Raw genomic sequence first — 144179 nt, 5'->3', positions numbered from 1 at the left:
GTATGCATGCTTGTCTGATGGTGTGCTTGGGATAGGCTGGGGTACAGGGGACTGGGCTTGGGTGGAGGGAGTTGGAGGGTGGAGGCTAGACACAGGGACAATGGCTGCCATTAGTGCTGAGGCCAGAGATTGCAGGGTTCGATGAAGGGCAGCCTGACCAGAATGAATGCCCTCAAGGAATGCAATACAGTGTTGCAACTCCCTTTCTACACCCTGGATGGCATTTACAATGGTAGACTGCCCAACAGTGAGTGACCTGAGGAGGTCAATGGCCTCCTCACTGAGGGCAGCAGGGGTGACAGGGGCTGAGGTGCCTGGGGCGAAGGTGATGCCCACCCTCCTGGGTGAGCGGGCACGGAGCGAAGGCTGAGGGGCTGCTGGGAGGGCGGTCCTGGTAGGGGGGGGTGGCGGCTGTACCTGTAGAAGTGGGTGGCACAGATGGTGCCACCACCACAAGGGAGCTCCCATCGGCGGACGAGTCCGTGTCGCTGTTTGGTGATCCAGTGACCGATGTGAAGCTCCCTTCGCCCTCCGTCCCACTGGTGTATTCAGAGTCTGTGGTGTGGCCCTCCATGGCCATGTGGGATGCAGCTCCCTCGTGCTCCCGTGCCACTGTACCTCCGCCTGATGATGCTGATGCACACAAGAACAGGGAGAGCACAAAAAGGGGGGGGGAGACAGAAGAAAAACAGGTTTAGTGCATGGCTTACCCCTACCGTTGGCAGACAATACAGACACAGCAACCCCCCTGCACTACGCAGTGCTCTTGGCCTCTACAGATGCAATTCCTGGGATCTGCCCTACATGGCTATGGTGGTCATCTGCACACATAGATGACACAGGGGCATGTATACCTGTACTTGGCACTCTACAGAGGTGGGGTGGAGTGCCACATGGCCTGCATTACGGAGGGGCCTAGCCTACGGAACTCGCCCTGGCCTAGGGAAACCCACAGCCCTCCTCCCCCACCCAGACCCCTCCACTGCGCGCAAAGTCATAAGAATGTGAGTGTACTCACCCCCTTGTGTCTGCTGTGATGCCCTCAAGCGCCCATCCAACTCAGGGTAAGCCACCGCCAGGATCCGGAACATCAGGGGGGTCATGGTTTGACGGGCACCCCTCCCACGATGGGAGGCCATCCCCAGCTGAGCCTCCGCCGTCTTCTTGCTCCAGCGGCGAATGTCCTCCCATCTTTTCCAGCAGTGGGTGCCCCATCTCTGGTGGACCCCCAGGGTCCGGACGTCCTTGGCGATGGCACGCCAAATGTCCTTCTTCTGGTGGGCGCTGACCTACATGACATGTACAGGGGAAGAAGAGAAGTCATTAACAAAAGCACCGTTGAAGTGGGTGGCCCCCATCCCTACCCTTGCCATGTGGCACATACATTCACAGTCCTTCATGTTCCCTGACCTCTGCCCCCTTCCTACTGACATCCTGCCCTCTCCACCCAGGCATAGCCCATACAACGTGCTCCCTGTGTTCTTACCTGTTGGTCTGGAGGACTGTAGAGTAGCGTGTACTGGGGGAGGACCCCGTCCACGAGCTTCTCCAACTCCTGAGCAGTGAAGGCAGGGGCCCTTTCCCCAGACGCAGCAGCCATTGTCCCTTCCAGATCGAGGTCACAGCAGCACTTGCAGTGTAGGTCCTCTCCTGTCGTAGATCAGGTATCGAGTGACTTAACAGATAGAAAATGACAGTCACGTCCGCGGTGGTGACGTCCGCGGCGGTGTGTCTCATCACCACCGGCGCACTTCATCATTGGCTCCTGGGACCCATAGGGTCCAATGTTAACCAATGCAGCATTGCGCCGCGGTGTACAACCGCCTACCACGACGGTGTACAACGCCAGCGCAGATACCTCACATCCCATTGTCCCAGTTAAGAGGTCAGGCAGCCGCCATTTCAGGGGCCCACATGGCTTCATTTACTACTGCCTCGCACATACCTAGGCCTACACTCAAAACACATACAGGAAGAGTTTTGTATTTGGTGTCGTGTTCTGTGTCGCTGTGGGTACATACCTGGGATTTTGTTGACTCTGTGGTCGCTGTTGTCCTTCCTAGGCACCGTAAGCTGGGACATGTGAGGAGATGCGGAATCCTCTGGTGTACCGACCGCTGGTGGACCTGTTGACAATGGATGAGCGACATTTAATCATCACCTACAGGTTTGACCGTGCCACTATCCAGGAACTGTGTACCCAGTTGGAGCCAGACCTGATCTCACCAATCGGCCATCCCACCGGAATCCCCCCTCAAGTGCAGGTGCTATCAGTGCTCCATTTCCTTGCAAGTGGGTCTTTTCAGACAACAGTGGCCATGGCATCAGGGATGTCCCAGCCTATGTTTTCCAACGTATTGTCCAGAGTCTGCCCTGCTGAAACATGTAAGGAGCTACATCGTTTTCCCTCAGGTGGAGGATTTGGCTACAGTTAAAGGTGACTTCTATGCCCTGGGACATATCCCCAACATCATAGGTGCTATTGATGGGACCCATGTAGCTCTGGTCCCCCCCCCCCACAGGAGTGAACAGGTGTACAGGAACCGGAAGAGTTATCATTCCATGAATGTACAGATGGTATGTTTGGCAGACCAGTACATCTCCCAGGTAAATGCTATGTTCCCTGGCTCAGTGCATGACGCCTACATCCTGCGGAATAGCAACATCCCGTATGTGATGGGTCAACTCCAGAGGCACCGGTGTGGCTATTAGGGGACTCTGGTTACCCCAACCTGTCATGGCTATTGACCCCAGTGAGGAATCCCAGGACCAGGGCAGAGGAACGCTACAATGAGGCCCATGGGCGGACTAGGAGGGTGATCGAACGCACCTTCGGCCTCCTGAAGGCCAGGTTCAGGTGCCTCCATATGACAGGTGGTTCCCTATTCTACTTACCAAAGAAGGTGTGCCAGATCATCATCACCTGCTCGATGCTTCACAATCTTGCTTTGCGACGCCAGGTGCCTTTTCTGCAGGAGGATGGTCCAGATGGTGGTATTGTGGCAGCTGTGGAGCCTGTGGAGCCTGTGGACAGTGATGAGGAGGAGGCTGAGGAAGAAGACATAGACAACAGGGAGTCAGTCATACAGCAATATTTCCAGTGACACACAGGTGAGAACATTTTTTTTCACTATTATAATGCATTCCTGGAGGGCATTCATTCTGGTCAGGCGGCCCTTCACCGAGCCTTTCAAACTCTGGCCTCAGCACTGATGGCAGCCATTGTCCCTGTGTTGAGCCTCCCCCCCTCCAACTTCCTCCACCCAGACCCAATCCCTTGTACCTCTGCCTATCCCAAGCACACCATCAGACCAGCCTGCACACACCTCACCACACAAGGGAAGCTCAGGCAAACATAAGCACCACACATCCCACAGGCACTCACGCAAGCATCACACACATGCAGACACACCAATATCCACTGCCTCCAATGTGTTCCCCTCCTCGTCGTCTCCCTCCTCCCTCCCAGTCTCGTCTACACTCACACCTGCATGCACTACCTCTACGTCCCTCACCAGCACACCCACCAGCACACCCCGCTCACGTGCAGTCACCACCCCCACTACCATACCCACGTCCCCTGTGTCCTCTACCAGTGTGTCTGTGACGCCTCCTCCCAAGATACACAAATGCAGGCACACACCCACCCAACAGCCATCCACCTCACGACAGCCTCCAGCGCATGCACCTGCATCCAAAGCCACAAAACGTACACCTCCTACAACCACCACCTCTTCCTCCACTCCCAAACCCCCTCCAGCTTCCCGTCCCAGTGTGTCCCAAAAACTTTTCCTGTCCAGCCTTGACCTATTTCCCACCCCCTACCCCGTCCAACTCATAGGTCCCAAACTAGCACCTCAACCACAACATCTCCGGGACCAGTGGTGCCTGTTGTCACAGGTATGTGGAATGCACCGGCCACCAGGACAGCCAGTGTGGCACGGAGCCACAGCACAGCCAGTCTCCCCCTGTGAAGCACCAGAAGTTGGCCAGTGCCTGGTGGGAGAGGGGGAAGACTCCAGCTACCCAAGCCGCTCCCAGGGGTCCCGGTGGGAGTGTGGACTCAGCTGTGACTCCTCCCAAGGCGGGGAAGGACCACAAGAAACCCAGCAAGTCTGGGAGGAGCAGCACGGCGGAGAAGACCGCCATCATCCCTGCTGCCCAGGAGGCCACCGCCAGCCCCATCCTCGCTGCCCAGGAGGCCACCGCCAACCCCATCCTCGCTGCCCAGGAAGGCCACCGCCAGCCCCATCCTCGCTGCACAGGAGGCCACCACCAGCCCCATCCTCGCTGCACAGGAGGGCCCCGCCAGCCACAGCCCAGCTGCCCAGGAGGGCCCAGCCAGCCACAGCCCAGCTGCCCAGGAGGGCCCCGCCAGCCACAGCCCAGCTGCCCAGAAGGGCCCGCCAGCCACAGCCCAGCTGACCAATGAAGGACCGCCAGCCCAGCCCAGCTGACCAATGAAGGACCGCCAGCCCCAGCCCAGCAGGGCAATGAAGGACCGCCAACTCAAGCACCACTGAACAGGGCAAGTACCGCTGAACAGGGCAAGCACCGCCAACTCAAGCACCGCTGAACAGGGCAAGCACCGCCAACTCAAGCACCGCTGAACAGGGAAAGCGCCGCTGAACAGGGCAAGCACTGCCAACTCATGCACCGCTTAACAGGGCAAGCACCGCTGAACAGGGCAAGCACCGCCAACTCAAGCACCGCTGAAAAGGGCAAGCACCGCTGAACAGGGTGAGCACCGCTGAACAGGGCATGCACCGCCAACTCATGCACCGCTGAATAGGGCAAGCACCACTGAACAGGGCAAGCACCGCCAACTCAAGCACCGCTGAACAGGGCAAGCACCGCTGAACAGGGCAAGCACCGCCAACTCAAGCACCGCTAAACAGGGCAAGCACCGCTGAACAGGGTAAGCACCGCCAACTCAAGCACCGCTGAACAGGGCAATCACCGCCAACTCAAGCACCACTAGCCCATGAGCGACAGGGGCACTGACGCAACAGGGACCGTCACGGGGTGAGTGATGCACTCTGGGCACCAGTCCCTCTCCAGAACCAGTGGAGACATGCAGCCACTCCGTCTGTCCTTCCCAGGATGAAGCACTCTGGGCACCAGTCCCCCTGCAGAACCTTTGGAGACTGTTATCCACTTGAGAGACTGTGGCTTTGCACTCCCCAGGATAAAGCAGTGGGCAAACCACCCACTGTAGAGACTTGAGAGACTGTGGCTTTGCACTCCCCAGGATAAGCAGTGGGCAAACCACCCACTTGAAAGACTTGAGAGACTGTGGATTTGCACTCCCCAGGATGCAGCAGTGGGCAAACCACACACTGCAGAGACTGTGGCTTTGCACTCCCCAGGATGCAGCAGTGGGCAAACCACCCACTGTAGAGACTTGAGAGACTGTGGCTTTGCACTCCCCAGGATAAGCAGTGGGAAAACCACCCACTTGAAAGACTTGAGAGACGGTGGCTTTGCACTCCCCAGGATGCAGCAGTGGGCAAACCACCCACTGTAGAGACCTGAGAGACTGTGGCTTTGCACTCCCCAGGATAAGCAGTGGGCAAACCACCCACTTGAAAGACTTGAGAGACTGTGGCTTTGCACTCCCCAGGATGGTACAGTGGGCAACCCACCCACTGTAGTGACTTGAGAGACTGTGGCTTTGCACTCCCCAGGATTGATCAGTGGGCAACCCACCCACTGTAGAGACTTGTGAGACTGTGGCTTTACACTCCCCAGGATGGTACAGTGGGCAACCCACCCACTGTAGAGACTTGAGAGACTGTGGCTTTGCACTCCCCAGGATGCAGCAGTGGGAAAACCACCCACTGTAGAGACTTGAGAGACTGTGGCTTTGCACTCCCCAGGATAAGCAGTGGGCAAACCACCCACTTGAAAGACTTGAGAGACTGTGGCTTTGCACTCCCCAGGATGCAGCAGTGGGCAAACCACCCACTGTAGAGACCTGAGAGACTGTGGCTTTGCACTCCCCAGGATAAGCAGTGGGCAAACCACCCACTTGAAAGACTTGAGAGACTGTGGCTTTGCACTCCCCAGGATGCAGCAGTGGGCAAACCACCCACTGTAGAGACTTGAGAGACTGTGGCTTTGCACTCCCCAGGATACATCAATGGGCATGGAGCCCCCTCGTTGATCTAGCGTCATGCACTCATCCGGCTGAGGTGCCCCCCCTTCCCTTCCCCCTGAGGTGCCTGTTGTATTTCTATCTGATGCCCGTTCAGTGTTCTCTCTGTTTTGATCTGGTATCGTGTGTGGGCCTCGCCCATGCATTTTGGGCCCAGTGGTCCACGGACTATGAATGGTGCAATACCTGGACTACTATTCTTGGTGTATATTTTGTTAATAGTGTATATATGTATATTTTTGATTGCTGCATTTTGATATATTACAATGGTTATACTCATTTCCTTTTGTCTTTGCATTCTTCCGGGGGGGGTTGGGGGTGTAACTAAAATGTTTAGATGTGTATTAGTGTGTGTGTTGTAGTGGGTGAGGGTGGGGGTGGGGGTGTTGCGTGTTGCGTGTGTGTCTTCCTGTTTTTTCCCTCCCCCCTCCCCTGTGTCGTAGGTACAGTACTCACCGTGGTCTTCGCCGCCGGCGTTGGCGCTCCTGGTACAGGAGCAGGAAGACTATCGCAGGTAGGATTTGGAGTTCCGGGTCCATGGTGTCCCCCCTTCCTTGTGGAGTGTGTAGATGTGAGCATTTTCCCTTCGAAATTCCTGTTTCTGCCGTGTTTTTATCTGCGGTGTATCCGCCCCGGAAAAGGTGGCGGATTGGCCTGTCATAATACTGTGGTCGGTACATTGTCCTCTGCCTGTCTGTTGGCGGTGACCGCCGAGCGGTTTGTTTGTACCACCATGGCGGTCGGAGTGTTAAAGTGGCTGTCTTTGTTGGCGGTTTCCGTCACGGTCGTAATTCCCCAAAAAATTCCGCCGACCTGTTGGCGGTCTTACCGCCGCTTTAACACCGTCCGCCAGGGTTGTAATGACCACCACAGTCTGGTACATTGCCGATAGACGTGGTGAAGTTTAGTCTTTATGGTTCGGAGAAAGTACACATCCTTACGTAGGGAAGTTTCATAGAACACCGGAGTGTTAGTAATAAAAACACTTTCTAGTCCTGATACACGTAAGAGGGAGATTTCGACCAGGAACCCACAACTAGATGCTGACTGCCCTGTTGCAGATGCTGATCCAGATCACAGGCCTTTGCTCAGGTATGAGGGTTGATGTCCTCAGGGGGAACCAGAAAGGCAGGCTTAGAGCTTCACATGCTGTGCTCAAAATATAACTTAGAGAGAACATAATTTAGTTGCAATATGATAGCCTTATTCTTATGTTTCACTCTCCTCGATACTATTTCAATCCTACTGTGTTGTATGGTTCTGGTTATTGCAGCTCACGCCTTGTTATCTAAAATGCAGTCGGTTTTTAAACCAATATTTAAAACTCAAATTGCCTTTGTCATTTATATATGAGACCGCACTTTGTACGAGAGAATTGGTTATGACCTGAGTGACCACGACTTCCCTGGGAAGCACTAAGATGTCATGCGCTCGGCTGCCCAATTGTCTCTTCCCTTTGGGAGAGATGAGGCACTGCTAGTTAGCCAGAGCATAACCCGTATTTGGGGTGACAAGGGTCCTTCACCGTGGGTCAGACTTAGTCCCCCACACTGCGAACGATCCTGCCGCCCAAAAATCCAGTAGTCTCATTAGGATAATGAGAGCCTACGCGACATGGCGCCGCCAACGTTTGGTCTGGCTCTAATTTTTAGGTCCACCAGTTTATCTCGGTCTCATATAATATAATGATCCCTCAGTTCCTTTAGCGGAGACGTCCGTGGCACTGAGGATTTCCACCACTGCGGTATAGGTAATCCTATTTACAGCGGATGGTTGTTCAAGCTTGAACCTTAAAAGGAAAGACCCCGTCTTGGTGTGCCTTCTCTGAACTCTCGCTGTTTTTCTAATGGAGAATCCCCAAGCAATACAAATAGCTCTTAAAATGAGACAACCGCTCACAGCACATTTGCTAGCAAATGGTCCTACGATCCAAGGTGGTCCAGTCACGTTTGTGGTGGCCGCCCACGCAGCCTATAGAACAGAACATTTTTATTCTTGGGTCACATTTCCAGCAGTTGATGGGAATACAAATACATTTCACACATATACAATTGCGAAAGCGCCTGGACAGTACAGGGCGTACTCATACTTAGAGATACCTCTATCTTATCAAGAACATAATAATTGGCTTGATGGTGCCCTACCCCATACAATATTACCAGTAAGGTTAGGTCCACTAAGTGATGATGGTCCTACCTGGCCTTTATTGGCCACATATACACCACATCCTGCGGTCGCAAATATGGCGGTGGCTGAAGTTCAACGTCTATATACAGACTTGACGGCTACATATAGACGCTTAGTACAATTTGTGATGCAGACACTAAATACAAACCCAGCACGTGCTGCTCCAGCGCAACCACATGCAGTTACACCAGGTATAAACCCGGTGACTGTACACTCTATCATGGGTAAAGTCCCAGCAAAACGGGAGGAGACTCCATTTTGGCTGGCACAGAAGATTAATACGCTGGAGGCGGTATTTCCCCATACGGGACCTCAGGATAAACATAGAATACTAGCTATGTGTTTACCCTTTGGGATGGTTCCCACAGTGGAACATTGTAATACATGGGGCACGGTATTTGCCGCGCTCTATACAACGGCACACGGTACACCGACATTGGCCAACCTACCGGAAGTGCTTAAACAAATTCAGGATGAATACGGGGCGGCCCCGGCCTTAGATTTAGGAATGCAACTGATGGGGAACTTTGCCATGGTTTCTTCAATAATCCTAAGCAATCTTCAAGGGGAAGCAGTTGCACATGCTGTGCTCATGCGTCTTCGTGACGTCCCGCAACAAGATCAGGAGCGGGAACTGCCTAAAATAACAGCAGAAACATATTCCAGTATCGGTTGAGATCGCCTAGGGGCTACACCACAAAAACCTCAATTTCAGGGAAAAATTTGTAAAGAAAATGCTAAACAGCAACCTGAGGGTAATAAGAAGCGCTGGGAGAAAAAACAACAAACACCTAAAAAAGAAAGGGGAGAATCTCCATGTACGGAGACCCCGCAGAATAGGTATAATCTCAGAAATAGAGATAAGATAAAAACGCCTGATAGATATCAATATACTGATACACGCCAATCTTGTTCCTTTCAGGACTCATTGGAAAAGAGAAATGAGAGAGGTGGGCGGTCAGAGCGGAGGACAGAGTACGTGAAACCGAGACAGGAATCACAATGCTCTTCGGAGGTTTCTGTCAAGAAGGAAGAGAAACCGATACAACAAAAACAACAGTTTAAAAAGAAAAAGGTGGCGGCAGTCTCAGTTAGACATGCCACTCAGAAAGAGAGTTCTCTTGAAGAACAAGACATGGGCACTAGCACTGCTAGACAGCGCGGCAGAAGCCACAATAGTTCGCCGGAATCTTCTAGAGCTTCTTGAGGAGAAAGCAACTGATGACTTCATACAAGTTGAAACAGCAGAGATGCGTGTCTCCGAACCCGATAGGGTGTATACAGTGACTTTGCAATTGGAAGGAAACATTGAACGCACTATACACGCAATCTTTTCGGATCGTGTAGTTAAGATATATGACATCTTGCTGGCTGAGCAAGATTGGCCGCTTGATTTTGTCGGCACCTGCACAGTTGGGGAGGAGGTTATTAAACCTTCCTTCTCGCCCCTTGTTCCAGGGGAACTCGCAGAGTCCTATTGCATCAAATGGGCTCTAGCACAAGCACCTTCCTTATATAGAACTCACGTAGGGTGGGACAGGGATTCTCCATATAAGGTAATTCCGATTAAAGGTGAAACTCAGCCACAACCGCAGTATCCCATAAAGCACGAAGCAAGGGCACCGGTGAGAGAAATACTTACACAATTAGAATACCAGGGAGTAATTGAACCCTGTGTGTCACCGATGAATAATCCCTTATTCCCTGTAGCTAAACCGGACCATTCATATAGAATAGTCTTAGACTACAGACATTTGAACGGACATACACGTACATATGCTATACAGAATTCGCATATCACTGCACTAATGAGCAACATAGTGCGGAAAAATTATAAAATTACTTTGGATATCTCGAATGGATTCTTCTGCCAGAATATCGCACTGGAAAGCAGAGATTTAACAAGCTTTAGCGCGCTAAGCTCCCAGAAAAAATTCTGTTGTTTGCCTCAAGGGTATAAGAACAGCCCAGGACTGTTTGCAGCTCGTGTGACTGCAATTTTACACGAGTTGGACCCTGAAGCATTGTCATATGTGGATGATATATATCTCACGGATGACAATTTGCTACAACATTTAAGAAAGGTAGCCCGCATTGTTGTAGGGTTTGCCAATATTGGCTATAAATGTAACTTCAAAAAATCAAAAATTTCCTTCCTCAGCGTCATATTCCTGGGATATGAGCTGTCGAATGAGGGTAAGAGCCTAGCGCCACAATTTTTTAGAAAAGTGCGCACAATTGCAACCACCAAATACGATTAAGAAACTCCAGCCATTGTTGGGCTTTCTGAATTTTGGCAGAACATACATTCCTGAGTATGCTACACGCATAAAACCATTATATGAATTGATACGTCCTGATTTTTCAAGCAAATTCTGGACAATTGAACATACACATACTCTTCGGGACTTTCAAGCAGATCTACTAGCCGCAAAACATTTGCACACATGGGAAAATAAGACACATTTGGTCATCAGGGTGATAGCTGGGGCCATTGGGTTTACTTATGTCACATTTAATGAAGGTGAGACAGTCCTGATTGGATACAAGTCGCACTTGTATTCGGCTGCTGAACAACGATTTGCACCAACAGAGAAAATTCTTACTGCTGTGCAGATGGCTCTTATTAAAGAAAGACCTCTCGCCCAGGAAAACGCATTATTGTCGTTTCTCCTATTCCGGCCCTCGAGGCTATTACAAAAGCTAGCGTTCCGAACGCAAAAGCACTTCACCCGCGACATCTTTAACAGCCACTGATGTAGATTACATTTTTGACCCAAAGTTACAAACTCAGGAATTTCTGCAATATGAAGTTGAATATCCAGTTCCCGCTGACACGTTGCCTATTGATCAATATCAGGTAGTCATGTACACCAATGGCTCTGCGCAACCGGCGATTGGGACAAAACACCAATATTCAGCTGCATGTGCGGTAGTGAGCGGCTCTATGGAGGGGGAGAAATTCTGCCCCCAACATACTTATACACAGACCTTAGGGGATTGTACAGCACAATTAGCTGAGCTAAAAGCTCTACTAATGGCGCTAGAACATACAGATCTAACGCAGTTCACACTGATTGTTTGTGATTCGTATTATTGCATCCAGTCTTTTAATGAATATCTACATTACTGGCGCTTGAATGGGTTCAGAGATTCAAAAGGCAACACCATAAAACACAGACTACTGTGGGGGAAGGTAGCAGATTTGAAAGAGACGCTACCTAAAGTCCATGTTGTACATACACTTGGACACCAGCACGTTGGAATACACGTTGCTGGATATACTTTGGCTGATGAAGCCACGAAGTCGGCAGTGGCAGTTGCCACTGTAGCTGCAGTGACTCGTTCGAGTTCCAAACCAGACACATTGATTATGGCTGCCATAAGGGCTACGGTTGATGGCAAGCCTTATCCTAAAGGATTTCCTAATAAATACCAATGCTTCATGGGAAGTATACTGAACGCTGAAGTTAAAATTCCTAGCGTAGGCGTACGCGACATCCCCAATAAAGCTGTAAGACTACAATTGATTAAAGCAGCGCATGAGGGAGTGGCATCTGCACATGCTGGCGTGACCGCTACAATTTCGCTATTACAGGCCCGTTACTGGTGGGCTGGTCTCTGTAAAGAGACTAAGCAGTATGTCCTTTTTTGTGAAATCTGTCAACAAATTAAAGTTTCAACAGCTAAGCGTCCGCCGCAGACACCCCTCTTTATATCCAACAGACCATTACAATGTGTGTACTTGGACCATTGCGGTCCACTAATACCTGATAGTGCATACAAATATATACTAGTCGCTGTTGATTCTTGCTCCAGATTTGTGTGGGTGTGGCCACAGCGCTCGGCTGACACTCGGACTGTTATTAAAGATTTGCGAGTTTTTGTCGGTACATATGCAGTTGCGGCATTCCATTCGGACAAGTGCCCTGCTTTTGCCTCAAGGGCATTCAGGGACACCATGGCTTTGTTGGGGTCCAGCTCCAGTACTCGTCTCCATTTCATCCAGAGGGAAATTCTGTAGTGGAGCGATTAAACCGCGATTTAAAGCAATCCTTAACAGCCAGGGTCTTAGGTACAGGTCGTAGTTGGCTAACCCACCTGTATGGAGTTCAGAGAGCACTCATTAACCTGCCAGGAAGGTCCCTAGGGGGTCGTACTTCATATGAGTGCCTGTTCGGAACACAAATGTTTGTTCTGGATCTTGATGGTCCTGGTGTGGAGGTGGAGGAAACACCTTTTGACATAAATTATCATGTCACTGTTTTACAGGAATTACAGCAGTTCCGTGAACATAACTCTTCTAAAAGTGCCGCCTCCACAGGAATTAAGGATGTGCCAGTAACACCTACCAGCTGGATTCCCAGAGTTGGGGATCTTGTGCGTGAAAAGGTCACAGTGAAAAAATAATTTGGCCCTTCTTATCGAGCACCAGTCACTTTGTTGGGGATACACGGAACGAGAACTGTTATTTTACGACCGTTGCCAGGTGCCAAAGAAAACTGCTTTGTTTCTATTGACAATGTCAAGTTACAACATGTGGCCGATTCTACACAGCAGACCAAGAGGAACGTCCAGTAGTTCCCCAATCCCTCTCACTACTGGGGAAGATGTTCCGCTTCAAGTTATCTATACCAACACTGTTGCCTCTCCAAGCTTGGGGAGGGTGGATGATGATCTTGCATTAGTTCCACTAACAACGAATAACTTAGAAACATTTGATCAAGTCACCATGACTACAGACGTGACGGATGGTGCTATCTACAGTGTACCACTGCGAGAAACACCAACTCCTCCATTGAATACGGCAATGCCTTTTGCGCAAACTGCCTCTGGTTACTTTGCCAATAATAACGATGGTCTATCGGACTCGTTTGCCTCTTCAACTACTGACCTGTCAGGTCCACGTAAGCTGATGAGTTGGCTTAAAGATACGTATTTTGTTTTTCCATGGAACTATCTGTGGCTTTTATTGACTATGCTGGCATTTTTTCTTTGGATTGGGTTTGTCATTACCTTTTTTCTGTTGATACATGGTCATTTTCTTCCTGAGAGATCAGCGGTTGAACAGGTGGAGGAGGTGTTGAAACCACATTTTTCATCACATAGGGTCCAAAGAGACTTGTCCTTTGTGAACATTTCTGCAGTACCAATTCCGGATGGGATTGTATGGGATAAAGTAATGTTTGATATATACGGTCCCACTGATATAATTCAAATACTGTATGTTCTAAAGTTATCTATGAATGATATAGTAATACCAGGCATTGTATCTGATGATTGGGATGTGAAGACAGTTTATTCAATGATGAAAGAATTACAATATTATACTGTCTATGAAAATGAAGATGTTTACCAGTTTAAAGACAATTATGGTGACATGTTTTGCTATAATTATTATGGGTATCATTTCATACACAAAGCAAGTAGTCCAAAAACAATATTTGACTATACCCAATGGGAACATTGCCCAACTCCACCCACAAGGGAGTTCCAAAACTTACTTTGATAAATTTACGTATTTTTCTGGGCATCATCAAACAAATGCTAAGTCATATTATTTTAGGTTAACTCCGTCTAAAGATAAACAAATGTTGTTGACTAACACGAAATTCATATATTCAGATTCCTTCGTTTCCCGACTGTCAATTGAAGGGTATGAATATTGGTAAAAAAATATTGATTTGAAAAGTGTTTGGGGTACAAAACATTGGCAAACAAAGGGTAGAGAAACATTGTTTAGAGCATGTCTCATTCCCGTCCAAATTATTTTTATGAACGAAACAGTAAAACAGACTAGCTGTTTAGGCTTAGCAACAATCAGAGAATTGAACATGCCTAGTATACCTGTCCCTGCCAAAATTAATAACTGGCAGAAATACATAAATGCCACTTTTAGTGAACTTACAGAATGGGTCCAGAATGGTACATTAAACACTTCATTGACACATCCAGGCGGGTGGTTATTGTGGCCCATAGACACCAACGGGTGTCATCAACGTTTTGTCACCTCCTCGGGGGGTTTCCGGACGAGTAGGTCAGACCCTCGCTAGATATCACCAGAACATGCTGAAATAATTACTACATATAGGGGGTCATTCTGACTTTGGCGGGCGGCGGAGGCCGCCCGCCAAAGTCCCGCCGTCAGAATACCGCTGCGCATTCAAAAGACCGCCACGGTAATTCTGAGTTTCCCGCTGGGCTGGCGGGCGACCGCCAGAAGGCCGCCCGCCAGCCCAGCGGGAAACCCCCTTCCATGAGGATGCCGGCTCCGAATGGAGCCGGCGGAGTGGAAGGGGTGCGACGGGTGCAGTTGCACCCGTCGCGATTTTCAGTGTCTGCTTGGCAGACACTGAAAATCTTGGTGGGGCCCTGTTAGGGGGCCACTGCAGTGCCCATGCCATTGGCATGGGCACTGCAGGGGCCCCCAGGGGCCCCACGACACCTGTTACCGCCAGCCAGGTTCTGGCGGTCAAAACCGCCAGAGCCAGGCTGGCGGTAAGGGGGTCGGAATCCCCATGGCGGCGCTGCCTGTAGCGCTGCCATGGAGGATTCCCTAGGGCGGCGGGAAACCGGCGGGAAACCGGCGGGACACCGCCGGTTTCCCGTTTCTCTGACCGCAGCTGTACCGCCGCGGTCAGAATGCCCAAGGATGCACCGCCAGCCTGTTGGCGGTGCATCCGCGGTCCCCGGCCCTGGCGGTTTTTACCGCCAGGGTCGGAATGACCCCCATAGTGTGGGAAAATTGTGCCAGCAATGGTTAAAATCATCCTCGCTAGATGTAGTTAAGACACATCTCACTCTCCTGTCTAATAACACTGACTTACAAGATTTTTTCAGGCCCGAAGACACCACGTAGGAAGCGTTTCTTGTATGAAGTATACAATGAAATATGGAAACTTTCCCAGGAGGAGGCTGCAGCCCGGTTAAGGCAGATAGATCAGGAAAATTTGAAGAAGGCATTAGCTGTTGTGGATAATGTAATTCACACCTTGTCCGACCGATTATATACAAATAACAACATTGTTTCTTCTGCTATAGACATTATACAATCTGATATGTCATCTTTATATCATGGATAGAGTCAGACAAGGTCCATTATGCAGTTGGGTTGGACACTTCAGACATTGAAGGCGGGTCACGTTCCGTGGCAGCACATCAGTGCCAGGGACATATTTTTTTCTTTAATTTAACGTGACAACAACAACTAATGGCTAAGAAAGAGGCGACTTATGTCATGCTTAACATTGAAAAGTTAGAAAGATTGGCTTTCACCGTGGCGGAGATTCCCTCTGCAGAGTGGTTAATACACGGGGTTATTAATCTGCCTATTTCTACATTACAATTCACTTCTTGTCTGAAACATGTTCAGGTAGGCAGATATGAAAAGTTGGGAGATAGTTACATCCATGAGGTGTGGGAGCTTCCCTTCTTATACAAATGTCTCAATGGTATGAAAGAGGTCTTTCTTAGCGGTAGTGAATGCGAGACTTCGGTCAGCCATTCGATGATTTGTAAGCAGCTGTCCTTGCATGGGGCGTGTAATGCCTCAGTGGCGAACTTGGCTTGCTATCTGAAGGGAGTTGCGGTCCCCTTAATTAAACGCACATTCCAGGTGCTTTTAAACAGCAGCTACTTCCTCCTCAATAGTGAAGACTGTTGTAGCATGCGGGCCGGAATAGTTTACATTGTTTCGGTCACTAAGGTCGTTACTTGCTGCGGGAGTGTGTTGTTTCCCCCCACTAAAATTAGGGAGGTAGCGGATATTTGGCCTCACATTGCTACTTCCAAGGTGAATTTCAACAAGTTAAGTAGACTGAAGGCTTTATTGTTTCAGAAGCATGTGGCCCTTACATCTGCACGCAAGACCTACGCTCTTCAGGTGGCAAGGTCATCGGCGGAAATACAGCCCCTGTTAAATACCAACTTTCCGAGCCACTTTGGTGAACTCGTGGCACGTATATTTAATGTGTCCAGCACGGCTGGATTAGCAAATTTTTTCAAAGCTGTTGGTGTTGGTTTCGTTCACACCTTCTCTTCCATATTTGGCTTAATACCTTCGGCTATTCATTCAATTTTCGGAAGCATTTTTAGGGGATTTCCGATAACTTTGGCTTTATTAGCCGCCATTTTGCTGTTGCTGTTGTTTTTCCGCAATGGCTGTCCCGCCGCAACAAGGATGAATGTGGGCGCTCCCATCAGGGCAGCTGTGTCGTGAATGCATGATGCAGCACTTTGGAGCAACACTCCTGGAACATTTTGGGTGTGACTGGTCTCTGTCATTCAGACCGGTTTTGGATTGTGTGCAGCCTGTGTTTCGGTGCCATTGGTGCTCTTTTGAAAATACACTAGACGTCTGTTTCTCACAGCAGCGCCCCCCAGTGGTTGATGGTGACCTGTTGATGTTCCCGATGAGGGCTCATTACCAGACATGCGCGCTGCGGCTGCGTTTGCTTCGAGAGGCTGATTACGAGATACCCTTCCTGGAGGAAGTTGATATTAACTCGTTAACAGGCTCTGCACGGGATGCCGCCTTGGTTGACACTGGGGCTTTGGAAAACACCTGCTCCCTAATAGTCTTTGGCGTGGATCTTCTGGTTTTGTCATCTGCTGAAGTGGAGAATCTACTGATTTCCATAACCAGTGTTTGAATTGAATTTGTTCTAAATTGACATTGTCATATGAATTCGGCATTTTGCTGCATGCGCATTGTTTACATTGAGGATTGATATGCTTTGATGTCCTCTTAACTTGTTGAAATTTGGTAGGGTTTTAATCATCTTTTAGCTTTGACTTAAACCACCTTCTACCGACAAGGGGAGGGTGTAGTGTAGCCATTTTTAATGTAGCTTTCTGTGCGTTTGCTTAACGTATTAGGCCTCTGTGCACTTTGCCCTAGATGCATTTTATTTAGCCTCGCACTGTTATTTTACAATAACTAGTTTCAAGTCTTGTTTTATTTCCTTCTATCACACTGTTTAGCTTACTTCAGCACTGTGTTCTCAAACAATACACTCTTGCTCGCTATGTGCTTCAGTCAAGGATACAGTATGGTACATTGCCGATAGACGTGGTAGAAGTTTAGCCTTTATGGTTCGTAGAAAGTACACATCCTTAAGTAGGGACATTTCTTAGAACGTGTTAGTTATAAAAACATTTTCTAGTCCTGATACACGTAAGAGGGAGATTCTGACCAGGAATCCACAACTAGATGCTGACTGCCCTGTTGCAGATGCTGATCCAGATCACAGGCCTTTGCTCAGGTATGAGGGTTGATGTCCTCCCAGGGGAACCAGAAAGGCAGGCTTAGAGCTTCACATGCTGTGCTCAAAATATAACTTAGAGAGAACATAATTTAGTTGCAATATGATAGCCTTATTCTTATGTTTCACTCTCCTCGTTACTATTTCAACCCTACTGTGTGGTATGGTTCTGGTTATTGCAGCTCACGCCTTGTTATCTAAAATGCAGTTGTTTTATTAAACCAATCTTTAAAACTCACACTGCCTTTGTCATTTATATATGAGACCACACTTTGTATGAGAGAACTGGTTGTGACCTGAGTGACCACGACTTCCCTGGGAAGCACTAAGATGTCATGCGCTCGGCTGCCCAATTGTCTCTTCCCTTTGGGAGAGATGAGGCAATGCTAGTTAGCCGGAGCATAACCCGGATTTGGGGTGACAAGGGTCCTTCACCGTGGGTCAGACTTAGTCCCCCACACTGCGATAATGAGAGCCTACGCGACAATTTAATTGTACACCACTCCACTATAGATATTATACTGTATCCCAATCCAGTGTACTGTGCTCCAGTCTACAGCAGTCCATTACACTGTATGCTTCTCCACTGTATCTTATTTCACTCTACCCCACTCAACTGTACACCACTCCACTCTAAGGTACTCAGCTCAACCCCACTCCAATGTATGCCAATCTACTCTATGCAATTCCAATCTAAGCTACTTCATTGGATGCCACTTCACTCTACAGCATTCAACTGTATGCTATTGCACCCTACCCCACTCCAATGTATGTCACTCCAGTCTATGCCACTCCACTGAATGCCATGTCCGATCCATGCTATTTCATTCTTTGGCACTCCACTGTACTCCACTACTTTCCACGCTATTCTATTGGATGTCACTACAATGCATATCGTTCCACTGTATGGTATTCCACTCTACCCCACTTCGCTGTATCTCACTCCACCCTATACCACTCTACTGTATGCTACTTAATTGTACACTACTACACTGCACTCCACTCCACTGTATACCACTTCTCTCTAAGCCATTCCACTGTATGCCACTCCAGTCTATGCTATTCCACTGAATGCCACTCCACTGTGCTCCACTACAGTATACGCTATTTCACTCTATACCACTCTACTCTATGATATTCCACTGTATGCCACTTCACTCTATGGCATACCAGTATGCACTATTGCACTGTATGCCACTCCACTGTACACTACTCCATACTACGCTACTTCAGTGTACTCTCCTCTACTCTGTTTAACTCCACTCTGCAAAACTCTACCATACTCTATGCCACACTACTAGACTCTACTCCACTCTAGCCCTGTACACTCCACTGTCCAAATTTGTACTCAACTCTATGCCTGTACACTCTATTGTAGAACACTCTCATCCACTGTATGACAGCTTCCTATACTGTACAACACAGCACTCCACTCGACTGTATGAGACACCACTACAATTTAACAGTTTACCTGACTTTACGCTATATTACTTCAGTGTCTTGCATCCCAACCTATGCTAATCTACTATATCCTTCTCCACTCTACCCTACTACACTATACACCATTCCACTCTATGCTATTCTGTTCTATGCCACTCTACTCTTCTACATTCAACTGTACGGTATTCCACTTTATGCTATTTTATTGTCTGCTACTCTACTGTACATGAATTCCCTCTACACCACTACAGTGTACACCACTCCTCTCTACACTGCTTCACTGTACAGCACTCTCCTCCACTGTATATAACTCCACTCCAGAAAAGTCTACTACACTTTATGGCACTTTATGTTACTCTTCTCCACTCTATCCCTATACATTCCACTGTCCAATTCTGTAATCCACTAATTGTCTATACACGCCATTGTACAACACTCTACTCCACTATACAATACTTTTCTATCCTCTATAACACAACACTCCACTCTCCTGAACAAGACCCCACTCCAAATTAAAACCATTTCCCACCTAAGCCACTCCACTCCATTCCATGCCACTCTACTTTATCAGACACCAATACACTCTATTATTCTTTACTACATTTTGCCCTGTACAAGACTGTACCTCATTCTACACTACTGTACAACAATCCACTCGATACAGCTAAATTGTTTGATGTACTACTGTGCTCTATGTAACTCCATTCTACAACATTACATCTACATTATATGCCACTCCCTGCCACTTTATTCCAGTCTATACACTTATCCTCCACTGTACAACATTGTATTGCACTATAGGCTACTACCACTCTACTCCAGTCTATGTCACTCTACAATACTCTAGTCCACTAAACAACACTATAAGCAGCTCTTTGTATGCCACTGCATCCCACTTTACTCAGTTATACTGTACTCCACTCTACACCACTATTCCACTGTATATCACTCCACTCTACGCTACTCTATGCCATTGTAGTCTCTAACACCTTATGACAATCCATTCTAACACACTCTACAACACTGTATTGTACTGTACACCACTCCACTCTACAAAACTCTACTAGACTGCATGCCACTCTCCACTCTCCTCTACGGTAGCCTACAACACTTTCCAGTTCTGTACAACACAACCCTACACTGTACTGTGCAATATGTTACTCTAATTTGTGTCACTTTACTCAACAGTATGCTACACAACTCCACTCTACTGCACTCCACACTACTATAGTCTATGACACAGTGCTCTACGCTATGACATTTTACTCCACTCTACTCTACCCCACTGTAGTGTACTTCACTCCACTATACTTAACTCTACTATACTTTATGCCACTCTCTGCCAGTGTACCATACTCTGCTCTATGCCTCTCCACTGCCCGACACTCTACTCCACTGTGTACAATTCTGCTCTACAACACTGTCCTACACTCTATGCCACTCCATGGCACTCTACTCCACGTCCATCTACTCTACTCTGCTGTACTACACTGTAGAGCACTCAGCAACAAGCCACTCCACTCCTTTCTAGGATATGCCACTCCACTATATGACACATCGATCCACTCAACAGCACTGTCTTCAACTGTATTCTTTGACACTCCAATTGGTACTCCACTCTATGACTCTCTACCTCACTCTACTCCACTCTAAAACACTATATTTGACTATATGAAAGCCTGCAACACCCTACATTACTGTGCAACATGCTAGTCCACCATACAGCTTGACACTCCACTCTACAATACCTGACTCCACTATGAAACAAAATACCACTACACTATATAAAACTTTACTATACTGTATGCTATGCCACTACACTATATTCTACTCCACTCTATTCCACTCTGCAATACTCCAGTCTATGACAATAGACCTTTACAACACTCTCCTCCACTGCACTGTACGACACTCCATATAACAATACTACACTCAATGACACTGGACTCTACGAGTTAAAACACATTTTTGCTAAAAATGAGAAAAAAATGAAGTGAAATGAAAAAAAAAACAAAGGTTAAACTTAATTAAAAGTAGGAAAACATTTCTTCCCAATACAAACCAAACTTAAACTACATTAACTTTAGGAATTGTAAATGTAATCTTTCATGTACAATTTACCCAATAACTTCAAATTATTATAAGTAGTGGACCTCCATACACACTTTTTTATCTCGCTAACCAGACAACATTAACTATAACTTGGCACTTTACCATTCACTGCATTTTCACAAACAATGGCACTCTACTGCACAATACTTCACTGTGCGAGACTCTCTGCACTATACTATATGATTCTGAACTCTCCAACACTGAACTGTATGAAACTCTACTCCCCTGAACTCCACTCTATGACACTACATTATACAAAACACTTCTATATGCCACTCTAGGACACTCTACTCAATGACTCTCCATTCCCCCACACTCTAGTCGATGGCCCTCAATTCCAATGTTCGACATGTCACTACACTATACAGCATGCTGCTCCACATTACGGTTCTCTATTCCACTTTACGACACACCATGGCACGCCACTGTATAACACTTTAATCCACTGTGCGCTACCTCACTTCACTCTACTCATGTCCACTCTATTCCATTCTACAATACACCACTATACAACTCTAGACTCTCCAACACTCTCTTTGGCTGTTCTGTATGACAATCCACCATTACCACACAATGAAAAAAACTAAGGTTACGCATAATTTATATTTAGAAATAGTTTACTCTTTCTACACAAACTCAACTTTAAAATACATGAACATTAAAAAATGTACAGTTATAACTATAACTTCAGTTTATAATTTACACACCACCTTCAAATTTCTATAAGTAGCGTACCTCCGAACACATTCTTGTCATCTCACTCCCCATATTACATTAACTATTACTCACAAATTTTTCATGCATGCATTATACCCTTCCGTACTACATGACTTATAGCATGTTAAATACCATTCATATTGGTACAGGAGGGGGGCAGATGGGACACATAAGGGACACACATACACACTGTCTCACACATATCCATTCACAACACTCACTACCAATTATTTATAAATAAATACACACACACATGCACCAAACATTAGTGAAAAAAATCACATTTACCTGCAGCTCTGCCTCGGAGTTCCCATGAGGGTTGGGATTGCTACATTCTCTCTTTAGCTGACCTAAACTCAGCCAATGAGTAGAGGCAGCAGGTCCTACTGATCAGAGAGTGGAATGGGGTCAGTCAAAGTTGCTGACCCCACCCCACTCTGTGACCAAGTGTCCTTGATTGACAAACAGTCCTAGGTACTTCAGGGCTTAAATCTAAAGCACCCAGGTCACAGTCAATCAGTGACACTCACCTCATCATGGGGTGGGGCCTAAAGGCCATTTGCTGAACTGAGGAGGTCACACCTACAGGAGCTATGACATCCTCAGTTCAAAAAATGTCAGCTTAGGAAGCCAGGAGTCTGTGCATTTAGTACATGTCTAGCTCCTGGCTGCCTGATCAAAAAATAAAGTGTCGAATGTGACAGGATATCCCATTCACTGTATTACAAGTGCCATTCATATAATGCACTTGTTATATGGTGGAGGGGATATCCATCAAGTTTGTGAAGGAGCATTCCATCCTCTAAACTGTAAAACAGGCCCTTTATATGTACAATAAGATTGATTTGATTTCTTGGCTCATCATTACCTTTTGGTTCATATTTTAGCCCTACATTGCACGTTTTGAGTTCCTAAAAACGGGAAGCGGGTCTCACTCATTGAGTAGCGTGTAAACCTAAAAAACACAAATATAATTTAGATATTACATTAGGGGCACTAAGGGAAGTGTAAGGGAGGAACAACCCCCTTTTCTTTCTGTTACATGATCTTGAGATGGGCGGACTGCTTTGGTGCTCATACCCCAGTGCCAATGGTAAATGCAGAGGAAATGCACATTTGCAAAATGCCATAGGCTTTACTAAATCATGGTAGATACTTTACAGAAGCAGTGGCTGAAGGGGCTTGACACAGGCACACCTATTTTTAATGGGGATTGACCCAATGTGCACTCTGATTATGCATACGCAGCAAGAAGATTGTGGCTACCCGACACATCCTTTGTCCAGAAACGTATTCCACCTTAGAATCTAGATTTAATACTAACAATTTCACCATAGTAGGTGATTTTATTTTCCATCTTGAAAGCCAGTCTGATAAAGACTCAGAAATGTTACTGGAACCTACGTCCATTTTAGGACTAAATCAAATACTGTCAGTCCCCAATCATGAGGGTGGTCATACCCTTGATGGTATCTTTACCGACAACCCTGCACTTAAGTTCCTCAGGACTTTACTGCTCTCATGGTCTGACCACTCTGTCATAATGTTTAATGTTATTTTTGTGGATAATTTATCCCTCCTATTTCAAACTAACCAACCCAAGCATATATTTACACTTATGACATAAACTAGATGCAGATAATTTCAAATCTGCTCTTAAACTCAAGACCGATCCCGACAAACAACATATGACAAAAGGTTGCTGATTATTGCTCCTGGATGATTAATATGGTCAAAAAACTAGTTCCCGAAAAAAGTTGCTACAAACCAATGGGCTCCCCGCAAACCATGGTATTCAGAAAGGCTCAAACTGCAAAAACAACTGTATCATAAACTAGAACTATGCTGGAGGCAATATTATAATCCTTCAGATTAAGATCTATACAATAAACCCCTTAAAGATTACAAACAAATGACTTTTGAAAAAAAATCATCTTAGTTCACCGAAAAAATTAAATTGCCATAGGACTCTGTCAAATAACTTTTTAAAACTGTGAAACTACTTTCAAATCTACTTGAAAACATAAACCCCAATGCCAGTCAATCCTTCTGTAATACATTGGCCACCTTCTTTCAGTTTAAGTTTGAGGATGTTTACTCAAATTTCGTGGTGAATCAAGCAGATACCCTTAATTACCTAGATGAAAATCTACTGCCAACCAGCTAGGAGTCATTAACCAGATTTTCACTTCTAATTCCAGAGCAGGTTCTTCAATGTATTAAATCCATAAAATCTGGGTCTCCAGAAGAACCTGCCCTCCAAAAAATCCTCAAACAACACCTGAAATTGTCTCAGAGCACCTGTCTGACATTTTCAACAAAATGCTTGACTCTGGATATTTTCCAAAAATCTGGAAAAAAGCCTCAATCCTACCCCTTATAAAAACAAAAACAATCTTCGACTGACCCTAGCAATTTTCAACCAATATCTTGATTACCTCTGTCAGCAAAAATTATAGACAAGACAGTAAATCAGCAATTGACACCCAACAAAAATGCAAACCATCTTCTTGATGATACACAATTTGGCTTTAGAAGCCAACACAGCACAGAGACTGCTCTTATTACTGTCTCTAAGAATATAAGCGCATGCCTAGATAGGGGTGAAAATGCTGTCCTGATATCACTAGACCTCTCAAGGGACTTCACTTAGTCCAACTCTCTTAATTTGTACATCACTCCTTTGACCAAGCTGAAAAAATCATTTGGTTTCTCAATAGCATCATTTGCTGACTACACCCAAAATGTGGTCTTAGTTTCTGGCAACCAAGGCCACACATCTATCAATTTTCATATTTGTATATTATGCATCAGATATTGGCCGGATAAAAATTGCCTGATACTCAATGCAGGAAAGACAGAAATCCTTCTATTTGGTAAAGATACATCCTTCTGGTCCTCCAGTTGGTGGCCTTATGATATGGATGTCTTGTCCAAACCAGTAGAGAAGGTAAAGAATTGACAATAGGCTGACTTTCAAGAATCACGTCAATCAGCCTCCTCTGTTTTTCACACTTCAAAAAGAATTTGAAAAATTCTTCCTTACCTTCCATCCAACCTTTGGAAAACAGTTGTCACAGCACTTGCTCTAGCTAAATTAGATTATTGGAACACTCTGCATATTATTATGCATATAAAACTCTTATCCAAACTGCAGACTTTACAAAATGCTGCAGCTAGGCTTCTGTTTGGTCTTCCCAAACACCAATCTGCATCTTTTGCTATTAGGCAGCTTCATTGGCTACCGGTCAAGAAAAGGATAGCCTACCAGGCCCTGAACATTGCTTTTAAGGCATTTCATTACATCAACCCAAAGTACCTAATCCAAAGATTCTCTTGGTACATCCCTAAATGACCACAACACTCCAACAAAGAATGTCACCATCCAGAAGTTAAAAAAAAACCTTTAGGTTAGTAAAAAGCTTTGTAGTTGGAACAGCCAAACTATGGAACGCCCTTCCACATCATCTGAAGAGCTCGCCCAATCTCTTGCACTTTAGGAAGCTCCTCAAGACTTGCCTTTTTGATTCAGATCTTTAGTCCCTATCTCCCTTATCCATCTCTGTCTCTTAAGCCCTGATTTTAGCGACCCCTCTTTTCAAGCTTAGTGCAAAGACACCTTTGGGTATTCAAGCACTTTATAAAATATCATAACATACATAACTTAATAATTGAAGAGTGTATAGCTTCTTAAACATGTACTACAGTACTCTATGATCTAGAATACATTTTAAGTTCTCATATCGCAAATACCAAATTATTGAACAATAGCCAAATTCCTTGTGGTTCTTACATTTGGGGACTTACCAACTTTCACGGCTCACTTCCCAGAATATATTATTATTCACAATAAGGGAATTGGAATTCACCCTTGTATGCTCTCATCACACAAACGGCCTTAGGCCTTGCATTATATCACTTACTGTGATCATCTCCCATGTTAGGCAGAGAGGTGGATAGATTGCAGGTGACCGAAACGTCCATTACTGCCTTGTATCGTTACACATACATTCACCTACTACATATTCAACCTGGCAGAATGGACAATAAGTGTGCAGGTCTCCTCAGTTTAGTAGTCAGAATTCTTCATGGAAGTCCAGATTCCTTGAGATTTGATGCATGCAAATACTAATTTTTCTATGCAGGAAGTCAGTGTCTGCAAGGCAACTGGTGTGATGCAGGGGTGAGGGAGAATTGATTTATGGGGGAAGGAAAGAATGTGCTTAACAGGGCGAGCAATGCATGTGATCCCCAGGCCTTGGTAGAGATTCAAGTAGGGTCTAGAGTTTGGGGCTGAGCTGCATTGCAGCACATACACAGTGTGATTTCACAAGATGGATTTTCTGGCTGGTAAAATCAGGCTCACTTTTCTCCCACCCAGCCCTACTTATTATAGACAAAGCTGCTTTGGTGATTTCTTGCTTTGGTCAGCTGTTGCTGATTATTGCTCCCGGATGATTAATATGGTCAACAAACTAGTTCCCAAAAAAAGTTGCAACAAACCAATGGGCTCCCCGCAAACCATGGTATTCAGAAAGGCTCAAACTGCAAAAACAACTGTATCATAAACTAGAACTATGCTGGAGGCAATATTATAATCCTTCAGATTAAGATCTCTACAATAAACCCCTTAAAGATTACAAACAAATGACTTTTGAAAAAAAATCATCTTAGTTCACCGAAAAATTTAAATTGCCATAGGACTCTGTCAAAGAACTTTTTAAAACTGTGAATCTACTTTAAAATCTACTTGAAAACATAAACCCCAATGCCAGTCAATCCTTCTGTAATACATTGGCCACCTTCTTTCAGTTTAAGTTTGAGGATGTTTACTCAAACGTCTTGGTGAATCAAGCAGATACCCTTAATTACCTAGATGAAAATCTACTACCAACCAGCTAGGAGTCATTAACCAGATTTTCACTTCTAATTCCAGAGCAGGTTCTTCAATGTATTAAATCCATAAAATCTGGGTCTCCAGAAGAACCTGCCCTCCAAAAAATCCTCAAACAACACCTGAAATTGTCTCAGAGCACCTGTCTGACATTTTCAACAAAATGCTTGACTCTGGATATTTTCAAAAAATCTGGAAAAAAGCCTCTATCCTACCCCTTATAAAAACAAAAACAATCTTCGACTGACCCTAGCAATTTTCAACCAATATCTCGATTACCTCTGTCAGCAAAAATTATAGACAAGACAGTAAATCAGCAATTGACACCCAACAAAAATGCAAACCATCTTCTTGATGATACACAATTTGGCTTTAGAAGCCAACACAGCACAGAGACTGCTCTTATTACTGTCTCTAAGAATATAAGTGCATGCCTAGATAGGGGTGAAAATGCTGTCCTGATATTACTAGACCTCTCAAGGGACATCACTTAGTCCCACTCTCTTAATTTGTACATCACTCCTTTGACCAAACTGAAAAAATCATTTGGTTTCTCAATAGCATCATTTGCTGACTACACCCAAAATGTGGTCTTAATTTCTGGCAACCGAGGCCACACATCTATCAATTTTCATATTTGTATGTTATGCATCAGATATTGGTCGAATAAAAATTGCCTGATACTCAATGCAGGAAAGACAGAAATCCTTCTATTTGGTAAAGATACATCCTTCTGGTCCTCCAGTTGGTGGCCTTATGATATGGGTGTCTTGTCCAAACCAGTAGAGAAGGTAAAGAATTGACAATAGGCTGACTTTCAAGAATCACGTCAATCAGCCTCCTCTGTTTTTTACACTTCAAAGACAATTTGAAAAATTCTTCCTTACCTTCCATCCAACCTTTGGAAAACAGTTGTCACAGCACTTGCTCTAGCTAAATTAGATTATTGGAACACTCTGCATATTATGCATATAAACCTCTTATCCAAACTGCAGACTTTACAAAATGCTGCAGCTAGGCTTCTGTTTGTTCTTCCCAAACACCAATCTGCATCTTTTGCTATTAGGCAGCTTCATTGGCTACCGGTCAAGAAAAGGATAGCCTACCAGGCCCTGAACATTGCTTTTAAGGCATTTCATTACATCAGCCCAAAGTACCTAATCCAAAGATTCTCTTGGTACATCCCTAAATGACCACAACACTCCAACAAAGAATGTCACCATCCAGAAGTTTAAAAAAAAACCTTTAGTTTAGTAAAAAGCTTTGTAGTTGGAACAGCCAAACTATGGAACGCCCTTCCACATCATCTGAAGAGCTCGCCCAATCTCTTGCACTTTAGGAAGCTCCTCAAGACTTGCCTTTTTTAATCAGATCTTTAGTCCCTATCTCCCTTATCCATCTCTGTCTCTTAAGCCCTGATTTTAGCGACCCCTCTTTTCAAGCTTAGTGCAAAGACACCTTTGGGTATTCAAGCACTTTATAAAATATCATAACATAACATAACTTAATAATTGAAGAGTGTATAGCTTCTTAAACATGTACTACAGTACTGTATGATCTAGAATACATTTTAAGTTCTCATATCGCAAATACCAAATTATTGAACAATAGCCAAATTCCTTGTGGTTCTTACATTTGGGGACTTACCAACTTTCACGGCTCACTTCCCAGAATATATTATTATTCACAATAAGGGAATTGGAATTCACCCTCGTATGCTCTCATCACACAAACGGCATTGGGCCTTGCATGATATCACTTACTGTGATCATCTCCCATGTTAGGCAGAGATGTGGATAGATTGCATGTGACCGAAACTTCCATTACTGCCTTGTATCATTACACATACATTCACCTATTACATATTCAACCTGTCAGAATGGACAATAAGTGTGCAGGTCTCGGTTTAGTAGTCAGAATTCTTCATGGAAGTCCAGATTCCTTGAGATTTGATGCATGCAAATACTAATTTTTCTATGCAGGAAGTCAGTGTCTGCAAGGCAACTGGTATGATGCAGGGGTGAGGGAGAATTGATTTATGGTGGAAGGAAAGGATGTGCTTAACAGGGCGAGCAATGCATGTGATCCCCAGGCCTTGGTAGAGGTTCAAGTAGGGTCTAGAGTTTGGGGCTGAGCTGCATTGCAGCACATACACAGTGTGATTTCACAAGATGGATTTTCTGGCTGGTAAAATCAGGCTCCCTTTTCTCCCACCCAGCCCTACTTATTATAGACAAAGCTGCTTTGGTGATTTCTTGCTTTGGTCAGCTGTTATCGGTCTGTAACTATTGGTGGGGGTTTGCATGATCTTAATTTAGGGGATGACAGGGTCCCAACTGCAACCCCTGGTTTGCTACTTGTGAACCCTGTCACTGCCTTAGCAGACCGTGACCTCAGGGCTGGCAAAGGCAATGCCAAGAACAGAAGGTAAGCAGTGCTGTGATGTGCACTGTTTACTTTCTGCACCTTAGACTGCAAAGTGAAGCATTTAATTAAGCTCTGCAAAACAAAGTCAGCTCATCCTCTCATTATCCAAAGATCCCTCACCACAAAAGCTAACTTCCACAGACACCTCATGAACATAGACAATTGGAAGAAGGACAACAGTCTCAAACTCATCAACAAAAAAAAGGAAGCCCTTGTCTTTGGGAACAAATTCTAGTCATGGACCGACTGACACTTGGTAGTCCGAGAGCTCAGCACACTCCCACTCCAACAGACCACGTTTGCAACTTCAGAATCATCCTGGATAACAAGCTATTCACGAAGAAACAAGTCATCAGAGTCTCATCTGCCTGCTTCCACACCCTTTGCATGCTCCACAAGACCTTTAGGTGGCTCCGATGAGACACAAGAAGGACTGTCATGCAGGCCTTCATCACCAGTAGACTGAACTACAGAAACACGCTCTACATAGGAATCACAACACACCTCCAGACAATACAGAACTCAGTGGCAAGACTCATACTTGACCTCCCAGAAGGACCGACATCACACCCAATCTCAAAAACTACACTGGCTCCTGATGGGATGTCAGTTCAAGATAACAGCGGAGAATGTTCGTTCTCACACTGGGCAGCCTTGGCCTGGAACAACCTCCCCTTGCACCTCAGAACCGCACCATCAATCCAGCAATTTAGAAGAGAACTAAAGTCCTGGATGTTCGAATGATCATTCCTCCATGCAGCAGCATACAATTTCAGCACCTTGAGACCCTCACAGGTGATTTGCTGCCCTCTATAAATGTTTGGTTGATTGATTGTAAATAAATAAATTATAAATACATAAATTGATTGAAATAAATACAGCAGTGCAAAACGTATGACAAGTGATATGTTTAAATAAAAACCTGACCTCCGTGCTTTAGTAAGTGATACTAACTTAAATGTAGTAAAAGTGATAAGGAATCATGTATGCCACTATCATAGTTCACTCTCAGTAAATGGTCTATATCAGTGGTTCCCAACCTGTGGTCCATGGACTCCTGGGGTCCATCGACTGCTTAGAAAATGTAATAATATTAACAGATTAATAAAGTGTATATAAATAAAGTGGCTAAACGTACAACTGATAATTTAAAAACATACTGTAAATGTCAAGAAATTTGCAATTGGAGGCTAAAAATTAAATTAGTCTCCTCAGACTGATTTGTGGGAGCAGTGCAGGTGCATCAAACAGAATACAGTATGGATGACGTGTGGCTACAATTGAATTTAGAAAAGCTCCAACCATCCTATTAAAATTAAATTTTGTATTTTTGTACTTACTTTTGTTTGCAAATAAAATAAAATGTGTTATTTTTTGTGTGTGTGTTTGATGAATGCTTGTTTCTGATTTTGTATGTATTATTTTGCATTTCAAATCATCAACAACGTCTAGGCAGGGGTGCCGGCTTCCAGTAATAACTCAGTGGGGGGTCACCGGATTCTAATAATTATTCAATGGGGGTCCCTGGGTTTCCGGAAATGATAAAGTTCAAAAGGTTGTGAACCACTGGTCTACATGAAGAAATATAGGTGGTCAGAACTACTATTGTTTTTTGAAAATCTTTTTGTGGGTTTTTACATGTTATGTTTGGGGTATTCACTAGAAGAAATAATAAACATGACAGTTTGTGTCTGGAATAATATGGCTTCCAGTGCTATTGTCTGTATTTTCTACACTATATTCTTCTCTTCCATCAAACCACTTTTTTCATGCATTAAAAAAGAGATAGCTACAATGTTCCTCCCATGTGAGCACTCTATTCAAAATGGAAGTGGTTATAAAATGTGCATTTTACTATTTTAGTAACTGTTGTGTTATTTTACAACTGTGTCCACAAGAGGCTAAAGACTTCAACAAGGTCAGCTATGGCAATGTCATCAGGATTATCGTCATATGATATCACTTTCCCGAAAGTGTCTTTGTCAATGATTATATGATCTCACTTTCTGTAATATCATTTGGGTCAAAGGGTGGTCATGTGATGTCACTTCCGCTATCCCTAGCATTCTAGTTAATTGACCCCTGTATATATATATATATATATAAATATATATATATATATATATCATTATCTTTCAGTATACTTATAAAAATGTAATTTGGCCCCTTACAGAAATTAGCCTCATAATATTGTTCACAATATTTTAAGCAAACGTTATCTTCTGAAATACTGCATTTTTACAATGCAGAAGCCATGGCTTTATTTACAATACTCAAACAGGTTTTTTTTCAAAAGCACTGGCGTTACAATCTATCTTGTGCTCTCAATGTGTCCAAAAAGTCTTCAGTTAATAACTGTTTGCAGGAACATTGCCAAATGCCTCTTCTCTTATAAAAGCTGTCAAGGTGTCCAATCATTTGCTTTCCCTGGCTGACACAAGTGCTGAAAACGGTTTAAGGTCTTACAGCTGCCCACATTGTTAATGTAACAAATAGGAGACACCTCTGGTCAGTGGTTAGAAGGACCACTAACTGGATGCGACCCGGCATTCATTCGTAACAATGATCTAATGACAGCAATTAATCACGTTTAACTGACAACATACTGCTGTTAACCCTTATTGTGTGAAAGGTGGGAGCCAATTATTGATGTGTATTCAGAGTTGAAGGATTATTTTGTAATGATAGCCAGGTTTGACAAGTACTTGAAGGTCGACTACACTTTTAAACCAAGACCTTACTGAGCTTGGTGGTGAGAAAGGTGCATAATTGAAAACAACGGGTATTTTTGCGGTTGTAAACTGCCCGATTCACAGAGTTATGGTGTTTCCGATAGTCAAAATGCTTTTTCTTATGTACAAAGCACAAATTGCGATTTGGTAGCATGTTACCAAATCGAAATTTGTGTTTTGCGAGTCAGTATTTGGAAGAGGAGTCTTTCGGGCGTCCCTTTTAAATACCAAATGCAGTCCTATGTTTGAATGTTTTGCTACCAAATTACGGTTGCAAAACATTCGGGCCAGATTTAATAGAAAATTTGGCAGTGTTGAGCGCCACCATTTGCAAAATGCAGCACACATAGAGCAAAAAATGAGAAGTGAAAGTATTTCTCCTCATTGTGCCACTCTAACGCCCCCCCACAGGGGCAGCGTTAGATTTTGGCGCTGCCCATTGCACGCCCCTTCCATGCAAAGTGCAGCGTGTGATGGGGCCGTATTTACAAGGTGGTGTTAAGCCACAAAAAGTGGCATAATGCAACCTTGTAAGTACGGTGCTGGGCATAAGCACCGCCGGAGCATCACAAAAAGTGATGACCGGTAGCGCCAGGGGGTCTTAAATATGATCCTCAGTTTTTTACTGACACCTCAGCGGGTGTGGAGACCATTAACAAATAGGAAAGGGTCCCCACAGGAACCCTTTCCCTGTGTAAATGTTGAAACACACATCTTTTAAGAGCAGGCAGTAGTCCAAGGGATCACTGCCTGCTCCTAAAAAATGTAACTTGATTTGTTATTTTTATTTTTTTTAAACACATGCCGTTTTCCTTCAAGGAAGATAGGCTGCATTTAAAAAAAAGATTGCTTTACTAAAAAAAACAATCACAGACATGGTGTGAGAAAGTCATCCTTTTAGCATGTTCACCCCAATGTTTTCTGACTTTACTGGTGGTAACTGATTCTGACTGTGCCCTGGGCTCAGCTAAACAGGCACAGGTCCAGTGCTCTGAATAAAAGGTGTATGGTAAAGTAACACAATTACAATTGGCAATGACTGACCTATATAAGTCCTAAGTAGATAATTGGACAAGCGGGATATAATCTACTTTTAACTCTCTAGTATATATTAGGGCAGGGAAGTTCAGAGGCCCAATAGATTTCTTGCACTGGACTGTGCATTGCTTTGTTGCCTGCTGTCCTTTTTAAAGGGAAATGTGTGCAAATTTGATTTTGGAATTTAAGGTAATTCCAAAAGGACTTAAAAGAATGGTAATGATGAATCCAACAACTTGCCATTGGTGAATTTGTCATAACTAATACAGAAAATAAGTTGTACAAAGTTCTTTTCTGTAAGCCAAATTCCAGCCTGCGTGTGGCCTCTCCTGAGGTTATCTGATGGGGGAGGATGGCAGATGCTGAGGCCAGGAAGGGGGCTGGGTAAATCAAAATGGAAACGAGCCACACCAGAAGATTGGTTTAGCCAGGTCTTGCTCCTCTGGAGGAAATTCGTCCATCTTGGAATGTTAAACTGCAGTGCTTTATGTGACAAGAAAATGCCACACTTTGGAGGAAGCTGTCTTGTTTCTGGGCTGCACCCTGTAGCTAATTGAACCAGACTGCCCCCTTTCCTGTCCCCAAGATGATTGAATAATAGTGGCTGATCTGCATTGCAACTCAAATCTGCTACCTGAAACCACAAGAAAAAGAAGGACTGCCCTGCTGGAACCCTGGTCTGCAACTTAGAGGACTGCACACTGAAGTATGGCTCCTGTTGCGCACTGGAACAACAGCCCAAATGACTTTACCTTGCTTCAAAAAGGAATTGGGAGTGGACTTTCTGAAAACAACAGGTTAACAGAGCTTGTATGCACCAATTTAAAAAAAAGTCCCCAACCTGGAGTACATTCAGTGGACTTTTAAGGATTTGGCCAGGTGCATTGTGGAAATTATGGTCCTAAACTTCCAAGGACCATCTCAGAGCTTCTAGACCCTTGGATGTGTGTTTTGGACTCTTTGAACCCTCAAGAGGAACTTCAAGAAGAAGGTCCAGAAGTTTGGAGCGACTTTTGGAAAAAGCTCCATAAGTGGACCAACTCGCCATTGTGCGTCAAGCCGCCTTCAACCGCTACCCAGCCAGGATTTCAGGTTTCTCCTGCTGAAAGCTCTAGAGCTCAGGACTTCCAGGATTTGACTGGGACACCACAGAAATGCAGTCCAACATCCAACAACATTGCATTGAAATCGGCTTTTTGAGGAGGAATGCATGATGTCAAGAGAGAAAAGTCCAGAAATGTTTCTAAGTGCGAAGGTGAAATTTTGACTGAGACCTCCAGCTCAGTGTATCCAATCCGGACTTAATCGCGGTTGGCCTCCAACTCTAACTTTGTCCCGGTCAGTCGTGACCAGATGTTCTTGGTTGGTGCTATTGATTTCAAAGCACTTGAAGGCATTTGTTTTCATTTAATCTTTAAAAAATTATAACTCTGGTTCCCTATGTTGGATTTTTGTCGTTTTGGTGTCATTTTAGAGACACAAATATTTACTGTTTTTATAAACTGGTGTGGGATGTTTATTGTGTGTTGTGTCTTACTTAATCACTGTATTGGTGAATTTAAATGCTTTCCATGCCTGTCTCCTAAATTAAACTGCCTGCTCATTGCCAAGCTACCAATGGTTGAGCCAGGGACTGATGTTTTGAGACTTGGCCAAACTTAACATTGTCAGAGGGCATTTTTGCTAGTGGCAGGTGCATACTTGCCTCTACTAATAACCAGCCTCCAAAATAATTGGTGTTCAGTGGTGTGGACGTGTACTTGTGTCTGAATTACACCATACAGTAAAGTGAGTTAATATCAGGAAAAATCCACTAAATTGGCTAGAACAAAATTTTAGATTTTGGATTTTTGAAAGTGGATTAAAACTGATTTTAATCCAATCTTTTGATTTTTCCAAATGTGTTCTATTTCTGATTGTGAAGTTTGTGTGCCCCAAAACTACAGATATGATGGGGCTTGATCTATATAAACTATATCAACTCAAAATGGCTGAGCTTAGGGTTCAGTGTAGGTCCAGGGAGTTACCTAATAGAAAGAAGATCTGGAAGACAGAGTTTATTAGGTCCATTAAAGCTGTGGCAAAGACAGCTCCAGAAAATGTAAAGGAATGGAGTTGGGGTAGACCCTCCAATGACCACCCTCAGGAGGAGGAAGAAAACACCATGTCGTCAACACCTGATAATTTGTGCTCGAGGCACGGGAGAGAGGGAAGGCTTACCCAGAGGGGAACCAAAACTGCCTTTTGAAAGAGAAAGCTTCAGGCTCAGTTGGAGGCCTTAGCTATAGAGAAGGAGAAGCTACAGCTGGAGAGTACGAGGTGGGAAAGGGAAGAAGAGCGAATAAATGGTGGCAGTGATAATGAAGAAAGTGCTGAGATACCCAAAGGGCATAGAGGTAAACTCAGGCATCCCAATGGAATATTTCTCATGTAGGCTGAGTGGGATGATATTGATAAATGGTTGACTGCATATGAGAGGGCCTTTGAGATGCAAGATATCCACTCTTAGTATTAGGATTCACTCCTGTAAGAAGTGATTCCAATAGTTGGGAAGGATAGGCTTCTTACCCTACAAGGGGATGAAACAAATTCTTACTCCCACATAAAGCAATGTCTAGTCAAGAAGTTTGGTCTGACTTCAGAACAGTACCGGGTGAAGTTCAGGGATGTCCAGAAAGTGAATACACAGTCCCGGGTGGACTTTGTAGACATCTCAGCAAAGGTATTAGAGGGCTGGATTAAGGGTAACCAAGTGAGTACCTATGAGGAGCTGCATAATTTGATTCTTAAAGAGCACATCCTGACTCATTGTGTTCAAGAGAAGTCACCCCAGTATCTAGTGGACTCAAGTTTGCCCCAGGTAACTGGGGTAGACAGTTGATGAGTGGGTGAGAACTCGGGGTTCAAATCAAGACAAGGGAGGTGCCCAAAAAATGAAAGAGGACATGTCCCCTCTCAGCGGAAAGCCCAGGGAAAGGAATGTCAAAAACAGAGGGAGTCCTCAAAAGGCCCACACAAAATTGCACAAGAGGGTGAGACCCCAAGCCATATCACTTTGAAGAAGAAGGGGTATTAGGGAAGAACTGTGATCCTACAAAGGCAGGGAAGTTTTCAGACCTAATGAAGGCGGGTCAGTGTTCTGACTGTTGCCAGCCAGGACACCAAAGAAGAGATGCTGTCTGCACAAAGAAGTCCACCACTGGTGGGCAGTCCACAGGAATTGCTAGTATAGGTGTGGGGATGGAGATTGTCCCAGAGATGGGGAAGGGGTTAAAAGAGGCCACGTTAGTGTCCATGGGTGGGTTGGAAATTGCAGCCTTGGCACCCTTGCCTCCCAGCATGGAGAGGTCCAGGCAGAGGTCTAAAATCAATGGAACTGAGACTGAGTATCTGAGAGATACAGGAGCCAGTGTGACTATGGTCACAGAGAAGCTGGTTCTCCGGAGCAGATCATATCTTGTATGCACCACCTGATAACCTATGCAGATAGCAGAACTAAACTCCATCCCATGGGAATGGTGAGTTTGGAATGGGGGGGGGGTGACAGGCCCTAAACAGGTAGCTGTGTTCCCTGCACTCCCAGTGGAGTGTCTACTGGGAAAAGATCCTGAAGCTTTTGACTGGTGAGAGGTGGAGAGTATGGTTCTTGCAAGGATGATGGATCTCCTGGAGTGGTATGTACTGTGACCAGGCTGTTCAGCAGAGAAAGGCAGGACACTTTGACTCTGGGTCTGCTTAGCCAACCCAGAGAACTCCAGAGGTTCAGGAGGGTTTGAGCTCTGAGGGTGGTATTCCACTCCTGAAATATCTGCCTGACTTGGCAGAATTGACAGGCGCTGGTGGACCCACCAGAAAAGAGTTTTGCCAGGCACAAAGAGAGTGCCCAACTCTTGAGAGCTTGAGGCAGACTTCTTCTAGGCAAGAAGACTGTGATGTTAGTAGATCTCGTAAAGTTCACTGGGATGATGGAGTCCTATATACTGAGGCCAGATACCTCAAGGAGGGAGACACCAGAATGTTGATGGTGCCTCAAATGTATAGGGAATTCCTCCTCACTTTGAGTGATGTCATCCCCTTGGCTTGTCATTTGGGTTAGAACAAGACTTGGAACTGGTTGGTTAGCCATTTATATAGGTCCAACATGTCTGCCAAAGTGAGAGAGTTTTGTAGCGCCTGTGCTACCTGCCAGGACAATGACAAGACAGGGGGCAAACCAAAGGCTCCCTTGATACCACTGCCAGTGGTTGGGACTCCCTTTGAGAGGGTGGGGGTAGACATTGTTGGCCCCCGAAACCCTACCAACTGCATTAGGGAACAGCTATGTCTTGGTGGTAGTGGACCATAGTACAAGATACCCTGAAGCAATTCTTTTCAAAACAGTCACTGCACCTTACATGGCTAGGACCCTTTGCGGTGGGTTTCTCAAAGGAGGATGTTTCAGATAGGGGCACACATTTCATGCCCAGCTATCTGAAGGCGATGTGGAATGAATGTGGTGTTATCTACAGGTCCACTGCCCCATGTCTCCCCCATACTGGTGGAAAGGTTAATTTAGAGCCTAAAGGTCATGATCAATGGTTTGTCTAACAAACTCAGGAGGAGATGGGATCTTCTCCTACCATGCCTGCAGTTTACCTATAGGGAGGTCCCACAAATAGGTTTTGGCTGTAGTCCCTTTGAATTGTTGTTTGGACACCTTGCAAGAGGCCTATTGTGCCGGGTGAGAGAGTCTTGGGATAAGCCTCTCAAAAAAGACAAGGACAATGTGCTGGACTAAGTACTAGGCCTGAAATCTCACATGGCGGAGTACATGTACAAAGCAAGCAGGAATCTGGAGGACAGCGAAGAGCTCATCAAGCTCTGGTAATAACAGAAGACTAATATGCATGAGTACACACCAGGACAATTGATGTGGATGTTGGAGCATCTGGCTCCTAGTGCCCTCCAGGACAAGTGGACTGCCCCCTATCCAATCCTAGAGAAGAAGGGTGAAGTTACGTATCTGCTAGTGTCGTAGTTGGACTCTCACTCCTTAGAGAGACTGCTGGTTTAGGGAGGACAGCACTGTTGTTAGTAGACAACTAAGCCATTCCTACAACAGGTTGCAACTGTCAACCCAACCCTCATGGCTCACAAGGAGTATCACAACACAACTGAGAAAGCAAGGGTGGTTTCTGGCAGCCTTACACATGGATTCTAGATAAAACCTCTCAGGGAAGTTGTGGTGAAAGAGAAGTTATCCTTTTTCTCATGTTAGCAGCAAGTCTTAGTCACACACAGGCAAGGAAGAAGATTCAGGAGAGGCTTCAATATATTTATTGAAAATACTGCAATCTACAATAAAATGCATGAGCTGCAATGACTAGGATAATCAACAGTAAAGAATCATAATTGTGAAGATGAGAGTTGTGAATGCAAGCCCCCCACAATCTTGCAATAAACATAAGATGTAAAATTCCTAGCAAAGAGAACCTTATCTCTAACCTAATGAGAGCTAGGCATAATAAACCTAACCTGCCAGTACCATGTCCACAAGTAGATTAAAAGCCGCTGGGTGATGGGGCACCAGCCTGCAAGTCAAAGGGCTAAGCTAAACTCCTGAGTCCCAATAAAAGCTAAGTTCCTGATTTAAGAAAACTGACGCTGTACCCAGTGCAGTGCCACTTTTCTTGCACTCCCTAACACCCCCTTAACCCCACCATGTGTGCGCCGTATGTAAGATATGGCACACCATAGCGGTAATTAAGGAACTAGCTCAAAATCTTTTATGCTAGTTAGGAGTTTTGCAGGATTACCATAAAAAATGTTGATGCTAATCCTGCAAAGCCATTAAGGCCCATTGTAAACAATGGTGTGCCTCCTTTTTATGCCTTTTCTGATCAGGTGGTAAAAGTGCTGAAACAAATGATGCAAAGACATTTCTTAGATGTCTTTGCGACATGTTTTTGCCCCTTTGCATGCATTATACCTGGTGCAGGCACAATGTAGCACAAAGGGTTACAAAGTGGTGCAATGCATGCATTGTTCCACTTTGTAAATTTGGTGTGGCGATTTTGTCCTTCTTGGGCCACATTAGCATTAAAAAATGGCACTAATGTGGTACAAGGAAGCGCTAGGGGCTCTCAAATCTGCCCCTAAGTTAGATTCACCATGGTAGATATTAACATCCCCAGGAACCCTCAGAGGGTCCTGCATGTCAATAGGTTGGACTTTGTTATTCTTACTGTGCCTCACTGTGTGGCTGCCTCTCCTGGAGTGGGACTTTGTCCCCCAGGAGTCACTTGGGCTTGGGAGGCAGGGCTGACTAATACAACGCACTATATAGTGCTGTAAGGTCCCAATGGTGCGGTACATTTGTTTTTCTTACCACGCTAATCCAATGCTCTATATAGCGCTGTAAGGCCCTGCGTTGCACGGGACTTTGTTTGTTTTACTACGTCTCACTGTGTGAATGCCTTTCCTGGGGTGGGACTTCGTCCCCCAGGAGTTATCTGGACTTTGGAGGTGAAGCTAGCTAATCCAACATGCTATATAGCTCTGTAAGGCCCCTGTGGTGCAGGACATCCACAAGGCGCACCCAGGCACGTGCCGTGGCAAAGAATGGCCCAAGACTGGGCCCATCTATGCCCGTCTGTAGCCGGTCCAGGCTGGGCTGAGCCCAGTCTCTTGGTCCTTGAGTTTTACTACTTGGAAATAGTGAATCATGGGGAAAAAGAAGACTTGTCCTTCCAAACCCAATGGCACAACCCTGTTAATTGTAGTCTTCAAAGAGATCGAGTTCATGAGAAACGATTATCCCGAGATTCTGGTAATGTTCATTGTCTCTTATTCACCCCCCCAGACTGTCCTCCCAAAGCACACATGGATCACCCTGTGATGCGTATGTGGAACAGTCTGAGGTACTGCTGGTCAGTACCTCACTGTGTGATTCTGTTTTTAGTCTCCATAGCAACTCTGGCTCATGTGCCAAACATAATTGAAAAGGAAAGAAAGAGGGAGTGACATTTCACAGGCAAGGGGCAAGAAGCGTTGAAGATCTAAAGACCCGGCTGAGTCCTGTGTTCCTCCCTTTCTATGCTGTCTGCCCTACTGATTGGGAAATCATCATGGCTCGGTTTGAGTCTTTAGTTCAGCCGTGCCTGTCACCTTTGATGGACAAACTATGCTCAGTTGAGGCTCCCATTAGGCATTTAGTTCTGCCAACTGAGTTTTCCATTTGTCATCAAGTCCCCTTGCCTGTCCACATTGAACCGGTCATTCTTGAGGCTGCACATGCCCTTGTGGCAGCACAACCTAGGCCCTTGACTACTGTTACATCAGACTTGTATTCTTGCATGCGTGGCTGTGTGGCACGCCTGTAGGTGGCTGTGGAAGGTGGGGGGCAGAGAGGGGGTCATGTTACTAATAGCAATATTGTAAGTTTGTCACCCACTGAGCAGCAGGCAGCAGTTACTGACAGATGGTCCAGCTCCTGCCCAAATCTTCCTCTGGACTGCTGCCCTTACTGGAGTACCCTCTCTTAAAAAATCCAGTAGCGAGGCCCATGTGGATCTTAAAAAAAAAAGGTCTGTCATTGGGTAGCTTGGAATACAGACTTCGCTTTAGCTGAATATGCTGAAATTTTGTTTGTAAAGAGGGTGGATTGGGTTGGCCCCTCAAGTAAAGAGCATCAGTGGGGACTGTGTTGTCATTAATTGTAGGACCGAGAGTTAACTAGACGTTCCATGAAGAGTAGAATGGGGCTATGTATGAAGACCGTTGGTATAAATTTGGTCCCTTTGAGGTATTTTATAAACATCTCTATAGCAAAAGTAGTGCTGCCTGTGTAACACAGTTGCCTAGGGGTGATAGAGCTTTTACACCCCTAGTGATGACCTCAAATAGATTCTAGGCTTTAGCTGACCTGGATGGCTTAGACAGACACACATATGACAAATGTGTGTCTTGTCCTGCAGAGGTAGCTGGGATTTTAAATCCCTTTTCCGTTCCAACTAAACCAGTGTCCTGGAAAATTGCTGGGTTAGCACCCAAGCTGGCCTGTTATGCCTGTTATGGGGCTTGTTTACAGACTCTTTTGATATTTGCTAGGTCCAGGAAACCTGGGCTTTAGTCCCGTATTATCCTGCAGGGTTTGTAGCTTTTGTAGTAGCTGTGTCCTCAGGGAAGGGGAGGCCATCAGGGGCTACTTGTCTGGGTGAAGAGCACATTATGTTGCTCGTCTAAGGCCCTTAATTTGGGCAGCCCTGATAGTAGGTGTATTGCTTTGACCTTTCCAAGTGGTCAAGCCTATTATTTGTTTGATGTATATTGCAGACCTAGGGCATTTGGTGACAAAAAGTGAGTGATAAACTTGATAGATGGTGATCTGTCAAAGCGAAACATGGAGACTTCAAGATTGTGGCAGGGGATTTTAACTGCAAGTTTGAACTGTTGTCAGTTGACTGGGGAGGATATTTGCAGTGAGGAGGAAAGTATGTAGGGAGTTCCAGGAGTTACTATTATAGCCTTGGAACCCACCGTAGCGGGCTCTAACGGCCATTAGAGGCCCGCTCCCGCTTTAACTAGGGATAGGGTCTTTAGTGGCTGGTAGAGTCCCCTACGGTGGGTTCTAAGGCTATTAGAACATTCTGCCACTAGAGAGCAGAATGTTTTATCAAATAAAACAAATTCCTCACATCGCCCGAGGGGATTAAAATCCCCTGAGGCTCCGTGAGGCTTAGTTCATAGCTGTTGCTTCTTTTTAACACCATGTTGGCTGGTGCACCTATGCCTTCCTTGTGGGCCAGGGTGGAGACCATTTACCATTTTTAAGAAAGGATATTGATCACTACCTTTTAATTATGATTGTATGATGGAAGCATAAATTCCTAAAGCACACATGCCAGAACAATGCAGTGTTAAGAACAATTGCGTCTTTACCATGCATGCCTTTACCATGCATGCCTGTACAATGAATTCTGTCGTAAGCATGTATGGCAAAGGGAGATGCGAGGTAAATCCCCCCCACCCTTGGCCCTAACACCATACCCCAGACCTTAAATCTGCCCACCTAAAACCCTACCCCAACCTTTACAACTACCCCAAAACCCTAGCCCAGAGCCCTAAAACCCTGCCCAAGCCCTCACAACTACCCGATCTACCTAGCCCTGAGCCCTAAAACCCTTCATCTATCCCTAATAACTAAACTACCTCACCCACTGTAAGCCCTAAAAAAAACTATCCTGACCCTCCTACCCCTAAAAACCAAAATACCTCAACACTCCCCCACCCTGAGCCCTAAAAAAAAAACTACCTGACCCCCTCACTCCTGCCCCTATAAACTAAACTATCCCAACACCCCCACCCACCCTGAAACCTAAAACCTTCCCCCAATAAGTAAACTACCCTACCCCCACCCACCCTGAAACCTAAATCCTCCCCACCACTAAAAACTACCCTCCAATCCTGCCCCAACCCCACTTACCTCTCCATGTCCTCTCCCGATCCTTCCTCCTCTTCTCTCCTTCCTCCTCTGGCCTTTCCTTAAACCTTCTCCACCACTAAAAAATAAATGTTCGCCCCCCGCCCTAAGCCCAAAAGAAAAATACCCAACCCTGTCTCTAAAAATGAAAAAAGCCAGACCCCCCACCCTAAGCCCTAGTCTTAAAAAAATACCCAAACACCCCACCCCTAGAAAAAAAAGCCCAAAAGCCCTTCCAGCCACCCCAAGCCCTTAATTCACCCCACCCCTAAAAACAACCTCACAACACTGCCCCAGCCCCACTTACATCACCGCATCCTCTCCCGATCCACTCTGCCTTTTTCTGGGACTTAAGCACACATATGCATAGTTCAGCACATGCATGGCTAAGGCACAGAAAAATGCAGTTGTTGTTCCGGCAAGCGTGCTTATGCTTGCGTGGGAAACATCTGCGCTGTTTACAATGCAGTGTTTAGGGCATTTCCCGTTAATTACAGGCCAATCAGCCTACTTGATAGCGTGCAAAAAATTTTTGTTACATAAATTTGAATAGATTGAATGAGAGGATGGCTGAGTTGGATGTTTTAACCTCACTGCAAGTTGGCTTCAGAGAGGGTGTAGGCATAATTGATCAGGTTTTTAACTTACAGTTGCTATTCTGGAAGTATGTTTCTCTGAGGGGCAGTAGGCTGTATGTAATATTTGTGGCTCTCCGTTCCACTTTTGACTTTGTCACAAGAAAGTCTTTATGGATGGTGTTGAGAGGAGGTGGATGATTCTGATTATCTGTTAAAAGTCATTGTCTCAATGCACACTGTGGCCCATATTTAAGAAAAATGACGCACAACTGCGCTAGCGCAGTTGTGCGTCATTTTTCTTTACACAACATAACACCCTTTCCTAACGCCATCCTTGCACTATATTTTAAAAATGAATCACTATGGCACTAAAGAATGGCTAGCGTCACAAAAAAAGACTCCAGCTGGTGATGGATGGTATTAAGGGCTATGGCGCTAGTGGGTCAGAAATGACAGTAGGCTGATTAACAGCACAATATCTGCCGCTAGTCAACCTTGCATCATTTTGTGATGCACAAGCAGCCAAAAAATGACTCCTGTCTAAGTAAAGACAGGAGTCATTACCACAACTCCAATGCCCACCAAAGGGGACCAGTGTCCCTAGGACAACCCCAACATACCCAGTGCCAGTGCCAGCCAGGGACCCACATGTAAGGGGCCTCCAGTGGCACACAACACTTATGCACTTACACTTACCTGCAACTTATGTATGGGTGGTGGTGATACTGGGGGTTTGGGTGGGCATCTTGGTGCCTATTCCATGGTGTTTCCCCATAGAAATGGACCTAACAGCACATTAACGCCTGGTCTGACCAGGCGTTAAATAATTATGCTATTCGGGCTTAGCACCATTATTTAGGTCAACCTCCTAGTTGCGCGTCATTTCAGTATCAGCAGTTAAATATGGCGCTGGTGGGCCAGCGTCATTTTTAGGAAGGGAACACCTACCTTGCATCTCATTGATGCAAGGTGGGTTGGTGCTTCCTATAAATGGCACTAACTCCAATATTTTGATTCTAGATGGGTCTAGCATCAAAATATAAATATGGACTTAAGTAACGCTGCTTTAACATCAAAATAAATGACGCTAAGTCGATGCTAACTTTCCATAAACATGGGCCTAGGAACTTTGCCCAGGTCACATGCAGACCTCAGGCAAAGCTTACGGATTGCATTCCTATTAACTGCGGTATAAGGCAGGGGTGTGTGCTGGCCCCCACCCTCTTCCTTCTTTATATTAATGACCTGGTGACCTATTTGGAGAAGTGTGAGGGTAATGATCTGTGCTTGACTGGTATTAAAGTTGACTACTGTTTACAGGTGATACCTTGTTGCTTTCCAAGTCCCCTATGGGTATACAAAAGATCTTTGATTGTTTCTAGGTCTTCTGCAAACAGCGGGATTTGGAGATTAATGTTAGTAAAATGGAATATATGGTATTCAACCCTTGCCCATCCTCTCGATCTAACTCACCTCTTAATGGTGAAGTGTTACAATGAATACAGGTATTTGATTATCTGGGGGTTACAGTTTCAGAAACATTTGACTGTCAGTCGACATTCAGAAGCGTAGGCTCAAGCTGGAACAATATAGTGAGGGCATTATGAGGGCACAGCTCAATTCTCCCTTTCGCCCATTTTCCACAGCATTAGCAATTTTTAAGTGCCAGACTCTGGGGGTATCCTTGTATGGTGGGGAGTTGTGGGATAACTTAGAATCAAAGTCCCTTGAACAAGTGAAGAGCCATTTTATGAGGAACTTCTGTAGTTTGCCTGCAAGTGCTACTTTGCACACGCTGCTGCATGACCTCGGCTTGAAACAGACTAGTGATTTAGCCAGGCTAAGACCCCTGTTGTATTGGAAAGGCTATGGTCAGCCCAGGAGTTTGCATCTTTCCAGAGAGCACTAGAAGAAGTAATGGGGCTGCCATGTGCTTAAGAACCTTTGACTCTCCCCTGCAAAAGCTGCACTAGCTTCAAAACAGGCACTAAAATGGGCTTTTAGACAGGTTATTGACTCCCAACTTATGAGCTGCTGAAGGTCTGGCCACCTTACTGCCTCCTTTTTGGAGATCACAGGTGGGTATTAGCTTGAACCATTCTTGGATAATATCCAACTACCAAGTGTGAGAACTTTATATTTTAAATTTAGACTGGGTATTCTTCCTTACGTTCATTTACAGCAACATAGAATCATGGAGGCGCAGATTCCATTAGAAAGTGGTATCTGCAGTTTGAGTAATTTTTTTCTGCCCTGCCTACCCGGGATATAGGAAAAATTGATTTTCCCCGTGTGTTGCATCTCTGGTCTTAGAAATGTTGGACTGGCTTTCAGAATTCTAAGAAGTGATACTAGCCAACCTGTTGCCTTTGCTCTGTTGAGGTTCCTAATATGAATGTGGTAGCTCAGATATAAGAAAGCTTTCTTCTAATGTAGTGGGGTGGTGGCTCTATTTCTTGATTTTTATCTTATCTATTTTGGTCTTAACATTGAGTATGGAGTTTAATATGTGTTTTTTGGTGATTCAAACATAAGCACTCCTTAGATTATATGTGACTCATGCCTGCTATTGTTAAATTATTATGGACTTTTTATCATTTTTATTTTTTATGGTTCATTTAACTGAAATAAAGATTTGAACAAACAAACAAATACGTTGACATCCCACCAAGACAGTGCAGACATGATCATGCTGATGGTCACAAATGAAGGAGCTGAAGAGGAAACTGAACCATGCCCAGACCTCCTCTCCCACAATGTGCAAGATGGGTCAGTGGATGGAATTGTACTCCCTCCCAAATTGACAGAACAACAGCATAGGGTGTGCAAGCAGGTGCTGGAGCGGTTTGCTGGTCTGTTCTCCCTGCCCCCTGGACTCACCACTTGGTGTGTCCATGACATTGGCACTGGCGACAGCCTACTTTTGAAAAGCAAGCTGAACATGTTATCTGATGAGGTCAGAGCTGATATCAAAGCTATGGTATCTAAGATGCTGGAATCGGGGGCAATTGAGTCTTCAGACAGTCCATGGGCCAGTCCACTGGTGCTGGTACCAAAACCTAATGCTCAGGGGAAACATAATAAGTTGAGGTTCTTAATGGACTATAGAGGTCTGAATGCAGTCACAAAAACTATTGCTCACCCTATACCTACAGCTGATGAGCTCATTGATAGGTTAGGGGCTGCTAAGTACCTGACTACCTTTGATTTGACTTCTGGCTACTGGCAGATTGCCCTACATAAAGGAGCAAAGGAGAGGTCAGCATTCTCCACACTACAGGGACATTATTAATTTGAAGTATTGTGCTTTGGCTTAACGTTTGCCCCTGCCACCTTTCAAAGGTTGGTGAACAGAGTTTTATCTGGGCTGGAGAGTTCAATGCAGCTTATCTGAATGAAATATCTGTGTACAGTTCCACCGGGGAGGATCACTTAAACCATCTGAAGAAAGTGCTTCAGACCCTGCAGCAGGCAGGCCTGACTATTAGGGCCAGCAATTGTTTAATATGGCAGAGTTCAGTTGTGTACCTGGGTCACCTTGTAGGTGGAGACCATGTACAACCCCTCCAGACTAAAATCCAAAACATATTGGATTGGACTGCTCTTATGACCTAGACACAGGTAAGGACGTTTCTTGGTCTGATTGGGTATTACAGCAGATTTGTTCACAAGTATGGGACCACTGTGGTTCCCTTGACAGAACGCACTTCTGAAAACGAGGCCAAAGAGAGTCATGTGGACCCCAGAGTGTCAGAAGGCCTTTGGCACTCTGAATGCAATGTGTTCAGCACCATTACTGCTGGTCCCTGATTACACAAAGGAATTTATGGTTCAGACAGATTCTTCAGCACATGGGATTGGGGCAGTGGTGGCACAGATAAATAAAGAGGGCCTTGTTCAGCCAGTTGCTTTCATCAGCAGGTGCCTGCTGCCCACAGAGCAAAGATGGAATGCAATTGAGAGGGAGTCCTTTGCTGTGGTTTGGTGCCTCAAAAAGCTGAGACCATACTTCTTTGGTTTTCACTTTTGTGTTCAAACTGACCACAGACCTCCGTGGAGAATCCTAAACTGTTGAGGTGGTCCATTTCCATACACGGGATAGACTCCACAGTGGATCACAGGCCAGGGGTGGCCAATGCTAATGCAGATACAGAGGACTTCATATGGTATAGGTTCAGCATGTTAATTCCAGTGGTGGTAACTGACTCTGATTGTGCCCTGGGCTCTGCCAAAGATGCCCAGGGCTAGTGCTCTGAATAGAAGGTATATGATAAAGAGGCACAATTACAATTGACAATGACAGACCTCTGTAAGTCCCTAGTAGAAAATAGGTTTAGGGGGATTCAGACTACTTTAAGCCCTTGTATAGAATAGGGCAGGAAAGTTTAGAGGCTGAGTAGATATCCTGCACTGGAGTTTGCACTGCTGCATTTCCTGCTGTCATTTTTAAAGGTAGCCCTGCCTTGCAGACTGTTTTTAAAAAGTAAAATGTGCACACATTCCACTTAGGAATTTAAGGTACTTTGAAAGTGATAATCTGCTCTCTCATTATATATAAGACACCCAAGGTCCCCCCCTCGATTCCCTAGGGGTAGGGTTCCATGTAACTATGAGCAGGGACATTATAAAATATGTCTTACATGCCTTGGTAAGGGACAAACTGAACTTTTCATTTTCCATCATTATAGCTACTTAGCTCCATAGGTTACAATGGGAATATTTTCCATAAGTATTGCTAGGCGGGAGCTAATTGTGTCATGAAAGGACTCAAAAGAATATTAATGATGAATTCAACAAGTTACCATTGTTGAATTTGTTGTAACTAATACAGAAACAAAGTTATTAGACTTTCTTTCCTGTAAGCTAAATTCCAGTCTGCCAGTGACCTCTCCTGAGTGTTCTGCCCTAACAGAATTAGCCAGACTGCTTTGATGAGGTGATAAGTGGCCTGCCCTAAACATTTGTTATCTGATGGGGGAGGTTGGCAGATGATGAGCCCAGGCCAGGAAGGTTACTGAGTAAATCAAGCTGGGCTTCAAAGGAAGCAGGACAGAAAGGAATGTTAGCCAGGCTGCCTTCTCTCCCTGTATCCCACAGATAGGTAGCAGGCCCAGGAAAGGAATTTTAAGAAGTCCAGAGGGGGAGTGATAATGGAAATGAGGCACATCAGAAGGTTGGTCTAGCCAGGTCTGCTCCTCTGGAGGAAAAGCATCCATCTTGGAATGTTAAAGTGCAGTGCTATATGGTACAAGAAAGTGTCACACTTTGGAGGAAACGTCATGCTTTTGGGTGGAACCCTACAGCTCATAGAACCAGGCTTCCCCCCTGCCTGTACCCCAAGCTGATTGAATAAAAGTGGCTGATCTGCATTGCAACTCAGATCTGCTGCTGGAAACCTTAAGAAGAAGAAGGATTGCCCTGCTGGAACAATGTCTGCAACCTAGAGGGTTGCACGTTGTAGTACTGCCACTGTTGCACACTGGAACAGCAGCCCAAAGAACTTTGCCTTGCTTCAAAAAGGGCTCATGTGTGGACTCCCTGAAAGCAACAGCTTAACAGAGCTTGTCTGCACCACTTTTCACAAAAGTCCCCAACCTGGAGTATGTTCAGTGGATATTTAAGGATTTGGCCGGGTGCATAGTGGGAATTGTGGTCCTAAACCTCCAAGGACCATCTCAGACCCTGAAATGTGTGTTTTCCACACTTTGAACCCTCAAGAGGAACTTCAGGAAGAAGTTCCAGAAGTTTGGAGAAGTTTGGAGCAAAAAGCTTTGTAAGTGGACTGACTCACTGTTGTGTGGCAAGCCATCTACTTTCAACAGTGACTCGGCCAGGATTGCAGATTCATCCCCGTGAAAGCTCCGGAGCTCTAGACTTCCAGAATTTGACTGGGGCCCGTCAAAAACCAGTCCCATGATGTTGTGTGGAAATCGGCCTACTGAGGAGGACCGCACAACATCAAGAGGGAAAAGCTCCAGAAAAGTTTCTAAGTTCAAAGGTAACATTATGAATGAGGCCTCCCACTCAGTGTATCTGAGCAGGGCTCCATTGTGGTTGGCCTCAAACTTTGACTTTGTCCCGGTCAAGCACGCCCAGTTGTCCCTGGTTGGCGCTTTTGGTTTCTAAGCACTAGAAAGCACATTTGTTTATTTAATCTTTGAAAATCCATAACTCTGGTTCCCTATATTGAATGTTTGTCATTTTGGTGTCATTGTAAAGATAGAATTCTACTATTGTTATACATTTTCTGTTGGATTTTTATTGTATGTTGTGTCTTACTTATTTACTGTATTGGTGTAGTTACATGCTTTACATACCTGCCCTAAGCTAAGCCTGCCTGCTTGTTGCCAAGCTACAAAGGGTTAAGTCAGGGGCCCACGTTTTGAGACCTTGATTGGACCTAACATTTTCTGGGGGCATTATTGCTAGTGGTAGGTTCATACCTGCCTCTACTAATAATCAACCTCCAACATTTGGTGGTCTGCTGATCCCAGCAGGCCACTATCCCTGTAATGACTGCAATTCCTAATGAGTCAAAAATTTCAACCTACCTCATTAATGAGGTAGATCTACTTGCGACCTCATTATGAATCACTATATGAAGTTTTTAAGATTTCTTATTTTAGGATTTGTGATTTCCTAGTTGCAATTTGGTAAAAATCACAATTAGGATATCACAATTTCTATTTTTTGTACATATGACCCAATATGATCTACAGGTAAGGATATTACGAGTGGCATTCGTTACAAGGACAGTTGAAGTTTTCTGTTCAGAAAGGTAAACTGTTTAGATAATACTCGTAAGTGCCTTTCTGAACACCAGGAAGCAGTAAACTTAGACTAAAGTCTATTAAAAAAAATACATAAAAATGTAAAAGTATAGGCACAGATTTACATTTTTATCTGAAACTACCTCCCTTTCTCTCTTGCCCTCTATTCGGTGACTGCTACCCACCATAAAAGCAACAACTAGCAGCTACTTAGGTGCTGAGAGCTGGCAGCAGCGTAGAGACTGAAAGGAAAAGAGGAAACATTCGACCTCTCTCATTGCCCTTCTCCCCTCTCTCTGTCAGACATCAACACCAGTGCTAGCCTATGTCCTGGGCTGGCAAGGGGAAGCAATGTACTTGGATTTTACCATGTTGTGGCTCTGCTGCAGTCACCAGGTGTTTGACTTACACCTTGTTGAAAGTGGAGAATACTTGAGAGATGTCTGCAGCTGGAGAAGATGTCACTACTGAGAAACCAACTCTCACAAGATGGGTCCTGGGGGGGCATAGTTACAAGAAGTGATGCATCACTGTGTTGCAGCGGAAATGAGTCAAAGCAAAGCAAATCATCCTTGCATCACTTTGGAGCGTGTAATGCATCAGAAATCCTTCAAAGAGTGACACATTTCAAAAAACTGTTTCCCCATTCATAGAAAGGAAATTATGGAGTAGGAAGCAGCAGCCAGGGTAACAACCCCAACAACCCCAGCACCAGTCAGGATGTCCAGGCAGAGTCCCAGGGGAAGAGGAAGAGTAATTTTAGTGAGGAGGAGAATCAAATACTCATAACAGAGGCGACAAAGCATGAACATCAACCTTTCTCACCTCAAAATTGCCATTAAGGAAGAAAGAGGCCATATGGAGGTACATAGTGGCTAAAATCAACAGTGTCAAAAGGACAGTGGCAGACTGCAAGAAGTGCTGGCATGACTATAAGTGCAGAACCGAGGAGAAACTGCCCACCAACCTGAAGGCAGCCATTCGGCGGGAGGGCGAGGACCTGAGGTCCAGGAGGAGCTGACGTCCTTGGTGGAGCAGGTGGCATCAGTCATCCCCGCAGAGCTTTTGGCAGGAGTGGAAGGACATAAGAGACACCAAGGGATAATATTACCAAATATGTCAGGTTCAGCAGCACAGCTTGCTATGTTTCTGCTCTGCACTGCCCTGAGTGTATGGGAAAGGGAAGGAAATAGCCACATGATCAGTCACACATCATAGAACTGTAACTTAAGAAAAACGCTCAAATGTTGCACAGCCCAGTTCACATCCATCATGTGTGTTCAGTCCATGCGTGATGTGCTGCAGCAATCCAGTATCACCGTTCTTGGGATTTTTAGGCAATGAATAACATAAGGGTCCAGTACTACAAGTCCGACAATACCAAGCAAAAGTCCTGGATTGGAACACCACAACACGGCAGTACACTAGAACCCTGGCCATACTGACTTGAATAATGCATGCCCCCTCGCACCATGAGACTAGTGGGTTTCTATAGGTGCCATGTATTCAAATCTGGCCTGCAAACTAATAGAATAAAATGTGGGCGTCAGAGAATCAGTTCCTCACTTGAGAGGGGGATCGGATGTTAGGCATGTGAAGTGCCACCACATAGGGCCATGTGCAGAGCCACATCCAGAGGGGCATAAGTACAACAATAGTGGCCTAACGCAGCACAGCAAGTGACCATGCTATGCTGCCCTGTGCCACAGGGAAAGGGCAGAAATGCAATGTAGTTTGAAAAAAACAGTGCATTCCTGTTCCTTATCCCAGTACCGGTGTCCTTTTGGCTGCCTAACATCAACACAGGCACACTTGCAACATGTTGCAAGGGTGCTTGTGTTGAATGCAAGATTGTTTTTGTGCAGTAAGGCACACCTTCCTCCACAATACCAATCCATGTGGGCATTTACTTGTTCCCATCTATGCAGCAGAAATCAGCACACATGGAAAGAAGCAAAAAGGAGGAGAAATAAAGTTTTTTCTCCTTATTATGTCTGCCTTGGGGAGGAATTTGTTTTTTACGCATTTCCAGGTTAACAGTCCTTGTAAGTCTGGGAATCTGTCAAAAGCCATAGGGATTGCATTGGAAAACCCACCACAATGCCCATGAAATGCCCCCCTGATGCAGACTAGGGCAACACAGCCGTTTTCATTGCCTTGCCTTACTCCATATCTATGAGGCCAATTAAAGGTACACAAATAGCCTTTGTGTGGCCTCATACACATGGGTCTGCCATTGGCACTGCTGGTGTGTCAACACATGTGTTGCACTGGTGGCACATGGGGCTCTTAAATATGCCTCTTAGTTCCTAACATTAAACTAAATTGCACACAGCTGCACTAAGGTGTGGGGTGTAAGCACACAGGTGTAGCCTGCCATGGAAGCCAACACCCTAAATTCTGCTATTTAAAAATTCTCAGAGGGGTTAAAGCAAGTGATGCATAAAATAGTGAGTTTTGTGTTTTGTCAAACAATAAATGGTGTGTGAGACAGGTTGTCCCCTGGTAGTGCTGTTTAAAGTAGGTGTGGTTGAGCACATTGAACTCTCACTATGTTTGAATGGGGACGCATTGCATAGCAAGGAGGTGAGAAGTGGCGTGTGTACTGCAAGGTAACCTGAGATATACATATACATTGCAGTGTTTGCTAGTGTCACACATCTGTTGCAGCTGGGAAAAGATGACATAAAAGAGGGCATAGGTGTACTACATCCTACGTTAGTGCACCAGGAAGAAGATGTAGCATGAGTCAGGAGGGAGATGGAAGAAAAAATCTCATACCACGACACATATCACAAAGTAGGAGGATTACAAACAGGGAATTCAGAAGTGACAGGATGAGCTAGGTTGCCATAACTATGGGCAGAAATCTGTGATGGTTTGAGGCTGTGAAGTATGGGCAAGATTGTGTGGCAAACCAGGGTAGGTACATGTCATGCATTATCAAAACTACTAGCATCTCTGGGTCCAGCCTGATACATACGTCACAAATACACGCAACAATGTTAGGCAGTTAGAAGTGGTGAATGTAAATGTAGGCTTTGGCGTCACAAGTGAGTCAATGTATGACCAAGCTTCTGTTTTGTTTGAAAGTAAGTGGAGCCACTGAGCCCAAATGAAGCTTAATGCGCACGTTCAATTGTGTTGGTCTGAGTCTAACAATGTATAATACTCAGCAGATAATCAACTCTGGCAATGTTGAAATGGGGAGAGCGTCATGGCTAACTAACTAGTTTGACTGTCTATATCCCCTCAAAGGTAGCACACACTGGTCACTCTTTAGATAAATAGCACATTCATGGTAAGTAGATACAATTACACATTTCTACAATGTAGCAGGTTGCTAGCTGTGTAGAGTAGTGTGGATGCATGATCAATATGAACCTTGGCCACATGACTGAACAATGTACATGCACCACAGCACAACAAGGCAGACTGCTATGGTGTAAAGTGTGTAAGGGTGAAAGCAGGGTCGAATTGACTATGTCAACAAACCCTATTCACTTTCATAGGAATTGTGAGCTGAGAAGTGGCCACAGGGAATGCTTGGCACACTGGCAACATAGGGCAATGCTGGTGCAATGTGCACAGTAGAGCTGTAAATACATGAAAAACCATTTGGCATAGCCATCATGAAAAGAAGTTGCAATCACCAAGTTCGATGTGTACCTTACCTCAGCATAATATACACACTGGCAGGGCAAGCCAGCAAGCTGTGTAACTGTGTTGCAATATGTGGTAAGACACAAACAAACACCCTTGTCACACAGTGGCATGTGAACAATGTGCAAATACTGCCATCTGAAAGCCAGCTAGTGGCATTTCCCCTCAATACACACAAGTGGCATAGGTAACACACATCGATGCTGAGATGAAAGTGAATGAGGATAAATATTGTATGTCAGCCAGATAACTACTGTCAAAATCTAGCATTGATCAACATTGACAAAGATCCATTTGATTGCAGAGGGATAAACAACTTCACCTCGCCAGCTGCCTGTGCAGGATGACCAACCTGCTGCCAACTACATCCTGCCCCCCATGAATGAAGACACATTTCAGCAAATCCTGGACTACATTGCCTCACCTTCTCTGGGAGTTGGAGGGGTTGACAGTGTCATTGGGTCTCTAGGGGAATGGCCTAAAATTCAACCTTCTCTATCAGCAAATCCCAGGCTAGCTCTGGACTTCGAGGACCCACAGATTGTATTTTAACACCGAGAAGTAGGAGTCCAGTGGCTGATGTTGGATCAGGTGCGGGCAGGGATGGAGATCATTGAGGGTACCATAGAGGGAGTCCGTAGGTGCCTCAGTCCCACTACGGACACCTCTGATGCAACTAGAGGCACCTCCACTCCACTCCAAAGATTAGAGCAGTCCCTGGATGACATCACTGGTGTCATGACGCAGCGGCAACTACAACAGCCCTGCCAATGTGACACCTGTGAGGTTGCTACCCAGCTGGGGCTACACACACCATCCTTCAATCTGCAGAGTGGAAGCAGGTCCTAAATGACAGCAATGGGCACCTTCCATGGACAATGTATTTACACACTCACAACAACACACAGGGATATGTCATTTGGCTAAAGGATTTACTATAATGAATGATACTGTCACAGTTTCGGGTGGGTCTGATCAGGACTCTGGTTGGGACACCCCTTGAGGTCACCGAATATCCTAAAGAGGTAGTGTACTGGGGCAGAAGAGTAGCTAAAGGCATATACGGAAAGGACAGCTATGGACAGGCACAGAAAACAAGAAAGTAAAACCAGAGCAACCCTTGTGTGAACAAACAGGAAACGGATTACTAATGGACAAACACGCTGGGGTTGTACACAGAGTTGGGCGCAGAACCTCCCACAGTGACAGGGAATGTCAATGCCTCTGTGCAGATTGCTCTTACAGATAGTCACCCTGCCAGCCCCATAGAAAGTAGGCAGCAGAAGTGATTCTGTCTCTGGATCCTAGAGCACAAACAAAGATAGTACTTACATACACAAGACAAGCTCTTGTGGGTCCAGCTGGAAACGCAGTGGCGATTCCTGTAAAAACAGCAATAGCACACTGTCACTGTTAGGCACGAAAGACAACGTATAACACTAGACAAGGATGGGGGATGGAACTGCATCCTGGAAACCAGGAGCCTACCCCAGTACAAAGGAAGACACTTATACACTGGTGAAGACTGACAGAACACTTATCAGACACAAATACTGAGAGGAAACAGAAACAGAAGGGACAAACTAAGAGACAGAGTCAGGAACTGGGAACAGGCTCAGGCTGAAGCAAAGGCAGGACTAGGACTGGAAGACAGGGTGCAAACTTCTGGCTGGGACAAACTGAGACAGGACTGGGAAACAGAGAGCAGGCTCTGGCTGGAACAAGCAAGGACAGGGCTGGAATACATGGAGTTGGAATAAGCAGAAAACAGGACTGGGAAACAGAGAGCAGGTTCAGGCTGAAACAAGGCAGGAGCAGAACAGAGAAACAGGGAGCAGGCTCTGGAAGAATCAAACAGATACAAGGCTAAGAGATAGGTAGCAGACTGGAACAACCAGGAGCAGGGCAGAGAAACAGGAAACAGGATCAAGCTGGAACAGAACAGGAACAAAACTGGAACACCATCCGATAAGGGGTCTGTAACACAAAGGAATCGAACTCCAATGCATGATGAGGATCTTGAGGAAATGGCTGCTTATAAACCGTTCCAAGCTGGGCTGCACAGGAGAGGTCTCAGGTGTGTGTAGTTTCAGACACTTGCAAGTCCTGGAGGAGAGGATCCGGTGAAAAGGAGAAACTGGACTTCTTCCATAGAAAACAATAGGAAACAGAATCCAGGCTTTCCTGACTACCAGGCTGTGCATTATGGGATTTGCAGTCCTAGGAAGAAAATGTGATATGACAAAAGTATTGTATACCATGACGAAAAGAGAAACAAACGGGAGTCAGCAAGGGACTCTAGATAAGCGTTCAAGGTGATTCCCAGGCTTCCGACAGTCCCCTTACAGCGCCCCCTAGAAATGAGGCGACCGAGTCGTAACAGATACATTTTAACTTTGTTACATCACAAATACATATGCAGCATCTATATTAGGAACAAATCTTGTTTTGTTATACCTAGCCTGCTCACATGGTCAGACAAGTTTATTAGATTCCAAACTTTGGCTAGACGCCTAGCTACTCGTACATGTATGGATCCCAAAAAAAATTTCTATTTGAATGGCATTAATTTCTGAACATGCCTTCAATCCTTTCCACTGTACCAATTGTGGTAGCGATGACAAACGTATTCTGCATGTAAGGGTGTAGTATGATGCAAAAACACAATAGAAGGACTAATAAATTTTAAACGATGTTCACTGTGTATTGTTTCCCATAAACATGCAGTGTTGGCTATTGGTAGTGTTGTCTGGATATGTGTTATACCCCAACCACACCTGTGTCCTGCTCAAATTTGGGCTTGGACAAACATACTGTGTTTTGAAAATCTCCGCCTATCTCATGCCATTTTTTTGTCACATGATTTGTGCAAATCCTTTCCTGTACATCGTATGGGTGAGAGACATTTGAAATTATGACCATCTGTTGGTCTTGGGGATGGTAATGGTACATGTGCCATAAGCATCCACATGATGTAAAATCTAAATTGTTTTCAGGTAAATGATGAAACCCCTACACATCTCAATGCAATCAATATCAGAGATCACACAGAATCCTTACAGAGCACACTAAACATTAAGGTGACACTCGCTGGTAGATTGGGATCTCTGAACGTGTTTACCTCAGCATTTGTGTATGATGCAGGTCCACCTACAAGAAAAAAACATGGTTCATTGCTCCATGAATTTTGGACATGTACACTCTGTACATATGAGGCAGAGCACGTTGAGAAATGTCTATTATTGTCTGCACGTTGGACATATAGCATATGGCCAAGTTGGCATAGCTTAATGATGAACATATGTATGCCATGTTTCAGTTTTTACAGAGTGCAAAAAAAGTACCAAACCATCCTCCCCTTGCCAACCTAGAATCGGACGTGATCCACTTCACTCGTAATAATTGAGAGTAGGGAAGATGTTTTTTAGAGAGTGCTGATGAAAATTACTGAAGTGTAACAAATTGTTACAATCTGTCAACTTGACATACATTTTTGTGTCCAGAGACCTGTAGTTTTTGATCAGCTTAACATTCAAGAAGTTAATTTCACTCTCACCGATGGTTTCAGTGAACTTTATCCAGTCATTGATGGTGTTAATTCTCACCAGCTTTCTCTAAAACAAATCTTCCCTACTTTCAGTTATTATGAGTAAAGCACATCACGTACAGTTCTAGGTTTTACAATGTTGGCAAAGGAGATGATGGTGACCAAATTTAGGCAACGTGGTTACCCAGATGAAGTCATTCATGAGGCGATTGAATGGGTTGACATCAAGGACAGAATTCAGCTTCTTACCTCCAAAAGCAATCAGAAGAATCCAGACAGAATGGTATTTGTGTCCAAATTTTCTACCAGGAATGCAAGACTCAAAAGCATCATATTAAAATACTGGCCTATGCTTCAGTCTGAAAATAATTTTGGAAGAACTTTCAATCCATCTCCTTCATTTGTCTATCAAAGATTTAAGTACCCTAAAGAAAAACTAGACAGCAAAGACATTCCTAACGACAATACTAGTTACAAAGGGACTGTAGTCTTCTTGAATTGTGTTAGTTGTAATAACATCATAAAAAGCACCGTAATAACTCAATAATCTCAAGGAACAAAAGTTAAATTACATATCACGGCTACTTGCGGCTCTAAGAGTGTCATATATCTGCTCAAATGTCCATGCGTGTTGGCTTATGTGGGAAAAACTGAACAGAAGATCAAGACCAAGTTGATTGAATATAAAAGCAATATTTTCAATAACAATGAAAAGTCATTACTAGCCATTCACTTTAACACCTACGGTCATAATGTTAGTCAACTTAGATTTCTGGTTCTTGAAAATGTACCAATAAGAGATGATTGTGATAATACAAGGAACCTACTGAGAAGAGAACTTTACTGGATCAAAAAACTGGACACTGTCATCACTAAAGGCTTAAATGACAGTATAGAATTTAGTTGTTATCTTTGAGGATACAATTTTGGCACTTCATCTTTGTTGTCTCTTATCGATATGCTGACCTTTGTTGATTACCTTTAAGAATTATGACATGTTTTCAATATATCCATTTATTCTTTGTGTTGGTTGATTATTTTTTGTCATATGTTGATCATGATACATTTTAGTTATGCATTTTTGTTGAGTTTTTTCACATGAGAGATCCTAGACACGTCATTCTAACATCAGTCCTTAATTTCTGATGCAGTATTGCATCACAATCTCATTCTGTAATATAAAATTCTTCATTTGATTACACCTGCTGTGATATTGTTTAGGGTTATTTATTTTTAGTTATGCCTATTGTACTCTAAGTTGTGCATCTCTTCTATATTTTTATTGTGGGTTTACTGCATCATAATGTATAATGCCTTTGCTGTAATGTACATGCCAGGATTCTGTTTATTCACCACTATTATTTTTTTTTTTAGGGGCGCACCGTTATCGAATTACATTGCACCATACTTTGTTTGAGTATACATCACTCTAAGATGGCGCTCATTATCTCCCTATTCGTCAGTTTTTCACATTCACCATTCGTTCACAACATCTCTTTTTGTCCATCTTTTTTTATCCACTATTTGTGCTATAAGTCAGACATTATGCTGACTGCACCAAATAGGATGACACGGGCAGATGCTCATTTCCTCAAGATAAGGGAATCCTCAGCAAATATGTTATTCATGAGGTAGTAGGGATACGTTATCTATTTGGTGGTAGTCACATTATTACTGAGTGATTGTTTTCAGCTTCTGCATGTGTCATAGCCTTATTGTTTCACCCAGTGTTCACAGGTGTGACTATCTGACTGTGTGTTTTTTTGCAACAGCATGCACGCATATACTAACTCCAATTTTAACTCTTTCTATTGATAGTCACAATGAATATATAATTGCCTGTATCATCTTTATCCATGGAGCACGGCTGTGGCACTTTAGGTGATCGGTTTCATTATTCATGTTATGTTGTATGTGATTGTATGATGCGTTTTACAGGTATACTCATAACTTTGGACTATAATCGGCAGGTACCGCAACTAGCACTGTTCGCAATACCAGTCGCTCACTGAGCTGATTAACTCTACATTAATTTCCTTTAGGGCATTGATTAAAACCTATTGTTTATTATTTAGGGGATGTCCCTCTAGACTAGGAGGAACACATCTACACAGTTTTGGTCTACGCCCCAGATCAGAGGGCAATACCCTGATGCACTCTGTTACGCGTTTGAGTAACAAGTAAAAAGGACTGTTTACACATATTGGGGAGTGCTGATGCCCATGTCTTGATATTTATGATTCTTTTTTTCACAGAGTTAGCCTCATCATGGCATACTAAGCCAAAATCATTTCTGACCCTTCCAGTTAAAAAGCAATAACTGATTTTTGCTAAAGACACACAGCTACAAGCTCATGGAATATAGCTACTTACCAACAGGCCCACTAACTTCTATTCTGAGATGCTCAATAAAGTCAACCTCCCAGCTAACCACATCTGCCCATCTGCACTTCAGCTGGTGGACAGTGCATTGTACGCTGAAGACATGGCATATTTGGAAGCGTAACGTCGCTTCCTCTCTCAAGTAGGGTAATCCTGATTCACCCAGCCCCCATGGCACGCATGTTCGGCAGATATTGAACCAGGAGCCACAGGAAGCTCCCACAAACTCTTCCTCTGACAGATTCTTTGATTTGCCCCTCTCGACATATCCCTAGCAAAATGAAAAACCCTGTCCTACAACTAAATCTAACCCTTCCCCCACCCCTAACACTACAAACCCCTAAATAAGTGAAGACCTAGCAGTACAAAGGACAAAGCAATGCAAAATACAATAACAATATACAAAGAACACAAAAGGGATAGCACAGACACAAACGAGACCAAAACACGCAAGCAATCAACCGAGCATACACCAAACGACCTCCACCAGCCAGCACAGACAAAAAGACTGTAAGCGAAAGTAAAAGTAACCTCACACTTACTGGTTTTCAGCATGGCAGAGCCATTGCATCATTTTCTGGGTGGATGCGACACATTTTGTATAAATGTGTTATTGGAGAATTAGACATTGCATGATTTACGCACAACACATATGCACACAAATATGTATGATGCTTTATTTTTGAAGCATTTGCATGGATGCATGGCTTCCAAGTGACACACCTGGTGCAATGTGTCATGCAAAAGGCTAACGCGTGTGTTTTTATTGACAACTAGCCTATTGTGTGTGTTACAGTGTGGTGAATTGTGCAATTCAGGTAAACACTCCCAGGGATCAGTTGTCTTGGTCAAATTTTCTTAGCTGACATGCTTGACTAGTTGGAATGTGTTGCATGTGTATGTTAACAGTGCTCATATGTGTGATTCATTGTATTAATAGTGCAGATACTGGGACAAGCAATGTATTACTGTGAAATACATATTGTGAATTGTTGAGATCTTGACAGTATTTACAGTTTGTATCATGCTTGGCTAGACATAGCTGCATAGTTGATTTTTTAATTACAAAGATATTGCAGTCCTATGCAAATGTAATACACAATGCAATACATGATTAGGCCAAAACTTGAGGAACATACTAGTTGTCTGCATTCCTAACATAGGATGTGTTATGCATGCAATACATACTCAGGAAATGACATACACTGGCTGCTTTAGCCAGTCTACAGTGTATGTGGCTTCCAGGTCACAGACTGACTGTCTATATATATATAAGGTATGTGGTTAGGCATATATGACACCTGTTAATATATGCAAGACAAAATTTACACAACGTAAATGACCAATGACCACCATATAATGCTGTGGGACATACACATCTGCTGCCTGGGCTTCGTGTCTTGAATAATATGTGTGGCACATTCACATTACGCCTGCTAGATAAGTGTTTACCTACATTTGTGCCTACATTGTGATCATCACAAGGCCAGCTTGAGTAGCCAAGGCAAGTGTGTTGACTTCCAAGTAGGAATATGTTTATAATCACCCTCCATCATGTTATTCGGCAACAGAGAAGGCTTATGTGAACTTGAACTGTCGGGAGACATTTACACCAGATGGTCATATGTGCGTTTACTGACACATTATGCCACTCTAACCTGGATTGTGTCAGTGCATGCTATGTTGACAGGAGTGGTATTGCTTGTAGGTATATCTTCACAACTATTTTTGTTTCTTTTTTTTTCCTTAATGTCCTGTTTTGTATTGGCACACATAGATGGAGCAGAAGGAGTGACAGCATTGTTTGTATCAGAGTAAGACACACCAACACAGTTGAATCCATTCCTGCAGGTAACAGTTGCATCCTTGCCTAGTGGGGCAAGTGTGCCAGCATTGGGCCTAGGTAGGCAATCTAACACTGACACAGTTATGGACTCAACATGTATATGTGCTATGAGACTATCTGTGTTGCACTGTGTGTCCATGAACATGATATGGGCCCCTGTTCACAGTCATAGCACTATACAGGCCTCTACAATTATAAGGCAGTAAAAATGGCTAGATGTACTACACACACACACACACACACAATCATTGCACATTGTTTACAGTTATACTCCCTTCGGATTGTGGTAGGGTGTCTGACGGGCAGTACACTGTAGTACCAAACATACATATTATATCCACACTGTTCCACATTGCTACATTTGTTTGGTGTATGCCTTCTTCAACGACATGTCCTTGGCACATGCAATTGAAATGCACATATATTTTGGCCCACATGATGTTGCCCTGGGGTGAGTGTAACACCTAGCTACATACCTTTGTGATACATCAAAAGCCATTTGGTGAGATGTGGAAGTCTTGATCTTTACAGTGACTGCGAAATGAGATTGTGTACACAAAGGTAGTGTTCTTTCATTTATTTATATGTGTGAACACTCTTTCCAAAAAAAGAAATATATTTGTGACCATCATGATAGTTCAGGCTTCACTGACAAAGTTCTGGACAATGTTGTTTCTTTGCCAGGTACCGTCAATATTGGCTGTAATTTGGTCTTTGTCCTCATCTTCTTCCTCATTTTCATCTGGTACTTCCTGACCCTCATGGACCATGTCCCATGGGACATTTGTCTGCACACATATGTTGCACAATATACAGCACACAAGGATAATTTTGCAGACCATCGAGGGGAATATAGCAATCTCCCCTGGACATGTCCAAGCAGCGGAAGCAAGACTTAAGTACCCCGAAAGTCCACTCCACTATTCCCATGGTCTTGCCAAGTATGTTGCTGTATGTACGCTCTGCCCCAGTCTTGGGATGTGCAAATGGGGTCATTACCCATGGCTGCAGCCCATATCCATGTTCAGCAAAAAAAGACAAAGAAGGAAAAGTCACTATGGGCCTGATTCTGATTCTGGCGGGCGGCGGAGGCCGCCCGCCAGAATTCCGCCCTCCAAAATACCGCGCCGCGGTCAAAAGACCGCGGCGGGTATTTCAAGTTTTCCCCTGGGCTGGTGGGTGGCCGCCAAAAGGCCGCCCGCCAGCCCATGGGAAAACGACCTTCCCACGAGGATGCCGGCTCGTAATCGAGCCGGCGGAGTGGGAAGGTGCGACGGGTGCATTTGCACCCGTCGCGTATTTCACTGTCTGCCAAGCAGACAGTGAAATACTTGTAGGGGCCCTCTTACGGGGGCCCCTGCAGTGCCCATGCCAGTGGCATGGGCACTGCAGGGGCCCCCAGGGCCCCGCAACCCCCCCTACCGCCATCCGGTTCCCGGCGGGCGGACCGCCGGGAACTGGATGGCGGTAGGGGGGGTTGGAATCCCCTCAGCGGCGCAGCTAGCTGCGCCGCCTTGGAGGATTCAATAGGGCAGCGGTACACTGGCGGGAGACCGCCAGTGTTGCCGGTCTGACCGCGGCTTTACCGCCGCGGTCAGAATGCCCTGCGGGGCACCGCCGGCCTGTCGGCCCCTATATGATTATGGTGAATGATCAACCAACATTCAACTACATGTCAGTTATGTGTACTAAATGATTCGTACATATTCCTACCAGTTTTGGACACTATATGTTATCGTTCTTAATGCAGGGATGCACTGTATTTACTAGAATACAGCGCACCCATGTGTTTCCCCCTGCACCAGCACTAAATTTGCTGCTGTGCCCCATTGCAGCCACCCTTGCATCATAGTGCAAGTATGGCTGTTTGAGGGGGAGATGGTTTTGTGCAGGAAGGAGCACCTTCCTGCACAAAAACAATCTTAAATGGTGATTTGCAGCACACATAAAAGGAGCAAAAAACAAGAAGAAATGAAAGCATTTGTCCACGTGGTGCCACCCTAACGCAGCCCCTGGGATGGAGTTAGATTTTGGTGCTGCCTCAGGTTGCCAAAAACTCGTAAATCTGGGGCAGCATCAAAATGCACTGGGTGTTGCTGTGGCACACCTATGGCAACACCCATTGGACATCCCTTCCACGCAAAAGGCTGCGTGTGAAGGGGCCGTATGTACAAGGTGGCATTAAGCCACAGAAAGTAGCTTAACACAACCTTGTTAATATGGCACAGGGAATAGTGCCACTGGAGCGTCACAAAACGTGATTCTCCGGTGGCACTAGGGGCTCTTAAAGATGCCCCCTAATCCTCACAGTTTTGAAGAAAATGCCTTGAAAGATGACAGAAAAACTGATTTATTTGAGTAAACATGTATTTAACTTGCATGCAAGGGGTGCAGATCTGCCTGCTATGTGTGTATGGTGTGAGAAGAAACAGGGCTCTGCTTTTCAAACTGAGTGAACAGCAGAGCTGATTGCTAAAGCTAAACTGCATTAAGAGTAGAGGTGGTGGTAACACAGAGGACATACAGCTTCAGGTGGTATCTGTGACTCATTTTGCTACTACAGAGGTTGGCTAGCAGTTATTGGTGCCCAGGATGAAGTATGCACATGGACTAGTGGAGCCATTGTTGTGTCCCAACACAAGAGCAAGACTGAGAATACTACCTGAGGCAAAAAGATGAAAGTGAGAGATCAGCCCTAAATGCTGGTTTCAAACCACCTAGTGGGTGGTCCAAGATTCTAGGCCACACTGTCGATTAGAGCAAGAACACCCAAAGCTAAGTCTAAAAAACAGTATTTAGGATAAAATGACTCGCTTGATCTTTACAGCCCAGGTCTGGTGAGTCAGTTGAAACCAATGCCTCTTGCTGTACAATGTAGCCCAAGTTACACCAATCTTAGAGCATAAATTTGGACATTTGGACAGCAAACCACCATGTGTGAGAGAGATGAGTTAAAAGGTCAGGTAACAGGTCATCTTGATGATAGCCGCTACCGAGAAAAATAAAACTGCTCCCTCTCTTCAGCCCCACAGCAAATTTAAATTCTGCAAGGGAATTTACTTTTCTGGGACTTGCATTGTTACAAAGTAGAGACATCTTTGACAAAACAGGTAATATCCTGTTAACTCAGGCAAAACCCAGGAATGGCTGTTCTCAGAGTTGTCTTTGACATGGCATGGCAATAAAACTTTAAGCGGACAATCTGCTTCATATCTAGCAAGTAACTTGTGAATAAACAGAATATGGTGATTGCTGAAAAGAGTAGAATAGGAACTGCAATGCCATAGCGCTAGTGCAGCAACTGGAAGGGGAATAATCAATGTTAAAAAAGACAGGGCTGCATTGTGAACATGGTGGACTAAACCTGTATGAGAATTTGGCTGCTTGAGTGTAAATAATTTGAGGGTCTGAGAAGTAGAATGCTTTGAAGTAGTTGTGTATTTATCAATCATTTGTATGGAAATTTGAGCTTCTATGACTGTGTTCTTTTTAACTGCCTTGATGTTTAATAATGGCAAAGTTTTAAAACTGGTTAGACTTACAAAGGATCATGAGATATGAATTACGTGACTGTTGTTAAGTAGAAACCAATTGCTCAGGAAACGGGGGTTGTGTGAAAAAGTCCCTTTTTGTGCAGTAACTCCCATTTTATGTGGGCTGTGTTTTTTAATCTGCACACCAGAACAATGCTGTCCAAACCCCAGTGTATCTGTTCTTCCCCCTAAAACATAACAGGATTAGCAGCTAACTACTCCCTGACATAGTTGCCATTCCATTTAGGCCATAGTATTTGGTGCAGTGAAATATACCAGCAGCATAGGAGGTTAAATGTCACCTGTAGATATCAGCACATGTTGTGCCACCCATTAGACTGACAGAGAAAACATGGCTTCAGGTCTACCCGTGTAGCCTGCCTGCTACAGAGTTTAAACCTGCAAGTAAACAAATCAAAATAGTCACTTTTGACAGAAAGAAAGCCTACTTTTGAATACTAAATTAGCTAACCCTAAATAGGTATCGTAGCCCACAAGGTAGGGTTCATGCTATTAAAAAGTGATAAATGCAATATTTTAGTGTTGGCATGTGCCAACAATGACTAGCCCCCTAAGCAATTGCCACTATAAAAGGCTATAGCAGCAACTACAAGAAAAAATAAAGTTCTTATAAAATACTATTTCTGCTAACTATAGTTTTGGACAAGCCACAGAAATAATCCCAAAACTGTTTTAATATTGACTAAAAATCCTATTAAAAGGTGAAGGGAATTTTTTGATATATATTTAGGAAACTTTTTACCTGCCTTCAACTTCCTTTAGGGTAATTAGAATTAGCCAGCCAGCTCCTACTCCTAAGGTGTGAAAACTGTTCCCAGCGCAGAAACAATGGCTTTTACCTTTTGGCAGAAAGACCTGGGTGTGAGGTATGTGACCACTCTCAGTTTAGAAAGGGCAGCTGTGAAGGGTCATGAACTTGAAAAAGACCAGAGTGATTTCTGCTTATTAATAGCTAAGTGTAGAGGGAGACCTGGGAAAGAGAAGTCTTTGTTCCTGGAGCCAGTTTGGCACCAGCCCTGTGGTAGGGACAGCTGGTCATAGAACCCACTTTATATGGTTGAGGAGGAGAGTAATGGTCAATTCAGTAGACAGCCCCCTGGGTGGGACAGCTGAAACCTCCAAGGGCAGAAGGGTGCCCACATTTAACACAGAATAATGACCTGTGGAATGGTTGCAGAAAAGCAGACAGGAAGTGATTCAGAAGTGGAAAGGGTTGCTCCTAGGAACTTTTTTCTCATTGTTTGGAGGTGCCACCCACACTCACAAGTCATTGAATCCAACAAAATTGTCACCTATACTACATCTTAACAGAACGGTGTTCAGGCTAAATATCAATTAAAAAATATTGAGCTGCAAAATTAGTTTTTATTATTGTGACACAGAAATATTGAGTGCAAAAATATATTTGACAAAAATATTGATTTGTAAGAAATATTGTTTTTTCAGTTTCTTTATGCGTTTAAATAATATTTTAATTGTATATGTTTTATATTGTTTGTGTAAATGTCACTAATGTTTTTAAAATTAGTTTGTAATTTTAAGTTATTTAGAGGTTTAATTGAATTGTTAAATAGTAATTTATATTGTTGTAATGGGTTGTGAGGGCTGAAGGGGTACAAGGTAGGAAGGTAATAAAGTATAATTCATTGATATTTTTTTTTAAATGAGTATTAAATATTTATTTGATTTTGAAGTATGTAAATTGTGTAAATAATTTTAGTTAAGTTATATTTTAGGTGCAGCTTTTTGGGTTTGTAGGGATATAGCGTGGAAAGTTAATTAAATAATAATTGATTAATTAATAATTATGGATAGATTAGTAATTAATGAATAGTTAATTAATTATGTGAATTATGTAATTATTATATATTTTTATTTTATACTTTAGGTGTGGGTTGTTTGGTGTATAGGGGTATGGGTTGGGAAGTTAAATAATTGATGTTTTCTAAATTATTGAATTTATTATTAATTAGTTAATTTTTAATTAATTATGTAAATTGTGAAATTAGTATTTTTTTTTTAATTTAGATATATGTCAAACGTGTGACTATAGTGTGGGAATTTAATGAAATTTTTATTAAATAGCTTATTTCCTTATATTAATTATTTAAAAAATGTACACCTATTGTAATAGTTTAATTTTTTCAATGTATATATGTAATTTTATGTTAATAGTTTTATCATTTTTTGAAATTAATATTTGTATCAAAATAAGGTATGTGTTTGAAGTGAGGTACTTTCCCTACTGTTGCACAGACTAGAGTGGGAATAGTAGATTTTCCCTCTCCTGAGTTTAAAGCTTTCCCTACTTTTGCACCGACTGAAGTGGGAATAGTAAATGTTCCCCCTCCTGAGTCCAACGCTTACCTTACTGTTGCACAGACTGGAATGGGAATAGTAAATTTTACCTCTCCTGAGTTCAATGCTTTCCCTATTGTTGCACCAACTGGAGTGGGAATTGAAAATGTTACCTCTATTGAGTCCAATGCTTTACCTACTGTTTTAATGACTGGAGTGGGAATAGTAAATTTTACCCTTCTTGAGTCCAACACTTTCCCTCATCAGCCTGTGGAGCTTTGTCTATGACACCATTACACATGTGTCCCTTTGGAGAGTTTTTTTACCTCACGCAATCCACCAGGTTATATTTACTATATACTCCTCCAGACATTGAATACACAGATGTGAATCAGTGCAGTTATTTACATGTACAATATTTTTAGATCACAGGCACAGTTCTCACAGCAACTCCACACATTTATTTTGCCATTGAATGTCCATACAGAGTCCATGGGTGAACCACCTCATGTGAAATAGAGGAGTGTTTCAGTGAGAAGGAGAATGAAAACATTGCCAAAAGGGAAGGCCCCTTTGATAGTCTACACATGGCTGAAGTCAACAGGTGGGACAGCAAATTGAGGACATTACCAGTTGTGAAGTTCACTGGCATAGTCATAAGCACTGGGCAAAGGAGGAAGAGGAATCTTGACACGGAAAACTGCTACCACCCAGTTTTACATTTGAAACAGATGAAGTCCACATCTTCCTCCTCTGATGTGTATGTTGCATCCCATGAGGGGGATGTTGTAGGTGCTGGAGGTAAAGGCAAATGAGTACATACACATCAGGGGTAGAAGACGTGGCTCCCCAGTTCACAGCGGCATTTCTCTGTACCAAGAAATAAAGCAGCACTCCACTGAGAAGGGCCTGCTTGTTTATCAGTACAGCACCAAAGTTGTGGTGGTGGGCACCCATAGTGGCGATGTATGTGTCCTGCTTCCCCTTCATGGACTCCATGATCTTGTGTATAGCCCCCAGCTGTGTGACAACCTCGCCGGTGCCACTTTGGCAGGGCAGTTGTTCATGCCTCTGTCTCATGACACCAACGATGCCAGACAGGGACTGTTGCAGTCCACAGAGGGAGTGTAGGTGCCTCGTGTAGCAGATGAGGTATCCTTATTTGGACTGAGGCACCTATAGACTGCCTCTAATGTGCCCAGCATGGTTTCCATCCCCTCCAGCTCCACATCTAGCGTCTCCTGTTAGACTCCTATCACCTAACATTGAAATTGTACTTCGGGTCCCCAGAGTCCAAGGCTGGCAGTGGCGTGGCAGATGGTGATATACCGAGTGAATCCTCTGGAGACCCTGTAACTGACAGCCCTTCCCACAATCGAAGATGGTGTGTCAAAGGAGCCCAGGATTTCGCAGAGAGTGTCTTGATCAAAGGTGGGCAGGCTGTCATCCTCAGCCAGATCGTCCCGCACAGGCAGCTGCTCAGGAAGTGTAGGGACATCCTCTGAAATGAGAGAGTGCAATGTTAAGGGTGTCCTTTGAGAGATGTTGACATGGGTAAACTGCTTGCCAATCTGACATGGTAATGTTGGCTTACGAAAGAACATCTTTGTCTAGGATGTTTGTTACACTGAGTTTGTGGGTCCAAGTTGCACTGTAATTGCCTTAAAAATGCCAGAATCTCTGCATTATCACTACAAGCACTGTGTGACCAGGCAGACTTTTGGACTCATGGTACATATTACAAGACTGTTGCACAGGTCACTGTGTCTACCACTCCTGGACGTGTGTAAAGAAATCTTGTCCACATCTGTTAAGTTGATTTGCATTGTTGACATGATGCTTATAGTAATTGCGTTTTGACATGTTCACCTCCTAATAATTTGATTGCACCTATTCCCCAGGATAGCTGCTTTCCATGTGCCAGTATACATCCCACTGCTCCTGTACATGGGATGTTGCTCTGCTCATGATGTTGTTATGATCCTGCCATCTGGGTTTCACACTGTACACTATGAGACTCTTCCTTATTGTGCTGTCTACCATGCACATCATGTATTCATGTGTACAAGGGTTGATTTTATTACCCTTATCCAGCACAACCTTACATACATATAAAAGTGACAGACTTCAGGAATGTGTGTGGGCATGTACTTTCCGTGTAGTACCTACTTCTGTCTCCTCATTTGTAATGATTGAATATGCTTTTGGACAGTGGGCGCTATTTACTAAATCAGGGGCTAGGGTCATTGTCACTCTAGGTAGTTTGCTAGCCCTGACATGCACCTGAGTTGATATTTGCCAGATTGGGGAATCTGTATATGGTGACACACCTTTCGACTGAGGTCTATTCACTTGTACATGTACATGCCTCCTCTGCCACTCCTCATTTTGGCCTGGGGAAACAACTTACTGCCACACAGTTATGTCACCCAGGTCGTACATTGACTCTTTATAGCCAACAAGACTAACAATATGTGTGACCATGACCAATGTACTGATAAGTCTGGTTTTATTATGGGCTATGGTTCAAGTTGTCTCCCACATGGTAATGGTGACGTGTATCTAACTGGTTTTGCGACATGCTCGATAGCATCCACCTCAGTCTCCACCTTCACTGACTACTGCCGACTACGTTGGCAGACTTTTTTTACATACCCCTTGATAGATCTATATTTCACATGCTTCAGCCTGGAAATATGTGGCCAGCTGACACATTTGACCTTCAGACTCCCTCCTGCCGGTTGAACCCCTATTGCTTATTCTCAGTCATCCATTCCCATCTGCAACACAAGTGTGATACTGTCAGGCGCAGCAGCGTATTGTTTATGTTACCTTTCAGAATACATATACTAGCTATGCAATGTCTCCCCATTCAGACAAGTGGCAGTTCCACCTTCACAGCCATCACTTACAAGATATTGGCCCTCATTACAACATTGGCGGTAAAAGCCGCTTACTGCCGCACAGAAGACCGCCAACACACTGCTGCGGACGTGGAATTCCGCCACAGCAATTATGACCTACTGCTCGGAATCTGCTAAAATTGAGACACCCACAGAAGTCCGCCACACCAAAGGTCAGTGATAAACTGGCGAAAACAAAACCTCCACCGTCACGCCAACAGAAATATGCCCACAGTATCACGACCCACGAATCCACGCGGCGGTCTTTTAACCGCGGTATTCCATTGGCGGTACACACCGCCATGCTCAAAATACACACACATTTACAAAACACTGCCACATTGGACAAATCGAAATACACACACCTGATACACATACAAACACAACTCCCACACACCCTATACAATATAAAACACCCACCCACATTACCCACAAACCCCTACGACCAAAATACCGAAAGAAGGTCAGAGAGAGACACTACAAACTACTACCAAGCATCCACAGGCACACAATACCATCACCCACATAACTTCCACGCACTTCACACAACACACCACTAAATATCACCCCACTTATCACAACACACACAACCCCACACATCACCCACACCACCCATGACACGGCAAAGACACCCCAGGTTCTCTGAGGAGGAGCTGAGGGTCATGGTGGAGGAAATCGTCCGGGTAGAGCCACAGCTATTCGGAGCACAGGTGCAGCACACCTCCATAGCTAGGAAGATGGAGCTATGGCAAAGAATAGTGGACAGGGTCAATGCAGTGGGACAGCACCCAAGTAATAGGGATGATATCAGGAAGAGGTGGAGCAACCTACGGGGGAAGGTGCGTTCCGTGGTCTCAAGACACCACATTGCGGTTCAGAGGACTGGCGGCAGACCCCCACCTCCTCCCCCACAACTAACAACATGGGAGGAGCAGTGACCATACACTGGGTGAAAACGAAAGACAGTAGAGAGGTAGTAGTGTTAAAGTACATGTAGTAGGCAGGTTTGTATTCTTACCTGTGTCTCACTGGAAGTATTGCAGGATCACCGAGTTCCTGTTGTCGATGTCCTCTTCTTCTGCTTCCTCGTCTTCACTGTCCACAGGCTCCACAGCTGCCACAACACCTCCATCTGGACCATCCTCCTGCAGAAAAGGCACCTTTTGTCGCAAAGCTAAGTTGTAAAGCATACAGCAGGCCACGATGATCTGGCACACCTTCTTTGGTGAGTAGAATAGGGATCCACCTGTCACATGGAGGCACCTGAACCTGGCCTTCAGGAGGCCGAAGGTCTGCTCTATAATCCTCCGAGGTCACCCATGTGCCTCATTGTAGCGTTCCTCTACACTTGTCCTGGGAATCCTCACTGGGGTCAGTAGCCATGACAGATTGGGGTAACCAGAGTCACCTGCAAATGGCGAGGGACAACTGTTAAACACACTAACCTGTAGGGATATCCCCAGACCCAGACAACCATTCCCACTGACTTGCTTCCAGGTGCTCACCTAATAGCCACACACGGAGCCTCTGGAGTTGCCCCATCACATAAGGGATGCTACTATTCCGTAGGACGTAAGCGTCATGCACTGAGCCAGGGAATTTGGCATTCACATGGGAAATGTAGTGGTCGGCCAAAGACACCATCTGCACATTCATCGAATGATAACTCTTCCGGTTTCTGTACACCTGTTCACTCCTGCGGGGATACCAAAGCCACATGTGTCCCATCAATGGCACCTATGATGTTGGGGGCTGGATGTCCCAGGGCATAGAAATCACCTTTCACTGTAGGCAAATCCTCCACCTGAGGGAAAACGATGTAGCTCCCCATGTGTTTCAGCAGGGCAGACAACACTCTGAACAACACGTTGGAAAACATAGGCTGGGACATCCCTGATGCTATGGCCACTGTTGTTTGAAATGACCCACTTGCAAGGAAATGGAGTACTGACAGCACCTGCACTAGAGGGGGTATTCCTGTGGGATGGCATATAGCTGACATCATGTCTGGCTCCAACTGGATACACAGTTCCAGGATTGTGGCACGATGAAGCCTGTAGGTGATGATCACATGTCTTTCCTCCACTGTCGACAAGTCCACCAGCGGTCTGTACACCGGAGGATGCCGCCATCTCCTCACATGTCCCAGCGGACAGTGCCTATGAAGGACAACAGCGAGCACAGAATCAACCAACTCAGAGGTACGTACACACAGCTTACACAGAACACGATTTCTAATCCGAAATTTGCATGTATGAGTGTTGAGGCAAGGCCTAGGTATGTGTGACGCAGTTAAAAATTAAGCCATGTTGGCCCCTGAAATGGCGGGTGCCTGACCTGTAAAGTGGGACAATGGGATGTGAGGTAACTGCGACATCCTAGTCAGGCTCCTGTGACATCCATGTGTGCAGATGTCGGCCATAGCCTTGTAGGCCATGTCCCAGGGATTGAACAGTGGACCCTCAGTGCGCGGCGTAGTGCAGGGGTCTTCTGTGTCTGTCGTGTCCGCCAACGGTAGCGGTAATGCATGCATTCAACATGTCTTTCTTCTGTCGTCCCCCCCTCTTTTTGTGGTCTCCCTGTTCTTGTGTGCATTAGCATCATCAGGCGGAGGAGCAGTGGCACCGGAGCAGGAGGGAACTGCATCCCACATGGCACTGGAGGGTGACACTACGGACTCGGAATTCACCAGTGGGACGGAGGGCGAGGGGAGCTCCACGGCGGGGACAGGAGCTGAGACCAGTGATACAGACTCGTCCTCTGATGGGAGCTCCCTTGTGGTGGCGGCCATATCTGTGCCCCCGCTACTACAGGTACAGCCGCCACCCCCCCTACCAGCACTGCCATTCCAGCAGCCCCTCAGCCTTTGCCCTGTGCCCGCTCACCCAGGAGGGTGGGCATCACCTTCACCCCAGGCACCTCAGGCCCTGCCCCAGTCACCCCTGCTGTCCTCAGTGATGAGGCCATTGACCTCCTCAGGTCCCTCACTGTTGGGCAGTCTATGATTTTGAATGCCATCCAGGATGTAGAGAGGCAGTTGCAACAAACAGATGCATTCCTGAAGGACATTCATTCTGGTCAGGCAGCCCTTCAGCGAGCTTTTCAGACTCTGGCCTCAGCACTGATGGCAGCTATTGTCCCTGTCTCTAGCCTCCCCCCTCCAACTACCTCCACCCAGACCCACACCCCTATACCTCAGCCTACCCCAAGCACAAGCATGCAAACACGTCAACACACAAGGGAAGCTCTGGCAAACATAAGCACCACACATCCCACAGGCACTCACGCAGGCATCACACACATGCAGACACACCAACATCCACTGCCTCCACTGTGTCCCCCTCCTCCTCTTCTCCCTCTTCCCTCCCAGTCTCGTCCCCACTCACACCTGCATGCACTAGATCTACAGTCACTACTTCCATCACCAGCACAGACACCACCACACCCCGCTCACATGCAGTCACTACCCCACTACCATTCACACGTTCCCTGTGTCCTCTCCCAGTGTGTCTGTGACGCCCCCTCCCAAGATACACAAACGCAGGCACACACCCACCCAACAGCCATCCACCTCACGACAGCCTCCAGCGCATGCACCTTCACCCAAAGTCACCAAATGAAAACCTCCCACAACCACAACCTCTTCCTCCACTCCCAAACCCCCTCCAGCTACCCGTCCAAGTGTTCCCAAGAAACATTTCCTGTCCACCCTTGTCCTCTTTCCCTCACCTCCCCCACCCCGTCAGTCTCCTAGGGCCCAACTCTCCAGGTCCCAACCTAGCACCTCAGCCACAACATCTCCGGGACCAGTGGTGCCAGTAGTCACCGGATTCTGGAGTGCACAAGGCAGCAGGGCAGCCAGTGTAGCAAGGAACCACAACTCGGACAGTCTCCCACCTGTCAAGCATCAAAAGTTGGCCAGTGCCCGGCAGGAGAGGGGGAAGACTCCAGCCACCAAAGCCGCTCCCAGGGGTAGAGGTGGGAGTGTGGAGTCAGCTGCGACACCTTCCAAGGTGGGGAGGGGGCACAAGAAACTCAGTAAGTCTGAGAAGAGCAGCACGGCGGAGAAGACCGCCATCAGCCCCGCTGCCCAGGAGGCAACCGCCATCATCCCCGCTGCCCAGCAGGCCACCGCCATCATCCCCGCTGGGCCAGATAGGAACGCCATCAGCCCCGCTGGGCCAGAAAGGACTGCCAGCACCAGCCCCGCTGGGCCAGAAAGGACCGCCATCAGCCCCGCTGGGCCAGAAAGGACCGCCAGCACCAGCCCCACTGGGCCAGAAAGGACCACCAGCCCCGCTGGGCCAGAAAAGACCGCCATCAGTCCTGCTGGGCCAGAAAGGACTGCCAGCACCAGCCCCGTTGGGCCAGAAATGACAGCCAGCACCTGCCCCGCTGGGCCAGAAAGGACCACCAGCAGCTGAGTCGCTGCCAAGGACCCCGCCGCCACAAGCACCACTGCCAAGGACACCACCACCAAAAGCACCGCTGGCCCATGAGCGCCAAGGGCACTGACGCTACTGTGTCCGCCACGAGCAGGATGAAGCACTCTGGGCACAAAGCCCCCTCCAGAACCAGTGGAGATTTACATCCACTGCCTCAGTCCTTGGCAGGATGAAGCACTATGGGCACAAACGCCCTCCAGAACCAGTGGAGATTTACATTCACTACCTCTGTCCTTGGCAGGATGAAGCACTCTGGGCACAAAGCCCCCTCCAGAACCAGTGGGGATTTACATCAACTACCTCTGTCCTTGGCAGGATGAAGCACTCTGGGCACAAAGCCCCCTCCTGAATCCAGTGGAGAAAGGCATCCACTACCTCAGTCCTTGGCAGGATGAAGCACTCTGGGCACAAAGCCCCCTCCAGAACCGGTGGAGATTTACATCCACTACCTCTGTCCTTGGCATGATGAAGCACTCTGGGCACAAAGCCCTGTCCAGAACCCGTGGAGAAAGGCATCCACTAGCTCAGTCCTTGGCAGGATGAAGCACTCTGAGCACAAAGCCCCCTCCAGAACCAGTGGAGATTTACATCCACTACCTCTGTCCTTGACAGGATGAAGCACTCTGGGCACAAAGCCCCCTCTAGAACCAGTGGAGACTGTTATCCACTTGAGAGACTGTGGCTTTGCACTCCCCAGGATTGAACAGTAGGCAAACCACCCACTGTAGAGACTTGAGAGACTGTGGCTTTGCACCCCCCAGGATTGAACAGTGGGCAAACCACCCACTGTAGAGACTTGAGAGACTGTGGCTTTGCACTACCCAGGATTGAACAGTGGGCAAACCACCCACTGTACAGACTTGAGAGACTGTGGCTTTGCACTCCCCAGGATTGAACAGTGGGCAAACCACCCACTGTAGAGACTTGAGAGACTGTGGCTTTGCACTCCCCAGGATTTCACAGTGGGCGTGGGGCCCCCTTGTGGATTTGGCATTGTGCACTCAACCGGCTGAGGTGCCCCCCTTTCCCTTCCCCCTGAGGTGCCTGTTTTATTGCTATCTGATGCCCCTGCAGTCTTCTCTCCGTCATGTTCGGGTATTGAGTGTGGGCCCAGTGTTCCACGGACTTCAATGGAGCAATACCTGGTCTACTATTCTTGGTGTATATATTTGTTAATAGTGTATATATATTTTTGCGTACTGGATTTTAATATATTACAATGGTTACACTCATTTCCTTTTGTCTTTGCATTCTTCTGGGGGGCTTGAGGGGTCTAACTGTAATGTATCATGCTGTATTAGGGTGTCTGTGGTAGTGGGTGGGGGTGTTGCGTGTGTGTGTCCCTGTTGTTTCCCTCCCCCCTCCCCTGTGTCGTAGGTGCAGTACTCACTGTGGTCTTCGCCGCCGGCGTTCGTGCTCCTGGTAGAGGAGCAAGAAGAGAAGGGAAGGGAAAATGCGCAGCTCTGGTTCCATGGCGTCCTGGTTCCTCGTGGGGTGTGTAGAGGTGAGCGTTTTCCCTTCGAAGTCCTGTTTCCACCGTGTTTTTGTTTGTGGTGAATCCGCCCCGGAAAAGGTGGCGGATTGGTAGGTTGTGATACTGTGGGCGGTACATTGTCCTCTGCCTGTCTGTTGGCGGTGACCGCCATGCTCTTTGTTTGTACCGCCGTGGCGGTCGGAGTGTTAAAGTGGCTGTCTTTGTTGGCGGTTTCTGCCACGGTCGTAATTAAAAAAAATAATCCACCGGTCTGTTGTCGGTCTTACCGCCTCTTTAACACCATCTGCCAGGGTTGTAATGACCCCCACTGTGAATGTGGTATTGCCAGTAAGTGTAACACCTTCCCAGGTGAGCCATCAAATTGTAGGTACAGGGCATTCCTCACCTTTCCATGTGGCACAGGGCGGGAAAACAAGATTACTTGTATTGCTACTCAGCACCACTTAGCTTGTGATTGAGCCCCAGGGCATGTTTGCAAGTGACGCATCTCTTTTTGTGATGCACTAGCAACACAGGCTGCAGGTCCATGTCTACAAGGCCACGCAAAGCCACTTTGTGTGGCTTTACATGGCAGTGTAGATATGAAATAAGGCAATGCAGCACAAGTCGCTGCGTTGCCTTATTCGGTGTCAAAGAGCTGTTCCATGGGTGTTGCAGTGCGTGTTCCCATGCAACACCATTGGATTTTGACACATTCACAGATTTAAAAGGATTTGAACACCTGGGAATGTGTCGAAAGTCAACACTTCCCCAGGGAGAGGCATAAGTGAGGTGCAATGAGGAGAAATACACTTATTTCTCCTAATTCTTTCCTGTTTCTTTGTGTGCAGCATTTTGCAGCACTCATAGAAAGAGGAAAATGCCTCTTGTGATTGTTTTTGTGCAGTAACGTGCTCCTTCCTGCACAAAAACATTCATCCCTGTTATGCGGACAACCTTGCACCATGGTGCATGGGTGCCTGGATTGTCGCATGGCAGCCCATTGTACTTTTTTTTTTTACAACAGGTAGTGCAGCATGAAGGTCTGCGGCACTGCCTGTGCCCAAAATTAGCAAATATGCCTCCCCCCATGTTTTGAAATTTGTATTGTCAGACTTGCAGTTCTGTAGACACATGTGCCATAAATCACAGTTTGGGATGGGATGGTGCTGCACTTTATAAATATTATGAATACATGTGACTGAGCCTGATTGAGCTGTGCAGCATATTACTGAGCAGTGTGAGTGACCTTTCAGCAGCATTTGATGCAACATGATCCAGATTCCTGCGGCATGCCCTGCAGACAGCGCAGCGGAGCACTGGGACAAATCTAGTAGAACTGCAAAACTTGACATTTGTTTCACCAATTGCCACTTATTGGTATTTACCCTGTGCTGGTGGCAGTTCCTCGTGTGCTGCACTGTCTTGTCTGGGGACTCCAGCCACCAACTCCTCTGGGATGACAGCTGCCATCCAGTCCTCCAAGGTATCCAGCTCATCCTGGGGCAAAGGGCTTCGTCTTCTAGTTTGCCTTGCTTCCTTCAGGTTCTTAGCCAGTTTATTCTTTGTCCAGCTCTTATAATTGTGCCAGTGCTTCTTTCAATCAGTAAAAATCCTTTTCACCTGTCCCACACTGTTGACTTTCTCCATGATGGACTGCCAAAAGGCCTCTTCCCTCCTTAGTGGCAATTTTGAGGTGACAAAGAGCTGATGTTGGTGCTCTCCCACTACAGTGATCAAGATGTAAATCTCCTCCTCACTGAAGTTCCGTTTTCTCTTCCTTTTCCCCTGGGAGTCTGTCTGGACATCCTGGCTGGTGCCGGGGTTGTTGTCTCTGCTGCTACTGCCTGCTGCCTGGTCCATGGCTACCCTCTGTGAAGTGTGCCTTTATACTTCATGACATTTTTTGTACTTTTGTTGATGCATTCCACACTCAAAAGTGATGCAGAGCCAATTTGTGCCACTTTACGTGCCGCAAGTCAGCCCTGCATCACTTTTACATCTGTGTGTCAGATTTCGCTACAACATGGCACACAAGGATGTGTCTGCTTTTTTTTACTCTAGCAGGATCCTTACACCATGGTGTTCCATATTGTAAATACAATGCATATGATGCATCCATGGCATAGTAGTCTATCGTACTGAGGCACAAGTTTTTTGGACACATCACTGCTGCAACTCAGCGATGTGTCATTTTTTGTAAATATGGTCCTATGTGTTTTATGTAATACTGGGGGAGTTATGTATCTTATATAAGATGGTACCCTAAGGATGTTAAGTGTGAAAACCTTTGTGTAATATAGATTTGATAGCTTATGCAGTCTGCCTTTTGTGAAGGAGTTATGTGTCATAGGGACAGCGTCGCCCCCCCCCCCAAAAGCAGCAGCAGATGCAAACTTATTATTATTGTTTTATTGTAAAAGTGGCACGGCCATGGGTCGTGACAGGGACAGTGAGGGGGGGCACAGCACTCCCCTCAGTGCGCATGTATGTTTGGCAGGCCATCTCTGGCCGGCCAAACATACATGCGCACTGGGCTCTCTCCAACCCAGCATTACGTTGCTGGGTTTGAGAGAGCATGCAAAATTCTTCCACTCAGCCTCGGAGTGCCAAGCCAGGGCACTCCACCAACCTTAATGCTGCTTTCATGCTGCCAGAAGCATGAAAGCAGCATGAGGACTGGCTGCAGGACAGGCTGGCAGCCGATGCCTGGTGTGAAAACCAAGGAGCAGTGCAGCGCGGTGGCGGCTGCGCGGAGGGTACGTTTTTTTATTATTATTTGTTTTGTTGTGTCCTTTCCTCCCTCTCCCCCTCCCACATGCTGCGCCGCCCCTCCCCTCGCGAGCCGCAACTGCAGAGGGGTGGTTGTATTGGTGGTGTGAGGTTTATCAGGGAACTGGCTGTGTAATTTGGAGTGGGTTAATGCAGTGAGTAGCGTGGGAAACATCCTGTCCATTTAAGTAATACCGATTTTAAGCTGCACCATGTGTCCCTTTTTGGACAGGAGATTTTAGAAATGTATTGATTCATTAATTAATAAAACAGCAACTCAAAAAGGGGTGTCTTTGTTCATAATGAACTCCGAAACATTGCCTTTTAAAATTGGAGCATTTGTTCATTGCATAAATAAAATATCTTCTTTATGCAAATAGCGCTTTTCATACTGAACGCACCATTGATTTAATGTCAGTAATTTCAACAAATAACATAAAAGATTGTAAGGGTATTATGAAAGAAACCTATCCTTTCATTACAAATTGCAGTTTATATAAAGATTCAAATATATACTTCTTACGTTAAAATTATAGTGTTTCCAGCACTACAAACATATTCTCCATGCAGTGTGTATTCTTTTTCTCAAACAACAGACCATGCACTGCCTTTGAATTTCATTTTTCAGCGATTTGATTTAATAATTTTGCTATCAAACTAGTATTTAGAACGCAACATGCTTGGAGGGAAAAAGAACAAACATCATGGAGAAGTGTCTGTTTTAAAATAAAGAGATAATTAAATCCCAGCAGAGTAAACAATGTGCTTAGTAGCTTTGTTGAGGCTAAAAGCTTTTAAATAGACTTTTACTCAATGGGGGTGAAAATATAATTTAGAAGACTCGAGGTTACAGCCCAAATAGTTTGTTTTTAACGTTTAACACAATGCATTAACAATTAAATTAAATTAGCTTAACTGCTTATTCATTAGGCTGGAACAGAAATGTAGATCACAATCGCCTCAGGGTTATTCTATTAGAAACCTGATTTAATTAGTGATTGACAATATATCCTGGCTTGCAAAAACATAATTGCCTAAGACAAAATGTCCTCTTTCTCCAGAGGTCTTTCATGAACCTTTGAGTGAACGAATGAACAACATTTAGAGGGCCTTTCCATTAATGAAGGGTCTGTTACATCACCAAAGAGGATGCAAAGGTGAAAAGCGTGAAACATCAACCTTAATTCTCTGTGAGTTTCTCCACTGGAGAACACAGTAGTGTTTATTCTTGCCAATCCCAGAGATTGCACTTATTCCGGTCAGATGTGCACTTTTTTTGGAAAATTTTTGCAGCAAAATGTTGACAGTCTTGCCCCCTACCCTGCGCCATGGTGCGCTGTATCTTAGATACGGTGTGCAGATGGTGGCGGTAGGGGTGCGCTAAGGGGCGCAAGGAAAGTGGCACTGTACTGGTTGCCGCCCCACTTTCCTTAAATCTGCCCCTAGGTATAACTATCAAAACTTTCTCTCCTTAATTTACACTGCCTGCTTACTATTAGCATTTAAAAATACTTGGGCCCAGATTACCGTCATTTTTATATGCCAATGTGGCCCACCGAGGCCAAAATTGCCATGCCAGATTTACAACATTAAAGTCATTTATTTTACGCTAATGTGGCCCACTGAGGCCAAAATTGCTGCGCCAGATTTACAAAGTGGCGCAATGCATGCATTGCACCACTTTGTAACCTCATGCACCACATTATGCCTGTGCAAGGGATAATGTATACAAGGGGGCATTCCTGTATTGGGGGGCTGAAAAAGTGGCGCAAAGAAATCTAAAAGAGTTCTTTGCATCATTTTCTTTTATGCATTTTTTACTCCTGATCAGAGCAGGCATTAAAATGGGGCATCCCCTGGTTTTCAATGGGCCCCTAGGTACCGTTCAGGGATATCGCCAAAATGTAGGTGCTAACCCTGAACAGTACATCAATAGCGGCAGAAATTCTGACACTATTGCCCCCTACCCTGCCCCATGGTGTGCCGTATTTTTTATATTTCTTGCAACAGAAAACATACTGTGTATGCCAGAATGCTTAAAATGATGAACAAAATATCACATATGCATGCATATGTGATTCACTCCCCCAACACAACATCATTAGAAAGAATTTCGGGGCTATTAAGTGGGCTAATCTTATGATCTCCAATGTCTTTTCTTATTATAGATGATCAGCTCCTGCTATCCTACTGTTTTTTGGAGGGGCCATTTGTAAATTGTGCTGCCATGTGTCCGTTACTGGCTGGGGACTGCTTACAGTGAGAAAGACCGTTCTTCATGCACCAAACATTACCCAAGTAATCTGGCTGTCTCAAAATAGACGTTATGCAGATAAGAAGAGCCCACCCTCCAATATGCATCGCTATGTTTCATCCCTCAGAAATGCTCTCCACCCTGCCATGCTCACTAAACCGACTTGTCAGGTCCAAACCTCCCTTTTTTCTACATGTAAGTCACCCCTAAGGTAAGTTGACAGCAGCCCCATGGGCAGGATGCAGCGTATTAGAAAGCTAGGACAAGTGCTGGTATGTTTGACATCTCCTGATAGTGAAATACTGTCAAATTTGGTTATCTCTAAAGAAAGGCCTATCGCTCCATAGGTTAACATGGGGATTGCTTTTAAAACTCGGCAAGTGGGGCAGATAGAGATGTGGAGTTTGGGGTCTCTGAAGTTGGTTTTTAGATTGTAAGTTTGAAAATGCCACTGAATACATATCTGAGTCGGACTGAGGGTTGGGCGGTTTGTGAATTCTCTCTGGACAGTGACACAAAGGGAGCTGCGGTGCGTCCTGCATTTTCTGATGTGTTTTCCTGAGCTAGAGTGGGAAGGAGGAGCTGACACCTGCACTTTAAAGGGCTGTGCCTAACCTCTCACAATACAGTCTCCAACCCCCTTGTGTGTGTCTGGGCAGGGCAAGGAAGTGGCAGGAACTTGTGCACTACAAAGACTTTTCTTTGGAGTCTGCCTACTTCAAAGCCAGAAAGGAGTTTATTTATTGGACTGCTGACCTCCCCAACTTTAGATTACTTCTGGATCAAGAGGAACCTCTGCCAGGGAGAAGAGCTTGATGCTTGAGGAGGACCTGCGACTCTGCCTGTTGCTTTGCTGTGCTGACCTGCTGCTGCTGCTACTTCCTTAGGAAGGAAAGGACTAGATTTTGCTTTCTGAAAACTTGCTTGTGAAGTTTCTCCAAGGGCTTGGACTGAGTTTGCCCCCTGTTCTGAAGTCTCTGGCCTTCAAAGACTTCATCTACCAGCACGTGGCCTCTCTTGCCGAGCCCCTTACCCTGCAAAGTGGTGCCGCATTCAGTCCCTGGGTCTTGAAAGGAGGAGCTGGTGAACCCAAGGTGAAGCCGAATGGCAGAAAAATCAATGCAGCACCTGCATTGCAGCTCAAAAATCAGCACAGCACCAGTGAAATTGATGCATCGCCAGCTTATCGCAGATTTATTGCTGCAATGTGTCCCGATTTTCCATGCATCGTCCCTGGTCATCTAAATCTTCATCATCACTGCACGGACTTGAGGTTACTCATCCGGAAACCAAAACATTGCTTCCCCGGTGAAGAAAGAATAGATGCAAAGCCTGACTTGCGAGTGAGGAATAGACACATGGCTTGCTTTTCTGATTTACTCTTGCCTGTGTGGCTTTACTTGTTATGCATACCAGGTACTTTGTGCTAAAACAATGAATCAATTGATTTCTATGGATTAAGACTCTTTTGACTTTAAAAATTGATATCTCTTTTTGTTTATGTTGGATATTTGTTGTTTTGGTCTTGTTTGATTTAAATAAATATTGGCTAGTTTTCTAAACTGGTGTGGAGTCATTTTGTGGTGTTTTTACTGTGTTACTGTGTGTGTTGGTACAGATACTTTACATATTGCCTCTGAGATAAGCCTTACTGCTTGTGCCAAGCTACCAAGGGGGTGAGCAGGGGTTCTCTTAGGTGTGTGCCTTCCTTACCCTGACTAGAGGAAAGGTCCCTACTTGGAAAAGGATGTAAGCTGACTGCCAACTAGAGACCCCATTTCTAACAGGAAGCTCAAAAGACCTGTTGGACTTCAGGCTTGTGATTCTAGATCCTACATGTGACATATATTCTAGGTGTGCCAGGGATACCACACACTCCTGAGATCATGTACCCCAAAGGAATACCCTGTCAACTCCCTCCCTCTACTGATTAATGTTTGCAGTAAAAAAACAAGTGTTTGAAGTCATAGGGTGCAGCATGCTAGACACCAAGACAGAGCCCCGTTCATTAGCCGGTTGACAAACCCAAAGGGCATTACTCCCAAAAAAGTAATTCAAGAAATAATGCTAAATCATCTTGTGCATCAATCTGTCCAATCAAATAGCTCATCTTGCATAACCAACTCAACTCTCATAAACTCTGTTGTAACAAAGGTTCTCATCATCCTAATGAGACTACTGGATTTGGGTGGCAGAATCACCTGAATTGTGGGGTACGGAGTACAATTCCACACCATGTGACACCTGTCGGGCCATTCTGGGTTTTCTGGCCAACTAGCAGTGCCTCAACTCCACTCAAGAGCAGGGATGATTGTGGTAACCGGGCGCATGGCAGACAGGATCCTCAGGGAAATTGTGGTTGGTCAGATCTCATCCCTTCCTCTCAGTAACATTAGTATTGCAAAGGCAAAGACAAACAGAAGTAGAGTATGGTTCAATAAGGTTTATTGAAGTAACTGCACATAGATAAAATGGAATGTGTTGCAATAACTAGGATGATAAAACACGCAAAATGGTGACAAGAAGAGTGAAACACAAAAACAGTCCCACCATACTGTCACTAGGAATAATATATATGTATTTCTTACCTAAGCTATGCTAAAACACTGCGTGATAAGCCCTAATCCGCCCTTCAGGTTTCCCCCCCTGGGAAGACATCATCCCCCATATCTGAGTGAGGAAGCCCATTGTCTAAGAAGACACTGTCCCCATATCGGCCAGGGATTCAGCAGCCTAAGCAAGCAGCTGTAGCGATGACATTCAGCAGTCAGCATGCAGTCGTGGTCATCTGGCTGGAATCTCCCTCTAATGGGACAGAGAAGTGTTTTGATAATAAAACAGCTGATGTTCTAAGAAAATGTCCCCACATAAGGATATGTATGTTTCTGTGAATGTCGGAGACACAGTGTACCACTTTTGCCGGCAACCCTATCTGACTGCAGCCTTGAGGAAAGCACAATGTGAAATGAATGCTGTATTGGGAATTTAATGTTTTCCTGGGTAAAAGAACAACCAGATAGAGAAAATAGTGCAACACCGCAAATGTGGCTAGTGATGTAAAAACAAAGTAATGCTGAATAAAATGTAACTGGGATAAAGTGCACAATGGCAGGCCTAGTTTGCTAAAATAATGTGTTTAAAACATGGCTAAAATAGTCATACAACACTGTCCTGACTTTGAGAGATACAACCCTCAATTCTAGTCAAAGCAGGTACAGGAAGGATAGACTTGACAAACGATGAGATAACCAAGGGACAAAACAAAACAAATGTGAAGGTTGCAAAGCTAAGTGGAATCTGACATGAATAAGTGGGAACCTTACAACACATGAGAAGGTGGTAAGCAAGTTGTTCATTAATTACTTTGCCTAAATAGACCTGGAATCTTTCCGGCTCTACCCTTCCACTGACCTGTGGGTCCCCTGGAAACCTCCATTAATCTGTGCTGTGCTTGTTTCCAGCATATCACATCTACACCCAATAATTAAAGTTTAGAACCCTAGCCACAGACCTGCCTTCAGTAAGTTTTGTTGATACCTCCTACAAGAGCAGACCAGATATTAAAATGTATAGGCATTTAACTTACAAAAAAGTTAAACTTGAGCTAATAGCAATCCAGCTGCTTGAGAGACAAAACATTATTTGAAAAAATCATTGTTAGGAGACAAAATATGTTACACTGAATCCAACCTCAAATCCACTAACTGTAATGCATGAAATATATCAAATACACTCTGATAGCTGCCCACCATGTAATCTTGACCATGCCCCTTCTTAACATGGTTTGGTTGTACAGTGTGGAAAGGGGTACTGGATGAAAGTGGTGGATCAACTTAGGAAAGCAGTGGGAACCTTGATAGCGTTTCCTAAAAACAATGGGCCTTATTTACAAGGCCTGTGGTGCAGGGTGGCACAGCAAGTGCCCTGCTGCATCACCCTGCGCCACTGAGAAAGGGCAGAAATGCATCTTATCTACAAGATACAGAGCATTTCTGTCCTGTCTCCCTGCGCTGGCTCACAAGTTTCTGCCATGCACCAACGCAGGCACTCTTGCACCAAGGAGCAAGGATGCCTGCGTTGTAGGGATGATTGTTTTTGTGCAGGAAGGGACACCTTCCTGTACAAAAACAATCACAAGGGATGTTTTCCTTTTTACAGCACACATAGAAAGAGGAAACAGGGCAAACTAAATATATTTCTCTCTATTGTGCCACTTTAATGCCATCCTCAGGTGAAGGAGGAACCTGATGCATTTTCAGACTTGTAAATCGGAATGCGTCAGATTGCTTCGGGTTCCATGGGTGTTGCATGGGGACATCACATGCAACACCTAGGGAATGCCCCTTTCATTAAAGGGAACCTTATTTACAAGGCCAGGAAAAGCCTGGCAAGGTGGCTTTTGCCTGGCATTGTAAATATGGGCTGACGCACTGAGCCACCGTAACATGAAAACAAATATGCTCAACTGGTACAGTATGCTGCTAGGGCCTACACTTGAGACCTTAGGTGGGAATAATAAATATACATTCATCGCACTGGGTCTCCTCGCAAAGAGATTAGTTGCAAAACACTGATTACTAGACACAATCCCTATTTTTTTTGTAGTACAAATTTACGAGAGCAGAGTATGGCTAAAGAAACCAGTATTTTTGAAGGATCAACGTAGATGAGAATTGGATGAGGAATTACAAACCTGGAGAGATATGCTAAATGCAGTGTTTAATGATGAAAAAGGTCGGGGCTTGGGATGATACACAATGCCACAGTCAGTGCTAAAGTGTCAAGATATCATTAGATGAAAATCCCAGAATGCTCTCTAATCTGTATTTGGGCACTATACACCCTCTTGGATGCCTGCCGAAGGAATGTCCTGAATGCAAACTGGTACTAAAATCCAATTGTTTGGTAAAACCTGACCATGTTTTTTTATTTGTGGTTTTGTGTTTTTCTGAAAATGATACAAACATGTTCAACAAAAAAAACACACATATATATATATATATATACAGAAATAAACTGGTTATTTGTATACAGCTCCTAGTGTCATCCTAGTTTAAATGTAAGTACCCACTATGAAAGCATGACACCATCTGTATTCCTCCAAAAAAACCTTCCAGGACTGAGCAGAGACTTATCTTCTCCAAGTAGCCAAGGTGGAAAGACTGAAACACTATCATAGGGGGCTCAAAGAAACAAGATGATAGATGTCAGGAATTTCCTGGCATAATCAGAATCAATACAGTTTTTAATAAACAAGATGCAAGACATAGGGGGTCATTCTGACCCTGGCGGTCTTTGACCGCCAGGGTCACGAATGACGGAAGCACCGCCAACAGGCTGACGGTGCTTCCAAGCCCATTCTGACTGCGGCAGTAAAGCCGTGGTCAGAAAACCGGGGCCTGCGGTTTCCCGCTGTTTTTCCCCCGGCTGGGCGAATCCGCCAGGGCAGCGCTGCCATGGGGATTCTGACCCCCTTCCCGCCAGCCTGTTTCTGGCGGTTGTCACCGCCAGGAAGAGGCTGGCGGGAACGGGTGTCTTGGGGCCCCTTGGGGCCCCTGCACTGCCCATGCCCCTGGCATGGGCAGTGCAGGGGCCCCCTAACAGGGCCCCATGAAGCTTTTCACTGTCTGCTTAGCAACTGCACCCGTCGCACCGCCGCAACACCGCCAGCTCCATTCGGAGCCGGCTCCTGTGTTGCGGCCCTCATTCCCGCTGGGCCGGCGGGCGCTAACTTGCTTAGCGCCCGCCGGCCCAGCGGGAATGGCAGAATAGGGGAAGCGGTATTTTGGCCGCATGGCGGCCAAATGGCGCTTCCCGTCTGGTGGGCGGCAACCGCCGCCCGCCAGAGTCAGAATGACCGCCATAGTCTGGTTTCACTTAAACCTATGTAGAAGCCTGTGGTGAAGGTGAGAACTTGCACTGCATCAGTTTCTTAGAAAGTCACTTAGACACACCAGGCCTCTGCTCACCTAGGAGAGGACTGCTCAATAGAATTATGAGAGCCCCTCCTGCCTGGTGGGAACGGAATGTCATTGCCGTTTGCAAACATACCAATACTATGGTTTCACAGAAGGCAAAGAAGGTGGATGAGTTAGTACAATTTTGTTTTGACCTCACTCTGCAAACCATTTTGTTTTTCAGAAAGAAACATTGAAGCTGGGTTTCTTTTTGGTAACAGAATACAAGAAAATGAATAGACAAGATGCTTTAGGTGATTTCTCCAAGTTCAGGGCAGTCATTTTGATTGTTTCCTGTTTGTGACTGCAGGGTTTTTCCTAGAGGTCTCAAACAGGAAGAATATACATCAGAAGAACCACTCTAAATAGAACAGACCTTTTGACATATTAGACTGACAGCTCTTGGCTGATGTGCTGCTGATCAATGTTTTACAACTGTAAAGTCAAGTGAGACATTGCCAATAGAAATCTGATGATTTGCCTAATCATAAAAGAGGTAGACAATCCACATGTTTGGCGGGCAAGAGACCGATAATGAATTGAAGTGAGGCTCCTATCTTGCCAATCCCCAACTGAGGTCCTTAGATTGTGGTATAATATTTAAGTCCTTGTGAGTTCTATATTCTGGTATAGAGTGCTACGATTTAATCGGAGCAGCAGTTGGTTCCTAGTGCTGCTCCAGACTGGACATGGTTAGGGTATCATCAGCAACATCCGGTGGTACTGTGGTGATTTGCTTCTACAATTTGGCAATGAGATACTGTTAGTCATATCTGTTGGTCCACATGTGCAACATGCAACACGCAAACAAGGACTTTCCCGTTTTTTTAATATATATTTTCTTATCCCACCGGATCAAGAGATTAAGCTGGATGTTGCAGTGCAGCTGTCATTTTGATGTGGAATATCAGCTGTATTCAGTGATACGCACACACTGTTCAACCTTATGGTTTTCATTCAGCTTGAAGCATCCTGTGCAACTCAATGATGTGCACACTGGTTGTTGCTGCAACATGTTTAGTGGGAAGATTTAATTTTGCAGTTTCTGCATCTTTTCAGTGACATGTACATTAGCTGTTTGGCTTACCCATTTGTCAATGAAAAATCCAGGCGGCACACCATGTTATTGTTGTGTGTGTTCATTGATGCACACACTAATGATTACCACTGCAACACCAGTAACATGCACAGCTAGTTCTCTGTGTTCCGTAACTTCCTTTACTGTTACTCAAACATTTCAACCTAATTTGACATTGGCTAATCTTTTTGGTTGCTTTCGTGCTTTAGGAGCGTTTTCACCTATTTTCTGAGTGTCATGATCACTCAGAGTGTTAATGCCTCACCACCGTTCTTACGAGCACCTTGGGATCCTCCAGTATATTGGAAGACCTGGTTTAGAGCATTTACAAAATATCTGGGCACTTTTGCGTGAACACAATTTAGACTGTGAAGAACAAGCAATAAATTACCACTTACCAACATTGCATGAAGTGTCTGATGAAGAGAATGATCTTGATGAATATCAGGAAGCAGTGAAAAAGTTCGAAAAACATTTTGATGATCAACCCTCTTTGATTGTCAATAGGCACAATTTATTTACTTGTGAGCAGGACCAGGAAGAATAGATTGACTTGCATATTGCAGCTTTGGGTATTTTGGCTGCTAAGCATGAATCAGAGAGCAAATAGTTGTAAGATGATGGAACAAAAATGTTCAAGTAAAAGAAATTTGTTTTCACAAAGGGGACAAGAGTAAATTTTTCAAACAAAGAACATTTGTTTTAGAGGTGGATTTCTGACTCATTCTACCATGGGTCATCTTTGTCCTGCAAAAAATGCAACTGGTAAAAATTGTGGAAAGTTTGGGCCTGTCACCACGGTTTCTTAGACTAGTAACAAATAGTTGTGAATGTTCTCACTGAAAGTGAAAGTGGTGATGAATCACTAAAGGTTCTGGAGAGGAAAAAAGATCTTGTGTTGGTTGACAGGGGGGGAGATGAGTCTGATTGTGTTGATTTGTGTGCTGAAATTATTCAATAGCAAATGGTCAAGGAAAAAGTTGTTGCCACCCAGTAGATGTCGAGACGGGGCAACTCACCTGAAAAGCAGGGTATCTACAGGGGCAATGGTATGCCCCAACCTCCTGGAACACCTCTCGGCACTTCCTGGTGGACACAGAAACCCCGGCAGGTGTTCCAAAAGGAAAGGGGGAATGGAAGAGAAAGAGACAAAACACTGCCACGTCTTGCCGGTCCAGCCAGGCACCCTGTATCTTCGGAGGGCAGGTCGTTGTTGACAGAGTGATAGTAGAGTTAGTGCACTCAACTTCCTTGAAACTGAATCTCTCTTTTTTATATGGGCACGGGAGCAGTAGAAGAACACCCGGATGCTCCAGCACTTTTCTTGGATAATAATAACTATTGGCACAATTACTAACACTGCATTACCAAAAACCCAAACTGAGTACCATAACAATAAGTACTGCAACACTAGGGCTGGCTTCAGAGAGATTCACTGTTGCACACTACAATTAGAACTGTGGTTGCACTTATGCACAAGAAAGACAAACAAGGGCATTAATTATGTCACGTATAACTTTCCTGCATGCATAAGGTTAAACTAAAAGGAACAAAAACAATCCAAGAAATACAAATGTCTACTCTGGGTTTAAACAGTTAGGGTGGCACAGTTTGGTTTGGTTTCACTGTGTGTGTGAAATCCCTTCAAAAGCAAATTCCTCAAAACCTGAAACACAGGCATGAATGACACAATTTAAATCCAAGAGTTATGCTATTAGAGAAAGAAAAGTCACATAAATGCTCTTTTAAAATTGCACTGTCACTTTTTTTAGTACTTGAGCTCAAGCAGATTTCCTGAAGCACATTTAGGCAAGTAACTACAATAATAATGTAGAATGTTCAGAAATGCATTTGTCTCTTCAAGATAAGCACTCTGCCAAAATACGAAGTCTGAAATACACCACCTGTTCTAGGAAAGCACAGCGGTCAAAGAACAAACTCCCTGGAGAATACTGGTTACTTAGCTGCAGTCTTTTCCAGAGTGCTGGAGGAATGCCTGGTGTCAGCTGGTACAGGAACGAAGAAAATAATTGCTGCAAAAGTCCTGAATATGGGGGTGACAGCAGGGGCTGGACTGCCAAATCAGATGCATAGATAAGGAAGCAAAACAAAGCCAAGCAGGGAGGCGTGCTTCACTCTGCTATTTATAGCCAATCAGGAAAGCAGTTGAGTTTCCACATGTGGATGAGTCACCACACCCAATTAGAAGCACGTGTCTACACCTGCTCACATTAGCAAACAAGCATTGATAAAACAAATTGTGTAACACAGCACATTGTGTTTACTTAGAAACATAAAGGTTTAACCAAGAACAGAGATATGATTTAACCCTAATCCCTAGGAATGCTGACAGATAACGCAGGAGGCACCTTGGGGAGTCCTGACAGTAGATGTCCAGTATTATATGAAGAAACGAAAATTGATTTGGTAGGATATTATGAGAGGTTGTTTCATTTTAATCGTAAGACCATTTTTGGCAAGGTTATGTGGTCAAGAAAGGATAAACATATTAGGGTGGTACTACCAATGGTTATTTGTGATAACATTGAGACCAGTGAAGAAACTGCAACTTTGACTTTCAGGGGAGGACAAGCAAATGCATTCTCCTGCTGACACATTTTTTAACAAAGAGTGGACTGAAAAGTTTTAAGGAATTTTTAATGGCTGTCTCGGCAAGATCAAATACTTTTAAAATAATTTTCAGTCCAAGAGAGTGTGGTGTCTGTCATGCACAAGTTGAGACAAAGATGTGCACTGAAGGGGTTATTGACCCTGTAGAATCAACATTGTGGCTGCCTCCTTTGCTCATTACTGGAGAGAAAAATGGGAAATTGAAAGTTTGTGTTGATTTGAGCGATTTGGGTGGACCTCCATCCATTGGGTCGCATTGATGACATTGTGATGAGTATTGAAGGAGCACATATTTTTAGTAAAATTAATTTGGTATCTGCATGCCACCAGGTCAAACTAGATCAGCTGTTCAGGCATCTTAAAGCTTTTGTGTCTTCTGTTGCTACTTTTCAAGTTTAAGATCATGCCAATCTGTTCTACATGGTATCAAGTATGGGTGGGTGGAAAATGTTGCTCCACCAGCGGATTTCGTGGAGTTTTGCCCAATCTATGTTTCGCATGGAGTGCAGAGTTCTGGCAAAACTCCGCAAACCACCACGTGGTGGAGTGTTTTCTTGCAATCTGCTCTCCAACATTAAGTTGGTGGGTGAAAGTGAGAATCGGCATCCCCTAGCACCATTTTTGCATGCTAGAATGCTTCCCATTGAGATTTCTCACATTGGCTGGTTGTGGCAGGTCACAACAGTTCATGTTGAAAAAGCTGCTGCTTGAATAGAAAATCTACTCGAGTGGCAGAAAGAAGCAGCACCCTCTGGTGTGCTCAATGTTGCTGTTCATGCTGATTGTACAGCGAAGAACAAGCTCCCAGCACAAACTAATCAGCGTGAACAGCGTGATGTGCCTGAATTCTACCTACCTGCGTAACTCTGCGGAATCGCACAGAGTTTTTATGTAACTCAGAAGAATTCTGTGGAACTGAAACTCTGTAAGTTCGGCCCAGGCCTGGTATCAAGGGAGTGGTGACTTTTCAGGGTGATATACTTATAGCGGCTAAAAACATTCAAGAAACACAAAGTTGATGCAATTGGTATTGGAAAGACGTGAACAGGCTAGCATTGTAGGTAACTTGAAAACAATTTAGTTTGCCAGATTGAGAATGGTGTTTTTAGTTCATGTGATTTCTGAACATGGGGTGGAACCCCACCCTGGTTTGGTGGAAGTGATAAGAAATGCTTACATTCTGATTACAAGGAACAGGTTTCATCCTGTTTGGAAGCTTGTGAATTTTATGTGAAGTTTATCAAAGATTTTCCTAGCAAGACAGAAAATCTGAGGGCATTGCTAAAGAAATGCAAGGTCTTTGTTTGGGATGACACATGTTGAACAGAATTTGTCTTTTTGAAGTAAGAGATTTGGGGGGTTATTCCAACTTTGGAGGAGGTGTTAATCCGTCCCAAAAGTGACGGTGAAGTGACGGATATACCACCAGCCGTATTACGAGTTCCATAGGATATAATGGACTCGTAATACGGCTGGTGGTAAATCCGTCACTTTTCCGTCACTTTTGGGACGGATTAACACCTCCTCCAAAGTTGGAATAACCCCCTTGGTCAGCTAAGATCTTGGCACCGTTTGATTCTGCTAATCAGTATTTAATTACTGTTGATGCCAGCAATAGTGGGCTGGGGCAACATTGTCCCAGAAGAGGAATGAGGATGAGAGAATAGTGGGTTTTGCACCTAAGGCATTGCATGCCAATGAGAAAATGTTTTCTGTTATTAAAAAGGAGTTGCTAGCATGTTTCTTGTCAGTAGAACATGTCAAGTGTATTGTTTGGGGGAGGATGTGCACATTGTTGACAGACCACCAGCCATTGGTGAGTATTCTGCGTGGATGTGTTATTAAGGATTTTATACTGAGGATTGCCAGATTGAGTGTAAAATTGTTGCAATATAATTTTGACATCCAGCACATACCAGGAGGGAATAATATTAAAGCTGATTACTTGTCAAGATCCCCCCTGTCTATAATGTGCTGTCTTGGTGTGCACAGGAGAAATGTCGTTATTAGGATTGTTTCATTGCTGTGATTGACGTGTGCAGCAAAGGTGGTTTTGCGGAAGATGATTGGTTCAGTTGTCTGAAGACTGATAAGGATTTGGCTCTGGTCCAGAAGTATGTCATGGAAGAATGATCGAAAAAAGACTTTGCATCCAAGGTTCCAACCTTATTTTCAGGTATCTGATCAGTTATGCATGGAAAAAACAATATGGTGATGAGGGGTGACACATTTGTACTTCCCACACTGTTTATAGCCAGAATCATCTGTACAGGGCATGAGGGTAATTTGGGACAGACACTGACCAAGAGGAAAATATGATCTGTGTACTCATGGCCCAGTATGAATGCAGATATTGTTCCTGCTGTCAGGAACTGTGTATTTTGTTCAAGTTTCTAAAAACGATAACACCCCCTCTTTATTCTTTTGAGTTCCCTTAGGGATTGTGGTTAAATTGGCAGTAGATTTCATCAGTACTTTCAGTGCTGTTCCCCACAGGTTCAAGTATGCACTGACAATAGTTGATTATTATAGCAAGTGGTTGGAAGCCAAATGTATTGATGAGCCAAACACTAATGCCACCATCACACTTTTTCTGAGGATTTTCCTTAGAGAGGGTTTCCATAAAGAGTTGATGTCCGACAATGGGGTCCGATTTGTGCCAAAGGAGATGAGAGAATTCTTGACAACATGTAGTATTATTCACTAAAGGGTTGCTTTGTATCATCCCTTAAGCAAATGGATTGGTGGAGAAAATGTTTCATACATTGGTTGAGTGTGTGCAAATAGCAACACCGCAAAATACGTTTGATGGATGGAGAGTTGAAACTTTTCAAACACTCACCCCCAGTCACAGATTTTAGTCCATCGTTATTTTGTTCCCAAATCAATCCAGCTTGGACCCAGCCACATGCAAATCAGTCTTGGCTCTGCTTCCTAAGGGAGAAGTGTAGCCCAACTGACAAGTCTGGTCCTTCCGGGACCAGAAACAAGCAGAGCCTCCCTGGACCAGAAACAACCATCCTGGGGCTAGTTTTGGGGTATCACTCCTCATCAGCCAGGCTAGCTTGAATCCAATAGTGCAGCAGGCAAGGGATCCACAGCAGGGTATACCCTAGTCACTTAGGGCGCACATAGCAATACCACAAAATAAAATGATGGATGGTGTGTTGAAAATGTTCAAACACTCACCCTCAGTCACAGTTCTGGGTTTGATCCATTGTTATTTTGCTTGCATGTCACCCCAGTTTGAACCCAGCCATATGCATGCCAGTCTAGACCCTGCTCCCCATGGGAACAGTCCAGCCTAAACTGCTGAAGCCAGGTCCTCCCTAGACCTGAAACAAGCAACCTGGGACTGGTTTCAGGGTATCACCCCTCATCAGCCAGGCTAGCTTGAATCCAGTGGTGCAGCAAACAAGGGAACCAGTTTCAGCTGATGTGCCTTAGTGCTACCGGCATTAGCAGTGTGAGTTTAAGCCAGAATTATCTTGTCATTGCCTGTAGCACTCCTAATTATGGTATTTCATAGCTAAAGCTTTTGCAATGATGTAGAAAACATCTTCCTTTGTCCCTTAGCTGCTTTGTCTAATTGCCTGAAACCATACTTGTGCACAGTTACTATTTTGCAGATTTTTTTCATCCTTTAATAATTTATTTTTAAAACCTACAATTTTCTATCCTTGCATATGTTTACAGGGGCATGCAGGCTGTAGCAGCAAGAAAAATGGCAATTTGGGTTTACCTTGAATTAGGACTATTCCTGCCCAGAACGTTATGCTCATGACTACAAATTAGTCTGACTTGGCAAATATGGTTACTCTGAAGTGGGGGCAAAAGGAAAACATCAAACAAATTGTTAGGGGATGTTTTCTTTCTTTTAAAGAATGATCAGATATACTCAAAGACACACCTCACATTAATTCCCCATCATTGCTGATCTCACTCTGATAGTAACAAAAAGAAACCTATAAAGAGCAGAGATTATACATTATTCCAGAAATCATAATTTAGCAAATCCCCTTCAATGTATATGGCAATTCAACCTCGCCAAGGTTCTTCTAAATATAAGGAGACACCAGAAAAACTAGCCCTCACACATTTCCTTTCAGGTTAAAGTCAATTGCATATTTTTTCTGCACCCTATTGAGAAGAATGCTATGCTCCTAAAATATCCTTCAGCTTCTCATTTGAAGAGCTTCACCATAGTAGTGTCTGCAGCTGAGCAACGTAGGACGGTGCCTGTGTAGCTTTGATGCTCGAATGTACCATTAATAACTTTATTGATGACAGCAATATAAACCTGTAAATAATTTTTTTAAAGGAGTGTTTTTCAGAAACATAATAGGCTAGGACCTCTATTGTGGAGTGTTCATCCTCTTTATAGCATCACAGAATTAGCTAAAAAGTATAAAAATTGCAGAACCACATGTTGTGTTGGTGATACAGAGAAGGATTGAGTGAGATCTACTGTGGAAGTGAGATTAGTGAGGACATGCAAACTACAATTTAGTGCCCTTCTTCAACCCTCAGAAGCTCACCACTTTATTGTGAGTGCCACTCAGCCTAAACACGAATGAGTCTATCTGTAGAGTTGTACGTTGTGTAGTGCATCCCTTATGGAGTGATTGGGGGCAAATTGAAGGTGTTAATATGCGTGGGTAGAAGTAGGAAATGCAGCAACTGCCTTGCCACTGCAGAAGCTCTCCTTGTCTGTAACTTGGTTTAGGAGGAAATCTAATCCCTGTCCCAGTAGCTGCACCATTCTAGCAATGATAACTGTGCCTGAAGGAACATGGGAAAGAATCAGGCCATGTCATGCAAAAGTCAAAACATGGAGGGTGTTGGTACTTGTGCTTGTGAGTCAGAGACAAAAGGCATGTCTGGATTGATGGCAAATGCTAAGGGATTCAGTGGCCATACTGATTTGTGTTTGCAGACAGTAGCAGTAATGCTCAAGGAAACAAACAGGAATAACACAGCCTTGTGTTTGGCTTTATGAATCCTAAACTGAAGGGCCTTTGTGAGAAGTGAGATAGCTCAAAGCCACAGAGGCCATATTGTATGAGGGTGGCCATGCTAGTAACCACTATAAAGTACGATGACTCCAGCTCTTTGTCTGAATAGCCTCAACCTGTTGCTTTAAAGATGTCCCTTCCATTCCTCATGGTACACATGAGAAGGTTCCTCCTCAAAGTCAGCCTTTAATTTCATAACAATCAAAAGATACTAGCATGTGGTACAAACTATGTAGGCATTCAAATGTTCCATATATGTCCTAAGTGAAATTACTCTAAGTTAGGAGTGGCAAATGTGATCAATCTGAGGGTTATGTACAAGAGGGCTTTTTATATTAATTCAACACTTGAAGTTCATTAAATCAACCCATAAGCTGTTGACACCCCTGCTCAATTCCACCAATCATCAAATATTGGGGCTACAGTAGCACTATGGCGGTCATTCTGACCGCGGCGGGCAGCGGTCACCGCCCGCCATGCGGTCACCGCCGAATGGCCGCTCCGCGGTCAGGAGACCGCGGATGCCATTCTGGCTTTCCCGCTGGGCCGGCGTGCGACCGCCAAGAGGCCGCCCGCCGGCCCAGCGGGAAAGCCCCTGCAACGAGGAAGCTGGCTCCGAATGGAGCCGGCGGTGTTGCAGGGGTGCGACGGGTGCAGTGGCACCCGTCGCGATTTTCACTGTCTGCAAAGCAGACAGTGAAAATCTGTATGGGGCCCTGTTAGGGGGCCCCTGCACTGCCCATGCCAGTGGCATGGGCAGAGCAGGGGCCCCCAGGGGCCCCACGACACCCGTTCCCGCCATCCTGGTTCTGGCGGTGAAAACCACCAGAAACAGGCTGGCGGGAAGGGGGTCGGAATCCCCATGGCGGCGCTTCCCTGGGCCACGGGAAAACCGGCGGGAAACCGCGGGTTCCCCTTTTCTGACCGCGGCTTTACCGCCGCGGTCAGAATAGCCCTGGAAGCACCGCCAGCCTGTTGGCGGTGCTTCCGCTGCCCTTCGCCCTGGCGGTTAGAGACCGCCAGAGTTGGAATGAGGGCCTATATGTCTTTTCAATGTCCCACCAGTACTTTTGGTACTGTGCTGTATGGTGTTTACATTTTTCCTTTTGCCATTTCTGTTATGCGACTCTCCCATTGTGTTTAAGAGTCTCTTCTCAATTCTTACCTGTTGTGTGGCTACTGCATGGCTATGTCTTCTCATTTTCTGGCTGCTACCTGTGTGTATCTTCCTGTTTTCAAGCCACACAGGTGACAGAGTATATCTGATGGTGGGTACCCAGTGGAAATTGGTACCATTATATTCCATGTATGCACCTGCAGCACCTGCAGTGTCTTCAGTATCCCAAGCATCAGTAGCATCATCAACATCAAGAGAATTAACGTCCTTCAAATCTGCGTCTGGCACCAGCTCCAGGGGAAGTAGCATTACAAGCAACACTACAAGAGAAAGCAGCAGCAACACAGGAACCCTCTGTGTCAGGTTTACCAGTTAATTTTGTTGAGTTGCTAATTAACAAGACATAGAAATGTTCATGTGATAGTGGGATCAATGCTAAGTGCCTTACCATTTGTTACATGTAAGTTGTGTGCGGGTTTGAGGTAAAGTGAGGAAACTGATCCTTGCAAATAACAACTGTGAGATGCAGTCACGAATGGCTACTCTGCAAAGTGGCAGGGTGGGGGTGTGGAGGAGGAGACAAAAATACAATATATATATATATATATATATATATATATATATATATATATATATATATATATATATATATATATATATATAAATCTACTTCCCTAGTTCGCTACACTGCTGCCATGTCGCCGCCATTGCACTCCATGCACAGGCTGCCAGCCTGCCCTGCGCCAATCATGACACTGCTCAGAGCAGTGTTATGATTGGCTGGACTGCCCTGGCTGGGCGCTCCAATGCAGACTGGGACCCTGGGCCGGCTCTCTCCAACTTGGCTACAACAGTGCTAAGTTGGAGAGAGCACTTGTGCACATGTGTCTTTGGCCGGCCCGAGACAGCCTGCAAAACGTACATGTGCACTGAGAGGAGTGCTCTGTGCACCCCCCTCACTTCTTGTTACCCCCAAATCCCCATCCCTTTAGAAATAAAATGACAATAAACAGCATTTATTGTCATTTTCTTTTTAAAGGTTTGCAGCTCCTGCTGTTGGGAGTGGGGTGACGTTCCTCCGCCCTAAAAAATGGAGTAGCGGCCAGTGATGAGACGTGCTCATCCTCTCATAGGTCCTGCTGCACTTGCCTGTGGCATCTGCATTACAGCAGCCAATTAAACTTTTTCACCATTTTTATGCAACTGCAGCAGGAACCGGATTAATTTTCTTCTACTGATATGGGTACCAAGATAACGTTCACAGTATGAGATACTAGTTAAGTTTGAATGTCAGTTTCTGTTGTCTATTTGATGTCAATCTGAATGGTTCAAAACATCCCCATTATTCATTGTTCCCCAGCTATTCTGTATATTATGAGTTGGTTGTCAATGGAAAATTCTATAGAGAAAGTTGTGTTGGCTTTTCTGGAGGATTCTCTGCTGGTTGCAAATCTGCCAGCAGAATGTTCTCTGCGATATTATTTCCATGACACATGCGAATTTCCTGTAGCCAGTTATTTTTCATGTTTTTCACCATGCTGATGATTATCCATTAATTCCCAACTCTAAATTAAGATCAGAGACTCACGGCCACGTCTTAGCAACATACTACAAAGTACACAATGCAGAAAAAATGAACTAAAATGAAGCAGTTGGGTTGTTTAATGCTCTCTTCCCTATATAAAAACGACTGTTTTCATGTGCCCTTTGTTGCCTGTTACTTCGGCTGTTATAAAAGTAGACTATTCTGTATTATAAGCAGAGCCCATGTGCTAGTCAGTCAAATGCATGACGAGTCCCAGCGGCAATTTGTTCTTAAATGTAGAATTTGACATTAATAAAAATTGAGCCGATTTGTGTGTCTAGGAGGGATCTAGAAATGGATCGCTATTTCATGACATTGAGTGATTTAATGCAAACTCTCTTTCTGCCACACTGCAGTAAAGGCCAGTCTCTATCCATTAGCACACTTTCAATAGAATTACATTTTAAGACTGAAGTAAATAACGTTCAAATAACTGAAATGCCAGAGCTCGATAATGCGTTTGGAAAAGAGGATATTGAAACGGCTGCCAGCCGGGCCTTGATTTTGGCACCTATAGGCGTGGTTTCCAAATGGCGGCAGGAAAGCGTGCATTTGTATCTGGCGGTACCGATCACAACTAACAATAATTTTTTTCTATTTTCCTACAAAACGTACATAGCCTTCTTAGATTAACATTGACAGGCTATAGCACACTTATGAAACGCTGCATATTTAGTGAGTTTTTGCCAATGTGCACAATTTGTATGGACATGACTTAGATTTATTTCTTTATTCTACCCTAAATGTTTTGCTGTAGATGTATTTATGTGCAGAAAGCACCATTATTTGCCAACGTATCAGATAGGAGGATTCTGTGCTCCTGATGTTTAACTCTACCCCCTAACAGGAAACCCAGCCTTTTTGTCTAACAGCAGATGTTAATGAAGCATCTTGAATGTCACAGTGTGAGAAAAAAGATCATTAGATGGGGTGGCATAGTTCACCACAAATAAGAATGTCACTATTCCTGTAAGGTGCATTTAAGGTGTCAGTAATTTAAACTCAAACTCAACCCCTTAGTGGTTATGGCACAAAGCAGACAGGCTTAACTTAAGAATATGTCAGAAAATATGTAGAGCATTTAGATGCAAAAATTGAAAACACAACACAATATAAATACCACTCAAGTTTATACAAATAGAGAATAACGTATTGAATAAAACAACACCAAAATGATAAAACTAATAAGGTGAAACAGAGATCTGAATTTGTAAATCGTGAAAGAAAAATAGGCCCAAAAAAGCACAAAGCACAAAGCACCAACCATGAGCAATTGGTCACATTAAACAGGGACAAGGGTAATATTTAAGGCCAAGAGCAATGCGGTATGGGTAAGAAACACCAGTCAGATTTGTCACTATGGAAAGTTACCTTCACACTTAATAAAGTTTAAAGAAGGGAAGGGCCTTCAGCAGAGGAAGGCTGCAAGCTGCATGTAAAGACCAGCTCATCAATAAAGGTTTGGTAAAGGACAAGATTTTGGTGAAGCTGTTTACAAAGGCAGGAAAAGCTCCAAGTTAGAAAAGTACGCAGTTCACACCTAGGAACTTGTTGGCTTCGTCTGGATGCTGCTTGACATTAGGCTCGGTGAAGCTTTCTACCTTTGAACATAAATGTTTTTCCAAAAGTCGGATTTCCTCAGCAGGGTAAGGCCTTAACCAAGGAGGGTTCACTGTCATCTAATATCAGAGGACATCTGCACTGCTTAGATGGATTTGCTGCTGCAGAGAAGAATGTAGTGGGAGCTGGCATGAATTCAGGCCCACTGGCCATGCACCCTCTGCAGCTCAGCTGACAAGTTGGTCCTGCTCTCTGAACAGTTCTCCAGTCAAAATGTTAGCCAAAGGGTTTTAAATCTTAGGGTTTTAGGTTTAGGCAGGAAGAGCACATTATAACCTCAGTCAAGGGTTACAGGACCTAACGAACAGCACTTGGAGGTCAGAACTCACCCCAACAGAAGCCATTTGCAGGGCCCACAGCAGGTCCAGTTCAAACTGGTCAGCTGATCTCTTTCAGGAAGTTGGCTTCTTGTAGCTTTTGTGTCCCTGTAGCGTAACACGAGGTCAGCCATGTTACCCTAGGAGTCCCCTTCTTTGTCCTAAGTACAAGTGAGAGCAGGTCCAGCCTTACAGTCTCTCTACAGGTCTCAACAGAAGGTGCAATCCTTTTTCTGTCTTCTACAGGTTCATTAGTGTTCTGAAGAGGATTTCAATGGGTATCATATTTTGCCTGGCACTAGCCTGTAGGTGGGGGTGACTCATGGCCCCTCCCTAACCAATAGGGAAAATGGATAAACCTATAACATTTGGGTCACGTCATGTGTGAATCCTACAGTGCCCTTTCCTACCTAAATCCAACATGGCAAAACCGATCATCTCCAATGTTGAGCTCCTTTGGCCAGGGAAGTGAGCAACCCCCTTCTGTGGTCACTCAAAACCAGGTCTGTTAGTAGCTCCTCTCCCATTCGGATTGGTCCTTTGCTGATGAGTGAGGCAAAGGTTTGGTCAGGCCCAAGTATTAGCTACACCTGCCTGTGGCAGGGTAGGCCTATTTGGAGTTAATTAAGTTCCTGAGTACAGACCAGATTGTCATTCTGTCAAAGGAACCAGAACAGAACACCTTTCCATACCCAAAACCTTTGTCTCAGCTAATACAAGTCCTGCTTTTAAATACAATGCTCCCTGCCTTATGGGCATTTGAGGCCTACTTAAAGAGGACTTATTAATTAATATTTAAAGGGGATATTTTCAACCTGTCAAAAAAGGTTAATTTAGCGGGTTTAATTTGCAGTTTTAAAACTGCGCAGACAGGCTACAGTGGTAGATCTGCAGTCATGTTTTGTGCTGTCACAACTGTTAGTGGATCAATGTATGCGGCAGTACTCAAGTGATATTTAACTTACAAGCCCTTAATACTATATATGAGGGACTTACAAGTGGTGACTTATAGGGACTCATAGGTAAGTAGTATATGCAGTTAGGGGAATAGGCAATTTTAACATGTTTTAGGGGTCTGAGCCCAACGGGTCTGAGTTCTGACAATAATTTCTCAACACAGGACTCAAAGCTTGCAGAGGTTTCTTCATAACTTTAAATCTTTAATCCAACCAATTTATTCCCTGCTGAAGTTGTATTTCTCAATTGGCTAAAAGTTTTACCCATAATCATACAATAAAAATATAGTATACCTGTGCCAGGATTGGTTCTCTGGGGCAGATAATTAAAGGGGCCACTGGGCCCTCTAAATGAGAAGAAGTCTGTGATCCCACAATCAGCACTCAAGGTACTCAAGAAACAACAGAAATTTGGGGGCACTTGGATAAACGTGTGAGCAGTCAAACAGGAGGTGATTCTATGTACAGTGCAACACAGTTGTCAACTTAACAATTAATTATAGATATCCAGCGAAGGATGGGTGGTCTGGGTGCTCACTATGCTTTCATTTATGTCTCATATTACTGTAATATATTTACAGTGTAAATATAATAATGCATAAAGTTCAGGGGTCACAAGAAAGACTGCTGTTTAGTCTATATATTTTAGCATCCACAGTCATATACATATTTTAAAACATGTTATTGTTTTCCAAACAATATCAGCACAGCAATAAACAATAAAAACACTTTGAGGGTCATTCTGACCCTGGCGGCCGGTGGGCGCCAGGGCCACCGACCACGGGAGCACCGCCAACAGGCTGGCGGTGCTCCAATGAGCATTCTGACCGCGGCGGTTCAGCCGCGGTCAGAAGCGGAAAGTCAGCGGTCTCCCGCTGACTTTCCGCTGCTCATTGGAATCCTCCGCAGCCATGAGGATTCTGACCCCCCCTACCGCCATCCAGTTCATGGCGGGAAAGCCGCCATGAACAGGATGGCGGTAGGGGGGGTCGTGGGGCCCCCGTAAGAGGGCCCCGAAAAGTATTTCAGTGTCTGCCTTGCAGACACTGAAATACGCGACGGGTGCCACTGCACCCGTCGCACCTTCCCACTCCGCCGGCTCGATTACGAGCCGGCATCCTCATGGGAAGGTCGTTTTCCCCTGGGCTGGCGGGCGGTTTTACTGGAACCGCCCGCCAGCCCAGGGGAAAACTCGTAATACCCGCCGCAGTCTTTTGACTGCGGCGCGGTAATTTGGAGGGCGCCCGCCAGGGTCATAATGAGGCCCTTTGTGTACCATGGTGTGCGGACAACGTGATGAGGTCAGACAGGATAACAATTGAAACTGCATATGCTCTCTTGTGATGTGGTGCAGGTACTGCATTAATTACCACAGGTATTGAGCACAGTCATATGTTTAGAATCAAAGCTGTTCTATCTGGCACACCCGCGTACATCCAAATCAACATTCACAGCTATAATAAACTGATCAATGTAGGGCTAGATGATGGAGCCATGCATCTATTTCGGAACATATGCCTTTACCACACCTGCAATACAATGAACTTGTTGTTAACACGTGTTCCTTTACTATGAAACTCATTACAACGACTTGCCTTTGGGACTCCAGTCTGTGCAACAGAAGAGAAGGTGTTGGACTCAAAATCCAACACCAGTCCAACAATACATTACCTAAAGCAAATTGTTGTAAAAACTTGATTGGTAAAGGAACATGTGGTAATGATGGGTTTGTTGCAATGCACATGTTGAAAAGGCATTGCGTGGTTCCGACTGCATGGTAAAGGTTGTTTCCCATCCCTGGTTAGGGAGATCCCTTGCTTCGGGGTTCAGTGAATTGCTGTGTTGTCCTAGGGATGAAGTTCTGGCCAGTGGGCCCTGGGAATCCAATTTAGGGCAGGCCAACAATATAGCATCCCATGTCGACAGGTTTGGCATTCTACATACCCATCTATCTGCCACCCTCTGGAAGGTCATCAAATGCATAATGTACATTTTGAGCTCTGATCTGCAAATACTTAGCATTATCACAGTTCAGAGGAATCTACAGATGAAATTGTACAGCCTTGTGTTTCACAACCAACACCACTTTTTTAAAGTCTTTGAAAGGAAATATAATAATGAATACCCCAACATTGCTTAGTATTGAGAACATACATATTTATAACGTGACAACTAATCGCTGACTATTTTGTGAATAAAGCGTAACAGCAGAGGCAGTTTTTGTTTCTATATTTATGTAAATATCGATATATTTTAATCAAATATTGGGTGTGTCTTTTCACTGTTAACCTGTTGATTACTCTGTCAATAGTGTGTTGCTCAGTCACAGAAAATTTATTTATGCATTGGTTGACTGTTGATGCTAGGACATCCAGGCTGAAGTAATAGACTTTCTTTTAACTACTGAATTTTACATACTATCGTGTTGATAGAAGAATCCTTATGCATATTCAAATGAAAGATATTCAGTAAAAAAAGAAACAGTGTGGTTAAGAAACGTATTTGTTTTTTTAATAGAACACAAGTTGATACTAAAAATGGTTTCTTTAAATAATTACAGAAGACACTAGATGAGCATCTAGCGATTAGGGGGTGAAGCTACAATGGGCTGAGACATTGTGGCGGTGATTCTAACCGCGGCGGGCGGCGGTCGCCGCCCGCCATGCGGTTACCGCCAAATGACCGCACCGCGGTCACAAGACCGCGGCGGCCATTCTGGCTTTCCCGCTGTGCTGGCGGGCAACCGGCAAAAGGCCGCCCGCCAGCACAGCGGGAAAGACCCAGCAACGATGAAGCCGGCTCCGAATGGAGCCGGCGGAGTTGTTGGAGTGCGACGGGTGCAGTAGCACCCGTCGCGAATTTCAGTGTCTGCTAGGCAGACACTGAAATTCCTTTTGGGGCCCTCTTACGGGGGCCCCTGCAGTGCCCATGCCATTGGCATGGGCACTGCAGGGGCCCCCAGGGGCCCCGCGGCACCCCCTACCGCCATCCTGTTCCTGGCGGGAGACCCGCCAGGAACAGGATGGCGGTAGGGGGTGTCAGAATCCCCATGGCGGCGGAGCGCGCTCCGCCGCCATGGAAGATTCTCAAGGGCAGCGGAAAGTCGGCGGTACACCGCCGACTTTCCGTTTCTGGCCGCGGCTGAACCGCCGCGGTCAGAATGCCCAGCGGTGCACCGCCAGCCTGTTGGCGGTGCTACCGCGGTCATTCGCCCTGGCGGTTTTTACCGCCAGGGTTAGAATGACCCCCTGAGTGTACTTTCCCAGGACTTGTACAATGAAGACACTGACAGGAGAAGAAGAAGCAACATTTTCGATACCTGATGGGCCGGATGATGAGGACGTTGTAAAATGAACCAATCAACGACGTGTGAACTGTGAAATATTAGAATTCATAGATTTGATATACAAAATTTATTGATTTGGGTTTGGTTAGGGAAAAATGATATAAGTGACCAATTAGGAAATGGGGAATGGTCTGGGTGACTTTGATATAACAATGTGACAGGGGGAAGAGAGGGCAGATGAGATGCAGGAGAACAGATGTTAGGTGATCGAGACTGCAAGATCGTAGAGGTGATTCGAGATTCTGTCATTGGGCTCATAGTCTCTGGAGGAGAGCCTGATTTGATGCTGATCGACTGGTGACCCGAAGACGAAGACTGACTTTGTTGCTGATCCATACCGAGGATAAGTAGATATGACAATGTGACTGAATTATCTTTTTGTGCCTTTTCTTTCTAGGTACCAACTGCGCTGTCAAAATAGTTTTTCTTAGCTAGATGTTTTCTAAATTCTTGTTCAAAATTGTTTTTGCATGTAGCCCACATGCTGATGCTAATCTGGATTAGGTGAGTGACAGCCTTAGGGTGGTTACCCCTAACTTTTTGGCTGCATCCCTCCACTTTTTAGATAAGGTTTTTGCAGTTTTTTTAGACTCTGCACACTTTACCACTGCTAACCAGTGTTAAAGTGCATATGCATTCTCCCTTTAAACATGGTAACATTGGATCTTACCCAATTGGACTATTTAATTTACTTATAAGTCCCTAGTAGAGTGCACTATGTGTGCCCAGGGCCTGTAGAGTAAATGCTACCAGTGGGCCTGCAGCACTGATTGTGACATCCTCTTAAGTAGCCCTTTAACCTTGTTTCAGAAATGCCATTGCCAATTCGAATTGGCATTTAAAAGTACTTGCCAAGCATAAAACTCCCCTTTTTCTACATATAAGACACCCCTAAGGTATGCCCTAGGTAACCCATAGGACAGGTTGCTGTGTAGGGAAAAGGCAGGACATGTACTTATGTAGTTTACATGTCCTGGTAGTGTAAAACTCCTAAATTCATTTTTACACTGCTCTGAGGCCTGCTCCCTTCATAGGCTAGCATTGGGGCTACCCTCATACATTGTTTGAGTGGTAGTTGCTGATCTGAAAGGAGTAGAAGGTCATATTTAGTATGGCCAGAATGGTGATATAAAATCCTGCTGACTGGTGAAGTTGGATTTAATATTACTATTTTAGAAATGCCACTTTTAGAAAGTGAGCATTTCTCTGCACTTAAATCTTTCTGTGCCTTATAATCCATGTCTGGCTGGGTTTAGTTGACAGCTCCTTTTGCATTCACTCAGACACACCCCAAACACAGGATACTCAGCCTCACTTGCATACATCTGCATTTTGAATGGGTCTTCCTGGGCTGGGAGGGTGGAGGGCCTGCCTTCACACAAAGAACTGCCACATCCCCTAATTGGCCCCTGGCAGACAGGATTGAACTGAAAGGAGATGTGGCCCACTTCTAAGCCACTCTTTGAATTCTCCCACTTCAAAGGCACATTTGGGGATATAAACAGGACCTCCGCCCCAACCAACTCAGACACTTCCTGGAGAAGAAGCGTGTAACCAGAACCTGAATCCTGCCAAGAAGAACTGCTGCCTTGCTGCTCTCTGACTGAGGTGAAGAAGTGCTCTCTAAGGGCTTGGATAGGGCTTGCCTCCTGTTCCCTGAAGTCTCAGGACCAAAAAGACTTCATCTCTTCAAGAAGGACTCCTTGTGCAGCGAAATTCGATGCACAGCCTGCCAGAAATGACACACAGCCTGCCCCAAGGTGAAAATTTCACCGCACGCCGAACTGGAACAACGCAGCCCCACTTCGTAGCGAGAAGATCAACGCAGCGCCAGCGCAGTGACCGGAAATTCAACGCACAGCCCACTGCATCGACGCACGGCTGACCAGGAACGACACAGCCTGACTTCCAGAGAGGAATCAATGCAGCACCTGCTGTGTGGTAGAAAATTCAATGCAACGGCCACTGGATCAATGCAGCTCCTGTGACTTCATCCTGCCAGCACGGGAGATCCACTCACCGTCCCCCGGGCATCTGAAAGCCTGCATCCCATAGAGGATCCATGACTGAGCACCGGAAATCGACGCACAGCCATCCCTGCATGAAAACTAAACGACGCATCGCAGTGTGCGGCCAGAGAAATCAACGAACACCCCTTTGTTTCCATGCATCTCCTTCTCTGTGGTTCTTTGCAGAGATTTTTCACATGAACCAGGTACTTTGTGCTTGAAAGAGACTTTGGGGGTTATTACAACATTGGTGGTAAAAGCTGCTTACCGCCGTGCAGAAGACCGCCAACACACCGCCGCGGCAGCGGAAATCCGCCACAGCCATTATGACCCACATCTCGAAATCCGACAAAATTCAGACACCCACACAAGTCCGCCACACCAAAGGTCAGTGATAAACTGGCGAAAACAAAACCTCCACTATCACGCCAACAGAAATATGCCAATGCTATCACAACCCATGAATCCACGTGGCGGTCTTTCAACTGCAGTATTCCATTGGCGGTACACACCGCCTTGCTCAAAATACACACACACATAAAAAACACCACCACATTGGAGAATTTGAAATACACACACCTGATACACATACACACACCACACCCACACAACTAATACAATATAAAACACACACCCACATCACCCACAAACCCCTACCACAAAAATGTTTCTGAAAGAAGGCCAGAGACAGACACCACCATCCAAGAACTAGCAGCCACAGGCACTCAACACATATCACCACACACACCACCCCACACATCACCTACACCACCCCATGGCATGGCAAAGACACCCCAGGTTCTTGGGGGAGGAGCTCAGGGTCATGGTGGAGGAAATCGTCCGGGTAGAGCCACAGCTATTTGGATCACAGGTGCAGCACACCTCAATTGCAAGGAAGATGGAGCTATGGCGAAGAATAGTCAACAGGGTCAACGCAGTGGGACAGCACCCAAGAAATCGGGAGGACATCAGGAAGAGGTGGAACGACCTACGGGGGAAGGTGCGTTCCGTGGTCTCAAGACACCACATCGCGGTTCAGCGGACTGGCGGCGGACCCCCACCTCCTCACCCACAACTAACAACATGGGAGGAGCAGGTCTTGGCGATTGTGCATTCGGAGGGCCTCGCAGGAGTCAGTGGAGGAATGGACTCTGGTAAGTCAAACCTTTAACTATTGTATCCCCCACCCTACCTGCATGCTATCACAGACCCCCACCCTCGCTCCCTCCCCTATCACTCCAACTCCTCACAAATGTACTAATAACACAAACCACACATCACAACACCAAGCCCCACATGCAACAACAAAGCATGGACACCCATCACTAAAGCATGCCCACTGCACATACCCCTAACACCCCCCTCAACCATCATCACACAAGCCCCCACACAGGAATGCTAGCACTGGGGTACACGGTCACCCACCCATTGCACACCATGACACACACAGATACAACAATCATGTTTTTACACCCCTGCAGGACCCCTACCCAACGTCACCAGACATGAGGGTCCAGACATCTCCACCCCACCCACAGAAGAGGCCCACAGTGATGACAGCAGCTCTGTCCAACTGGATCCAGATGACCAGCCCGGACCATCGTGGGCCTCAGGACAGTCGGTTCCCCTCACACAGGCACAGCCCACCACAGACCTTCCACCCTCTGGTAACACCAGCACAGCACCCACCCAGCGGGCCCATACCTCCATCCCCAGGACACATCAATCAGCTGTGTGTCCACCACTACAGGGAACCCAGGATAACCCACCACCCCAACAACAGGGACCTGGGGCAGTGGCAGTGGGCACACAGTCCAGGGGACGGAGGCACAGGAACACAGGGGAACTGGGAGGGCTGCCGTGCGACAGGAGGTAGACAGGCCAAGGGAACCCATTCTCCACGAGGCCCTCTCCTCCATCATGGGAGCATACCACCACTCCCAGGAGACGATGGCAACGATCCTGGCCAAGTTTCAGGAGACCGAGCGCATGCAGGAGGATCAGTATTTGGGCTTCAGGGAGGAACTCAGAACCATCAGCTCCGCCCTGGGCACCATCGTAGGGGTGCTGAAGGAAATACTTAACACCAGGAGGGACACTGTGGGCACTCCAAGGGGCCCCTGACACTAGCATGGACGATGAACTGCCCACCACCTCTGCCGGCGCTAGTGGACAGGAGGCACCGCCACAGGACCACCACACAAGCACCCTACCCCCTGCAGATGGAGAACCACCCTGCAAGCGGTCCCTGAGATCCAGGAACAAGACAGAGCACGATGCCAAGACCCCCGCCAAGAAATGAGACCACCCTGATTGTCAAACCACTGTCCCACTTTGTAACCTTGTCCATATTGGAACTGCTCCACCTCCACTTCCTATGCCCATATGGGCAATGCACCTGTGAGACTAATAGACTGGACTCTGCCATGGACATTCCTCCACCATCACCCCCTCACCATTTTACAATCCCCCTCCAATATTGAGCACTTCAATAAACACCCTTGAAGCACAAAACAATCTGGAGTCAGTCTTTGATTTCGAAAATGTGTATTAGCAATGACAGTGACAAAATGCTGTTTCAAATGTAATGTCAACATACCTATGTCACACATCTCAAGTCCATGAGGAATCTAAGCAGATGACACGTTGGAAACCACACCTGTGAAACCGTAAGGGAAATGTACAACTCATTGACCATATACTGGTTGAAATCGACAGACAGGATAGAGGTAGAAGTGTGAAAATACTTGTAGTAGGCAGGAATGTTTTCTCACCTGTGTGTCACTGGAAATTTTGCTGGATAACTGAGTCCCTGCTGTCAATGTCTTCTTCCTCTGCTTCCTCCTCATCACTGTCCACAGGCTCCACAGCTGCCACAACACCGCCATCTTGACCATCCTCCTGCAGAAAAGGCACCTGTCGTTGCAAAGCGAAGTTGTGAAGCATACAGCAGGCCACGATGATCTGGCACACCTTCTTTGGTGAGTAGAATAGGGAACCACCTGTCATATGGAGGCACCTGAACCTGGCCTTCAGGAGGACGGAGGTGCGTTCGATCACCCTCCTAGTCCGCCCATGGGCCTCATTGTAGCGTTCCTCTGCCCTGGTCCTGGGATTCCTCACTGGGGTCAGTAGCCATGACAGGTTGGGGTAACCAGAGTCCCCTAATAGCCACACCCGGTGCCTCTGGAGTTGACCCATCACATAAGGGATGCTGCTATTCCGCAGGATGTAGGCGTCATGCACAGAGCCAGGGAACATAGCATTTACATGGGAGATATACTGGTCTGCCAAACACACCATCTGTAAATTCATGGAATGATAACTCTTCCGGTTCCTGTACACCTTTTCACTCCTGTGGGGGGGACCAGAGCTACATGGGTCCCATCAATGGCACCTATGATGTTGGGGATATGTCCAAGGGCATAGAAGTCACCTTTAACTGTAGGCAAGTTCTCCACCTGAGGGAAAACGATGTAGCTCCGCATGTGTTTCAGAACGGCAGACAACACTCTGGACAACACGTTGGAAAACATAGGCTGGGACATCCCTGATGCCATGGCCACTGTTGTTTGAAATGACCCACTTGCCAGGAAATGGAGCACTGATAGCACCTGCACTTGAGGGGGGATTCCTGTGGGATGGCGGATTGCTGACTCCAGGTCAGACTCCAACTGGGCACACAGTTCCTGGATTGTGGCACGGTCAAACCTGTAAGTGATGATCAAACTTCTTTTCTCCATTGTCGACAGGTCCACCAGTGGTCGGTACACCGGAGGATTCCGCGATCTCCTCACATGTCCCAGCGGACGGTGCCTAGGAAGGACAACAGCGACCACAGAGTCAAACAACTCAGCGGTATGTACCCACAGTCTACACAGAACACCATTCATACACAAAATGTGGCCTGTATTTTTGTTGTGAGACTAGGCCTAGGTATGTGTGACGCAGTTGGTAATTAGGCCATGTGGGCCCCTGAAATGGCGGCTGCCTGACCTCTAAACTGGGACAATGGGATGTGAGGTAACTGCGCTGGCGTTGTACACCATCGCGGTAGGCGGTCGTAGACCGCGGCACCATGCTGCATTGGTTAACATTGGACCCTAAGGGTCCCAGGAGCCAATGACGATGTACGCCGGCGGTGATGGTACACACCGCCGCGAACGTGACTGCCGCGGACCTGATCGCCATTTTCGAGCTGTTTAATCACTCAATACCTGATCTTCGACAGGAGAGAACCTACACTGCAAGTGCTGCTGTGACCTCGGTCTGGAAGAGACAATGGCTAGGGCGTCTGGGGAAAGGGCCCCTTCCTTCACTGCAGAGGAGTTGGAGAAACTTGTGGACGGGGTCCTCCCCCAGTACATGCTACTCTACGGTCCTCCAGACCAACAGGTAAGTACACAGGGAGCACATTGTATGGGCTATGCCTGTGTGGAGTGGGCTGGTTGTAAGAATGAAGGGGGCACAGTTCTGCGTGCATGAAGGACTGTGAATGCATGTGCCACATGGCAAGGCTAGGGATGTGGGCCACTCACTTAGACGGTGCAGTTATTAATGACTACTCTTCTTCCCCTGTACATGTCATGTAGGTCAGCGCCCACCAGAATAAGGATATTTGGCGTGCCATCGCCAAGGACGTCTGGACCCTAGGGGTCCACCACAGACGGAGCACCCACTGCCGGAAAAGATGGGAGGACATTCGCCGCTGGAGCAAGAAGACGGCGGAGGCTCAGCTGGGGATGGCCTCCCAACGTGGGAGGGGTGCCCGTCAAACCATGACCCCCCTGATGTTCCGGATCCTGGCGGTGGCCTACCCTGAGTTGGATGGATGCTTGAGGGCGTCACAGCAGACACAAGGGGGTGAGTACAACATCATTCAGCTGACTTTTCGCGCAGTCAAGGTGTCTGGGTGGGGGAGGAGGGCTGTGGGTTTCCCTAGGCCAGGACGAGTTCCGTAGGCTAGGCCCCTTCGTAATGCAGGCCATGTGGCACCCCACCCCACCTAGAGTGCCAAGTACAGGTATTCATGCCCCTGTGTCATCTATGTGTGCAGATGTCGTCCATAGCCTTGTAGGCCATTTCCCAGGAATTGCATCTGTAGAGCCCAACAGCGCTTCGTAGTGCAGGGGGCTGCTGTGTCTGTATTGTCCGCCAACGGTAGCGGTAAGCCATGCACTCAAACTGTCTTTCTTCTGTCGTCCCCCCCCCTTTTTGTGGTCTCCCTGTTCTTGTGTACATCAGCATCATCAGGTGGAGGTACAGTGGCACCGGAGCACGAGGGAGCTGCATCCCACATGGCCATGGAGGGCCACACCACGGACTCAGAATACACCAGTGGGACGGAGGGCGAGGGGAGCACCACGGTGGTCACAGGATCTGCAACCAGCGACACGGACTCGTCCTCCGATGGGAGCTCCCTTGTGGTGGTGGCAAAATTTGTGCCCCCCACTTCTACAGGTACAGCCGCCACCCCCCCTACCAGCACTGCCCTCCCAGCAGCCCCTCAGCCTTCGCCCCGTGCCCGCTCACCCAGGATGGTGGGCATCACCTTTGCCCCAGGCACCTCAGCCCCTGCCCCTGTCACCTCTGCTGCCCTCAGTGAGGAGGCCATTGACCTCCTCAGGTGCCTCACTGTTGGGCAGTCTACCATTTTGAATGCCATCCAGTGTGTAGAAAGGGAATTGCAACACACTAATGCATTCATTCTGGTCAGGCTGCCCTTCATCGAACCCTGCAAACTCTGGCCTCAGCACTGATGGCAGCTATTGTCCATGTGTCTAGCCTCCCCCCTCCAACTTCCTCCACCCAGACCCAATCCCCTGTACCCGAGCCTATCCCAAGCACACCATCAGACCAGCCTGCACACACCTCACCACACAAGGGAAGACCAGGCAAACATAAGCACCACACATCCCACAGGCACTCACGCAAGCATCACACACCTACAGACACACCAACATCCACTGCCTCCACTGTGTCCTCCTCGTCTCCCTCCTCCCTGTCTCGTCTACACTCACACCTGCATGCACTACCACTACAGCCACTACGTCCCGCACCAGCACACCCACCACCACACCCCGCTCACGTGCCCTCACCACCCCCACTACCATTTACACGTCTCCTGTGTCCTCTCCCAGTGTGTCTGTGACGCCCCCTCCCAGGATACACAAATGCAGGCACACACCCACCCAACAGCGATCCACCTCACGACAGCCTCCAGCCCATGCACCTGCACCCAAATCCACAAAAGTTACACCTCCTACAACCACCACTTCTTCCTCCACTCCCAAACCCCCTCCAGCTACCCGTCCCAGTGTGTCCAAACAACTTTTCCTGTCCACCCTTAACCTATTTCCCACCACCCCCCCAACTCGTAGGTCCCGTATTAGCACCTCAGCCAAAAAATCCCGGGACTAGTGGTGCCTGATGTTTCAGGTATGTGGAGTGCACCGGCCACCAGGCCAGCCAGTGTGGCACGAAGCCAGAGCACAGCCAGTCCCTCCCCTGTGAAGCACCAGAAGTTGGACAGTGCCCGGCGGGAGAGGGGGAAGACTCCAGCCAGCAAAGCCGCTCACAAAGGTCCCGGGGGGAGTGTCGACTCAGCTATGACTCCTCCCAAGGTGGGGAAGGGCCAGAAGAAATCTCCAAAGTCTGGGAGGAGCAGCACGGCTGAGAAGACCGCCATCATCCCCGCTGCCCAGGAGGCCACCGCCAGCCCCATCGTCACTGGCCAGGAGGCCAACGCCAGAGTCACTGCCCAGGAGGCCAGCCCCATCGTCACTGGCCAGGAGGTCACCGCCAGAGTCACTGCCCAGGAGGCCAGCCCCATTGTCATTGGCCAGGAGGCCACCGCTAGCCACAGCCCAGCTGGCCAGGAGGGCCCCGCAAGTCACAGCCCAGCTGACCCATGAAGGACCGCCAGCCACAGCCCTGCTGGGCAATGAAGGACCGCCCTGGCAAGGACCGCCGAACAGGCCAAGGACTGCTGAACAGGGCAAAGACCGCCATGGAATGCACCGCTGAACAGGTCTGACACTGGCAATTCAAGCACCGCTGAACAGGCCAGGGACCGCTGAACAGGGCAAAGACTGCCATGGAATGCACCGCTGAACAGGTCTGACACTGGCAACTCAAGCACCGCTGAACAGGTCAGGAACCGCTGAACAGGGCAAAGACCGCCATGGAATGCACTGCTAGCCCATTTGCGGCAGGGGCAGTGACGCAACTAGGACCGTCACGGGGTGTGTGCTGCACTCTGGGCACCAGTCCCCCTCCAGAACCAGTGGAGTATCACATCCACTACCTCAATACTTGGCAGGATGAAGCACTCTGGGAACAAAGCCCCCTCCAGAACCAGTGGAGAAAGGCATCCACTCCGTCTGTCCTGCACAGGATGAAGTACTCTGGGCACAAAGCCCCCTCCAGAACCAGTGGAGTATCACATCCACTACCTCAGTCCTTGGCAGGATGAAGCACTCTGGGCACCATGCCCCCTTCAGAACCAGTGGAGACTTGCATCCACTCTGTCTGTCCTGCACAGGATGAAGCACTCTGGGCACCATGCCCCCTCCAGAACCAGTGGAGACTGTTATCCACTTGAGAGACAGTGGCTTTGCACTCCCCAGGATGGTACAGTGGGCAACCCACCCACTGTAGAGACTTGAGAGACTGTGGCTTTGCACTCCCTAGGATGGTACAGTGGGAAACCCACCCACTGTAGAGACTTGAGAGACTGTGGCTTTGCACTCCCCAGGATGGTACAGTGGGCAAGCCACCCACTGTAGAGACTTGAGAGACTGTGGCTTTGCACTCCCCAGGAAGGTACAGTGGGCAAACCACCCACTGTTGAGACTTGAGAGACTGTGGCTTTGCACTCCCCAGGATGGTACAGTGGGCAAGCCACCCACTGTAGAGACGTGAGAGACTGTGGCTTTGCACTTCCCAGGATACATCAATGGGCATGGAGCCCCCTCGAGGATCTGGCGTGGTGCACTCATCCGGCTGAGGTGCCCCCCCTTCCCTTCCCCCTGAGGTGCCTGTTGTATTTCGATCTGATGCCCCTGCAGTGCCCTCTCCGTATTGATCGTGTATCTTGTGTGGGCCTCGCGCATGCATTTTGGGCCCAGGGGTCCACGGACTATGAATGGTGCAATACCTGCACTACTAATCGTGGTGTATATTTTGTTCATTGTGTATATATATATATGTAGATGTTTGCTTACTGTATTTAGATATATTACAATGGTTCAAATCATTTCCTTTTGTCTTTGCATTCTTCCTGTGGAGGTTCGGGGGGTGTTACTGTAATGTATAGATATGCATTGGTGTGTGTGTTGTAGTGGGTGAGGGTTGGGGTGGGGTTTGGGATGTTGGTTGTGTGTGTCCCTGTGTTTTTGCCTCCCCCCTCCCCTATGTCGTAGGTGCAGTACTCACCGTGGTCTTCGCCGCCGGCGTTGATGAGCCTCGTATAGGAGCCAAAGACTATTGCAGGGAGAATTTGGAGTTCCGGGTCCATGGTGCACTCCTTCCTCGTGGAGTGTGTAGAGGTGAGCGTTTTCCCTTCGAAATTCCTGTTTCCGCAGTGTTTTTATCCGCGGTGAATCCGCCCCGGAAAAGGTGGTGGATTGGTAGGTTGTGATACTGTGGGCGGTACATTGTCCTCCACCTGTCTGTTGGCGGTGACCGCCGCACTGTTTGTACCGACGTGGCAGTCGGAGTGTTAAAGTGGCTGTCTTTGTTGGCGGTTTCCGCCACGGCCGTAATTGCAATTTCTTTAACACCATCCGCCAGGGTTGTAATGACCACCTTTGTTTGCTTTTAAAATACTTAAGACACTTTGGGGGTCATTCCGACCCTGGCGGTCATAGACCGCCAGGGCCGGGGACCGCGGATGCACCGCCAACAGGCTGGCGGTGCATCCAGGCCAATTCTGACCGCGGCGGTAAAGCCGCGGTCAGAAAAGGGAAACCGGCGGTTTCCCGCCGGTTTTCCCCTGGCCTGAGGAATCCTCCAGGGCGGCGCTGCAGGCAGCGCCGCCATGGGGATTCCGACCCCCTTCCCGCCAGCCTGGTTCTGGCGGTTTTGACCGCCAGAACCTTGCTGGCGGGAACGGGTGTCGTGGGGCCCCCTCACAGGGACCCACAAAGATTTTCAGTGTCTGCATAGCAGACACTGAAAATCGCGACGGGTGGGACTGCACCCGTCGCACCCTTTCCACTCCGCCGGCTCCATTCGGAGCCGGCATCCTTGTGGAAGGGGGTTTCCCGCTGGGCGGGCGGGCGGTCTTCTGGCGGTCACCCGCCGGCCCAGCGGGAAACTCAGAATTACCGTGGCGGTCTTTTGACCGTGCTGCGGTATTCTGTCGGGGGAACTTTGGCGGGCGGCCTCCGCCACCCGCCGAAGTCAGAATGACCCCCTTTATATCACTTTTCAGTGATATCTCAACATATACTTATTGCATTTTAATTGCTGCATCTTATCAGAAAAATATTATATATTTTTCTAAACACTGTGGGGGTGATTATAACTTTGGCGGGCGACGGAGGCCGCCCGCCAAAGTTCCGCCGGCAGAATACCGCTACGCAGTCAGAAGACCGCCGCGGTAATTCTGAGTTTCCCGCTGGGCTGGCGGGCGACCGCCAGAAGGCCGCCCGCCAGCCCAGCGGGAAACCCCTTCCCACGAGGATGCCGGCTCCGAATGGAGCCGGCGGAGTGGGAAGGGTGCGACGGGTGCAGTTGCACCAGTCGCGATTTTCAGTGTCTGCTATGCAGACACTGAAAATCTTGGTGGGGCCCTGTTAGGGGGCCCCTGCAGTGCCCATGCCATTGGCATGGGCACTGCAGGGGCCCCCAGGGGCCCCACAACACCCGTTACCGCCAGCCAGGTTCTGGCGGTCAAAACCACCAGAACCAGGCTGGCGGTAAGGGGGTCGGAATCCCCATGGCGGCGCTGCCTGCAGCGCCGCCATGGAGGATTCCTCAGGGCAGCGGAAAACCGGCAGGACACCGCCGGTTTTCCGTTTCTGACCGCGGCTGTACCGCCACGGTCAGAATGACCTGGGATGCACCGCCAGCCTGTTGGCGGTGCATCCGCGGTCATTGGCCCTGGCGGTAGTCTACCGCCAGGGTCAGAATGACCCCCTGTGTGGTGTATTTTTGTGGTGCTATATGGTGTTATTGTATGATTTATTGCCCAAATACTTTACACATTGCCTTCTAAGTTAAGCCTGGCTGCTCAGGGCACAGGATAATTTGGATTGTGTGTGACTTACCCTGACTAGAGTGAGGGTACTTGCTTGGACAGGGGGTAACCTGACAGCCAACCAAAGACCCGATTTCTAACATCTTTTGACATATCACAGAGACAAATGATTGACAGACTGATTTGCTGAACTGTAGGACACATGTTGACTTCTCTGCCTTTGACTCATTTGTTGACTTATGCTATTGCTTTAGAATGTACTTTCATGCAAGTTTTGATTAGGTTATGTTTTTGGCGCCTTCAAATGAATTAATACGGATTTGTAGAAATTGAATAAAGTTTGAACTAATCGCATGACTTAGGGGGTCATTCCGACCCTGGCGGTCATAGACCGCCAGGGCTGGGGACCGCAGATGCACCGCCAACAGGCTGGCGGTGCATCCAGGCCAATTCTGACCGCTGCGGTAAAGCCGTGGTCAGAAAAGGGAAACCGGCGGTTTCCCGCCGGTTTTCCCCTGGCCTGAGGAATCCTCCATGGCGGCGCTGCAGGCAGCACCGCCATGGGGATTCCGACCCCCTTCCCGCCAGCCTGGTTCTGGCGGTTTTGACCGCCAGAACCTTGCTGGCGGGAACGGGTGTTGTGGGGCCCCTGGGGGCCCCTGCAGTGCCCATGCCGATGGCATGGGCACTGCAGGGGCCCCCTAACAGGGCCCCACAAAGATTTTCAGTGTCTGCATAGCAGACACTGAAAATCGCGACGGGTGCAACTGCACCCATCGCACCCTTTCCACTCCGCCGGCTCCATTCGGAGCCGGCATCCTCGTGGAAGGGGGTTTCCCGCTGGGCAGGCGGGCGGCCTTCTGGCGGTCGCCCGCCGGCCCAGCGGGAAACTCAGAATTACCGCGGCGGTCTTTTGACCGCGCTGCGGTATTCTGTCGGGGGAACTTTGACCGAAGTCAGAATGACCCCCTTAGTATTGTAACTATAGAGAAATAAAAATCACCAAAATGTATGTTGATTTGTGTTTATTCGTGGCTGAAGAGTCATGGTGTGTTGTTATTGTTTCCATTGATTATTGATTAATGACTAAACTAATGGTTATTGAATTTTGTGGACTGATTATTGAGAAACATTGGTCACATCAAAGCTAGGATACTCCATGCGAATCAAAAGGTTCAGCGAAATATATGCGTCCCCTTCCAAGTTTACTTATTACGGAACAGGCGCGCCAACAGGTATAATGACATAATTTCGGTAACCTCCTAAAACAAATATGATACAAAATTCACACAATTATTCGAATTGCACTTGTACAATTTAAATTTTGACCAAGCCTAAACACAATGCCATACAAATATGGAAATTGTCAAGTTCACAAATGGCAACTGCTCGCAAAGTTTTAAATGGACACCCTAATAAAAATGTAGGATCATGATCTTCCTCTAAAACCTATTACTCTGTATTTGTATAGAGGCTCATGCCTAAAGAGGTTTGCTAATATGTAAAAGAAAAAAGCAAATCATAATGAGAACAAGAGATTTAAGACTAAGGGGGTTATTCCAACTTTGGAGGAGGTGTTAATCCGTCCTAAAAGTGACAGATATACCACCAGCCGTATTACGAGTTCCATAGGATATAATGGACTCGTAATACGGCTGGTGGTATATCCGTCACTTTACCGTCACTTTTAGGACGGATTAACACCTCCTCCAAAGTTTGGAATAACCCCCTAAGGGTGTTATTACAACTTTGGAGGAGGTGTTAATCCGTCCCAAAAGTGACGGATATACCACCAGCCGTATTACGAGTTCCAAAGGATATAATGGACTCGTAATACGGCTGGTGGTATATCCGTCACTTTAACGTCAATTTTGGGACGGATTAACACCTCCTCCAAAGTTGTAATAACCCCCTAAATGCCAGTAAAGTGGACAGATTCTCAGAGTTCACGAATGTCAATTCAGTGGTACCCAGCAGGGAAGACTGACAAGGACGACTGTCCAGGAGCAATCACAGCTTAGAACAGACAAATAGTCAAATAGATGTCTGACTATCAAGATTAGCAAGATCATGGGAGCAAAAATGAAATGGTTAAACATAATAAAAGTTGATGAAGAGAGTGGGTGATCACCAGACTAAATTACCATTGTCTAACTTGCAGCAGTTAATCTCTGAGGCAGCATGTTTCTTTCACTAGTGTGGTGTAATAGGAGATTGGTGGGCGTTTGCAATATCTGAAGTCATCAAAATCAATGCTCAGCCTCCTGCCTCCATCAACTGGTGAGGGGTAAAGAATTCTGAGGTTCTCTTGAGCTGGATGGAGTTGCTTCAAAATGGGGCATGCTCAGCCCACTCATTCCCCCCCTCCCACTCATGGTGGCTACTTCCAATGCGTCATCATTGCAAGAATGGCTCAATCACCAACAATTAACAGATATATGGTGCCACTAAAAACCAATCCACAGAGTATACACTTTTTACTCTTCACTCCATAAACTGTAAGTCAGGATTGATTGTCTGGTATTCACCCTTCATTTGCTAGATCATGTCACACACATAGGCCCTCATTCTGACCTCGGCGGTCTTTTCGCAAGACCGCCGAGTTACCGCCGCGGTGAAGACCGCCGACCGCGGCGGTATGCCGCTGTGCGCATTCCGACCGCTGGGAGCGTTCCGCCGGGAAACCGCCGGCAGCCAGACTGGCGGTCGGCGGGAAAGTGGAGACTGGTCAACCTCCACCGCCACGCCAGCAGAACACCGCCCCCAGAATTACGACCCACATTTCTGTGTGGCGGTCTTCTGTTGGCGGTGTGCTGTCGGCGGTCACGTCCCTATGGCTCCCGTCGCCTCCCGGAGGACCAACGCACAAGGTAAGTTGATCGTCCGTGAGGGGAGGGGGTGGGGGGGTGTTGTGTGATGTGTGCGTGCATGGGGGTGTGCAGATGTGCATGTTGGGGTGCGTGCATGTCGGGGTGCGTGTATGTGCATTTCGGGGTGGGGGTGGGGAGGGGGTTCGTACCACCTCTGGGGGGTGGCAGGGGGTGGAGGGGTTGGGGGGAGGACTCGGGGGGGCAGTGGGGGGTGGGGGGGACCCCTATCAGTGCCAGGGAAGGAATTCCCGGGCCCCGATAGTGCCTACCGCCATGGTTCGCATGGCGGTTCCCGACCGCCAGAAACCGCGGCGGTAAGCAGGGTCATGATACGGGTGGCGGTCTTGGGGCGACCGCCGGGCCGGAGTGCGCAAACTCCAGCCCGTCGGTCATGACCGCCGTTGCGGTCGGAGTGGGGAAGTGGCGGTCGATCGCGGCAGTGACCGCCGCGGTCAGAATGCCATTTTTTGGACCGCCGGTCTGTTCGCGGTCCGACCGCCGCCTCTCCGCCGACCGCCAAGGTCAGAATGAGGGCCATAGTCTACGTGGGTCGAACCCACTCTGACCATAACCCTCTATATTTAAGTATTACCTGGGACACTGCCCACCCCCCCATCCCTACCTTGCGATTGCACCTAACAGCTCTGGAAGATCCCCCATTCCGTACATTCATAGGGACAGCCATCAACACGTATTTTGAATACAACTCTAGCACTACATCCTCAAGGCTAACTGAATGGGACACACTAAAAGCCACACCCAGGGGACACTGCCTAGGAACAAGCACAGGAACGCATCGTCAAATAGAGAGGGAGCACAAGCTACTAGCCTTAGAAACCCAAGGACACTAGGGCCCTCATTCTGACCTTGGCGGTCGGCGGAGAGGCGGCGGTCGGACCGCGAACAGACCGGCGGTATTAAAAATGGCATTCTGACCGCGGCGGTCACCGCCGCGACCGACCGCCACTTCCCCACTCCGACAGCCACGGCGGTCATGACCGACGGGCTGGAGTCTGCGCACTCCGGTCCGGCGGTCGACCCAAGACCGCCAACGGTATCATGACCCTGCTTACCGCCGCGGTTTCTGGCGTTCGGGAACCGCCATGCGAACCATGGTGGTAGGCACTATCGGGGCCAGGGAATTCCTTCCCTGGCACTGATAGGGGTCTCCCCCACCCCCCACTGCCCCCCCGAGTCCTCCCCCCACACCCTCCACCCCCCTGCCACCCCCCAGAGGTGGTACGAACCCCCTCCCCACCCCCACCCCGACATGCACATACACGCACCCCGACATGCACACACCCCCAACATGCACATATACACACCCCCTACACACACACATACACAACGGGGACACATACCCGCACACATACATGCCGACATGCGCACCCGCCGAACTACACACATTGCCCATAGGCACAGCAGCACTCCCCGCCCACATGCACGCACTCACACACCCCCTCTACACACTCACATGCACACCCCCATGCACGCACACATCACACAACACCCCCCCACCCCCTCCCCTCACGGACGATCAACTTAACTTGTGCGTTGGTCCTCCGGGAGGTGACAGGAGCCATGGGGAGGTGACCGCCAACAGAAGACCGCCAACAGAAGACTGCCACACAGAAATGTGGGTCGTAATTCTGTGGGCGGTGTTCTGCTGGCGTGGCGGTGGAGGTTGACCAGTCTCCACTTTCCCGCCGACCGCCAGTGTGGCTGCTGGCGGTTTTCCAGCGGAACGCTCCCAGCGGTCAGAATGCGCACAGCGGCATACCGCCACGGTCGGCGGTCTTCACCGCGGCGGTAACTCGGCGGTCTTGCGAAAAGACCGCCAAGGTCAGAATGAGGGCCTAGATCCTTCTGCTGCCACAACTCTCACTGAAAAGAGGCAGATGCATGCAGCTTTGATGGAGCATTTCCGATGCCTTAACTACGAAGTGCACTCTGCAAAAACCCATGCATTTGCAGATAAGGCTCCCTTTTAGTATGACTGATAAAGCAGAAACACCCTCACCAATCCATTACTGCATGGAAATCAGCAGACAATTTACTATTATACACTCATCGAGACATACGTCAGGCATTAACACTTTATTACACAGCGCAAAATAGCTCAAACTTGACTGCCGGCCCAGACGAGACTCATCTATTCTTTTCCCTATTACTTTTCCCATGAACTACCGCTGACCAAGGGGAGGAACTGGATGAGCAGATAACCCTGTCCGAGATAAAGGAAGCAATATGAGCACTGGCTATGGGTAAAGTCCCAGGGCCAGATGGCATGCCTGCTGATTTTTATAAAATGTACACTACCCAACTTTCCCTCCCACCTTCAAAAAATGTATGAAGAAGCTCAAAAGTCCCTCCGCCTGCCAGACTCCCTCTATAAAGCCTTATTAATATCCCTACTAAAGTCAGACAAAGACCCCACTACACTAGAGTCATACCTACCCCTGTCTTTATGAAATACAGATTACAAATTCCTCGACAAAACACTAGTAGACCTATTGGACTCACTTGTCCCTCTCTTAATACATCCCGATCAAAATTGCTTTGTCCCCACCAGAAGCATCTCCATTAACTTGGGTCACTTTTTCTAAATACTCACCTACACGTGGATAGGTGGCATCATGCAGGTTGCATGGTACTCAATCTCGAGAAGGCCTTTGATTCAATTAAATGGGGTTTCCTATTTGATGTCTTGCCAGTTTATGGTATTGAACCCACATTTATTCAATTAGTGTGCCTATTATACTTGAGACCCTTAGCTCGGGTGAGAATGGGGAGTCTTATATCAGAACCAATTCAGATTCACAGAGGTATAAATCGTGGATGCCTGCTTTTGCCCCTCTGTTCTCTTTAGCCATTGAACCCCTTGCACTAGCCATGCATGCCCAGGCTGTAGACTGGGGAATACCCTTAAAGGACAGAACACACATGATTTTGCTCTATGTGGATGACCTACTACTCTCCATCAGCAACATCCACTCCATCCCCCAAGCGATTACACAAACCTTGCAGTTCTCCACCCACGTTTCTGGCCTCAAGTAAACTAGACAAAATTATGTTTATTTCCCTTTGCTCCACGATACCAGACCCGCACCTTCAAATAGATGCCGTCCCAGTGACCGGGCAACCAGTAGTCTTTCATTACTAAGGCATTAGAATATATCATTCAGTCTCAGATATATTTAATGGGAATTTCATTAGAGCAGCCACTTCCCTAAAATCACAAATGGCCTTTTGGGCCACACTTCCGCTATCACTCACAGGGCACATAACAGTCCTTAAAATTGTAGTATTGCTCCTACTCCTAATCCTACTGCTCTACTGTTTTTCAAATTTCTCATTGTATTTGCCACCCTTGTTCTTTAAGTCACTGGAAAAAGCAATCTGAGGATTCATCTTGAATAAAACCAGATGTATGGTGGCACTAGCAGAATTTATATCTCACATCTGCTCAAGAAGGCCTGGTGGTGCCAAACTATGAGCATTATTTTTTGGGCATCTCAGTTGCAATGGGTAGCTAAAATGTTTGATGGCCTGTGTTGGAAAATGGGTTATTGGTAAGGGCAGGTAGGTACCTACACCTATCAACAAGCCACTAACCTCCACTTAGGTCCAGTTAGGTCTCAGTAAATTAACCTCAGCTCAACCCTTGGTAGCTTGGCAACGAGCGTCAAGGCTTAACTTAGGAGACAGTGTGTAAAGCATTCAAATATCACAAAACAGTAATTAAATAAAACACAGGAAACAGTTTAAAAATCCGGAACCAATTTAATAAAATAGTTTATATTTTTATCTTTAAAATGACACCAAAACGAATAAAATCGGATAAAGGGAACCAGAGATATGAATTTTTAAAGAATTATTATTTTTCTAGCGCTTAGAAACAAAAAGCGCCAATCGGGTCATCTGGTTGCACCTCGACCGGGGCAAAGTCAAAGTTTCAGGCCGACCGCGATGGAGCCCTGCTCGGCTACAGATCGCGGGAGGCCTCGGTTAAAAAGTTACCTTCTGACTTAGTCTTTATTTTGAAGATTTTCTTCAGCGGGACGAACCTGCCAGTCCTATCCGACCTCCTGGAGCCCTTCTCCGGATACGCGATGCTGGATTCCTCGGTGGAGATTTTTACCTTCGGACTTAGTCGTTTTTTCGAGGTGAAAATCCTTCGACCGGGGTAAACCTGGATCTTGATCCGACGTCCATGGAGCCCTTCTCGGATACGATGGCTGGGAGGTCCCGGTCAACTTTTTACCTTCGGACTTAGGGCCTCATTATGACCCTGGCGGGCGGCGGAGGCCGCCCGCCAGGATGCCGCCCTCCAAAATACCGCGCCGCGGTCAAAAGACCGCGGCGGGTATTACAAGTTTTCCCCTGGGCTGGCGGGCGGTTGCTGAAAAACCGCCCGCCAGCCCAGGGGAAAACGACCTTCCCACGAGGATGCCGGCTCGTAATCGAGCCGGCGGAGTGGGAAGGTGCGACGGGTGCAGTGGCACCCGTCGCGTATTTCAGTGTCTGCAAGGCAGACACTGAAATACTTTGCGGGGCCCTCTTACGGGGGCCCCTGCCGTGCCCATGCCATTGGCATGGGCACGGCAGGGGCCCCCAGGGGCCCCGCGACCCCCCCTACCGCCATCCTGTTCATGGCGGCTTTCCCGCCATGAACAGGATGGCGGTAGGGGGGGTCGGAATCCTCATGGCTGCGGAGCGCGCTCCGCAGCCATGGAGGATTCACACGAGCAGCGGAAAGTCAGCGGGAGACCGCTGACTTTCCGCTTATGACCGCGGCTAAACCGCCGCGGTCAGAATGCTCGTTGGAGCACCGCCAGCCTGTTGGCGGTGCTCCCGTGGTCGGTGGCCGCCAGGGTCAGAATGACCCTCTTAGTCTCTTTTTTGGAGATTTTTCTTTACCGGGACGAACCACCAAATCAGACCGGGTCGTGGTTGAGGCAAGCCGGCTAGAATTTCCACGGCGGGTCGGTCCCTCTATGGAGCTTTTTTACAAAAATTCTCAAATCTTCTCCAAACGTCTGGGGCTTCACCCAGATGTTCTTTTAAGGTTCTTTTGGGGTCCACAGCTCACCCCAAGGGTCCAGAAGTTCTGAGATGGTCCTTGGGGGGTGCGGACTACAACTCCCAGAATGCACCTGGCGCAAACTACTTTTTGGCCACTGGGCAGTGGTCAGCTGGTCGCTTTCTTCAGGAGTTGGTGCAGGGGACTCTGGTTAGCAATTTTTCACCTGTAGCAAACAGGGAGTCCCTCCTTGAACCAGTTGAAGCCAGGCAAAGTCCTTCTTGTGGTGAACCCCAAGTGTGCAGCTGGTGCAGTCCTTCTGAGTGCAGGTTCCAGGTGCAGGCCAGGGGTCCAGCAGGGCAGTCCTTCTTCTCCTTTAGTTCTTTTCTTGTTGAAATCTGGTGGGGATCTGAGGTGTGGGTGCAGGTCTGCCAGTTTTATCCTTGCTCCTGGGTGAAAAGCAGGGGGGTCCTGGTTCTCCAATCAGGGGCAGGGTCCTTCTCCCTGCGATGACCACTTCCTGGGAAGTGTGGCAAAAATCCATCCCAGTGGGCAACATTCTCTAAAAATCCAACATGGCTGAATCTGATTTTTGGAGGTTACATCTGGCTGAGCCCACCCACTGGTGTGGCTAAAAATCATAAACACACCCCTCTCCTAATCTAATCAAGGGGGCACCTAGTTGTCTGGGATTGCAGGATGTGGGGGTGTTGCTGGTTGCTGCAAATGTCCTTCTCTGCCTTTGAAGACCAGTTTGGCAGCCCTCCCCCTTCCTGCCTCACCATCTGCTGAGGGGAGATTCTCTCCTACAGGCACATTCCTTTGTGTGAAGCCAGGCCACTTCACACCTCATCAAGGCAGCTTGGCTGAGCTGCTGCAGGCTGGCCAATCAGAGCATAGCAGCAAAAACAATACAGGGCTGAAATTGGCAACTTTTTAGGTAAAGTCTAAAACTTTTTACCTGAACAAGTTATATTGAATCCAACAACTGGAAGTTGTGGGATTTATTACAACAATTAATTTGATACCAAATTCTTGGTATGCAACATTTAAGGAGACTTTAAAATTTAAAATAAAGTCTCCCCATTCTAGCCTATGAAGGCCATTTACTTCAATGAGGGAAAAACGAATTTGGCTGTTTTTACCTCACCAGGGTTTATAAATCTATTTTTATAAAGTCCCTGCTTATAGTTACATGGCACCCAGCCCTAGGGGCACATAGGGCACACCTTAGGGGTGACTTATATGTAACAATAAGGTAGTTTAAGACTTTGGAACTACTTTTAATTCCAAAGTCGAATTTGCATATAACTTTAATTTAAAAGCAGCCAGCAAGGCAGGCCTGCCTTTAAAATGACACTGGGCACCTCAGCAGTGCACCTATGGGTGCACTACCTATGCTGTGGTCCCTAAACCTACATGCCCTACCATATACTAGGGACATATAGGTAGGTTAACTTAGCCAATTATAATTAGCCTAATTTGCATATCCATTTTACACAGAGCACAGGCCCTGGGACTGGTTAGCAGTACCCAGGGCACCATCAGAGTCAGGAAAACACCAGCATAAAGTGGAAAATGGGGGCAAAAAGTTAGGGGGCCTCTGCAATCAGCCCTGTTTTCTCACAGCCTGCAACTTATGGACACCGCTACACTGGAGCCTGAGTGAAATCATACCACAATCTCTGATCTATTCCACCCATGCTCAACCCCACCACCGCCCGACCAAAGTTATTACTTGTAGCACACTGTTGTTTCCGGCACCACCTCTAGCTCACTCGGAAAATCATGTCATATGTACCAGCAGTACCATTACAAAGGTCACCTAGAGGGCAAGATCTCACCATCACAATGGAGTTAAGCATATGGACCGCAGCAGAGCTACATACATTGGGTCACCTAAATCAAGATGAAACTTTGCTACCCTATGACACCCTGATGGCTGGAATGGGGATACTACCTGGGGACTTTCCTGTGTATCATTCCCTTATCAGGACACTAAGAAATAGGTGGGGGGACATAACAACAGAGCCTCAAATGCACTTAACCATACAATATTTACACATGATGAGCATGGGCTGCTACATAATGCATTGGTTAAAAAGCACATTGAAACACCACACAGCAATATCATTAGTACCTCTACGCGGACCTGATGTGACCATGCACAGACAAAGAGTGGACTGTACTGTTGGCAAGCCCGACACATGTACCCCACAAAGCGAGGTTCAGGCTTATTCAATGTAACATACTACACCAAGCATGTCTGGCCCCAGCTAAAATCAATCGATATTTTCATAGACCAGATGCGGCATGCCCTTGCTGTGGGTATATAGATGCCAACCTCCTTCACATACTATGGAACTCCCCACACTTCAGCATTACTGGCATGATATAACTGATCGTCTATCCCTTTGCACGGACAGACCTACATTACACACATGGGAAAATTGGCTCCTAGGCCTGTACAACAGAAAAAAAAGCCACTACCAGATTTCTAGACCTAGGTTTCTTGGCGGGCAAATGTCTCATCACACGTTGGTGGAAATCCTTTAAACCTCCAATAGTCACGGCTTGGCATCATTCCCTCATTGCCTAGTCAAAAGCTGAGGGGGTTGCATTGCAGAGAGAAGACAATTTGGAACTACGCAATTACCTCATGTCCAATAGCTGGCATACCATCTTAACAGAACTAAATACCTCTTTACAAATTGAAGAGACAACAAATAGAGGAGAGGCACGGCCTGAGACAATTACAGAGGAACCCCGTACATCAGTTGAATAAGTAGTAGCACTAACCTTTTGTCACGACAAAACCTTTCCTCATTGTCGATAACGCTGGATGGATGGTTGGAAACTGCAATGTGAGAGCAGTGACTAAACATCACAAAGTTCTTTCCCACAATATCCTCACCACCTCCCTGTTTCCCTCCCCAGTTGTATTATCATAATTGATTGACAATAAAATGGATTAATTGGAATATCTGACTGTTGAGCCATTACATGCATGATATCAATAAGTAGACAGTCCTATAACAAAGTGATATACTTGCCATATCACATTGAATGAGGCATTGTTACTTCTGTAACTGCTGCAGTTAAAAACATGTGTAATACCTGTGCTTTAGCACTATGCAGATGGAGGCACCTCTGTATGCTTACATGTCTACATGTTCATCTTTTTATTTGCTTAAATACATGCATGTATGCTATGCAACTTGTTCAGAGACCCAAACCATTATTTAATAAAAGTTAATAAAAAATAATTACAAAAATAGGGCATGCTCAGCAGCAGTAGAAAGACAAACAGAGCATCAGCAGAGCTGCAGGTTTAGTCCAGGTGAAACAGAAGTGGGCAACATGATGTTTCCATATTTGGCAATGTGGCACAGAGTCCACCCCTAGCCTCAGTTTAAATGATGTTCTCTGACCTACTCACTGACTTTAGTGTATATTTTCAAAGCTAGGAAGTGGGTAAATGCCTGCCACCATTCAGTGTACTGTGCATTCCTAGGCAATCAAAATTGCAGCCAATCAAACTTGAGCAGATTTCCTCTCCCAAAGAGAGCCACGGTATAGCAAAAGCCTGCACAGTATCTGTAAATCTATGACACAATATTAGTAGTAAATAATTACTCACTTATGTGTTTAGGTTTGCAGAATGTGTGTATATATCTACAGCTACTTTCGTACAGATGATACATTTAAAAATAGTATTCTGATATACATTTTTGATAATGTTCTAACATATGTTTCGGTACCAGTTTATCCTGCTAAACCAAGAGGAATCAGTGCCCTGTGTCACAAAGCAGCAAAATCTAAGATTTTTACATTTGAAATAACATTCTACAGAGGACTCAACAAGGTCCATGGTTTCAGAGTGATTCACCATGAAATTAGTAATAAACTAGTAGTCATGGTCCAGAGCTAGGGAGCTTATTTCTTAATTTAATGCTCCACTTGAGAAAAGGTGCACTATTGTTTGAACATTGTCAGAGGCATCCCTGAGAAGGGTTGAGAGATGCTTTGGGAGTGAGCTGTTGCTTACAGCAAGAGGAACATGCTCATAAGATTTGTCCTCGATTGACGAATGAGGAGCTGTAGGCTTATATTCTATATCAGGACCGGAGGCGAGGATTATGCAGATCTTTCTTCACTTTTTATTATATAGCAAGTTCAAAGTTAAACACAACATGAACAAAAAAACTACAAGTTCCATGAAGCCGCCGCCATGGTAACCAGTATCCAATGAGGTTCTGTGCCCAATGCCGGTATAAATATCCCTGAGTGCGTCACTGTTCCTCTTTATTCACTGCTCCAAAAACCCAGATAAGTGCCTTTCTGCCTCCGGGTATTTCGCATTGTTTTCTTAGTGTTTGTATTGCTAACACGTTTCCATTTGGTTTTCTGTGGTGGTTCTCACAGGCTATTTCCCACGCTTTGGCTCCTCTTAAAGAAATCGTAGCTAAACTCACAGAACAGGTGTCCAAAGGGACGGGCATGTTTGGCGTGACGGGAGCAGAAGGTGGTAACTCTACCCTTTCCGCCCCCAGGAAAGTGCGCAAGCGCGACGCGTGGCACCTGGATGATATTGAATTTTTATCAAGCAATCTATCCAAGAGTGCGCGCGCGCATAGGCGTTTACCCTCCCGGGAGGGTCTCTTACCCAGTGCAATGGGTGACATGCTTCACCACCTATGGAACCCTGATATGGGGTCGCCTAAAGGCATCACGGGAGGTTCAGACGATGATTCCTCATCTTTAGATGATGACTCAGGTCGCCCTTGGCGTCCTGGTGCTACCATACCGGATCCTTATGACCAGGGAGATTCTGACTCCGATATGTTTGAACCGGATGGTATTTACCATCCGCGTTCCTCGGAATGGCGTCCAGACCACAAGGTGGCTGCATATGTCGCCCGTAAAATTAGGCAACCTCTTGACAAAGAGGTGCGTGCTCGTTTACGGGCGGAATGCCCACGCCCGTCTTTGTCGGATAAGGTCGCTTGCACACCTGATATAGACCCTAAAATGTGTACCTTTTTTGCCAAGTACACTAAGGACCCCAAGAAGGAGATCGACCGGTCCTGGAGGGCATGCCAGGATAAACTTCTCGATGTGTTGGGACCCCTCACACAGATAATTCAATTAGCGGAACGTGCCAAGCAATCAAACACTCCCATTCAGACAGACATTGTAGCAGGTTGGGCCCAGAGAGCTGTCTGTCTCCTGGGCAACGCAAACTGCGCCATTTCAGCTGAAAGACGCAGGTCTTTACTAATCAAAATAGACCCCAACTTAGGGGAACTTTCTAACTCGGAGGCAGGGGCTGTTGCCCAAGGCAATTTATTGGTGACCCTTTTGTAAAAGAATTGGGTAAATTCGTTGCTACATTTTCGGCTCTCGACAAGGCCCAATCATCCATCAAAAAGATCTTCCCCAATAAGGTTTTTGGCGGGGCCGGACGAGGCAGGGGTCGCTCTTCCAGCTGCCACTACCAGCAAGGCCCCGGCTCTTTCCGGAACAACGGTTGGCGAGATGGCCGACAGGGAACTTTCTTCCCCAACAGAGGCAGGGGGAAAGGCAGAACCGCCAGGAATACACGAGGAGCATCTAATGCCCCAGGAGGTCCTTCTGGTAAGGATTATCCCTTTTTCCCCTAAAAATTTCGGAGGGAGATTGCATCTTTTCTGGACCAATTGGAGGCGCATCACCTCCGACGCATGGGTTCTTCAGACTGTTTCAGGTTTTCAGATAGAATTCTGGGGTACCCCACTCCAAGAAAACCTGCCATCGCCCATAATTTTTTCTGCAGCGGATTCAGAGCTCATAGACTTAGAAGTTCAGGCTCTTCTTCACAAGGGCGCCATAGCTTTCACGTCCCTTCATCCCACAGGTTTCGTAAGCAACATCTTCTTGGTAGAGAAGAAGGACAAGGGTTTTCGGCCTGTTATCAACCTTCGTGCATTCAACGAATGGGTTGTTTACAGGCATTTCAAAATGGAGGGTATTCATATGCTCCGCGACCTCCTCTTACAAGGGGACTGGATGGTTCGCCTGGATCTCAAGGACGCATACCTCACAGTCCCTATTTTTCCTCCCCATCGCAGATTCCTGCAATTCATCTGGAACGATCAGGTATTCGAATTCACCACTCTCCCCTTCGGTCTATCGTCCGCACCATGGTGCTTTACCAAGCTCCTCAAACCAGTGGTGGAAGCACTGCGGTCGCAAGGCATACGCCTCATCATTTACCTGGACGACATCCTTCTAATGGATCAGTCCAGGTCTCAACTTTTATCCAATATGAACACAACCATTGCTCTTTTTCAGGAACTAGGTTTCGTAATCAACCAACAGAAGTCGGAACTCACTCCGACCCAATCGTTAACCTTCCTGGGATTTCTCATAGATTCCCGATTAGCATCCCTCAGTCTTCCGACAACAAAGGGAGCCAAGATAAAGAAGGAACTGAGAAAAGTCCTTCGGCGCGATTTCGCTACGTCAGTTAGCCAGAGTAGTCGGCCTGCTTTCCTCATCAATTCAGGCCATCTTTCTGGGTCCCCTGCACTACAGAGCCCTTCAGCGTCTGAAGGGTTTTCACCTTCATCGAGGGGTGACGTATTCCGAACTGATCTCCCTGTCTCAGGAGGCAAGGACGGAATTACATTGGTGGCTAGACCACATGGAAGCGTGGAATGGCAGGGCCATTTTCGGGGCCGTTCCGGATCTGGTGATAGAGTCAGATGCCAGTCGCCAGGGATGGGGGGCTCAATGCAGGAACATCTCGTTCGGGGGACGCTGGACTCCACAGGAGCTCACCATGCATATCAATTGTCTGGAACTCCTGGCGGGATCGTTTGCGATCAAATCTCTCACGAGAGACAAGATCTCATGCGTAGTGCTACTACGAATGGACAATGTATCGGCAGTACAATACATAAATCGTTTGGGGGGACACGATCGAGGACCCTAGCGGAACTAGCAAAGGATTTTTCGCATTTTTGCCTCCAGCATCAAATCTCTGTCACAGCAGAGTATCTTCCGCGATCCCAGAATACATGGGCGGACTGGAATTCCGGTTTTCTCACGGATTCCAGCGATTGGCAACTACATAGATCGATATTTCAGGCGATCATGGATCGTTGGGGTCCCTGCTCAGTGGACCTTTTTGCGTCCAGGTGGAATGCTCATCTTCCCCTATACTTCAGCTGGTGCCCGGATCCGGGAGCGGCGGCAGTGGACGCGTTTCTCCAGAACTGGGAGGAGCTGCAAGGTTATGCTTTTCCCCCCTTCCTTCTTATCCCACGGGTCGCAGCCCAGGTTCGCCGTCAGGAGGCAACAGTGATCCTGATAACCCCTTGATGGAGGTCTCAGGCTTGGTTCCCCACGCTGCTGGAACTTTCTTGCGAATGTCCTCTTCGCCTCCCGGTCTTTCCCTCGATTCTCCGGGACCCGTCAGGTTTATCTCATCCCCTGGTCCTTCATGGTCATCTTACTCTCATAGCTTGGAAGATTTCAGGTATCGTTGGCAGGACGGTCGACTTTCGCAGGAAGCTAAAAAGTTCATTGCACAGGCCTGGGCCCCTGGTACATGCAAACGATATAGATCCGCGTGGAATAGATGGTCCCGTTGGTGTGTGTGCAAACACTGTGATCCCATGGGAGCCAGTATTACCGATATCATCAATTTCCTTGCAGAACTAGCGGAATCCGGTCTGGCTTATTGTACGATCAATTCTTTTCTTTCAGCCATCTCCGCGGGTCACCCCCCTCTTAACAACCGCCCGATCGGCGAGCATCCTTGGATATGTAAACTTCTCAAGGGTATTAGACTCTCCAGACCTCCACAGCCTAGATATGTAGAACTCTGGGACGTAAACATAGTTCTTAATCTTTTAACCTCGTGGCGGGATAATCAGCATCTGTCGAGGAAGGAATTGTCAGCCAAATTAACCATGCTATTGTGCCTCATCTCATGCATATCGGCTCGAATCTTTACTCCATAAGGAGTCACATTTAATATTTCAAGGAGAACAAAGAATAATACCAGGTCAGTATCCTATCCGGCTTTTCCTAACTCCCCAAAATTATGCGTGGTTAGATGTCTCAAAGTCTATGAAGAGGTTACGGTGAATTATAGACCTCCAGGTGAAAATCAATTGTTAATTTCCCTAAAGAAACCATTTAAGGCAGTTTCTTCTCCTTCCACTGCTAGATGGGTCAGATGGATTTTGTCCGAAGCAGGTATCAACATTCAGGTCTTTGGCGCCCATTCTACTCGGGGGGCCATGGCTTCGAAAGCCATACAAGTGGGGGGTAGATTAGAGGACATCATGCATGCTGCTGATTGGTCGTCTGAATCTACTTTTAAAAAGTTTTATTTTAAACCGTTTCACGAAGCAGCCTCATTGATGGTTGCTAAGCTTTGAACTTGCATAATCCTCCCCTCCTGTCCTGATATAGAATGCGAAATTTCCTAGCTATCGTGAAGGAAAGTTTCAATTCTATTAAGGACACGGAGGCGAGGATTATCCCACCCACATACTACTCACGAGTTTGCTCCCACCCGAACACTTGTAATTTCGTATTGAGGTGGTATGCTTGCATTTATTCCGGTATTTATTGTCATTGGCCATATTTCTAGTTTACGTTAAGCTGAGTTACTTGATATTATGATTGTATTTCTGAGTCAGGTATTTAAGAATTGTATGTTCCATGCAATGTTACGACTAGAATGCGACATTGTCTTATCGGTTTAGTCTCTAATTACACCATTTTTTTCGTAGGATCTGAAATTCCAATCACTTGACTCTTCTAGGATTCTTTCCGCAGTGAAGTCGAGGAACAGTGACGCACTCGGGGATATTTATACCGCTGCTGGGCACGGAACCTCATTGGATACTGGTTACCATGGCGGCGGCTTCATGGAACTTGTAGTTTTTTTGTTCATGTTGTGTTTAACTTTGAACTTGCTATATAATAAAAAGTGAAGAAAGATCTGCATAATCCTCGCCTCCGTGTCCTTAATAGAATTGAAACTTTACTTCACGATAGCTAGGAAATTTCGCATTCTACCACAGTTGACAAACATAAAAGGTCTGTTTGGGGGTTGGAAGATATATCTCTGTTTGCCAGAAGAAGATAACCAGTTTCATGGTCCTAAATAGATGCTTACAAGGGGCACTATGGAGACTCACCATTAGAAGAAAAAAGATCAGTTTTCCTCTCAATCTATGTTCCTTAGAAGGCCATTAAAAGATGAGAGAGCACTTCAACAGCAAGCTGCCCACTAACAAAATGAACAGAGCGAATGATGAATGCCTGTGAGTTATGCAGAACTCCACAAAGTGGTAAAATAACTCTGCTTTACTACACGGAGTTCATGCTGTGCCTGTTCAAGTGATGTTTTACATCACTGGCACTGGAAGTCTTGTGCAAACTGCACCATGTGGTTCGCATGGGTGTGGCCATCTTGTTTTTCTCTTCTGTTATGGTGCTGGGGCTGACTTTAATCCCTTATTAATCTCTTTAATCCTACAGCGATAAAACTTATTTCCACTCCTTTTTATTTATTATCTTACCATTTCTCTTGTTGTTTTTATATTTTATGTTTTTTGACAATTCTTTGTGCCTTCGGTGACTTTTGTACTTTTTAAATTTTTTGCTTTACTTTCTTATTTTTTTCTTCCTTCCTTCTTTTTCCTTTCTTCTATATTCTCCCCCATTGCCCAGTACCATGGCAGAGCAGGGGAATGGCAGTGCCAGTCCCCTCCAGAACACCAATGGAAGCTACCTTCCTTGAAGGCAGCAGTGCCGCAAAGGAGTGCAGCCCATGCCATTTTTCTAAGGTGGAGGTGGCAGTACTAGTTTTTATGTGCAGCACCACCTCCCCTCCACCCTGGCAGCCAGCGTCAGGCCCTGGAGTGGGTATGGCCTCCGGGAGCAGCACTGAGTGAGGGTGCACCAGGCTGTAGGCCGCAGCTCTGGGGTCCGGTGCACTCAACAACAGCTGACGCACTGGCGGGCTGACATTCTAGATCGGGAGATAGAACTGCTTGACCTGCTAGGCATAGAAGTTGAGGAGCTTAGGAAGTGTTAGGTTTAGGAAATTTGGAATAGGATAGTCCACAATATTAGTACTATACAGGTGATCTGATTTAGAAAAGTTCAACGTTACTTCTTATGCCTTTTTCTGCCAGAAAGTATTTTTGGAGAGATTATCAACTGTACCAATATATTCTTTTTACATTTTTTTTCATTGTTTCTTACATCAGCATCCAGTGGCAAGAAGAAAGCTGCTCAGGCGGTTGAGGGAGCTGGACGTGCGCCCTCCACAAGTGCAGCAGCAGTTGGCTCTGCTGGCCCAAGTAAGACCTCTTGTAGTTAATATGAATATTTATGTCCCTAATTTTTACTGCTCCACATTTAGAATTATTTTTTACCTTTTTACTGTGCCTGTCTCCTATTTTCTTCCAACTACTCATCCATTTATGTGTTTCCTAAATTCTTCTTATCACTACATTATCCTATTTACTTATTTTCTATATTACAAGTTTCTATATTTTACTTCAAACTTTCTGTTGATATTAGTCTGTCTGTAGATTCCTTTTTTCTGCTTTGTCAGTAATCTTTCCTTCTCCCCTTATATATCTTGTGGACTGGTGTTACTGTATGGCTATTAGAACCCATTTTAGGTCAGGTACTCTACTGTGAAGATTTCATAGTCGAGTAAAGTATTCTACGCATGTTTGTTTAGAAGGCTTTCTTTTTCTTGCTCCTGCTCAATCAGTAAAAAAAGAATGTTTGGACATGGTCATGTTGGACCATCCAATGTTGTGTATTATTATTATTGTAGCATACTAATAGTTGATGACCGTGCACCGTGACAGGAAGTATGAGGAGGATGGCCCCATTGTATATGCCTACCAAGACCATATATCCTTCATTGAACAATTCTTGCTCCCTTTTATTTCTCATCAAAACATCAGACCTCAGATCCATCAGTAGCTCTCCCCCTCCAATACAAAAAGTTTTTGTTTGACTTGACTACCTGGCTTTTCAAAAATTGGCAACCAACAAAATGTCCACCTGATATTTTGATAGAAGATACTGTAAGCAAATTGTAGTGATGTGGTTGTATTTTACTATAAAAAAACAATAAGGGGAGGTGTACCTAGCAGCTAAATTGTGTAATTGTTTTTTCTATCCGCACCGATGACCAGTCCCGGGGGCAGCAGCCAGAGTATATTAATGGTCTCTTCTATCTGCAACTCAGCAGACAAAGTTTCATAATGACCTTTAACTTTAACTATGATGGGTTGATGGAAAATGGAAAGAAGGATGGAAGGAGAAATGATGGGTGAAATATAATATTGGTGAAAGGATGTGTGGGCAAAAGGATGCATATAGGTGGGTGATAGGATGCTTGGGTGGGTGAAGGATGGATGAAAGGGTATACTGGTGAAAGGATGCCTGCCTGGGTGGGTGAAACTTAAGGGTGTAGGTGAAAGAAGGCCTGCCTGAATGGATGAAAGGAATCCTCAGGTGGGTTGGATGGGTGAAAGGATACATGGGGGGGTATTGGGTAAATGAATGTTGGTGAAAGGTTCATTGAGAGCTATGTTTGGAATTTGAATGGATATGGATGGTTTTAATGGTGAAAGACTGGATGAGAGAATGTTAAGCTTAAATAGTGTGCATCAACTATCAAAACCAATGGTGAAGAATAAGAATACTAGAAGAACAGTGCAGTGATGAATGGATAGATGCTTGGAATGAAGAAACAAGGGAGCTCTTCTGGATAGGGGTGTTCTTCTCACCTACTTTACTTGCTTGAATGGTTTTATCAAAGCTTTGATTCAAAGGGTTGGGGTGGTATTAATCACTACTCCCTTAACTCACAGTATTTTTCAAGCAAGGCTGATATTATGTATCCCACCCATCAACAATCATCACCTCCCTCCCTTCCTATGGCATTTCACCAGTGCCACTCATGATGATCTAACAACTGCATGGTTCAATGCGGCACAACAGTGTTGGCTGTGCAATGTGCATCTGCTTAAGTTAAGTTAATGTGGCATTTCAAAGCCTAGCAATGCAAAAACAAGGTATGTTTCCCTTCCCTCCCAATGCTCACTCAGTCACTTCCTAGTACTTCACCCCTTTAATCTTTCTTAAGTTCTGTCCCAGCCTTCAGAACAATTTGAAAAATCCATTCTTTGCTTGCGCCACATTTTTCTAGCCAAGTGATATATTTCATTATGGCTTCCATAACGGATTCACGTCTGTTCAGATTTTTCCCTTTCAACATTTGCCAAACACAGTGACTCACTAATAGCAAAACCTTAGACAGATGATGATGATGATGACCAGTAAATCGTGTACCTACCAAGCCTAATCCTCTCTAACATACCCTGCAGTAGAGTAAGTTAAGATTCCTTTCCTTACTGCCAAGCAAATGTATTTTGTTGGGATAAAAGTAATTGCAAAGTGTGGTGGAGGAGGCTGAGGCCAGGAAGTAAAGTGGGGCTCGGTAAGTGCCTAAACTTTTGTGGATGGGCTAGTCTGTGATGAACATGCCAAATACAATCTATATTCTGTTCCTTAATCCTTTCCCTGTACTGCAGTGCACTGCTTTTCCCACCATCTACTTACATCAGACAGGACGTCTGCATGATTGATTTTATAGTATGTGATGTGTATCATTTAAAGTATTCATCTGCTTTGTAGTCAGGATACAATTGAAAGGCTTTTTGGAGAACAGGACCATTGGAATAAGATAATTGTCTATTACAGCTGCCCTATCTACAGACAGTAGCAAAATATGACTAATGAGTATGACTAGGGTGCCAGCTGAGCTAGCATGCCTTCATTATTTTAGCACAACAGAAGAGAGAAGAATACTTGTACGCTATACTGCATAATGGTTGTGACTCTAATCACATCTAAATTGAACGGCCTTAGGTGACCAGCAAATGTACTGCTACTGTGCCACTAAATTTTTTTAATCAAGCGTTTAGCACAGACCATTGTTTACAAATTATCTTTTTTCTTTCTTGATATAGCTAGTCCTGCTGGTCCTCCTTTCCAGCAGGAAGTAGCACCCTGTATGCAGCAACAGAACCTGAAGGACATCAGGTCTGAATACCAGTGGCTGGTGGTCCTGGAGAAGGCAGCTGGAGGCAGCTGCCAATTCCCAGGACCCCAGCCAGCCCCCATCACGTCCAATCTCGCAACACCAGCGCCGCAGTCATCTGGCAGCCACCTGCCGCCTTTCCATCACTGCTGCCCCCCCTTGGACTACACATTTTAATGCCACATCCTGCAAAGGCTGGCGCAAATAAAAGCCAGACAGGCACATAAGGAGGGGCTCCTGAAAAAGCTTCTGGCCCGCCATTAGTGCCCCTTTTTTACCCTCTGTCTTGGTGGGTTGGACTTGTTATTGGAGAAGGTGGGAATGTGGGTTTTTGGGACTGGAACAGTTGCACTTTCCTTTTATCATGGACAGTTGAGGTTTTGTTTACATTGGTTGGGGACACGGGGATTTGTTTGGGGAGAGAAGTGGGCCAGTTGTGGGTAGAAGGGGTGGGTTTTATATTATTACATGTTAATGTTAATAAAAATTTTTTTATTGTTATGTATGCCTCAAATTATTTGTGTATAACAATTAGTTATGTGGGATCCTTGTCCGCCTACTCTCCTAGTCTCTGCACTGCAGTCTGCAACTATTTGACCCCTAGGGAGTAGGGGGAATAGATTTGACATTGCCTATAATATTGTCTAAAAGTACAACAGTGCTCCATAGTTCTCTTACCTGAATAGACGAAGTAATGGCTGCATGGTTTCCCAAGGTGCCATGGTAGTAGCTTGCTAGTGCACTAACAGTAAAGGCATCAAAAATAAGGTCCAGCTCCCATTTAGGTGAACTCAAACTGTAGGATTAATCGGCAGCCCTATTGCAGGCAACTAAATTGAAATAAAAACTGAGTGGGTGGGTTACATATTAATATATCATAGCTTTACAAACAATTGAGACTATACTACTACAACAAAGAGTACCTGAGATAGAAATATAATAAGCAATGCTAAATTAAATTATTCTGAGCGATGGAGAGCTAGTACTTTACTAAAGTTACAAAATACTTGAATCGTGATATGTGAAGTGGGCTCAAACTCTGAAGTGGACAAGTATAAGTGTTTACGCAAGAACAACACAGTGACTGAATGATGATGCTGGCAAATGATGTTCTACAGAAAATATGGATCACTTTTTATGCATGGGTAGGTAAATGGGGCAAGTGTGGGCTGTATAGAGCTGAAGATCCTGAACACTGAGTTGGTGTTGCTTTCACCACATCCCCCCACAGAGTGTGTGATCAATTAAAGGTGTAAACTATTAAGTCGCACCTCAGTAAATCACACAGCCCGGAGGAAGAGGGTTAGGGATTTGATGAATGGATGGGAAAGGAGATTTAGGGAAAGATGTGACAAAAAGACACTACACTACACAAACACAATATTCATTTGGCCAATGATCAGCAGCAGGGTTGTGAGAGGAATGACACAGTTTACTTAAATTCATTGCAAACAGTCTGTTGGCCCCAGAGAGAGACCCAACTTATATATCGAACTGTTCTGTCATGTAGGTTTGAAAAATAAGAAGTACAAATAATGTTGGAGAGAAGCAAACACACATAGGCCCTCATTACAACCCTGGCGGTAAATCCCACTTACCGCTGTGCAGAAGACCGCCAACATACCACTGCAGCAGCTGAATTCCGCTATAGGTATTACGACCCACAGCCGGGAATACGCCACAATAAAGACACCCACACAAGTCAGCCACACCAAAGGTCAGTGATAATCTGGTGATAATAAACCTGACACCGTCACAACAGGAATAAGCCCACACTATCACGACCCACGAATCAATGCAGCAGTCTTTCAACCACGGTATTCCATTGGCGGTACACACCGCCGCGCTCAAAATGCACACACATATACAAAACACAACCACATTGGACCATTCGAAATACACACACCTGATACACATACACATACCACACCCACACACCCAATCCAATATAAAGCACACACCCACATCACCCACATCACCCACAACCCCTTACTACCAGAATTTTGAAAGCACGTCAGATAGATACACTACCAAAAACAACACCAGCATCCACAGGCACACAACACCATCACTTACACAACATCCACACACCTCAAACAACACACAATACATCCCATCACAACAGACACCACCTCACACATCACCCACACCACATCATGGCACCTCAACGACACCCCAGGTGCTCTGAGGAGGAGCTCAGGGTCATGGTGGAGGAAATCGTCCGGGTAGAGCCACAGCTATTCGGATCACAGGTGCAGCAAATCTCCATTGCAAGGAAGATGGAGCTCTGGCGCAGAATCGTCGACAAGGTCAATGCAGTGGGACAGCATCCAAGAACTAAGGATGACATCAGAAAGAGGTGGAACGACCTACGGGGGAAGGTGCGTTCCTTGGTCTCCAGACACCAGATTGCTGTACAGAGGAGTGGCGGTGGACCCCCACCTCCTCCCCCACAACTAACAACATGGGAGGAGCAAGTCTTGGCTATACTACATCCTGAGGGCCTCGCACGAGTAGCAGGAGGACTGGACTCTGGTAAGGCAAATCTTTACTACTACATCCCCCCACCCTACCTGCACGCCATCACATACTCCCACCCTTACCCTCACACCCATCACCCCAACAACCCACAGATACCCACCAACACAACCCACACATCCCAAAACCAAGCCCTCCATGTGCCACCAATGGGCACCCATCACCCAAGCATGTCCACTACAGAGACTCACTCATGCCCCAAAATCACCAATCACACAAGGACCAAGCCAATAATGCAAGCACTGGAGTACAGGGTCAACCACCCATTGCACACTATGGCACACACACATACACTAATTATGCATTTACACCCCAACAGGACCCCTACCCAACGTCACCGGACAGAAGGTGCCAGACATATCCAGTCCCCCCACAGAAGAGGCCCATAGTAATGACAGCAGCTTTGCACAACTGGATCAAGATGACCAGCCCGGCCCATCTGGGACCTCGGGACAGTTGGTTCCCCTGACACTGTCACAGGCCACCACAGAGCCTCCCCCCTCAGGAAACACCAGCACAGCACCCACCCAGCGGGCCCATCCCTCTGTCCCCAGGGCACGTCAATCAGCAGTGTGTCCACCACTACAGGGAACCCAGGCAAACCCACCAACCCAAGAAAATCAGGGACCTGGTTGCAGTGGGCACACGGTTCAGGGGACAGAGGCACAGGATAACAGGGAAACTGGGAGGACTGCTGTGCGACAGGGGGAGGACAGGCCAGAGGAACCCACTCTCCATGAAGCACTCTCCAACATCATGGGAACTTACCATCATTCCCAGGAGACAATGGCAACGGTACTGGCCAAGTTTCAGGAGACCCAGCGGCTGCAGCAGGAACATTACCTTGGGATCAGGGAGGACTTGAAGTCCATTAACACCACCCTGGTCACCATTGCAGGGGTGCTGGCAGACCTCTCCAACATCAAGAGGGACACAGTGGCACACCAAGGGGCCCCTGATACTAGCCTGGATGATGAACAGCCTTCCACCTCCGCCGGTGCTAATGGACAGGAGACACTGCCACAGGAACAACAGGACACCAGCAGCCCACCCCCTGCAGCTGGAGAACCACCCTGCAAACGGTCCCTGAGATCCAGGAACAAGACAGAGAACATTGCCAAGCCCCCGCCAGGAAATTAGACCCCCCTGAATATCACCCTTCTGTCCCACTATGTCACCCTGTCCATCCTTAAACTGCCATTGCTCCACTTACTATGCCCCTTTGGACAATGCACCTGTGAAACAAATAGACTGGACTCTGCCATGGGCATTCCTCCACCATCACCCCATCCCATTTTACAACCCCCTCCACTTATTTGCACAGGAAAAAACACACTTCAAACACAAAACAATCTGGAGTCAGTCTGTGCTTTCACAAATGTGTAATTGCAAAAACTATGGAAAATAGCAATGTCAATTTACTTGTTCACATACCGATGTAACACAGCTGTCGGCTAGCAGTAAGCATAGCAGAGGGCGCAAAGTGGGTCCCAAATCTGTGAAATGGAAAGTCAAAGTGACAAGTCAAGGTCCATACACTAAATGAAAATGACACACTTATGCTAGTTCCAACAATAGAATGAGATGCGGGAAGCAGTGGCATCTTCTTACCTGTGTCTCATTGAACGCATTGCCTGATGATGTTGTTTCGGTTGTCGATATCCTGTTCTCCTCCCTCCTCTTCTTCACTGACGAAAGACGAGATTAGTCAGTTGGAAGTACACATTTAAAGGTAGTCACAGCAATGAAAGCAAAATATATCAAAGTACTTCTCAATTGCAATGTATACAGCAAATACATGTGATTATATTATAGCATACCTTCAAAGCAAAGAATAAAAGTCAAAATTGCATCACCGTAGGGCCTATCACTGCTCATCATCCTTCTCATGCCTGCAAGTTGATGACTCCTGTTCAACCGGGAAAAGGAGATTTTCCACCCAAACGGGAGGCCAGGCAGCTGACGTCCTACCCTTACTGAAGTCCTGGAGAATCTCTTCCCTTGCTGCTGCCCAGGGCCACCGTAAAAAAGCCTGGCCCCTTCCTCTCAGACCTGGGAAATAAAACAAGCCATTAACGATTGGCCAGATCTCCTAAGCCTCTCCTCTTCCCAAGGCTGAGCAAAAAGTAAAACACCAAATATACGCTCTCTTATCACGTTAGGGTTCGTGTGAATTCAATTTGAAAAACACAGCTTGGTCTACCATGTGGAAAAACACAGCTCATCTGCAATGTCTCAACTGCAATGTCTAACTCCACGTTAAAGCCAATAGGCAGCTAAACTGAATATCAAATGTAATGACTAATGCCATGTTAAAGCCAATAGGCAGCTAACCTAAATACCAAATGTAATGTCTAATGCTATGTTAAAGCCAATAGGCAGCTAAACTGAATACAGAATGTAATGTCTAATGCCACGTTAAAGTCAATAGGCAGCTAAACTGAATACAGAATGTAATGTCAAATGCCATGTTAAAGCCAATAGGCAGCTAAACTGAATACAGAATGTAATGTGCTCCTGATGAACATTGAGCAAATAATATGCGCAGTGGTGAAATACAAAGTCATTGGTCAAACACAATTAATGGCATAACACCATGACAGGTTGGGGTAACCAGAGTCACCTGCAAATGTCGAGGGACAACTGTTAGACACACTAACCCCTAGGGACAACCCCATACCCAGACACCTATGTCAACTATGATGGGACCTTGACCTCACCTATTAGCTACACACAGTGCCTCTGGAGTTGGCCCATCACATAAGGGATGCTGCTATTCCTCAAAATGTAATTGTCATGCACAGAGCCAGGATACTTGGCATTGACATGGGAGATGTACTGGTCTGCCAAACACACAATCTGCAAATTCATCGAATGTTAGCTCTTCCGGTTTCTGTACACCTGCTCATTTCTGCGGGGGGGACAAATGCCACATGTGTCCCATCAGTGGCACCAATGATGTTGGGGATATGTCCCAGGGCATAGAAGTCACCTTTCACTGCGGGCAAATCCTCCACCTGAGGGAAAACGATGTAGCTGTGCATGTGTTTCAGCGGGGCAGATAACACTCTGGACAACACGTTAGAGAACATTGGCTGGGACATCCGTGATGCCATGGCCACTGTTGTTTGAAAAGACCCACTGGCCAGGAAATGGAGTACTGACAGGACCCCAATAGAGGGGGAATTCCTGTGGGATGGCGGATAGCTGACATCAGGTCCGGCTCCAACTTGGCACACAGTTCCTGGATTGTTGCACGATCAAGTCTGTATGTGACCAGGATGTGTCTGTCTTCCATTGTGGACAGGTCCACCAGGGGTCTAAACACCAGAGGATGCCGCCATCTCATCACCTGCCCCAGCTGATGTGCCCTATGGAGGAGAACAGCGAGCAGAGAGTCATCCAACACTGAGGTATCACAATGTTTTATTTTCAGAAATGTAATTAATCAGCAATGTCTGTATTCCCGGCCTAGATAGGTGTGACGCAGTTAACATCCATCCCATGTGGCCTCCTGAATTGGCAGCTGCCTGACCTGTAATGTGGGACAAGGGGATATGAGGTAACTGCTCTGCCGTTCTACACCGTCACGGTGGGCGGTCGAAGACCGCGGCGCAATTCCGCATTGGTTAACATTGGGGCCTATGGGTCCCAGGAGCCAATAACGATATACGCTGGCAGTGACGATACGCACCGCCGTGGACGTGACCGCCATTTTCTGTCTGTTCACTCACTTGATGCCTTACCTTCAACAGGAGACGACCTACAGTGCAAGTGCTGCTGTGACCTCAGTCTGGAAGCGACGATGGCTCATGTGTCTGGGGAAAGGGCCCCTGCCTTCACTTCGGAGGAGTTGGAGAAA

This window comes from Pleurodeles waltl, chromosome 5 (assembly GCF_031143425.1).
Source record: "Pleurodeles waltl isolate 20211129_DDA chromosome 5, aPleWal1.hap1.20221129, whole genome shotgun sequence".
In the NCBI taxonomy this organism is placed as follows: Eukaryota; Metazoa; Chordata; class Amphibia; order Caudata; family Salamandridae; genus Pleurodeles; species Pleurodeles waltl.
This window is presented reverse-complemented; position numbering follows the sequence as displayed.